Below are 126,051 nucleotides of genomic sequence, written 5' to 3' on the forward strand. Positions count from 1 at the left end.
TCTTCAACGATGCCGAAGTCCCCGGGTAACCAGGGTAAATATCGGGTTACTAAGTGCAGGGCCGCGCTTAGTAACCCGATATTTACCCTGGTTACCATTGTAAAAGTAAAAAAAAAAAAACACTACATACTCACATTCCGATGTCTGTCACGTCCCCCGCCATCAGCTTCCCCGCACTGACTGTTTCAGCACCGGCCGTAAAGCAGAACACAGCGGTGACGTCACCGCTGTGCTCTGCTTTACGGCCGGCGCTTACAGTCAGTGCAGGGAAGCTGACGGCGGGGGACGTGACAGACATCGGAATGTGAGTATGTACTGTTTTTTTTAACTTTTACAATGGTAACCAGGGTAAATATCGGGTTACTAAGCGCGGCCCTGCGCTTAGTAACCCAATATTTAACCTAGTTACAAGTGAACACATCGCTGGATCGGCGTCACACACGCCGATCCAGCGATGAGAGCGGGTGATCAGCGACCAAAAAAAGGTCCTGATCATTCCACAACGACCAACGATCTCCCAGCAGGGGCCTGATCGTTGGTCGCTGTCACACATAACGAGATCGTTAGTGGGATCGTTGCTACGTCACAAAAAGCGTGACGTTGCAACGATATCGTTAACGAAATCGTTATGTATGAAGGTACCTTTAGAGGCAGTCTCGTGAAGACCGCCCCTGTCCATATGCACTTTCAGCGGACATATTATAGGGGGGTCCACTGAAGATTGCTATAAAATTAATTAACCTGAACAGTACACGACATAAAAAATATAAAGCACCGAAATTGTCATATGCAAAATTGTACCAACAGAAACAAGCTACATAAATGGGAACGTGGGTTGTGCTGCCATTTTGCGAGACCTACAAATATTTTTTTTTTTATTTTTTTTTACAAAAATCTGAATTTTTTTCAACCACTTAAATAAATAAAAAATAAGTACGGTAAGAAAGTTTAGCATTGCCATATATATATCATACCGAGCTGGAAATCGTGTTTCCTTTTTACTGTACAGGTAATACCGTAAAAAAAAAGAAAAGGAAAAATATAAAAAAAAAAAAAAATTAAAAAAAGTCTGGGGCCTTTTTTCAGATATAAAAATATCAAAAGGCTGCTCAAGCTCTTCTCATTTCGGCATCAGCAAGGTAGTGGTGTGCATTGTGTCTCACAAACACTTACCTGCCAAGACGCAAGCTCGGCTGGCATGTGTGGTGCACAAGTCGATACAGCCTTAAGAGTGGGGTGTTCAGGATTTCACAAATATGGCTGATTTCTTTCAGAATCAGCATCCTCCTTGACTAAGGGTTGTGCTTGGTAGATTATCTCAGCGCCATTCACTTCGATGGGGCTGTGTTGCAATACCAGACCCAACCCATAATCAGAGGTGGCGCTGTTTCAGAAAGAGTGGAGACTGTTTTTCTAATCCTGGAGTCGACTCTTCCCACCTAAGGCTACTTTCACACTAGCGTTAACTGCAATCCGTCACAATGCGTCGTTTTGCAGAAAAAACGCATCCTGCAAAAGTGCTTGCAGCATGCGTTTTTTCCCCATAGACTTGTATTGGCGACGGATTGCCACACGTCGCATCCGTCGTGCGACGGATGCGTCGTACTTTGGCGGACCGTCGGGAGCAAAAAACGCTAGATGTAACGTTTTTTGCTCCTGACGGACCGCTTTTTCTGACCGCGCATGCGCGGCCGGAACTCCGCCCCCACCTCCCCGCACCTCACAATGGGGTAGCGGATGCGCCGGAGAAATGCATCCGCTGCACCCGTTGTGCAGTGCGTTAAACGCTAGCATCGGAATCTCTGCCTGACGCATTGCGACGGGGAGATTCCGACACTAGTGTGAAAGTAGCCTAAGCCCAGCTTTGGCCAGTTTATATTGCCTGGAAATTGATCAGATACTGCAGATTACCAAAATATAATTTATTTTTCTCTATAATTTAGCAATTTAGGGGACTTCACATGGGATAAATCATCAAATTCAAACTTGTCCATGCAAGGCTCTGGCAGCGTGGAAGTCCTGACTTGACTGGATGAGGACGCAGTGGTCTTGTCTGTGTCGGCGTGGCCATTCCTCCACCGTCGGCCGCTCACTTCCTCATTAGCAGGGCGTAGCGGTTCTTGCTGCACTTGTTGGCATAGTGGCCTCGCTCTCCACACTGCATGGTCCAAAGCAAAAAGGGAATTACAGACCTAGAAGAATGCGCTGCTGAACAGGGCAATTTCATTATCCTTACTTTGAAACACGTGACTTGCTCCAGGGGTCTCAGGCCCCCACAGACATTTTCCTGCATCTTTCTAAAGCGTTCGTGCATCATGGAGAAGACAGTCAGGTGTGAGAGATGCGGCAGCTCCAGAATGACGCCTGGGGGCTTCGACATGGGCTCAGGATCACAGGGAAGTGAAGGGACCAGGACCCTCTGAGGTGCAGCAGCATTCTGTAAGACGAAGCAGAGTCACTAAACCAAAGCCTGAATACACTAAATGGATGTATGCCCAATTTTATACTTCTTGTACATAAACAGTTGGGAAAATTTGTAAATGCTTTCAGTTACTGATCCTGTACTGATCTTGAGTTGCATCCTGTATTATACCCCAGAGCTGCACTCACTATTCTGCTGGTGGAGTCACTGTGTACATACATTACATTAGGAGCTGCACTCACTATTCTGCTGGTGCAGTCACTGTGTACATACATTACTGATCCTGAGTTACATCCTGTATTACACTCCAGAGCTGCACTCACTATTCTGCTGGTGCAGTCACTGTGTACATACATTACTGATCCTGTACTGATCCTGAGTTACATCCTGTATTACACTCCAGAGCTGCACTCACTACTCTGCTGGTGCAGTCACTGTGTACATACATTACATTACTTATCCTGTACTGATCCTGAGTTACATTCTGCATTATACCCCAGTGCTGCACTCACTATTCTGCTGGTGCAGTCTCTGTATACATACATTACATTACTTATCCTGAGTTACATCCTGTATTATACCCCAGAGCTGCACTCACTATTCTGCTGGTGGAGTCACTGTGTACATACATTACATTAGGAGCTGCACTCACTATTCTGCTGGTGCAGTCACTGTGTACATACATTACTGATCCTGTACTGATCCTGAGTTACATCCTGTATTACACTCCAGAGCTGCACTCACTATTCTGCTGGTGCAGTCACTGTGTACATACATTACTGATCCTGTACTGATCCTGAGTTACATCCTGTATTACACTCCAGAGCTGCACTCACTATTCTGCTGGTGCAGTCACTGTGTACATACATTACATTACTTATCCTGTACTGATCCTGAGTTACATCCTGCATTATACTCCAGAGCTGCACTCACTATTCTGCTGGTGGAGTCACTGTGTACATACATTGCATTACTTATCCTGTACTGATCCTGAGTTACATTCTGCATTATACCCCAGAGCTGCACTCACTATTCTGCTGGTGCAGTCACTGTGTACATACATTACATTACTTATCCTGTACTGATCCTGAGTTACATACTGTATTATACTCCAGAGCTGCACTCACTATTCTGCTGGTGCAGTCTCTGTATACATACATTACATTACTTATCCTGTACTGATCCTGAGTTACATTCTGCATTATAACCCAGAGCTGCACTCACTATTCTGCTGGTGCAGTCACTGTGTACATACATTACATTACTTATCCTGTACTGATCCTGAGTTACATCCTGTATTATACTCCAGAGCTGCACTCACTATTCTGCTGGTGCAGTCTCTGTATACATACATTACATTACTTATCCTGAGTTACATCCTGTATTATACCCCAGAGCTGCACTCACTGTTCTGCTGCTGGTGAAATCGCTGCATGCTGAATACATTACTTGTCCTAAGTGACATCCTGTATTGTACTCCTGAGCTGCAATCTTAAATCAGATAGTTAGAAAGTACTAACCTTTATATGGTCTGGACTGTAGATTATTAAGTCAACTTTTGGACTGGAAAACATATAAACATAAGAGCAGATTGTTATTTGGGACCCCAATAAGGGGGGACACCACAAGCACAAGTATGTAGCCTGTAGCGCCCCCTTATTGACACGTAGTTTATACACACTGTAAAGACATAGGCTGAAGTTTCCACTGGAGTGCGTGGGAGGCCGGCAACTTACTGGACGTATTTACAGCTTGGCCCTTCTGGGCAGAACCCAACCAAGTAGTTGGTGCACATGACTCTGCGGGTGTGTCTGTGCTTACAGGCTGGACCTGGGCGGGCGGAAAGGAAGAGGATTAGTAGCAAAAGGGATTCCAGCGGGTGCAAGGTCCGGGAGCGAGCTACCTCTGCACCCCCTATAGGCACCACATCCTGGTATATAGGAGAGATAGTCTGTAACAACAAAGTGTCCAATGACTGACACAAGGGATTAATCCCCACCCAGAAAACAATGCACCTTGCTGCAAAAGCAAAAAAATCCGCCAGTGATCCTCCACTGAAAGCTTATGTAGGGCGTTATTGGGAGTGGGAGAAACTAGATCCTGTATAGTAAGGCTTCCCTATAGTTCTTCGCAGGAGTAGCCTTCATTGTATGACAGTCGTGGCCCCTCGGGGGATTGTGGGGATGGACAACAGCTGCCGGATGTAAGAAAACACCCATGGTGCAAGAAACAGTCTGCACAAAGAATGAGCATTGCATTATAGAAGATGTGGCGTTTACCCTATAAACCAGAGGGAAATGTCCAAAAAAACTGAACTGCAATACTACACACTATCCAGGTGTGGCGCTGTTTCAGGAGGAAAGCAGCTATTTTTCTCCAATCCTGGATAACGCCTAGAGTGTGAATGATTTATTGTTACAATTAATCTTTTACTGTTGTAAATATATACATTTTATTTTTTTGACAATTTTTTCAGTTTTCCATATCACAAACTACCTATATAGTAATCAGAAACTTTGGTATTTTCCCACCTAGTATTAGGCTGTGTGCACACGTTGCGGATTTACTGCGGATCCGCAAAGTGATTTACAGTACAATGTAAATCAATAGGGAAAAAAAAATGCTGTGCTAATGGTGCAGAAAATTCTGCACGGAGAGCGCAGCGGATTGAAAGAAGGAGCATGTCACTTCTTTTGTGCCGATCTGCAGCGTTTCTGCACCCCTCCATTATAGAAATCCGCAGGGGTAAAAAACGCATGAAATCGGCATAAAATTCGCAGCAATAACGCACAAAATCCGCATTAAAAAACGCATCACATCTGCACCTGCGTTTTCTGCCAGGAGATGCTGATTTTGTGCAGAATATTCTGCACCCAAATCTGCAACGTGCACACAGCCTTAGGCTTCATACTAGGCTCAAATCTATGTCCTCTACTGAAGACTTCAGCAGTCTCAATATTATTCCAGGCAGGATTACAATGAAAGGAAACGCATCTATATATAGAATGTGATCCACCTCTATATACAGTAGATAACACAGGATCCGCCATTCACAGTGATATCACAGCTCATCTCCTCCTCCTGTACAATGACTGATAACACCTCTATATACAGTAGATAACACTGGATCCACCATTCACAATAGGTGATGTCACAGCTCACGTCCTCCCCTGCTGTACAATGACTGATAACACCTCTATATACAGTAGATAACACTGGATCCACCATTCACAATAGGTGATGTCACAGCTCACCTCCCCCTCCTGTATAATGACTGATAACACCTCTATATACAGTAGATAACACAGGATCCGCCATTCACAATAGGTGATATCACAGCTCATCTCCACCTCCTGTACAATGACTGATGACACCTCTATATACAGTAGATAACACAGGATCAACCATTCACAACAAGTGATGTCACAGCTCACCTCTTCCCCCTCCCGTATAACGACTGATCACACCTCTATATACAGTAGATAACACAGGATCCGCCATTCACAATAGGTGATATCACAGCTCATCTCCACCTCCTGTACAATGACTGATGACACCTCTATATACAGTAGATAACACAGTATCCACCATTCACAATAGGTGATGTCACAGCTCACCTCCTCCTGTACAATGACAGATAGCATGCCTATATGCAGTAGATAACACAGGATCCACCATTCACAATAGGTGATGTCACAGCTCACCTCCTCCTCCTGTACAAAGACTGATCACACCTCTATATACAGTAGATAACACAGGAGCCACCATTCACAATAGGTGATGTCACAGCTCACCTCCTCCTCCTCCTGTACAAAGACTGATAACACCTCTATATACAGTAGATAACAAGATGTATCATAGATGAGGTTACAGCTCACCTCCTCCCCCCTCATTGTGATCTTTTCCCACATTAGAGGCTGTTCAGATAATGCTTCTATACAAACATATAGAGTCAGTATAAGGGTATGTTTCCACGTGCAGGAAACGCTGCGTGTCTGACGCTGCATAGAGCCGCAGTGTCAGACACGCAGCGTCCAGATGTTACAGCATAGTGGAGGGGATTTAATGAAATCCCGTCTCCACTATGCGTGGTAACACGCACGCGGCGGCCCTGCGACTCCAGACATGCTGCGCGCCTTTTCAGATCGCAGCATGTCCGTATATCTTGCGGCAACGCTGCGTCGCCGCAAGATATAGCACAGGGCCCTATGCGATAGGTGCGATGATGCCGGATGTGTGCTGTGAACACATCCGGCATCATCGCGTCCCAGAAGGGGGCGGGGCTTACCGCAGAGTGGCTAAGCCGCTCCGACGATACCGCCGGCCATCCTGAAGGTGGACACATACCCTAAGTCTATTGCTCCTTGTGTCCATGTCAGGAAGCAAGAGTCTACTAATAAGCCTAGTGGCCAATGTGAAAATTGCAAGATTTATTTTCTTTTAATTTAAAAAAAGAATATGAAAAAAACAAAACCTTTTTTAATGTATTTAACATGAAAACCACTTTCTGATGAGACTATTACCATGTTTGCAGAATCCTCTGTCGTACCATGGGCAATCCTTAATCTTAGATGCCGGGTCAATGTGCAGAAAGGGACAGTCTTTGTTGCTGCATTCACCTAATAATGACAATGAAGGGTCACAAGTTATACATGGCTGCAATTTGTGTTATTACACAGTCTACCACTAGAGGGAAGCAGAAGACCACTAGGCAGTATTCACACTATATACGCTACTAAACATTGCATTCTTCTGGATATTACTTGGTTTTAATGGAAAATAAAAGTTGTAAAGTAGCATTTGTGGTGTTTGTACTATTCGGAATGGATAAGAATAACTCCTGTTCCAGGTAAGCAAAGAGGACATAGGAATTCATAAGGCAGCCATTATCTGTGTGTATATGCAGTGTAGACTATTACTGCGCAAGGTGTATGGGGGACACCGATTATTGAAGGGATCCGGGTCTGATAAGTAATATAGAAGAGTGGGGAGTCCTGCCTAAGGATGTGTTTTAGGGCGTGCTCAAAATTGGAAATGTTGGGAATTAGAATTGATCTGATTGCCTGAAGTAGCGCATTCCAGAGAACTGGTGCAACGTGAGAAAAGTCAGTGCATGGGTACAGTGGTAGAAGGTGATGTAGAGAGCTACAGAATGGTGGAGAGGTTTGTGGGTGGGAGTGATAGTTTAAATTGTTCTTCAAGTGAAATTATATTTTGGGGAGCGCAAAAAAACATCGTTCTCGGCGGTACATCAGCCGGTAAGCACTGTGCAGTGTATTACAGAACGCTCAATACGCATTGTAAATAAGGCTACTAAAAAACGCCAATTAGTAAAGGTTTACCGATCGGCGGTCATTTAGTGTCGTCAGTCAGTGCGTGTCAATAGACTATAGCTGTCTAACTACTTTTTTCACAATGGAGATCAAGGAGCAGAATTTAGTGCAGAAATGCCAATTTTTCTGGGGTTTACTGTGTTTTTTCTTAAGGGCACTTTCACATGTAAGCCCAGTAACATACTGATAGGGATTCTAGATTGTGAGCCCCAATGGGGACAGTGATGATAATGTCTGTAAAGCGCGGAGGAATATGATAGCGCTATATAAGTGAGTACAATAAATAAAAATATTATATTATCTCCTCTTTAAATTATGATGACTTTGGTGGTCTTCTAGCCAAGCTCCACACACACATCAAAAACTTGTTGGAGCCGCATAAGAAAGGTTATAAGGTGACAATTATCTGCACCACTTTGGTCTGCGTAAAACATTTCTTCAAGGGAAACAGTAAAAAAAAAACTGTAAAACGATAGTGGCGACTCCACTTTGCATTGTAGTCTGGTGGGGGGAGGGGTCGGCAATGTGCATTTTTTATGTGTTTTACCACAGAAAAGGCCATTTTTCCTCATTGAGCTCAGTGGATTTAAAAAAAAAAAAAATTTGACATCCTGTAGTTGAAAATAAATAAATGCACCGCAGGTCAATTGGTAGAAGCGGAAAAAAATACAACATGGGAATGAGATTTTAGGAATCTCATCCTATTGTAAAATGCAGAGGGTTTTTTGCACACAAAACAATTCAGACGGAGAAAATACATAAAATGCTGCAGGTGAACAAGTCCTACATTTCCAGCCCATTGTGTAAATTCCTGCTAATCCAGGACACAACATTTCTTATTCCATGTTTCCAGAATATCAGATGCCGGATTAATAGAATTCTACTACTTTTTTTTTTATATTAAAGCAAATGATATGAATCAATACACCTCACTTCCTAGATTCATTGGGAAACCAGCTAATAAGCGATGTGATCCTCATCTCCAGGTGTGTTTATGACATTGCAGAAGACATTCAGGTCCAGTCATGTGGAACAGAAGACAAACAGAGCAGGAGAAGCAGCTCCGTGCAGGCCGGATGCCACCAACCTTAGCTGGAGGGCTGTATTCATCCATTAGAGGTGGTGTTACGCCACACTAGTCTGCCAAGCGTCTGATCCAGTGGACCCAGTTAGTGCCAGAGAAACGACTGGCAGTTTGCACCAGGCCGACTCCGGTGCCAGGTTTTATAATGCTGTGACCATATGTGTCCGCTGCCAAAAATGATGGTACTTGGACATGCAGATTGCTTGAATAATATTTCCAGCATTTCAACAGACTCACAGGACTGGTAGGTGCCGATGGACTTATACTGGTTAAAAAAAAAAATCAACACAGTGTGACCGCAACGTCTGAATGCAACCTTAAGGGTTGTCTCCAGTGATGAGCGAGCATGCTCGGATAAGGTGTTATTCCGCATGCTCGGGTACTAACAGAGTGACTTCGGCGTGATCGAATATGTTCGAGTCCCCGCAGCTGCATGACTTGTGCCTGTTCGACAGCTGCAACACATGCAGGGATTTCCTGTTAGACAATCCCTGCACCTGTTGCAGATGTCGAACAGCGGTGAGGCATGCAACCGCGAGGACTCGAACATATTCGATCACGCCAAAGTCACTCTGTTAGTACCCGAGCATGCGGAATAACACCTTATCCGAGCACGTTCGCTCATTGCTAGTTGTCTCAACAGGTCAAGTCCTTTTCAGGTTAAAAAAAAGCCAATTGATTTGGTTAATGGAAGGATCAGGCTTCAAAAGTAGCTAAGGAGGTTCCAGAAGGCCATTTATTTAGCCCATAGGACACTTTTATGTAAAGTGCTGATAAGTCAAATGGCAAGCCACATAACACATGGATGCCCAGGGCAAGGGTTAGCCTTTTATTAGCAGCTGGCCACTGTGGCTACTAGATGATGTCCATAATCTCTTCATAATCTATTTGAGCAAATTTCCTTAATAGGTTATTAAACCATGGGACAATTACCTGCGAGTAATAAAGCTAAACAAACAAATATCTTATTCCGATTGCGCTTTAATAAAGTTGCCGTCCATCGGCCATGTCAATAATTGGTGACCGCTGAACGGGAGCCCTGAGAACCACCTCCTCATTTGATTAGCCGGCCTGGCATGAAGTCATCGTTGCGGCTTGACGCACCTGCTGGCCAATCAAAAGAAGACCTGTGGATTCCGTGGGGAGGGAGGCAATTCTCAGAGTTTCCAAGAAACAGCTGTAGATTACCGATGTGGCCCAATCATTGAGTCCAGCAAATCGATTCACACCAACTCTACCATTTACCCATAAACCTCGTTTCTCACCGAATTTGGAGTAGAAGTAACACTCGGGCATGCGACCCATGTCATATTCATGGAGGAACTCGCAGTGGTCGCCTTTCTTGCACAAACCCCTTAGCCAGTGCTTGCAGACTATAGACTTCTCTCCAGTCAGGTGACGGAAGGGGCACATTGGACCTGTGGGAGATAGGAAAACCAAAAGCATCCTACATTAATATACTGGAAACTGTGACCAGGTGTGTAGTGACAGAAATCACACTCAGCTCCAAGTCGGAGTTTCCCAGTAGCCCCTTTACCAAAGGAGACTACAGCAATATAATAAAGGGAATATAGTAAATGTGGGGGTGAGGGGTTAAAAAAAAATTGTGAAGGAGAAAAGAAGCTTCAAGTGGCATCACTAATTTCTTTATCTGTCCGAAACATGGTGAGGTCTTCAGAGGCTTACATTGAAGGCAATTCTCCCATTATACAGGAGACATTGGTGATACAATTAGTACGGTGGCCTGTGTGGCAAATGGGATGACTGGAACCCCTTTAAGACAACAGGGTGTATATTTAACCGTTGATCGCCCAACTGAGAGACTGGAGTTTCCTATGCTAGTCTTAGGGCGCAGTCAGAGAGCCGTATAAATCGGACCGAGATCGGTCTCCCGACCCAAAGCGCGACAGCTTCATGTATTTCTATGCAGCTGTCACGCTCGGGTCCAGAGAGCCACCGGCAGGGATGGACTGGGACGGAAATTCAACCTTGGCATTTGGAAGCACACAGGCCCATGATGTCCCCCGTCCTCAAGCCCCAGATGGGGATATCTATTACTAATATAACTACCTGGAAGAAATCAAGATTTACTAGAAGGCTAATATTTCTTATAATACCAATAATATCACTACATAAGATTGAATAATAATACTGCACCTAGAGTACCTGCAGACTTTAACTTCAATCCTGTAGAACCTTTCACCAAAAACCACTGTACCTTATTTGCCACATATAGTAATAATACCCTCTATTGTGCCCACATAATAACAGTGCCCTTTCTGTGCCCCTACGCAGTAATAATGTTCCCTCTGTACTTCCTCGTAGTAATAATGCTCCTATGCACCTCTTTACAGTTACATAGCACACTATAGAAATAACATCCCCCTGTGCCCCCTCATAATAATAATGCTCCCCTGTGCCTCCTTACAGCTATACAGCACCATACAGTAATAATGTCACTTTGTGTTACCTTATAATAATTCCCCTGTGCCTCATTCAATAACACTCCCCCTTGAACCTTTATAATAATGACTCCATACCACTTTGTAATAAAAACATCCCGGTGCATTATTATTATTATGCCTCCTTTGCTTTCCATAGTGATAATGACTCACTTGGTTTTTATACCTTGAGAAAGGCGCCGGTCCGGCGCTGAAGCATTGGTATTAATAATAAAAAAAAAAAGTTTTGGAATCCCAAGGCTCTTTCTTTATTCCAACAGCACAGCCCGCCTAAACATGCCAGCTTCCATTTTTCTAAATGGAAGTGTGTATTTATAATTATAAAACCTCCCCATTGTGAATCCGTATAATAATGACGCTCGTTGTCTCTTTACTATCATAATGCTCCTGAGCAGGGGCTTATATATAAATAACAGGCGCCCCATAGCCAAAGTCACAGTCACAGAAAGGCATACCTCCCAAGTTTCTAAAGAAGCACTCTTCCCATCAAAATGTTTATCCTCTTAATATATTGTAATTGTCATATTACATGGCACTGTGTACTTACAATTGCTGATTCTGCCCTGCTACTCGGCTCTTCGCTTTTCTTTTTCATTAGGTCTATAAAATCACATTATTAAAAACGGACAAGCTGAATCCTTCTAAGCTCTATCTAGAAACAGGAAGTGTCTTTTGAATTTATTGTTCCCCTACTGAAGCCTCTAAGTGGTCACACCCACTAGGATACCCCTTTCATGTCTCCCATAGAGTATGATGATCAAAATAGTATGATTGCTCTACAAACCTCACACAGGAAGATGGTCACTACAGCCCCCCATGGGCTACAGCACATGGTATTCACCACAGCCCCCAAAATACAGCATGATGTCCACCCTAGGCCCCTATATAAAGTATGTCTACCAAAGCCCCCCATACAGTATGATGTTTCCTATAACCACCCTGTACAGTATGATGGTCACCACAGCTCCTCACATAGTATAACGTTCACCACCCCACACAGTATAATGTCCACAACAGCCACTCCACAAAGTATGATGATCCTCCCACAACCCACCATACAGTTTAATGGTTTCCCCACACATAGCCCCATTACAGTATGATGGTCCCCCGCAACCCCCTATATAGTATGCTGGCACCATTCACAGCACGTTATATAGTATGATGGTCGACCTCACAGCCCCCTATAAAATATGTTAGTCAACTCGACAGCCCCTATATAGTATGATGGTACCCCAACAGCACCCTATATAGCATGATGGTCCACTCCATAGATCCCTATATACAGGTGCTTCTCACAAAGTTAGAATATCATCAAAAAAGTTAATTTATTTCAGTTCTTCAATACAAAAAGTGAAACTCATATATTATATAGAATCATTACAAACAGAGTGATCTATTTCAAATGTTAATTTCTGTTACTGTTGATGATTATGGCTTACAGTCAATGAAAACCCAAAAGTCATTATCTCAGTAAATTCGAATACTTTATAACACCAGCTTGAAAAATTATTTTAAAATCTGAAATTTTTACCTACTGAAATGTATGTTCAGTAAATGCCCTCAATACTTGGCTGGGGCTCCTTTTGCATCAATTACTGCATCAATGCGGCGTGGCATGGAGGCGATCAGCCTGTGGCACTGCTGAGGTGTTATGGAAGCCCAGGTTGCTTTGATAGCAGCCTTCATCTCGTTTGCATTGTTAGGTCTGGTGCCTCTCATCTTTCTCTTGACAATACTCCACAGATTCTCTATGGGGTTAAGGTCAGGTGAGTTTGCTGGCAAATCAAGCCCAGTGATACTGTTGTTTTTAAACCAGATATTGGTACTTTTGGCAGTGTGGACAGGTGGCAAGTCTTGCTGGAGAATGAAATTTCCATCTCTAAAAGGCTTGTCGGCAGAGGGAAGCATGAAGTGCTCTAAAATTTCCTAATAGACGACTGCGCTGACTTTGGTCTTGATAAACCACAGTGGACCTACACCAGCAGATGACATGGCTCCCCAAACCATCACTGATTGTGGAAACTTCACACTAGACGTCAAGCAGCTTGGAGTCCCAGACTCCTCCAGAGTCTGGGACCTTGATTTCCAAATGAAATTCAAAATTAACTTTCATCTGAAAACAACATCTTGGACCAATGAGCACCAGTCGAGTTCTTTTTCTCCTTGGCCCAGGTAAGACAATTCTAGTGTTGTCTATTGGTCATGAGTGGCTTGACACAAGAAATACAACACTTGTAGCTCATGTCCTGGATACGTCTGTGTGTGGTGGCTCTTGAAGCAATGACCCCAGCAGAAGTGCACTCCTTGTGAATCTCCACCAAATGTTTGAATGGCCTTTTCTTAACAATCCTTTCAAGGCTGCAGTTATCCCGGTTGCTTGTGCACCTTTTTTCTACCACACTTTTTCCTTTCACTCAACTTTCCATTAATATGCTTGGATACAGCACTCTGCGAACAGCCAGCTTCTTTAACAATGACCTTCTGTGGCTTATCCTCCTTGTGGAATGCGTCAATGACTGCCTTCTGGACATCTGTCAAGTCAGAAGTCTTCTCCATGATTGTGGATCCTACTGAAACAGACTAAGGGACCATTTTAAATGCTTAGGAAGCCTTTGCAGTTTTTTTTGTTAAAGAAGTTGTCCACTACTATAACCTTTATTTTTTCACAAATCTTGCTATTATGTGCCGCTGAAAACATCCACTGTGTTTAATTTAGCAATATTACCTTTTCTCATGCTGTAGCAGCACATCTTCAGTGCTGGATCCAGCTCTCATGGTGCCGGTGGCTCTCATCAACAACTTCCTTTCTCCTGACTTATTGTGCTCTAATACTACAAGGTCCATGATGCATTGCACTGGCCTCTAAGCCTGTACTTAGACAGCTGTAGCTTAGAAAGACCAAGCTATTGCACAACTCTCAGGGTAGATAAGTAGAACACAGCTAGAAGAGTATAACCCAATAGAAATAAAACATAACTTTTACTAATGATATTAAAAAGTGGACAAAACAATACAAAATACAAATAAAAGTGCTCACGCCGAAAACCGTGCTCTAATAAAAAACTGGTTTGATCTCACCAATTATGGACGAAGGGTACCCATACCAGTGATGAAGGGTCCCAGGGAGGGTCCAGAAGTTGTAGGGTAATGTAAAGGGGACAGGGGACCTGTTTCCTAAACCCCTGTCGTGCCCCACCAATAGCTCCTGTCCTTACAAGGACAGGCCCAAGTAAGCCCTACAATGGACACCCCCCGTCGTATGTGGTATGGTAGATACCTCCCTACGCGTTTCCTCTCCAATCACGGAGATTCATCAGGGGAGTTTTAATGGCCAAAAGGCCCAGAGGTAGCTTCAAAGTCCATAAATGCTCAAAAGTCCATAAGTTAGAAAAGGTAGGGGATATACACAGTGGCTGTATATCATCCCCGGCATAGGCAGTCCTGTGTGATGTCTGTGTGTGGTCACAGAAGGTGAGTCAGCTCAATATGGCGCCCTCTAGCTCCTTATAAACAAGGGACCACTCCCCCTCACATCAATCGGATCACCTGTGTATGCCCCCATCCCCCTGAGTGGGCTGAGTCCGCGCTGCGCTCCAAGGGCTGGAACGCACGCCATGTTTCCCCCACATATCGCCCGGCTGCTGGCCACTCATGCCGGCGAAACCGGAAGTACCAGCGCCATCTTCCCTATGTGACTTCCGGTGCGCCGCTAAGGAATGCGCTCCAGCGGTGGAACGCAAGCCCTGGGCGCATAATGATCCGCTCATCCCGGCGAGTCCGGAAGTAACAAGAGACGTCACTTCCGGTACGCCGATAGTAAGGAGCGCTCCCGTAGTGGAACACAACCAATGGGCGCATAATACTGACGTAATATACTGCTGGTGTGGCACGTTCTGACAGAGGAACGCAGATACCCCAGCGCCCAATGGTGACACAGGCGCCTGTCACTGCCCCGGACCCATATGAAGACAAATGTCATTAACTAAATCTATGCCTATGTAGCACTGTAATGGAGCGCAGGCACCGAGACCAAAAGGGGGACCGGGGGGGGGGGGGAGGGGGTTTAGAACGCCATATAAAACAAGAAAAAAATAATAATAAAATAAATCCACCCATTCACTGCCCCACAGGAGAACAGTACAAGGGGGGAGGGGGGGGGGGGGGAACAGACGCAACATTGTTTACCAGGCATACAAATAACAACATGGATGCATAGATGCCTGAAAGTTACGGCGTCTTTTATGCATAAATTGCACACTCCATACCAGGGAACCTAAACACTGTATTCATGGCTGGAAGTGTCCATACCAAATAATGAGGAGTGATTGATTTCTGGAAATAGCCAGACTATCAAAGGCAACCTAGATATACCCATGGTAATATACCAAGTGTGCAACATGGTTAGTGGCTGGAAATGTCCAGACCATACCAACCAGATTAGACGCATCCATAATAAAAAGGAGGGAGGGGGGGGGGACGTTGAGAGATGGAGTGGGAGCAGACCCAGGGGGAGAGGGAGAAAGATAAGTGGACCCATATGTATGCGGACATGTTATCACTGCGTCATAATCAAATAAGAATGTAAAATTTGCCCACATCAAAAACAAACGTGCCCCTTGTCCCTGGGAAGTCATTCGGTAATATACATCACAGTTTCCACTAACCGAGACCCGGGATAAAGTCAAGAGGGGAACACCGGTACAGAGTAATGACCCTGTCCTACATAGTTGCAAGCGTTTTGTTTATTATGGCTGTTTTCCGGAACAAGACGTAACGGACATATGCAAATATATGAAAAATTCCCTAAACAGAGAAACAGTACGGGTGGTTGAGGGAGATAAGAAGAGGGATCAGGGATAGAAACAAAGAAGGAAACAAAGGGCAAAATAATATACGGATCAAGCTGACCTAAAGAGAACCATTATATATACTCAAGTATGTCTAAAGAAAGCAACTAAAGTTGAGCTGCTCGTTGAGTCCACGGGGGTGACAGGTGTCCAACAAGAAGATCCACCTTGTTTCTTTCTGCAGTAGGATCTTATCAAAATCACCTCCCCTCAATAGAGGGGCCACTTTGTCGATCCCCATAAAGCTCATAACCTTAGTATCTCCATCATGGCAGGTGTTAACATGTCTTGCAATGGGGGTATCCCTCCGATTCCGGATGTCCCCCAAATGCTCACATACTCTTCTTCTAAGTTCCCTAATAGTTTTACCTATATATGTAATACCGCAAGTGCAGACAGCTCTATATATGACCCCTTTAGATTTACAATTGATGAATTCTTTAATAATAAAGGTTTATTGCGTGTTGATGTTATAAAACTCCTTCCCCACCTGTATTGATTCACACGCTACACATGAACCGCATCTGTGACAACCCCTGGGTCTATTTGGTAGCCAAGTCGCCTTGCCGGGTGTAGTGAGATGACTGTGTACTAGTCGATCCCCTAGCGTCTTGCATTTTCTGTATGTGATTTGTGGCTGTGTGCCCACGGCATCCCTAAGATCGTCATCCATTGCAAGTATGCCCCAATGTTTCCTAAGAATGGCCCTGACAGATGGGGCCCCATTGTCAAACGCACAGATCATTCTGTACTGTTCTCCTGTGGGGCAGTGAATGGGTGGATTTACAGTTAGGGCCAGAAATATTTGGACAGTAACACAATTTTCGCGAGTTGGGCTCTGCATGCCACCACATTGGATTTGAAATGAAACCTCTACAACAGAATTCAAGTGCAGATTGTAACGTTTAATTTGAAGGGTTGAACAAAAATATCTGATAGAAAATGTAGGAATTGTACACATTTCTTTACAAACACTCCACATTTTAGGAGGTCAAAAGTAATTGGACAAATAAACATAACCCAAACAAAATATTTTTATTTTCAATATTTTGTTGCAAATCCTTTGGAGGCAATCACTGCCTTAAGTCTGGAACCCATGGACATCACCAAACGCTGGGTTTCCTCCTTCTTAATGCTTTACCAGGCCTTTACAGCCGCAGCCTTCAGGTCTTGCTTGTTTGTGGGTCTTTCCGTCTTAAGTCTGGATTTGAGCAAGTGAAAAGCATGCTCAATTGGGTTTAGATCTGGAGATTGACTTGGCCATTGCAGAATGTTCCACTTTTTGGCACTCATGAACTCCTGGGTAGCTTTGGATGTATGCTTGGGGTCATTGTCCATCTGTACTATGAAGCGCCGTCCAATCAACTTTGCAGCATTTGGCTGAATCTGGGCTGAAAGTATATCCCGCTACACTTCAGAATTCATCCGGCTACTCTTGTCTGCTCTTATGTCATCAATAAACACAAGTGACCCAGTGCCATTGAAAGCCATGCATGCCCATGCCATCACGTTGCCTCCACCATGTTTTACAGAGGATGTGGTGTGCCTTGGATCATGTGCCGTTCCCTTTCTTCTCCAAACTTTTTTCTTCCCATCATTTTGGTACAGGTTGATCTTTGTCTCATCTGTCCATAGAATACTTTTCCAGAACTGAGCTGGCTTCTTGAGGTGTTTTCCTGCAAATTTAACTCTGGCCTGTCTATTTTGGTATTGATGAATGGTTTGCATCTAGATGTGAACCCTTTGTATTTACTGTCATGGAGTCTTCTCTTTACTGTTGACTTAGAGACAGATACACCTACTTCACTGAGAGTGTTCTGGACTTCAGTTGATGTTGTGAACGGGTTCTTCTTCACCAAATTAAGTATGCGGCGATCATCCACCACTGTTGTCATCCGTGGACGCCCAGGCCTTTTTGAGTTCCCAAGCTCACCAGTCAATTCCTTTTTTCTCAGAATGTACCCAACTGTTGATTTTGCTACTCCAAGCATGTCTGCTATCTCTCTGATGGATTTTTTCTTTTTTTTCAGCCTCAGGATGTTCTGCTTCACCTCAATTGAGAGTTCCTTTGACCGCATGTTGTCTGCTCACAGCAACAGCTTCCAAATGCAAAACCACACACCTGGAATCCACCCCTGACCTTTTAACTACTTCATTGATTACAGGTTAACGAGGGAGACGCCTTCAGAGTTAATTGCAGCCCTTAGAGTCCATTGTCCAATTACTTTTGGTCCCTTGAAAAAGAGGACGCTATGCATTACAGAGCTATGATTCCTAAACCCTTTCTCCGATTTGGATGTGGAAACTATCATATTGCAGCTGGGAGTGTGCACTTTCAGCCCATATTATATATATAATTGTATTTCTGAACATGTTTTTGTAAACAGCTAAAATAACAAAACTTGTGTCACTGTCCAAATATTTCTGGCCCTAACTGTATTTTATTATTATTTTTTTCTTGTTTTATATGGCGTTCTAAACCCCCCCCCCCCCCCCCCCCGGTCCCCCTTTTGGTCTTGGTGCCTTCGCTCCGTTGCAGTGCTACATAGGCATAGATTTAGTTAATGACATTTGTCTTCATATGGGTCCGGGGCAGTGACAGGCGCCTGTGTCACCATTGGGCGCTGGGGTATCTGCGTTCCTCTGTCAGAACGCGCCACACCAGCAGTATATTACGTCAGTATTATGCGCCCATTGGTTGCGTTCCACTACGAGAGCACTCCTTACTATCGGCGTACCGGAAGTGACGTCTCTTGTTACTTCCGGTCTCGCCGGGATGAGCGGATCATTATGCGCCCAGGGCTTGCGTTCCACCGCTGGAGCGCATTCCTTAGCGGCGCACCGGAAGTCACATAGGGAAGATGTCGCTGGTACTTCCGGTTTCGCCGGCATGAGTGGCCAGCAGCCGGGCGATATGTGGGGGAAACATGGCGTGCGTTCCAGCCCTTGGAGCGCAGCACGGACTCAGCCCACTCAGGTATTATAGGGGGATGGGGGCATACACAGGTGATCCGATTGATGTGAGGGGGAGTGGTCCCTTGTTTATAAGGAGCTAGCGGGCGCCATATTGAGCTGACTCACCTTCTGTGACCACACACAGACATCACACAGAACTGCCTTTGCCGGGGATGATATACAGCCACTGCGTATATCCCCTACCTTTTCTAACTTATGGACTTTTGAGCATTTATGGACTTTGAAGCTACCTCTGGGCCTTTTGGCCATTAAAACTCCCCTGATGAATCTCCGTGATTGGAGAGGAAACGCGTAGGGAGGTATCTACCATACCACATACGGCGGGGGGTGTCCATTGTAGGGCTTACTTGGGCCTGTCCTTGTGAGGACAGGAGCTATTGCTGGGGCACGACAGGGGTTTAGGAAACAGGTCCCCCGTCCCCTTTACATTACCCTACAACTTCTGGACCCTCCCTGGGACCCTTCATCACTGGTATGGGTACCCTTCGTCCATAATTGGTGAGATCAAACCAGTTTTTTATTAGAGCACGGTTTTCGGCGTGAGCACTTTTATTTGTATTTTGTATTGTTTTGTCCACTTTTTAATATCATTAGTAAAAGTTATGTTTTATTTCTATTGGGTTATACTCTTCTAGCTGTGTTCTACTCCTCTAAGCCTGTACCTAGCATACCCACTCCAAAACACACCCAAACCCCTCCCTCTTCTCCCCCCTCTATCTTCAAAAAGATTTGTGATGTAATTTCTGTCCAAGCTCCTCTTTTAAATTTGTCCAACCCACACTCCATTACACACAGATAGATAGATAGGATAGATAGGATAGATAGATAGATATTATCCAGAAAAATGAAGGCAGCACTCCAATGGAAAAAATAAATGTGGTTTATTGGCCCATGTGCAACGTTTCAGTCCAGGATGTGGTCATTTATTTTTTGCATTGCAGTGCTGCCTTCATTTTTCTGGAGCTTTTTTCGTTTTCAATTATCGCTCCCCTTCTTTCCAGAGCCATAATTTTTCTGTCTATATGGCCATGTAAGGGCTTGTCTTTTGCGGGACAAGTTCTACTTTTGGACGATACCATTGCTTTTAGCATGTCGTGTAACAGAAAATTTGAAAAAAATTCAAAGCGCGATGCAATTGCAAAAAAAGTGCAATCCCACACTTGTTTTTTGCTTGGCTTTTTTGCTAGGTTCACTAAATGCTAAGACTGTGTGCACACATTGCGGATTTGATTGCAGATCAGCAGGGTTTTTTGCCGCACGGAATTGCATCAAATCCGCAGTATAGTGCACAACCAATGTAAGTCTATGAGAGCCGCAGACTTGTTGTGCACATGCTGCGGAAAAGGCCGCACCGAAACGCAGCTTTTTTTTTCCGCAGCATGTCACTTCTTTTGTGCGGAACTGCAGCGTTTCTGCACCCATAGACTTGCATTGAGTCAAGCACATCCGCAGCAAAACCGCAGATGTAAAAAAGATCTGCAGTTTTGCTGCGGCAGTGGGTCCCAGAAACGCTACAGTTCGGGAGCAGGGAAGTGTGTGGGCGGAGTGTAGGCGGTGACTGTGTGCGTGCATGCATGTGCTGGCGGGGTCTGTGGGCTGTTCGGATGTGTGCGGGACTGTTCGGGTGTGCGTGGCTGTCAGGGTGTGTGCGGGTCTGTGTGGGGGGGGGTCTTTGGGGAAAGGGGGGGTGCAGGCATTATCCGATGGGACTACAAGTATGCAGCATCCAATCTGCAGCTAATCCAAACGCACAAAAAACTGCATCAAAACAACGCACCAAAAACTGCATCAAAACCATGCAAAAACGGCACCAAAAGCTGCATCAAAACCGCGCAAAAAAACACACCAAAAACTGCATCAAAACCGCACCAAAACCGTGCAAAAACTGCATCAAAAACTGAATCAAAACCACGCAAAAACTGCATCAAAACCGTGCTAAAAACACGCAAAAACGCAGCTGCGTTTTCTGCCAGGAGATGCAGATTTTGTGCAGAAAATTCTGCACCCATATCTGCAATGTGTGCACACAGCATAAAACTGACCTGCGATTATAATTACAAGGTCATTACAAGTTCATAGACACCAAACATGTCTAGGTTATTTTTTATCTAAGTGGTGAAAAAAAATTCCAAACTTTGCTAAAAAAAAAAATTAAATAATTGTGCCATTTTCCGATACCCGTAGCGTCTATATTTTCTGAGATATCAGGTTGGGTGAGGGCTAATTTTTTGAGGCCGAGCTGACGTTTTTAAGGATACCACTTTTGTTCAGATACATTCTTTTGATCCCCCGTTATTGCATTGTTATTGCGACCAAAAAAACATAATTTTAGCTCTTGATTTGTTTTCTCGCTACGCCGTTTAGCGTTCATGTAAAAATGTTTTTTTTAATTGAAAACAGCTGACATGTTGCGGCTTTGAAGTGGGCTCACCGCCAGAGCCCACCTCAAAGCGGGGGATACTGCCAGCTGACGTACTATTCCGTCAGCTGGCAGAAAAAGGGTTAATGAACAGTATGTTTCAGTTAAAAAAATTTTTTTTAAAAATGCCGTGGGCTCCCGTGCAATTTTCTGCACCGGAGGGGGAAAGCCGACGGCGGGGGGGCCAATATTTGTAGCCTGGGAAGGGGGTAATACCCATGGCCCCTCCGAGGCTATGAATATCAGGCCGCAGCTGTCTGCGTAGCCTTTATTGGCTATTAAAATAGGGGGACCCCCCAACAAATGATGTGGGCTCCCCCTATATTTTATAGCCAGAAAGGCTACGCAGACAGCTGCGGGCTGATATTCATAGCCTAGAGAGGGGCCATGGATATTGCCCCCCATCCCCCCGGCTACAAATGTCAACCCGCAGCCGCCCCAGAAAGGGCGCATCTGTAAGATGCGCCAATTCCGGCACTTAGCCCCTCTCTTCCCACTCCCCTGTAGTGGTGGGATATGGGGTAATAAGGGGTTAATGTCACCTTGCTATTGTAAGGTGACATTAAGCCCGGTTAATAATGGAGAGGCGTCAATAAGACGCCTATCCATTATTAATCCTATAGTAGTGAAAGGGTTAAAAAAATTAAAGACACAGCCAGAAAAAAAGTATTTTAATATTCTTAATTTAACCATACTTACCATACTCAATCGCCTGCAAAAAAATTTAAATAATAAACCATATACTCCCTTTCCGATGCAGTCCAATTAATAACGAATGTCCGACGACGATCTGCCCTATAGAACAGTGACATCGGGTGATGTCACCGCTCTATAGGGCCTCCAGTGACACACTGACAGAAGACAATGGCTCCTGCAGTGCATCACTGAAGAGGTTACCTAAGTTCAGGGTCTCACTTTATGGCAAAGCTGTGTGAGAATTTTCCCACACAGCAGTGCCAAAAGTGAAACTAGGGACTATTTCTCACAGGGGCGGAGGAATACATTGCTGAAGGATAACTTCCATCATTATATTCCTGGAGCCCCTGGAGAGCGGTCGCATCAGCTGATGCTGCTGCTCTCCACGGGAGATCGTTGAGAGACACTCGTTTTAATTGGATTTCTGCGGATCAGGGAGTATAGTATTTGTTTATTATTTTAATATTTTTTACAGGTGACAATGGCTTCGGGGATCAAGGTGACAAGGTGATGGTGAGTATGTACTCTATGTTTTATGTATTGTATGTCTGTACTGTATGTATGTACTGTATGTGGCATGTTACATGTTATATGGTGCATGTTGCTTATCGCATGTTGCGTGTTGCATGTTGTATGTCGCATGGTGCATGTTGTACGTCGCATGTTGTATATATGTTGTATGTCTATATGTATGTTGTATGTACTGTATGTGTGTAATGTATGTTCTGTATATGTGTGTATGTGTATGTGTTGTTTTTTTTACATTCAACACATTACCTGGATGATGGGACTACTACTGTCCCATCATTGGCTAATGTGTCACTCACTGTCACTATAGCAGGCATAGCCCGATGAGACTTGTAGTCCCATCATACGATGCCTCCACACAGAGACACACACCAATGACCTCCCTGCCCAAAGCAGACCCACCGCACAGCCCCGCACACCCCAGCTCCACCAGCAGATCCCAGCACCACTCGCAGACCCACCGTGCAGACCCCCTCGCTCGCAGATCGCAGCACCGGCCGCACATCCTGGCACAGCCAGCAGACCGCCCCGCCCAGCACAGCCCCACACGCAGATCCCAGCACCGCCCACTGCCCAGTCACTCTTGATGAGTGACCGCTGTCTGTGGAGCCTGGGTCACGCCTGCTGATGACGTCACGTCAATTTCCAGAGTCTGAATATTGACGTGACATCGGCGGAAATTAACGGCAGCTGCAGCCTGGGGGTCACGTGACCCGGACTCAGCCGCCAGCATAGCGCCGCTCACAGGCTAAAACGCCAACATAAAGTCTCTACAAAATTCATTAGGGGCCCCGGGGGGATACATTGGGGGTTAATTGAAAGTAGTGGACTGTTAGGGGTCGAGTTCCCGCCTCTGCACAGGGTGAATCTCGGGCCGTCTCCGCTGTGGTCTCCCATTCTTCTCCTGCCACAGTGGAGTCTGCTCAGCGGAGACGTCGGTCCCAGCGTCTTGCTCAGTCCCACTCTGTACAAAGAGTTACTGCTGCTTTTCCTGCTTCTGCCATTGAAGTCAGTGTTGGGCAGCGGCGAGCAGATGCTTTTGGGACTAAGTCCTGCTTTTCTCGTTCTGAGCATGCCCAGGGCAAGATCTCCCATTGGAGATCGAGGGTCACATGCTCAGGTACTGCAGCACATCCCATTGGTCCTCCAGGAAGGTCCTGAAAGTGCAAAACTTCGGTAGCAGCTTCCCATTGGTCCTTTATTGGAAGGTCCTGAATGTGCTGCAACTATATAAGCTGCGCATGACCGCACGGCCATGCGCTAGTATTGACTTGATATAATGTGTGTGTGTGTAGATGGATGTATGTCGATGGATGAAAGCTCCTAAATCATTCCCATTCCTAGTGTTGTTGACTGTTCGCGAATGATGGTAGCTATCTAGCGCCCGACTAAGCCATCAGCACGAAACACACATTACAGCGTCTAGTTGCTGTGACCGTCAGTGCGGCACCGTGCGCTTTCTCAGCGCTTTCCTGTCCCAAGCCTGGGTGGTTAGTGGCGTCCGCCAGTGCGGCACCGCATGCACTCACGTGCATCTTTAATACATTTATTTCTGTCACTCTGACGCCCCAGTAGCGGTGTCGAGCGCATGAGGTTTTTATGAACCCTATTCCTGTGTCTTGGGATTGAGTTCTGAGACTCCTTGCTTGCGCTCTTGGTGCGGTACCGCGGCCCTGTGATGCAACAGGTTTCGCTTCCTTCACACAGGGTGAAGTAAACCCGTGTGTGTATTCACATTGTACCGCCATATCGTCCGTCATCACTAGCAGCAGGTTTTCACCTGCACGGTGGACCCCGGACTGCGAACGCACCTGATACTATTCCATCTTAAACTTGGTGCGTTCCGCCAGTCCGAACAGTGGACAACCCCTTTAATTATTCTAATTTACTGAGATAATGACTTTTGGGTTTTCATTGGCTGTAAGCCAATGATTAATGTATAATCATCAATATTAACAGAAATAAACACTTGAAATAGATCACTCTGTTTGTAATGACTCTATATAATATAGGAGTTTAACTTTTTGTATTGAAGAACTGAAATTAATTAACTTTTTGATGATATTCTAATTTAGTGAGAAGCACCTGTAGTATGATGGTCCACCCCCACACCACAATGTATAGTATGATGGTCCATCACAGTTCCCTAAAAATCAATTCTGAGGACGCCAATACTGTTAACAGTGTAGCACACAATGCAGTCCATGGTTGGACATGCCCTTCTGGCATTTGACAGAATTTCCAGTCCGGCCCTGGCCACCAGTCAGCTCGTGCATTGTATTCCGATTTATAAGGCCGCATGACTGCACCCTTACTGTGAATTAGTCCAGCCACAATTAGTCCTGCTTCTTCCACTAGAGCCTCATTCAGACGTCCATGTTTTTCATGGACAGAACTCGTACCTATGATAGTCTATATTCTCACTTCCAGCTATTTTTGCGGACCAAGTGATTACGAGTCATTGGTCCAAGTTATGGAAAAACGTGGACAACGTTCTGTCTATTGTTTACGGACTATTTGATGGGAAAATCTTGAGAAACTTCCATCAGTTTTGTTATTTTTTTCTTATGAGAAAAACTGATTAAACTGATAGTAAAAACTGACAATCCCTGAAGAAAAACGAATCAAAGGCACGTAAAATAAAAATCAGTGAGTATTAAACCACACTTTTTTAGAAAAGTTATGGACTGGTGTAACAATGCTAAAGTCAAACATTTTTGTGCAATTTGCGACTTTTATAGAGATAAATTATGGTAAGTTTTTGTGAAGTCCAACATGGAACAAATGCAGCTATGGATGTGAACAGAAAAAACAACATATGGTAATATTATTGAAAGAGTGTTTGCCCCCTTCCTGATTTCCTATTCTTTTGCATGTTTGTCACACTTAGGGTATGTGCACACGATGCAGATTTAGTGCAGAACTGCAGCAGATTTTTCTGCAGCAGAAACGCTGCAAAACTGCACTGTGATCACAGTACAATGTAAATCAATGTGAAAAAAAAAAAGCTGTGCACATGGTGCAGAAAAATCTGCGCAGAAACGCTGCAGTTTTCAAAGAAGTGCCTGTCACTTCTTTTGTGCAGTTCTGCAGCGTTTCTGCACCCCTCCATAATAGAAATCTGCAGGTGCATTTTTGATGCGTTTTTCATGCGTTTTTCATGCGTTTTTTGTGCAGATTTGTGCTCAAAAAACGCATCAAAAACGCATAAAAAACGCATAAAAAACGCACCTGCAGATTCTGCCAGGAGATGCAGATTTAGTGCAGAACTGCAGCAGATTTTTCTGCACTAAATCTGCATCGTGTGCACATACCCTTAATGTTTCAGATCACCAAACAAAATATCAGACAAAAATGGCACAAGTAACACAAAATGCAGTTTTTAAATTAAGGTCTTTATTATTAAAGGAAAAAAAATCCAAACCTACAGGGTCCTGTGTGAAAAAGCGATTGCCCACACCCCACCTTAAAACATAAATTAGCAGTGGTTTATCATATCTTTGGAAAAGCGAAGTTCAAATTCCCTAACTACACACAGGACTGATTGCTGACACACCTGTTCTCAATCAAGAAGTCACTTAAATAGGATCTGCCTGACAAAGTGAAATAGACCAAAAGATCCTCAAAAGCTAGACATCATGCTGTGATCAAAAAACATTCTGGACAAATGAGAAATAAAGTACTTGAGATCTATCTGTCGGGAAATGGTTATAAAGTCATTTCTAAAGCTTTGAGACTCCAGCAAACCACAGTGAGACATTTCAAAAACCTGACCGGCACATCCAAACATAGACTAAGTGTGAACAGGTGCTGAACCCAGAGTCGCCAACTCGTATATAGTTAAGTAAATAAGGCAGCGCTAAAACATGCAAACTTGAAAACACGAAATTTGAACTGCATTACTGCACTAGAAATATGAAAAATGAGAGCTTTTAGCGCATAAAAATGGCCAATTTTATGTTTTAGCGCTGCAGTGTGCTGCCTTATTTACTTAACTATATACGAGTTGGCGACTCTGGGTTCAGCACCTGTTCACACTTAGTCTATGTTTGGATGTGCCGGTCAGGTTTTTGAAATGTATTCTTTAGCCTTCTGATCGTGCACTCCGCCTCCTAGCTTCAGGTGTTTTAATTACAGCAGGTCCAATACCCCTCCACAGAGAGAGAGAATTTTAGTCTAAGAAGAGGTTTCACATGTACCCATTCAGATGGAGATGTTTATTCTCAGCGAGGTAAGGCAAGCGTAGGACCTGGTATAAGAGAGATGCCGTAAAGGGGCTACCAGATACACATAAAATTGGCCATTTTTATGCGCTAAAAGCTCTCATTTTTCATATTTCTAGTGCAGTAATGCAGTTCAAATTTCGTGTTTTCAAGTTTGCATGTTTTAGCGCTGCAGTGTGCTGCCTTATTTACTTAACTAAACCACAGTGAGAGCCATTATTGTTGTGAATTCTGTTTTCGAACTCCCTCCTGTGGTCATGAATGGTACTTCGGTGAGTTCTGTCCATGGACTCCCTCTGGTGGCTGTGAGTGGAGCTGCTGCTTCTGAGGTTCCTTCCACAGGTGACGTAGTTTATTCTTTGGCTGGCTGTTCTATTTAACTCCACTCAGATCGTTACTCCATGCCAGCTGTCAATGTTCTTGTACTGGTTCAGTTCGCTCTTGGATCTTTCTGGTGACCTGTCTACTCCAGCAGAAGCTAAGTCCCTGCTGGTTATTTATTTGTTCATTGTTTCCTTGTCCAGTTGGCTATCATGATTTTGTCTTGCTAGCTGGAAGCTCTGGAATGCAGAGTGGCACCTCCGCATCGTGAGTCGGTGCGGAGGTCTTTTTGCACACTCTGCGTGGTTTTTTGTAGTTTTTTGTGCTGACCGCAAAGATACCTTTTCTATCCTCAGTCTGTTTAGTAAGTCTGGCCTCCCTTTGCTGAAACCTGTTTCATCTCTGTGTTTGTGACTTTCATCTTTACTCACAGTCAATATATGTGGGGGGCTGCCTTTTCCTTTGGGGAATTTCTCTGAGGCAAGGTAGGCTTTATTTTCTATCTTTAGGGCTAGTTAGCTCTTAGGCTGTGAAGAGGCGTCTAGGTCGTGTTAGGTACGCTATTTCTAGTTGTGTGATAGGATTAGGGGTTGCGGTCAGCAGAGTTCCCACTTCCCAGAGCTTGTCCTGTGTGAGTTTAACCATCAGGTCGTTCCGGGTGCTCTTAACCACCAGGTCCATAACACATTATCCACAAATGGCAAACACAGGGAACAGTGGTAAACTTTCCCAGGAGTGTCCAGTTGACTAAAATTACCCCAAGGGTATGTGCACACGCTGCAGATTTTGCTGCGGATTCACAGTAGTTTTCCCTGAGTTTACAGTACCATGTAAACCTATGGAAAACAAAATCCGCAGTGCACATGCTGCGGAAAAAAACGCAAGGAAACTTAGCGTTGTTTATTCCGCAGCATGTCAATTCTTTGAGTGGATTGCGCAGAGGTTTACACCTGCTCCATAATAGGAATCCGAAGGTCTAATACCGCAGGTGAAATCCGCACAAAAACCATGGAAAAAACACAGTAAATTCGCAGTAATTCCGCAATAAATCCGCAGTCCGGTTTTCCTGCGGATTTACCAAAAGCAGTGCGGAAAAGTCTGCCACCTTTCTGCAACATGTGCACATAGCCCAAGAGTGCAACAACAATTCATCCATGAGGTCACAAAAGACCCCACAACAACATCCAAAGGATTCCAGGCCTCACTTGCCTCGGTTAAGGTCAATGTTCATGACTCCACCATAAGAAAAAGACTGAGCAAAAATGGCTTCATGGCAGAGTTCCAAAAGAAAATCACTGCTGAAGAATAAGAACATAAAAGGCTTGCCTCAGTTTTGCCAGAAAACATCTTGATGATCACCTTTGGGAGAATACTCTGTAGACTGACGACACAAAAGTTGCACTTTTTGGAAGGTGTATGTCCCATTACATCTGGCATAGAAATAACACAGCATTTCAGAAAAAAAACATCATACCAACAGTAAAATATTGTGGTGGTAGTGTGATGGTCTGAGGCTGTTTTGCTGCTTCAGGACCTGGAAGACTTGCTGTGGTAAAAGGAACTATGAATTCTGCTGTCTAACAAAAAATCCTGAAGGAAAATGTTCGACCATCTGTAACCTCAAGCTGAAGCGCACTTGGGTTATGCAAAAGGATGATGATCCAAAAACACACCAGCAAATCTACTTCTGAATGGCTTAAAGGGAAGGTACCGCGTTTGTAGGTCATTAATAAATCACTGTAACATAACATGCTGCTATAAGCAAGTTTGAAATGCATGTGAAACAGATTTCATGTGTTACATGAGTTTAAACAATGCACTGGGGGCTGACATCTTGGTTTTGCAGCAGTAGCAGGGCACTATCAGTGTCAGATTACGGCACCCCATGGACATAGGAGATAATAGACCGGCGCTGACCCTATCTGTAACATTCCAGCAGCATTAGCAGTGAGCTGGGCACGCCTCTGTGGGCTGCACAACTCACTGCTGTAGGTGTGACTTGCTGCCATTTTATTATAGCCCTGTGCTCTCTATCGCAGGACAGAAGAAGCCCTCACTGCTCCTCTGTACTCCAAGCAGGCACATCCTCTGCTCCTCACATGCTGCCCTGTGTGCTTCTCCTGCTGTGTCTCCGCCTCCCCCTCACACACAGTCCCTGTGATCTCCTGTAAGCTGCACTCACAGCCTGCAGAGAGGGAGGTGACACCTGGAGAGAGAGAGCAGGGCAGCTGACAGGACCGTGATTAAGGTGGGGGAAGGGGGATGGCAAGAATGTTATTCACAAAAAATGCCCACTGTGTTCTGCTCCTCTGTAAACAAGCTGTGCCTCTGATGCAGTAACTGCTGGTGATAGCAGGTCACAGGGCAGTCACACACAAAATGGTGCTGCCCTGTGATGCTGCTCTTCATTCTTACTGTTGGGGCAGTAACTGCTGACATCACCATTTCCCTCCCCTTTTGGGTGGTCTAATATTCCTGGGGCGGAGCTGCTAAATCTTACTATAGCTGCTTGAGGTCTAAAACGGAAAATGCTCCCCCTAGTGGTAAATGTGTATATTTGTAGAAATATCTAATATATAAAGCTGAATGTGTGTGTGTGTGTGTGTGTATGTCCGGGATTGGCATCTGCACCGTCACAGCTACAGCCACAAAATTTTGCACAGTCACACGTCTGGACCCCGAGAGCGTCATAGGCTATGTTGTGAGGCGAAATTTTAACCCCGGGCGTTCCAATTCAACCAAACAATTTTGCCCCTATCTATATAATGGGGAAAAAGTGAAAGGAAAAGTGTTGGAGGCAAATTGACAGCCAGGAGGAGATGGCATACAGGTATATACTATATACAGGGGAGATGATATACATCTATATATTATATACAGGAGGAGATGACATACAGGTATATACTATATACAGGGGAGATGACATACAGGTATATACTATATACAGGGGAGATGACTTACAGGTATAGCTAATATATAAAGCTGAATGTGTGTGTTTGTATGTGTGTATGTCCTGGATTGGCATCTGCACCGTCGCAAATACAGCCACAAAATTTTGCATAGTCACACGTCTGGACCCCGAGAGTGTCATAGGCTTTGTTGTGAGGCAAAGTTTTAACCCCACGCGTTCCAATTCACCAAACAATTTTGCCCCATCTACATAATGGAGAAAAGTGAAAGGAAAAGTGTTGGAGGCAAATTGACAGCTACCAGATGTGAACAAAGGGGACTTAAAGAGTGAGAGCGATGGCGCCAAAGAGTATATGCCGTAAAGTTGCTAAGGTGGGGTGGGATATGAACACACACACTCAAAATGCCCCACACACTACCACGTGCTTGAACACATATAACACCCTCAGCACACATTTCACCACACATACACCAACCTCGCCACATAGAAGACAAAACACAAAAGTCGCCGCTCAAAACTCGCCATGCGCAAAACACGCCATGTGCAAAATAGGGTCACGCAAAACTCGCCACACGTGCAAAACTCACCTCATGGAAAACTCGCCACATGCAGAAAAATTGCCACATGCACAAAAGTTGCAACACATGCAAAAGTTGCCTCACTAAAAACTTGCACATACTCAAAACGCACCACACATAAAACTCGCCATGCGCAAAACTCGCCATGCGCAAAACTTGCTGCACACAACTTGCTACACTAACCTGTCACATGCAACTCGACACAAAATGTTGCTATACGCATGTCGCCACACAAAACTCATCTCACAAAAGTCGTTACATGCATGTCGCCACACGCAACTCAACACATACAACTTGACACATGAAACTCGCCCTAAAACACACACAAGTCTGGTATTATCCTTCAAAAACAAAAATCTGATTAATAAGCAGACAAACTACAAGAGAAACAACTGTACCATATAGGAAATCCGGCAGCTGTCAGTCACATGACCTGTCTATTATGTGTATGTGTGAGCTAATATATACTGCCAGGGGGGAGGGCTTCCTGTTGGCTGGGGATTTATCAGGCTGCCAATTTAGCTTACAAATACTGAGGTAAAAATACTGAGCAAATAACGTGTGAACGAGGTCTAATACAGGAGGAGATGACACACAGATATATACTATATACAGGAGGAGATGACATACAGGTATATACTATATACAGGGGGAGATGATACACTGGTATATACTATATACAGGGAGATGACATACAGGTATATACTATATACACGGGAGATGACACACAGGTACAGTGGGGCAAAAAAGTATTTAGTCAGTCAGCAATAGTGCAAGTTCCACCACTTAAAAAGATGAGAGGCGTCTGTAATTTACATCATAGGTAGACCTCAACTATGGGAGACAAACTGAGAAAAAAAAATCCAGAAAATCACATTGTCTGTTTTTTTAACATTTTATTTGCATATTATGGTGGAAAATAAGTATTTGGTCAGAAACAAAATTTCATCTCAATACTTTGTAATATATCCTTTGTTGGCAATGACAGAGGTCAAACATTTTCTGTAAGTCTTCACAAGGTTGCCACACACTGTTGTTGGTATGTTGGCCCATTCCTCCATGCAGATCTCCTCTAGAGCAGTGATGTTCTTGGCTTTTCGCTTGGCAACGCGGACTTTCAACTCCCTCCAAAGGTTTTCTATAGGGTTGAGATCTAGAGACTGGCTAGGCCACTCCAGGACCTTGAAATGCTTCTTACGAAGCCACTCCTTCGTTGCCCTGGCGGTGTGCTTTGGATCGTTGTCATGTTGAAAGACCCAGCCACGTTTCATCTTCAATGCCCTTGCTGATGGAAGGAGGTTTGCACTCAAAATCTCACGATACATGGCCCCATTCATTCTTTCATGTACTCGGATCAGTCGTCCTGGCCCCTTTGCAGAGAAACAGCCCCAAAGCATGATGTTTCCACCACCATGCTTTACAGTAGGTATGGTGTTTGATGGATGCAACTCAGTATTCTTTTTCCTCCAAACACGACAAGTTGGGTTTCTACCAAACAGTTCCAGTTTGGTTTCATCAGACCATAGGACATTCTCCCAAAACTCCTCTGGATCATCCAAATGCTCTCTAGCAAACTTCAGACGGGCCCGGACATGTACTGGCTTAAGCAGTGGGACACGTCTGGCACTGCAGGATCTGAGTCCATGGTGGCGTAGTGTGTTACTTATGGTAGGCCTTGTTACATTGGCCCCAGCTCTCTGCAGTTCATTCACTAGGTCCCCCCGCGAGGTTCTCGGATTTTTGCTCACCGTTCTTGTGATCATTCTGACCCCACGGGGTGGGATTTTGCGTGGAGCCCCAGATCGAGGGAGATTATCAGTGGTCTTGTATGTCTTCCATTTTCTAATTATTGCTCCCACTGTTGATTTCTTCACTCCAAGCTGGTTGGCTATTGCAGATTCAGTCTTCCCAGCCTGGTGCAGGGCTGCAATTTTGTTTCTGGTGTCCTTTGACAGCTCTTTGGTCTTCACCATAGTGGAGTTTGGAGTCAGACTGTTTGAGGGTGTGCACAGGTGTCTTTTTATACTCATAACAAGTTTAAACAGGTGCCATTACTACAGGTAATGAGTGGAGGAAAGAGGAGACTCTTAAAGAAGAAGTTACAGGTCTGTGAGAGCCAGAAATCTTGATTGTTTGTTTCTGACCAAATACTTATTTTCCACCATAATATGCAAAAAAAATGATAAAAAAACAGACAATGTGATTTTCTGGATTTTTTTTTCTCAGTTTGTCTCCCATAGTTGAGGTCTACCTATGATGTAAATTACAGACGCCTCTCATCTTTTTAAGTGGTGGAACTTGCACTATTGCTGACTGACTAAATACTTTTTTGCCCCACTGTATATACTATATACAGGGGAGATGACACATAGGTATATACAATATACAGGAGATGACATACAGCAGGTATATACTATTTACAGGGGAGATGACATACAGGTATATACTATATACAGGAGATGACATATAGGTGTATACTATATATAAGGGAGATGACAAACATGTATATACTGAGGGGAAAATGAGAGGTGTGAGGTGAAAATGAAGGGTGTGAGGTGAAAATGAAAAGGTGTGAGTGCAAAATGAGAGGAGTGAGGGAAAATAGTAGAGTGATCGGAAAATGACACGTGAGGTCGAAATGACAAGTGTTAGGGGGGAATGAGAGGAGTGAGGGGGAAAATGAGAGGTGTAAGGGAGAAAATGAGAGATGTGAGGGGGAAAATGAGAGGCGTGATGGGAAAATAAGAGAAGTGAGGTGCTATAACTAACCACAGATATTTACTATGCCCAGGCAACGCCGGGCTCTTCAGCTAGTATATAATATTTTTCATATAGAAATATTGCATTAATACATTTTAATTACTATTTTAAGCTTAATTTCACAAAAAAAACAAAATACAAGAAAACTGGTGGCACCTTCCATTTAAGAAAAAAACAAAATTAAGACTTTGGAGTGGCCTAGTCAAAGTCCTGACCTTAATCTGATTGAGATGCTGTGGCATGACCTTAAAAAGGCTGATCATGCTGGGAAACCCTCAAATGTGACTGAATTACAACAATTCTGCAAAGATGAATTCCAAAATTCCTCCAGAGCATTGTAAAAGACTCATTGTCAGTTATTGCAATCGCTTGATTGCACTTGATAGTTCTGCTAAGGGGTTCACAACCAGATATTAGGTTTGGGGGCAATCACTTTCACACAGGGCCCTGTAGGTTTGGATTTCTTTTTCCCTTAATAAAGACTTTTATTTAAAAACTGCATTTTGTGATTACTTGTTTTATCTTTGTCTAATATTTACATTTGTTTGGTGACCTGTAACATTTAAGTGTGACACATATTCAAAAGAATAGGGAATTAGGAAGGGGGCAAACACTTTTTCACATAACTGTATATAGTATACAGCTTGTATATAGACTGTATTACCTTTCTTGCATATGCCCTGTATGAAGAAGTCACACACAGCTGCTCCAGACTCTGCACAGGGAAGAAAGTAGTTGTTACACATAGCGCAAAGCGATCCTCCTACAGGACTAGAACCATTTATTCATGATATGTCTGTCTATAGGGTTTGCAAAAAGGTTGCTTATTTTTTCTTCTAAAAGACTTGATGCTCAGAGGTGTAATGATCACAGCCCGGTACTATCAGGTCAGTGGAGATGGGAACCTATCAATACGAGCACTATTTTCAACTGGATCTGCATTTTTGCATTGTATTTGAAGAACAGAGAGCCACTGGCTCCCTGCACCGCCATACCTACACATGCCACCGACCTATCAGAGGCCAGCTGCTGGTGTTGGTATGCCCACCGCAGTCAGCGCATGATGTCACTGCATTGCACAGCTTCATTCACGTGCATGAGCTATGGAGGAGGAAGAGTACGCATCTTGTCGTGGGAGCGAGGACAGCTGAAAATAATATATTTTTTTTTTTATGTCTTTGTGAAGAGAGCTAAAACTTGGGACATTATTGTACATTGCCAATTTGGAGACATTATTACTAAGTAAAGCCAATTGGGGAACATAATTACTGTGTTTTGGTCAATTGGGGGACATTATTGTATAGGGCCAGTTTGGGAACATTATTGGAGCCAATTGGGTGACATTATTATTTCACAAAGTGGGACATCTATATATATATATAAGAGGCATCCTGATTACTCGCTAATCCCGCCCCCTGCACAGTAGCTCCACCTCACAACATCACTACACACAATCCCGCCCCCCACCACATCACCACACATAATCCCACCCCCAACACATCACCACACATAATCCCACCCCCCAACACATCACCACACATAATCCCGCCCCCACCACATCACCACACATAATCCCGCCCCCAACACATCACCACACATAATCCCACCCCCCAACACATCACCACACATAATCCCGCCCCCCACCACATTACCACACATAATCCCGCCCCCAACACATCACCACACATAATCCCACCCCCCAACACATCACCACACATAATCCCGCCCCCACCCCATCACCACCCATAATCCCACCCCCCCACTTCATCACCACCGATAATACCGCCCCCCACCCCATTACCACCCCCCACCACATTACCACACATAATCCCGCCCCCCCACATCACCACACATAATCCCCGAGACGTGCCTCACTAAAATCCACAGAATTCCCACAAATCCCTGACACTCCTGTATAGTTTGTAATTCATAAAGGCCAGATGCAGCCGAAACGTTTTGCCTTGACTACATTAACTCTTTCACTCGAAGCCTGTTTTCAACTTCCTGACCAGGCCATTTTTTTCAATTCTGACCACTGTCACTTTATGAGGTCATAACTCTGAAACGCTTCAACGGATACTGGTGATTCTGAGAGTGTTTTCTCATGACATATTGTACTTTATGATAGTGGTAAAAGTCCTTTGATTTGACTTGCGTTTATTTGTGAAAAAAAAAATGGAAATTTGGCGAAAATTTAGAAAATTTAGCAATTTTTAAACTTTTAGTTTTTATGCCCTTAAATTAGAGAGTCATATCATACAAAATAGTTAATAAATAACATTACCCACATGTCTGCTTTACATTACCACAATTTTGGAAACATAATTTTTTTTGTTAGGAAGTTATAAGGGTTAAAATTTGACCAGCGATTTCTCATTTTTACAGCAAAATTTGCAAAACCATTTTTTTTTAGGGACCACCTCACACTTGAAGTGACTTTAAGGGGTCTATATGACAGAAAATGCCCAAAAGTAACACCATTCTAAAAACTGAACCCCTCAAGGTACTCAAAACCATATTCAAAAAGTTTATTAACCCTTCAGGTGCTTCACAGGAATTTTTGGAATGTTTAAAAAAAATTGAACATTTAACTTTTTTTCACAAAATTTTTACTTCAGATCCAATTTGTTTTATTTTACCAAGGGTAACAGGAAAAATTGGACCACAAAAGTCGTCATATAATTTGACCTGAGTACGACGATACCCCATATGTGGGGGTAAATCACAGTTTGGGTGCATGGCAGAGCTCGGAAGGGAAATCGGACACCATGTCGCAATGTGCCTAAACAGTGGAAACCCCCACCAGTGACACCATTTTGGAAAGTAGACCTCCTAAGGAACTAATCTAGATGTGTGGTGATCACTTTGAACCTCCAAGTGCTTCACAGAAGTTTATAATGTAGAGCCGTAAAAGAAAAATCATTTTTTCACAAAAAATGATCTTTTCGCCCCAAATTTTTTATTTTCCCAAGGGTAACAGGACTAATTGGACCCCAAAAGTTGTTGTGCAATTTGTTCTGAGTAAGCTGATACCCCATATATGGGAGTAAACCACTGTTTGAGCACAAGGCAGAGCTCGGAAGGGAAGGAGCGCCGTTTGACTTTTCAATGCAAAATTGGCTGGAATTGAGATCGGAACCCATGTCGCGTTTGGAGAGCCCCTGATGTGCCTAAACAGTGGAAGCCCCCACAAGTAACCCCATTTTGGAAAGAAGACCCCCTAAGGAACTTATCTAGATGTGTGGTGAGCACTTTTAACCCCCAATTGTTTCACTGAAGTTTAGAATGTAGAGCCGTGAAAATTAAAAAATCATTTTTTCTTTACACAAAATGATCTTTTAGCCCGTAATTTTTTTCCCAAGGGTAACAGGAGAAATTGGACCCCAAAAGTTGTGCAATTTGTCCTGAGTACGCTGATACCCCATATATGGGGGTAAACCACTGTTTGAGCGCATGGCAGAGCTTGGAAGCGAAGGAGTGCCGTTTGACTTTTCAATGCAAAATTAGCTGGAATTGAGATCGGAACCCATGTCGCATTTGGAGAGCCCCTGATGTACCTAAACAGTAGAAACCCCCCACAAGTGACCCCATATTGGAAACTAGACCCCTCAAGGAACTTATCTAGATGTGTTGTGAGAACTTTGAACGCTCAAGAGTTTCACTACAGTTTATAACGCAGAGCCGTGAAAATAAAAAAATATTTTTTTCCACAAAAATTATTTTTTTAGCCCTCGGTTTTGTATTTTCCCAAGGGTAACAGGAGAAATTGGACCCCAAAATTTGTTGTCCAATTTGTCCTGAGTACGCTGATACTCCTTATGTTGGGGTAAACCCCTGTTTGGGAGCACGGGAGAGCTTGGAAGGGAAGGAGCACTGTTTTAGTTTTTCCAACGCAGAATTGGCTGGAATTGAGATCGGACGCCATGTCGCGTTTGGAGATGTGCCCCTGATGTGCCTAAACAGTGGAAACCCCCAATTCTAACTGAAACCATAACCCAAACACACCTCTAATCCCAACCACAACCCTAACCACACCCCTAACCCTAATCCCAACCGTAAATGTAATCCAAACCCTAACTTTAGCCCCAACCCTAACGGGAAAATAAAATGGAAATAAATACTGTACATTTTTTAAAATTTTATTTTTCTCTAACTAAGGGAGTGATGAAGGGGGGTTTGATTTACTTTTATATCTTTTTTTTGGCAGATTTTTATGATTGGCAGCCGTCACACACTAAAAGACGCTTTTTATTGCAAAAAATATTTTTTGCGTTACCACATTTTGAGAGCTATACTTTATCCATATTTTGGCCCACAGAGTCATTTGAGGTCTTGTTTTCTGCGGGACGAGTTGACGTTTTTATTGGTACCATTTTTGGGCACATGACATTTTTTGATCGCTTTTTATTCCGATTTTTGGGAGGCAGAATGAACAAAAACCAGCAATTCCTGAATTTCTTTTAGGGGAGGCGTTTATACCGTTACACGTGTGGTAAAATTGATAAAGCAGTTTTATTCTTCAGGTCAGTATGATTACAGCGATACTTCACTTATATAATTTTTTATGTTTTGGCGTTTTTACACAATAAAAACTATTTTATATAAAAAATAATTGTTTTTGCATTGCTTTATTCTGAAAGCTATAACTTTTTTTTATTTTTCTGCTGATGATGCTGTATGGTGGCTTTTTTTGCGGGACAAGATGACATTTTCAGCGGTACCATGTTTATTTATATCCGTCTTTTTGATCGCGTGTTATTCCACTTTTTGTTCGGCGGTATGATAATAAAGCATTGTTTTTTGCCTCGTTTTTTATTTTATTTTTTTGCGGTGTTCACTGAAGGGGTTAACTAGTGGGATAGTTTTATAGAGCGGGTCATTACGGACGTGGCGATACCAAATATGTGTACTTTTATTGTTTTTTTAATTTGCATAAATAAATGGATTTTTTTTTTTACTTTCTAACATTGTCCCAGGGTGGGACATCACTATATTAGATCAGATCGCTGATCTGACACTTTGCATAGCACTGTGTCAGATCAGCGATCTGACAGGCAGTGAAGGAGGCTTTTTGGCGCCTGCGAGCAGGCGCCGGTTAGCCACCTCACTTCAGGACCCAGAAGGAGCCCCACAGCCATTTTAGATCCGGGGACTCCTTCAAGAACACCGGAACAACGCGATCGCATCGCGTTGTTCCGGTGGGAGAGCGCAGGGAGCCCCAGTCCCTGCGCGGTGCCCCTCTATGTCGCTGTCACTACTGACAGCGGCATCAGAGGGGTTAAATACCCATGATCGGCGCTAGCGCCGATCGTGGGCATTGCTGCGGGGTGTCAGCTGTCATATACAGCTGATGCCCGCACGCGATTGCCGCGGCGCTCAGCGTGAGGCCGCGCGATCGTGCCGCCATACTAGTACTGCGATTTGCGGGAACTCGGTTCCCGCAGAGCAGTACTAGTACGGCGCATGTCAGGAAGGGGTTAAAAGTCAAAAAAATTCATCCTTAAGTTGAGTGCCTAGTTTATTTTATTATACTTACGCCTCTGACTCTGCTCCGGTATTAGTGCCCACACACAATAAAGTGTATGAACCTATACACCACTGACACTGTGTGTGTGCTTTGGCTTCCTAAGCAGCGCACATGTGACAGCTGAGATCTCAGAACCCAGATTTTCTGCCCTGTCACATGTTAGATGCAGTTTAGATTTATCAAGCAATTTACCACTAAACTGGATTTCTCAATCTTGAACCAAATTAACCCATTGCATACCTTCTCTATATTAATAATGCATCACATTTTGATCCAAGCGTTCCCCATCCCAATGAATATCTCATGAGTATCCTGCATTATTGTCCTCAGACCCTTCAGGACGCTGTAAATCAGACTTACTGTCCATGCCTTGGAAGGGCAAGATTTGGGACCCCCGTTGACCTTCCACATCCTTTTCAAATACAAAATTAAACTTTTCAAGTCCAGCAATTAACTCCTGCATGACCACAGAGAAGACCCACGATGAAAAAACCAATGCACGCCTCCTAAAATCAAATACAAAAAGCTTATCTTACAAATATATGTTTCATTTTCGTGCCTCTACCAGCAATATTTCTATTTTTTGTTTCCCGTTAGGCCGGGTTCAGACAGCCATTTTTGTACCAGGATGTACAGACTGACCACAGGTTTCCTGACCCCAATTTACTGCCTTGCTTTTGCCTATGAAGCTGGAAGCTTGGGTCTGAAGACCCAAGGTCAGTCATTGCATTGTGGTCCATATACGGACCATGAAATCCAGCCATCTGAACCCTGCCTTATTTATATAGCACCAACATATTCCACGGCGCTGTACACACATAACACGATCCAAGTACATACTTCTCGTCCACCTGATCTCATGCCAGGAATATGGAGGAAGCATAATTCTCCACCATGACTAATAGACACCTGTGACCACACATGTGCAGCAATTCATTAACCACCCTGTGCAGGAACCATTATGTCCTTTGTAAGTTTCCCCAAATTTTGGTGGTTTTTATATATCAAGCATTTTTATTACTAAAAAAAACCATAGTTTTGGAAATCAGCATACGTCATTGAAGCATGAGTTCCTTTGGTGTCTCACAATGACTTCCATCCCATGTTTTGTACATCCAGCCCCCTGAATAAGGAATGTCCTTCAAGGTAAGGGCTCATTCACACATCAGTTTTTCTCATACGAGTGCTATCCGTAGTTTTCCATGATAGCACTTGTACCTATGAAAGTCTATGGGGCTGTTCACATGTCTGTGATTTTTGGCAGACCAAGTGGTCCGTGCAAAATCATGGAGATATGTCCGATCTTGATTTAAATTGGCAATGCAAGTCTATGGGTCCATGACAAAATCAAATCGCACTCAGTTGCCATCTGTGCTAACTTTTTTTTTTTTCACAGACTGCTAAATAAGAAAATATAGATATCTTTTTTTTTTGTTACTCTGAGAAAAACTGCTGAAATTTTGACCAAACGCTGATGCTAAAAATTGAATAAATTTCAATTTGTTTCAATTGAACAAATTTTATTGAAACTGATTAAAAAAAACACTGATGAATCTTGGAACGATTTTCTCATTTGAGAAAATTACTGACTTATGAATGAGCCCCAAGCCGTAAAGAATATTAGAGCTCGTCCAAATTTTTGGTACGAGTGCGATCGGACAAAACATTGAATCGCCCTAGGACCAATGTTATTCTAGGGAGCACGTGGCTGATTTTTTTTTTTAGTCCAAGGAAATAATTGCAGCATTCATGATTTGTATTCGATATTCAGATCGCTTTCAGCCATGCAAGTCAATGGGTAGTTTAAAAAAAAATCAGACTGCATTCAGATGTCCGCTTTTCACAGACAGAATGGAGAAATGTTTTTCCTATCTTCTCCTCAACCGAGAAATTCATACTTTGATCAGAGTGTGATAATTTGGTCCGATTCTCGGGTGAGAGAAAATATGGTGGTGTGACCCTAGCCGTAGTTTTCGAATGGCATTGATCCCGAAGACATCCATGTTCCTTAATAAGGGGAAAGTGGTTGTATACATGGGCGTATAATGCCATGGATGGATGTGACCATCTCAAAAGCTGCCTGTGTAAGGTTACGTTTACACAGGCCGCTATTTTAATTAATGGAACAGGTGTACAAGCAGGTCCACCATTAGGACATTACTGGTGTATGGGTCCCGAACTTGGTGAGACACACAGCACAGCCAAGCCACTGTAAAACGACCTACTAGACTGCATGGGGTCCGGGCTAATTACTTGGCTTTATCATACCTCACAACTTTTGAAGAATAGAAATATGGACAAATGATGCGGTGCGCATAGCGCACTTTGGCATATCTTGTCCACACCCCAATCCACGCCCATTTACCATTATTTTCTACATTGGCAGGAGGAGATTTCAGAGGGGCGCTGGCATTGAATGAAATCCAGCAGATGCTCGAGACTAAAGGTACCTTCACACATAACGATATCGTTTTTGTGACGTAGCAACGATCCCGCTAACGATTTCGTTATGTGTGACAGCGACCAATGATCAGGCCCCTGCTGGGAGATCGTTGGGGAATGATCAGGACCTTTTTTTGGTCGCTGATCACCCGCTGTCATCGCTGGATCGGCGTGTGGGACGCCGATCCAGCGATGTGTTCACTTGTAACCAGGGTAAATATCGGGTTACTAAGTGCAGGGCCACGCTTGGTAACCCGATATTTATCCTGGTTACCATTGTAAAAAGAAAAAAACACTACATACTCACATTCTGATGTCTGTCACGTCCCCCGCCGTCAGCTTCCCTGCACTGACTGTGTCAGCGCCAGCCGTAAAAGCAGAGCACAGCGGTGACGTCACCGCTGTTACTGCCAGCGCTGACACAGAAAGTGCAGGGAAGCTGCCGCCGGGGGACGTGACAGACATCGAAATGTGAGTATGTAGTGTTTTTTTTTTTTTTTTTTTACTTTTACAATGGTAACCAGGGTAAATATCTGGTTACTAAGCGCGACCCTGCACTTAGTAACCCGATGTTTACCCTGGTTACCCGGGTGCTGCAGGGGGACTTCGGCATCGTTGAAGACAGTTTCAACGATGCCGAAGTCTTTCCCCTGATCGTTGGTCGCTGGAGAGAGCAGTCTGTGTGACAGCTCCCCAGCGACCACACAACGACTTACCAACGATCACGGCCAGGTCGTATTGCTGGTCGTGATCGTTGGTAAGTCGCTTAGTGTAACGGTACCATAAGGTGTAGACCCAAATCCGGAACAGTTGGGACTAGAGATAAGTTGAAAAATACAGGGGTCTTCGGTCCAGCTTCCAGATTAGTGGCGGATGGATGGGAGAATGCAAATGTTTTACCTTCTGGCGTCCCATGGACTACTATTGATCACGCAGGGCAGCGTAACGTCATCAGTGTGTCCTGCTCATCTGTAGTTAGGATCTGTGAATTTATTTTTTGTTCCTTCATTCATAGTCACAGCCGCCAGAACTTTCTCATCTTTATGTTGCTTCATTATATCTTCACATGTGTTTTTTTTTTCTTTGTGTCTCTGTAAGGACCATGTTCACACTTTGCATAAATACTGATTTTTGTTTTCTGCAGATGTCCACACCAAACTACAGAATAACAATATTCTCTGATTATTGCTATATATTTTTTTACACCTTTTCCCCTTATTTCATGCATTTTTTTGTGCAGATGCAAAGCCGCATTTTCAATGTGTGTGTTTTTTTTTTATAGTACAGAAAAGCTTTGATTCTGCACTTAAAAAAGTAACTGCAGTATTTCACATGCACTTTTTTAGGCTCCACATAGAACCCTCCAGAGAAAAAAACAAGCACCATATCGCACAGTTCAGCAGCGTCTTTAGACCACAGGGGGCGCAGTTTTCATGAAATCACATCCACTTTGCTTGGACAATTAAACACAGCAGAATTTCTGAGCAAAAAAATTTACAGAATTTATGCTACATGTGAACACAGTCTAAATGTCTAAGCAAAGTGGATGTGATTCCAAGAAATCTCTGCCCTCATTGTATCTAAAGACGCTGCTGAACCATGCGTTTTTTCTCTAGAGGCTTCTTCTAAAAATAAAAAAATAAAAACATGAAAAAAATCCCATTGCATTTTTAAGTGCAGAATTAAAGCTTTTCTGTACTATTAAAAAAGCGTTAAAAAGTCTGCTTCATATTTGCACCAAAATTGCATCAAATTAGAGGAACTGCATAAAAGAAACACAGCAAACACACAATAATCAGAGGAAATTGTTATTGCGTCGTGTGGTGCAGACACCTGCAGGAAAAAAGTGGTAGAAATAATGCAGCACAAATGCTACGTGTGAACACTGCTTCAGCATTAAATTTTAAATACATTTTGTATGGGTTTAATTGAGAAAAAATATCAATCATGCTATTTTTTTTATGCCATTTATTGTTCCCCATAAATAATCTGATCGCTGTGTTGTGCAGATTGTTACGATAACAGGGAAACCAAAAATGTCCATGTTATTTGTTTTGTGATTTTTTGTGTTGTTGTTGTTTTTTTTAAAGTGCATTCAAAATTACTATTTAAAGTGTTTTTCATTATTTTTAGCAAGTTTTATAGCAAAAGAAAGATTATCCTCCCTCTAGAATAAAAATATACATTTTACACAGCAGTGTATATCTATAGGTACAATCTGCCTATGGAGTCAGAGTCTGCAATACAGATCAAGTACACATAATTCTCCCCATTACATCACCAGAGCTTGTAGCATTGAGGGTTGTGTGGGTCCGAGACCAGGGGAGACTCACACTAAAAGAAAAAACTAAATTTTTGTAATTGCTTTTTATTAGTTTTATAGGAACAAAATAAGTTTCACGTCAGTATACAAGTGCAAAAAAAACACACTGCTGTATACAATGTACATGTATAATCTGCTGGGTTCACTGCCTACAATAGCAGCCAATATTACCAAATTCTCCTATGTGAATCATTGAGCTGCAGCTCATAGATCGAGCTGCCGCCTGTGGACATAAAGATGTGAGTATGTGAAGTGAATAAATAAAATTTAAGCAGAGAGAAGTGCCCCGCCTTGGATGAGGAGCTACAGGAGCGATGAAGACCTTGGAGAAGTGAGTATAGAAGCCGGGTCAAAGCAATGATGTGCTAGGTTGTCGGGACTGAGCCCTCAAAGCGGGACAGTCCTGGGGATCCGGGATGGTTGGGTTCTATGGCTTTATTAAGCGCCAGCTACTTACATTGTATGGCCGCAACAGAGGGGCACAGTTGAGTGTGACATCAGGTGCTGCTGGCCCGCCTTCTGTTCCTAAGATGATGGCGCGTCCCAGGCCCTTTCGGGCTCATATTATAAAGGATATCAGGGCTCGAAAGTGATGAGATGCATACGTTCACCCTTACCCACCCACTATTTTTTTTTGTGCCCCCTCCCTGCTCGAGCAGTGTGAAGTTGGAGGCCGTCTCTGACTGCAAACTACTAAGCTCAGCCCTACTGATTGTTGCCTGCCTTACAGTACAGCTGCCGGTCTTAAAGGGCATATTCTAGTAACCTAACAACACTTATTCCCTACCCTATTACACAACATATGGGATAATTATTAAGGCCAGTTCACGGGGTAGAGCTTGGGCGCAGTCTCCAGGGGGCCCGAATATTTTTCCAGTATGGAGCCCTGAAATTCCTGGTGGCAGCCCTGTGTACAAGACCTATCAAGTGGCCAATGGATGCAACATCCGCAGCACCTCCAGATGGGGAAGGTCATGTCATATGGCACTAGTATGGTCTGAAAAGCACCCTCCAAAGTTTATAACGGGTACCAGTCACTGGAGTGCCCTCTGTTTCTGTTTTATGAACCCCATGAGTGTAGCAGCCAATTGTTGGCAATAACAGTGAAATCATTTTTGATAACGCGTCCTTCCGGCAGTTTCCAAGTAGCTACTGCCATATATGTCTGTCATATGTAAAAGGTTATAAGGGTGTATTCATGTGTTGTTATCATTTAACTGTATTTTTTATGTTGTTATCACAAAAGTGCTTTTTTTTCTGTGAAAAAATACAATATATTCACATAACCTATACTATGGAGCCCAGTGACAATTACAAGACATATATACTGTTATAACCACACATACTAGGCCTCATGTGTCAGAGCTGCCTCCGAAACTGGCTATGTTGCCCATAGCAACCAATCAGAACCCTTGTTTCATTTTTCCAGTGCAACTTGGAAAACAAAAGATGAGGTCTGATTGGTTGCTATATTTCAAAAACCTGACCTGCACATCCAAACATAGACTAAGTGTGAACAGGTGCTGAACCCAGAGTCGCCAACTCGTATATAGTTAAGTAAATAGGGCAGCACACTGCAGCGCCAAAACATGCAAACTTGAAAATACGAAATTTGAACTGCATTACTGCACTAGAAATATGAAAAATGAGAGCTTTTAGCGCATAAAAATGGCCAATTTTATGTGTACCTCGTAGCCACTTTACGGCATCTCTCTTATACGAGGTCCTACGCTTGACCTACCTCACTGAGAATAAACGTCTCCATCTGAATGGGTACATGTGAAACCTCTTCTTAGACTAAAATTCTCTCTCTCTATGGAGGGGTATTGGACCTACTGTAATTAAAACACCTGAAGCTAGGAGGTGGAGTGCACGATCAGAAGGCTAGAGAATACATTTTAAAAACCTGACCTGCACATCCAAACATAGACTAAGTGTGAACAGGTGCTGAACCTAGAGTCGCCAACTCGTATATAGTTAAGTAAATAAGGCAGCACACTGCAGCGCTAAAACATACAAACTTGAAAACACGAAATTTGAACTGCATTACTGCACTAGAAATATGAAAAATGAGAGCTTTTAGCGCATAAAAATGGCCAATTTTATGTGTACCTCGTAGCCACTTTACGGCATCTCTCTTATATGAGGTCCTACGCTCTCATTTTTCATATTTCTAGTGCAGTAATGCAGTTCAAATTTCGTGTTTTCAAGTTTGCATGTTTTGATTGGTTGCTATGGCGTACAGACATTGTGCTGCCTGTTGTCAAGAGACTTACTCTGAAAACTTTTGGTAATTCTACAAAACATTGGAGTACCTGGCTGTGGTACATGTCCGGATTTGTTACAAAACCATAACAATTTTATAAAAATTGGCAGTTTTCATAAATTTCACTTACGGCAATACACGCTTATGTAGAGTGGCTGAGATAAAACATTAAAAGCGACAAATTAATTATACCGCTTTTGCATGTAACGTGAAAACACGTGGATTTACCACAAAACGACCACGTTTTGCAGCAAGCACTGATAAAGCTTTGGTAATTGAAAAAGCGAAATGCCCTGCACATGGGGTAAGCGACACAGAGAATCAGAGGAACTATGCTACATTTCTAATTCGAGGTATTTACTAATATTATGATTATTACACCTACTACATGGGAGAGGATCTTGAAGATGGGAATACCCCTTTAAAGATCGGGAGATTTATTGTATTTATTATTGCACTTTTATAATAATAATAATTTTTATTTATGTAGCGCCAACATATTCCGCAGCACTTTACATTATAGAGGGGACGTGTACAGTGCTTCCTCACTTTCTTTCAAAAGCCATATTTTATCATTATTATTTTTGCATCAACGTAGTTGTATGTGGGAATTATTTTATTTTTTTTGCAAGAAGAGTTGTACTTTTGTATGACATCACTGAAATATTAAACAAAAATGCAATTACATTATCAATTCTTGGGATTCCTTTTTACTGCATTCATTGCATGACTTCAGAACGTGATTTTTCAGATTTTGATTGCACTCCTACCAAAAAAAAGCAATCTAAAATGATAACAAAAATTCTGGCATTTTTATTATTTTTGCTTTTAAAATGTTTCCCATATGGATGAAATATTTTTAGATGTTGATTGGACTTTTGTGGACATGATGGTACGAAATATGCTTTCTTTCTTAATTCTTTTTACCCAGTAAAAAAAAAAGGTTTTCTTTTCTCTTTCTTGTAGGTTGCTTGTATTTTTGATCACTTGTTTCTGTAAAGTCCAGTCTGTAGCTGAGCTTCATGAAACGATCATGATGCTGGCAATGGGGGCCTTCAGTGGACATCGTTGCCTTTGCAATGTGCAATTATGTTGAAGTAAGGGGGCAATGGATGTCTTTGTGCTGGCAACCAAACCAAGTGATTGACAGTGACACTTAAATGGTTAAAGAGCATCGGTGCCATCTCCAGTCAGTGCTGTTGGAGGCAGATGCCAGCTATTTAACAGTCTGCATCTGCTACGTATGAAGATCCATACACCCAACAAGTACAGCAAGTGTCAGAAAAGGGTTAAAACCGCTAATTGTAAAACCATGTGCTTTATATGCCAATTGACAAGGACCACAATATGGCCGATACATGTGAGTGCACCTTTAATGACTTTCCACATTTGGCTGTACACACAGTTTCATCCAATCCAACTTGGACACAACCAGTTGTGGCAGGACCATCTCAACAAATTTGGGCCAGTTGGCATGTATGCAGTAGTGAGATGGCACAAAAAGGAGGAAAGTATCTAATGAATTGCACTAAATATTAGTAATACATTGTTTAATATAATTAACTCATTTTCCTCCATTTTTGTCAACTGGCACACTATATTGAATTGGGCGGATCAGTGACAATTTAGGGTGGGTCTGCAATTCCCAAATGAAGTGTCACCACAGGTGCTTTCTATTTCAGTTAACCTACCCATCACTCTCTGAGCTGTGGCGGAGTGGTACAACTTAAGTCAAATACTATTGCCCTTATGCTATACGGGTTCTGGTGTTGGCATTTGTTTGGGCACCCTGGTAGGCACTTAATGGTGTTTTGTGGCTGGAAGTTAGTGGTACTATGTTTCAGGGGTTCTGATTGACACTAGAAGTATGAAAATGTTGTAAAGAATTAGTTGTACCTGGATTCGAAAAACCTGGATGACTTCTTCCCCCCTAAAAAAACAGTACCATTTCCGTCTACAGATGTGAATCTGGAATTGCAGCTCTGTTATATGAAAGGGAGTGGGGCTGAGCTGCAGGACCAAACACAACTAGTAGACCAGTATGGCATGGTTTATGGGAGAAGCAATTATTTTTTGAACCCTTGACAACCCTTTAACTATCTTCACTAGAGTAACGACAATTGTCACCAATATGGGAGGACATTGCTGTAGCTGTCACTATTAAGTGTGAACCATAGAGCTTCGTTTGGACATCCAAGTATGGACCACAATGCATGGACTAGCTGTTGGTCTCCTGACCCAAACTTGAGATCCTCATATGTATGCATGAGTACGGACCTCGATGCACAGACGGGACTCGGTCTCCTTCCTCGAACTTGACAGCCTCATATGTATGGATGCACAGATTGGCATCAGGTCAACTTTGGCCATCATACGCATATGAGCCTATTAAGTTCGGATCGCATCCAGTCTGGTTTTTTAATATCTAAAAAAAATGATCAATTTTGCAATAAGTTTTAATTATCATATCAAAGTGTTTATACAGCTCCTATGAAAACCTCCTTTGCAAGAAAATGGACAACAAACAAGCCCCGTATAGAGAGAAATCTTACTGCAGATTTAGACTTTGTCCCCCCTACAGTATGACGACTTACATTTGGACAGTAAAGGACAGACAGAAGAGTGAATGAAGAATCAGACTACACAGGGTTTATTTGTAGTCTGTTACAAATGTAGGTCTGTATATCAGCCATTGAAACTGTAACGATGGTGGGTGTGGGTATTTACTAGAGCCTCTGATGGTGAAGATAGGTTGGGCCGCTGATAGACACCAGAAACCAATCCAGGGCAGAGACATAGGTCCTAGGTTCAGGTGGATGAAGGCAAAGATGTGGTCAGACAATCCAAGGTCAGGGTAGGCAGCACAGGTTCAATATGCGTAACAGAGATCAGGATTAACAAGTAGGCAACCTGGGTCGATAACAGGAGAGACAAAACAGGAACGTCACTACAGTAAACTAGAGACAGAGCTACTAGGAACCTAAGTTCAGGTGAGGAGTGGAGGGTGGGGTCACCTCCTATATCCGCTGCTGGCAGGAGATAGGTCAGGGAAGCAGATCTCTGCAGGACAGAGTGGATACAAATTCCTTCAGAGTTTGGCCGTGTCTTCCTATGACAGAGGAGACTCACAAAACAGGCAGAAACGGAAGAGCTGGAAGTGTTATACAAGGCAGCTCAGAAAGATAGTCAGGTACTGAATGGAGCAGAGCAGAACATGGAGTGAGTAGGGCGGCGCTTAGAAAGCAAGCAAGTCGCTGGCATATAACAGAAACAAAATGATAGTGGGCCGAGGGGTTGCAGTCACACTCGACCCCTGGAGCCTAAGGGGTCCAAAAAGCCTTGTTTGCCCATATGAGAACATCAGTGCTAGACTAGACCTCTGATAGTTGAGGGCCTTGATAGCGATGAGGTCCTCGAAATTCAAGTGTTTGGGAAACATGCATTATTGTGCTACATTTGGACTTGTGGTTTAACACTTACACTTGTGACCATTACATAACATTTTGATGTAGTTCCATGCCATAAGCAATGAGTAAGCCATGATAAAATCCTTTATCTCTAGTTTGCATGATATTTGACTCTGATCCCAGGCTGCGGTTCACCCCCCTCCTACATCACATGACCCTGGAGACAGACAAAGGCCTAGTGTATCAGTAAAATAGAGTGGCCGTTTCGAGCTAGCATGTGACAGGAGCCACGCTCACATCTGTCCCTCTATATTTTGTGAGGACACTTTGTACCAAACCCAGCAAGAGTGAATTTCCATGTTGATCCATTAGATTGCAATGGCAGCACAATTTAGATTTCTTCATTTATGGAGTAAAAGGGATGTTTATAGGGTTCTATTTTTTTTTCCACCAAATGACTTTCGTGATGTATAAATAATTTTACAATTGGGGATTCAGCAGAAGAGAACCTTTCATAGCCCTAATACAGTAATCTTGCTTTTTACATGTTACCAGATATTTTAATATCAGACACTATTCAATGAGAGGTGTGGGCTGTTTCTGGAAAGGAGTCATAGTTTTTTTTGCTGATATACAACTTCTTAGGTTCCTAACTAATATATTTCCTTAACTAATCCATAAAATGGAAACCGTAAGGAGCCCCTGGACATATTAGACTAAGGTTGACTAAACTTGAAAATATTGGTGGAATTGGCCAAAAGTCTAATGTAGACACATAAGACCATAAGACATCCAGCCTCTCTGGGCACATCGTAATTCCAACATCCAATTTTTTTTGTTCTTTGAGAGATAAGTTGCTGCCAGAGTATGCCAGCAGCTCTTTCGTATAAAACACAGGAGCAGTCACCTGACCCGGACATTTCTGAGGTATGGGGGACTCAGAAGAGATAGCTGTCATTTGTTTGACGTTCATCTATTGTGGGGGGGGGGGGACTTTAGAGGATTGTCTGGCGAAAAAAAGGTTATCACCTATCCGTTGGACCCACACCTTATGACAAAATTGGAATTTTTTTTATCAATATTAGAAAATGGAGCTTTAGGTCAGATGCCTGACCACAACTCCATTAATTCTTTATGGGGCTACTGGAAAAATGCCAAGCACAACACTGAAGACTCAAAATGAATGAATGGAGAGGAGGTCGAGCCTCTGCACTGTCACTCCCCTTCTTCAGATCATTTGGGGGTCTGATCTGTGAATAAGTAATAACTTGTATTCACCAGACAACTCCTTCAAGGAGGAATGTTTATGTTCAAGGCCAGTTGGATCTAAATTGGAATTACATGCACCACAGCACTTCTTTACTTAGTTTGGTGGGAGTCTTTGTGCCAAGAAAACCATCGATACTACCTTCTGACAGGTCTTAGAACAGGAAAGAACTGCTGATCACTGGGGGTCTGAGCTGTGGGAATTCTAAAGATCCCAAGAAATGGGGTCAAAAGTCACCTGTTTGACTGAAGTGGCGATAGCGCATGCTCCGTTCAAAGTCTATGGGACCACCGGAGATGGTCTAGAACTGTACTCTAGCATCTCCATAAATTCTATAGTAGGCCACTTCACTAATATATTTGGACCTAGTAAAAAAAAAAAAAGTTGGAAAATATAACAAAGAAAGTGTGTTTATAAAAATACTTTTTGTTTCGATATAAAAGAGACCTTAATATTTTGGACATATTTGATGGGTGTCCTGCCAGGGGTCAAAGTGGACATGAACTTATACTAAGAAGCTCCATCGGTTACGGCATAGTTCTGTAAAATAGCTAATGGGAAAGTTTCAGATTTTGACTTTTTTTTTCCTTATACCTTCTGTGATTGAACTGCTCACTTGGCTGAACATAGAGGTAGATGCAGGAACGTTGTCGCTTTTAAATCTTCCACTGGTTTATTAAAGATACTGCATAAACCAGTGCAGAAATAGCAAAACAAACACGGTCTTCCTGGCTTAATGATTAAACATGGAGATATGGAGAACAGTCTACCACTCTACAGCTGTTCACTCAACCTAGCCCTAAACATGGCAGATTAACCCCTCTTAGTACCTAGTGTGTTGGAACGATTTCCTAGATTCATATCACTAAAGCTAGCAACCACAGTGATGCATATCTACCCTCCAGTACTTTGCCAGTGACTTTGGCACACTTCACACGATTGAATGATTTATTTTGGGGGATTGCGTGAGAACCATTAGTTTATGGATTACATTATACCAGGTCACCATGCACCCAGCAACTAATGTCTGATTACTAAAATTCTTCCTTCAAGACTAAATTGGCACTGGGCAAAAGACACTTGACGGAACTTGGCTTCCGCTACTTTTTTTCTATCTGTTCCCTTAGTGTCTGTGTCAGTATCAGTTGTTTCCAGGAAATATGGCAACTCTGTGGCAAAACATGTCAGGAAATGAATTTTACTTGTAGAAGGGAACAAGGCTTATCTCGGGGGTTTCTTTTCTCCGTCAATATATCTTTGCAGATTATATTAATTGGTAAATTTCCAAAGACTTCCTGTTGATAATACATCGGTTTAATATTTTCATTGATTACGGTAATTGCATGTTGTTAGGATTCTTTGCTATTCTTGAACATGATTATCCAAAAATGGACCTAATTATGATCTGCCTGATCGGACATTGGGTATGAGATGTTACGAACGCAACCAAATGAACCTCCTTAGATTATCTTGCATGGGTCTTAATAAAAAGAATAGGAGCGTTGGACCACCATAACTTGCAACTTGACACATTTTCCATGCCCAATGTCGGATTGAGCAGGCGAGGGAGTGAAAGGAGTGTTGCAGAATTTGCCATGCAATGCAAAATCAACTCTTTTCCTGAAGTTCTAACTAAATGGGTCTTGTTTAGACTAGCACTTACCAGAGATGAACCAAACATGATAATTATACCAACATGGAATTAGCTCCCATCTTAAGAGACACGCTCTGAACAGCAGATACTTGAACACTCTGATTTGTGTAGTGCTCTCCTTAAAGGCAAACATAGCTAACCTATTGGTACCAAATTCATCACCCTGGGTAACTCGTCCACTGTGGTTCATAAAGCTGAGATTCATTCAGTGGGGTCCTGCGTAGCTGATTAGGAGTCTTAAAATGATTGGTGGGCATCCAGTTTCCCAATACCAAGCAGAGATTACCTTTTTATCATGTCACAAGATGGATAAAGGGAACCTGTCAACTAGATTTTGCACTATAAACCCCTACCACCATTTTATAAAGCACTTTAGTAGCTGTACAAGCATGGTAATAGTTATGCTGGTTCGTAAAGAAGGAAGTTTAATTATGTGCCAGATGCAATCTGTGCAGCCGCACAGGGGACCAAGAGGTAAGAGGGCCCATTTCCACCTCCAAAGCAGGTGAAATTATACATTAGGATGAGCTATTGGACTGCAAAGGGCCCATTCTTCTTGGGCAGGAGACCGCTTCCCTCTGTGTCAGCCCTGGTGCGAGCGGTATCATAATTATCGGAATTAGTCATCTGGGAGGAGTTATTCATTTTAATAGTCAGGCAGTCCCCTCTTTTTTTCTCTGATTTCCCATTTCTGTCGCATGTGCATATATAGCACTATCATACTCCAACATCATCATCATCACTGTCCCCATTGGGGCTCACAAACTATATTATGTCATTATGTCTTGCAGTGTAAACCGGAGAACCCGGAGGAAACCCCGCACAAACACAGGGAGAAAATACAAAGTCCTTGCAGATGTTGCCCTTGGTGGGATTTGAACCCAGGACCTCAGCTCTGCTAATTGCTAACCACTGAGCCACCGTGCTAGCCATAATGTGCTGGATTTGGAGACAGAATGAAGTCATCCAGATTACCGAAAACAGCTGACAGGTTCTATAATTGATATATATGGAAGACTGTATTAATGTCTCCTCAAACCTGTGATAAAGTGCGCAGGAGAATGCATAGTGTTGTTTTATTTTACTCCAAGCACCATAAATAATAACAATACAAAAAAAATACCTTCTCATACACAAGAAGTTTTTAGGGATATAAGAGTTCCTCTAAAGATTAGTAAGAATTCCCACAGGAAAAAAAAAATACTCCGCTGATAAAGGAGATGTTTCAAACTTTACATTTCACTGGCAAAGTAACAGTTAATCGTTGACCAAAAAATTCTTCGACTGAATTCTACGCTTAGCGATCGTATCATTAAAGTTCTAGCATTTAGGTTGGTGCCTCTTACTCATTTTGAGTAATATAATATTTGTACTGCTGGAAACCATTGTCATCTGATTGTCAGGCACCATTAATCACCAACCATAGGTCCGGGTCAGTTTAATGACTGGAAATCAGTTCATTTGGAAACTTTTTCCAAGAATTTATTTTACAGGCACGACAGATGTCCAAGACCTCAAGTTTTATTCTTGCCTCAGTAATGGGACCAGTAATCGCCTATCAAGTAGGTTTTAGGGTTCCTTTTAAAGGCAACGAAGCAGAGGTACAAAATCAGTAAGGTTGGGCTGACAAGTATGTTTAAATTATGAACAACATGGCCAATTTCAGGGCTTTGTAGTGATACTTCTGATATTGTACATTTCCTCTGTATCCGTCAAAATATGACTTGCATGGTTTGTCATAATGGTTCCTTGTTTGAGAGCAACAACTCCATCGTCAGATCCATGGCGGTCTACCCTTGGTTACTTTTACCTTGATAACCTTGGTCTACAATTGTTATTGGAGTGCCTGTTGCTATAAATTGCCTTTTATAGCTACAAACTCCGCTCCTGGTTCCATGGATAGCTACATAGAGCGCAATGGTGAAAGGGTTATTGCCAGAATAGCCCTGTGGTACCAAGCTCAAATCAAAATGGGGCGAGCATGTCTGCTCTGTGCATGGTTTACGTCTCAGATTGAGTAACTGGTGTGTCCTTCTTACACCCTTATTTCATCCTCATCTTCCTCATCCATGAACGAAAAGTCCCTTCCTCGCCTTTGTTTCTCATCTGGAAGGCCTGAAGATGCTCTGGAAGTTGCATGAGATTCTTTGGTGGGTTGACTCTTGTGGTTTCTGCTAGAGGTAGAAAGGCTTCCATGATCGTGGGCTTGAATGGGAGGAATGGTGCAAGAAGATGCCATCAGCCTAGTTGGTACAGAACTTTGGTAATATGGTGTTCTATTTCCATCAAGTTCATCAAGGCTGCGGTCAAGATCCTTCTCCCACTGACTTTTGTCCATTACACTTAGTATATCTCCTAACATGGAAGGACCCAGGTCAATATGGAATGACATGATGGATTCAGCATGTTTCATGCCATAGCTTTTTGAGGCTGTGTCTGGAAGGTCTGTTAACTCTCCAAATTCTTTCTCTGCTAAGCTAATGTCTGACAGGGGAGTTGGGATAGGCAATGGACTTTGTGCAGAGGCCCCATTTAAGTGTTGTGGCTCCTCAGGCAACTTCTTCACAGGACTGGATGAGAGGCTCTTGGGCATCTTTTTGCTCGATGAGCCCTTCTCTGAATCTTTTTCCGTCAGTTGTGGCAATGAGACAGCATTCTTAACAAAAAGGGCTGAGTCCCTCAAAGACCCTAGCATGTCTCTTCGATCACCTCTAGTTACTGAAAGAGAGCGTTTGCTGCTTCGGAAGGTTCGGGATAGTAGACCTGGTTTGGAGGTCGATTCTTCTGGTTCTGGCGTCTCATCTCCTTTGCTCAGAAATGATGTGTCTCCGAAAGCATCTCCGGACCGTCCTATGTGCATGGTATGACGGAAATCCCCAAGGGGAGAACTTATCATTTCTGCAGTAAGGTCTGCCCGTGAGCGTCTCTTGGATGCATTTGGGTTGGCAACCAGCTGCTTCAGAATTGGCATCTTGGCTATGTACACAATCCACTCTCACAAGTTCAAGTTTCCAAGTAGTTGAAGCCTACAATTATGTGATACAAACAGTTGTGAGTATAAGGAGTGTCCTCCACAAACTTTATGGGAAGTTCCCAGGAAAACGATAAACTGAAGATGTAGTGACACGTCTACTGTGAATCACGGGCATCCATTAGTTCCTGAGGAGACAGAAGAGGAAATAAAACGTAAGATTCTGATGTAACCTCCTAAGATAGAAATATTCATCAAGAGCTATAAGGATATGAATAATCATTATCTTTGCATTAAACCTTTTGTATATTACTTTATCATATGTGCTAAACCTGGCTGAGGATTCATTTTTGTATCTCAGCAAATTACAGCTGGGGAAAAAAGCAAATAAGAAATTGTACAAAAAAATACTGGGGAGCAAGAAGTGTTAATGGGTTTATCTGGAGAATAAAATGGCTCCTGATATCTTATGGGCGTGACAAGCCATTCATCTATTGTGTATGATGATGTCCCAATTCTCCCCTAATAACAGATGTTGTGAATTTTGGCAGGATGGACCAACCATCTAGTGTACATGCGGATGTCCCAACTCTCCCACTCAATAGCTGATGTCGAGGAAAGAAGGATTGGGTTATTGACTTTCAATATACCCTGTTGTTTTGGCAGCCATCAGAGGTGTCTGGAAGGGGCTTACTCCCCTCTCCCCATTCAGGCGTTAGAGGGCTCATGTGCAGGAAAGATAGCTGCTGATATCTAAAGGTGGCCTTACAAATTAGATTAATGCCAGACAAACCCAACAATTCTATTGAGAGCGGACAAAAAATTATGATCCGTAGGAATGTCGCAACCTTCTTCGGATAATGGCAGAAGTTCAGGAAAGAAGGATCTGGCTGTAAGATTAGCAACACATGATCCTTTATATTCATACAGATAAAGCTACCTACCAGAGTTGTCTGCCAGCATTGACTCTCCATGCTTTGGACTACATTACTCAAGGTTACAGTCGAGAGGCAATGTTGCCTATAAATGTTGTAGCAACGTCCTCTGAAACTCACTAGTGGAATTGGGGGTGTCCCAATTTCCTCCCCCAATTGGTGGAAAGAAGGATCAGGCATGTTGGATTCCAAAATGTCCAATCCTTTGTTCGGAAAGCGCCCCAATTAATATCAGTGGATATCATCTTTAATCAACGAGAACAACCAAATACTGTGAAAATTGTACATCTCCACTTGGACTATCAGGGTCACGCTACAAGGAGAATTAACATATTAGACATTTTAGAATGGGGGATAAAAAAAAAGAACCTCTCCACCTTACCAGACCTAAGTAGGAAACAACCCAAACCACTAATGACTTTTAGCAAATTTTACCTACGAGATCTATTTCAGTAGGTAATGAAAAACGGCGCTCGCATCTCCTACACATTTTAGTCCACTCCATAATTTACCTATTATATCTATTTACTAGGTCAGGCTCTGCTACAGGGAAAGCTTCCCATCTACAACTTCTCGTTAATGGACAGTTTGGAGAATCAATGGTGACAGCCGTCAAAGTGTATACGTCTCGAATATGATACGAGAGAGGCAGAGGTAACCGTGCAGAAAACAAAGACGGCGGGAACAATTCGAGTTGTGAGGACTGGGACAGTGCTATAGCGCTACACTTGCAGTCCACTTCTGTGATGATACTGATGATAATTCACCTAGTACCTCGCACAAAGCCAAAAAAGCTCAGGTGCCTCTGCAGATAGCCCATTTCCACGTGTCATTCCCATGAGGGTCCTGAAAATGGGGATAATTGATGCTGTTTGCTGTGCTCTTTACATTGTTGCTGCAAGGGGCATAATGCAGGGGGTGTCCCTTTCCTTCTCCATTCCATTGTTATAGATGAGCTGCAGATAGCCACCACAAATTGTGGGTCATAGCAACACCCAATTTACTTATATTATGCTGTGATGGATATAGCCAAAGCCGTCCTATCCCCCCAAGTCTTAGGGTATGTGCACACGCTGTGGATTAGTCTGCGGATTTTTCCAGACTGATTTTGGTAAATCCGCAGGTAAACCGCACTGCGGATTTTGTGCCGATTCCACCTGTGGTTTTACACCTTCTTATTCCTATTATGGAGCAGATGTAAATCGCTGCGGAATCCACACAAAGAATTGATATGCTGCAGAATATACAATGCTACGTTTCCACACATTTTTTTCCACAGCATGTGCACTGCAGATTTTGTTTTCCATAGGTTTACATGGTACTGTAAACTCATGGAAAACTGCTGCGAATCGGCAGCGGCCAATCCGCTACGGATCCGCAGCAAAATCCGCAACGTGTGCACATACCCCTATTGTAGGATGGGATAAAATGTTGGAGTAACCACCACAAAAAAAAAATCAACAATCTCTACTAAATACAGTCAAACTGCAGGGTTTTTTCCACCTTCAGGATCATTATTTGCTCTCCCATTTCTTGGTATTATCACCCTGTACCAGGGATCAGGAACTTTCGATATTCCAGCTGTTGTGCCTGTCAATTCCCTGGAGTTGTGGTTTCAAAATAGATAGGAGCTCGAAAGTTGGTGATCCTTGACTTTTAGAATATTGAGTCCAACAAGCCCCTTGCGTCTAAAGCCCTCCATACACCTTAGATGGTTTGCCCAATCATTGAACCGGCATCTATTTTGGCCGTTACTCCCGTACTCTCGGCTGAGTGCTCCTGTGTTCTTCCTCCACTGATGTACATCTGTGATGGAGGCTTATCTTGGAGAAAACAAGGGATCAGCAGTCTGAAGTCGGACAAGCCAGATCTTTAACTCCCCGAAATTCTCTGCCCAGGGTCACCATACATATTAGACTGTTGACCGAACCTGTCGATATTGGAAGGCTCGGTCGAAATTAGTCAGTTTTTGGGGGCTTTACTATTGCAGCTCCTCTAGTGGCAGAGCATATGTCTAAATACTATAGTCTACCAATACACCAAGATATGTATTGGTACAAGTTTGTCTACTATATATTCATGGTTTTGTTAAGGCCCCTTTCACACATCAGTTTTTTGCTATCAGTCACAATCCGTTGGCTCGACAGATAAGTCGCAGATTGTGAAAAACTGATGGGAAGAATAAATTTTTTTGCCTGATCGGACTAGCGGTTCTGGCTAATTGGATCCTAAATACGGTAAATCGGAGCATGCTCAGTTAAAAAAAAAAAACGGAATCAGTTGCCGGATTCCGTCATTTGACGGATCCGGCAACCATAGGCTTCCATAGGTGTCGCTGTCCGATTTTTCGACGCACACAAAAGACGTTACTTTGTCCGTCGTCTCCTGCAGCCGGACAAATAATTTTTGACGGATCCGGCGAACTACGGATGAAACGTGAAGCCATCCATCGCAACGTGACTGCCTGCAGCCCCCCCAGAATATGATTGATTTGGGCAGGACTTCTAAACTGTCATCCAGCACTGACGTCGATAGCTGAGCTAGTGATTGTGGACAGTAATGGAAATTTACCGGCGGTGAAATCTCTCGGGTGGGCTCACCTAATCTATATGCCAGTAATATAAATGCTACTCACACAGAAAGCATTGTGACTGCTCCAAATAGAAATGCTCTGTCACTGAGCGACCGCTTTGTACCACTCCCTCAGTCCTGTCTTTGCTGATCCCTACAAAGCTGTCAGCTCAAGTGCAATCCTCCATCGTGGTGATAGAGTACCTGTACCAGTGCTTGGTTTACAGCAGAACTGTGCAAAATACACTAGGAAATTACGCAAATGGGTTGCCCCGTAAGCGTTGTATGTATCGCCTATCCACCTGATGGAATAAAAATGTCTGATCGCTTGAGGTCCGGCTGCTGAAATCCTCAGCGATCCACAGAAAAAGGAGGCCCAAAATGCTCCGTGTGAATGAATTAGTACTGAGCATTCATGCAAAATTGTTCATGCCTCACGTCATCAACGGAGATCAAGACCACGTTACAGATCACGTAAGCGATCCATCTACGATTTGTCGTTTGGCTGTCCAATCACATCCATCACGGACAGACTATGAATGACAATTAGTTATGAAAATGACCTGAAAATCACTAATCTATGACCAGCTTTATAAACTGTTATACTCCAGAGCTGCAATCACAATTCTGTAAGCGTCCAACCGAAAATCTTCCAGCGTCTACTTGAATGTTACCCAAAGGCTCTTTGTTTTTTCGGGCACAGCCGAGACAGGCTTAGAAAATGACCGATAAGAGTTACAAACTCTCATGTCAGATCATCATAACTAGTTTGCTGACGGATTCTCAGTGAACTCATTCAGCAGCTAGTAATTCAGAGCAAGACAGAGGCTATGGAAGGCAAACTGTGCAAAATTTTCATGGAAATATTTTTTAGCGCCGGTTACATGCACAGAATTACTGTTCAAACCGAGCACAGGCACTCGGTGCACCTTGGTGTGGCCAAACATTCAAGTGCACCTTCATACCTGTTTGTCCCCCCCCTCCCTCTCTTCTTTAGATTGACATCTCGACATCTCTGGCTTCCCTTTACATTTAAAAAAAACACAAAAAGTAGGCAACACCTTCAAATTTTTGGGGTAGGTCCTAAATGCTATTCTCCTCTAGGAAAAGAGAATTTTTAACCTTATTGGATAGCCGTTCAGCTAAACTGATAACATGCTTGTTGACTGTTTCCAGTCCCAAGCAGCAGAATCGTCAATACAGCACCATGCTGAAATAGAGGTACTAAAAAAATGCAATATATTAATTTATAGTATTTTCATGACTATGAACATTTTACATTCACACTGAAGGCATCAAAACTATGAATTAACACATGTGGAATTATATACTTAACAAAAAAGTGTGAAACAACTGAAAATATCTCTTATATTCTAGGTTCTTCAAAGTAGCCACCTTTTGCTTTGATGACTGCTTTGCACACTCTTGGCATTCTCTTGATGAGCTTTTCTTGACTTAGCTACTTTTTTCTTGCCATAATACAAATTCTAACAGTCTATTCAGTAGGACTATCAGCTGTGTATCCACCAGACTTCTGCTCAACACAACTGATGGTCCCAACCCCATTTATAAGGCAAGAAATCCCACTTATTATACCTGACGGGGCACACCTGTGAAGTGAAAACCATTCCTGGTGGCTACCTCCTGAAGCTCATCAAGAGAATGCCAAGAATGTGAAAAGCAGTCATCAAAGCAAAAGGTGGCTACTTTGTAGAACCTAGAATATAAGACATAATTTACCGTATATACTCGAGTATAAGCCGACCCGAGTATAAGCCGACCCCCCTAATTTTGCCACAAAAAACTGGGAAAACTTATTGACTCGAGTATAAGCCTAGGGTGGAAATGCAGCATTTACCGGTGAATTTCAAAAATAAAAATAGATCATTATTTCCCCATAGCTGTGCCATATAGTGCTCTGCACCGTTCATTATTTCCCCATAGCTGTGCCCCATATAGTGCTCTGCACCGTTCATTGTGCCCCATAGCTGTGCCATATACGGTGCTCTGCACCGTTCATTGTGCCCCATTGCTGTGCCATATACAGTGCTCTGCACCGTTCACTGTGCCCCATTGCTGTGCCATATACGGTGCTCTGCACCGTTCATTGTGCCCCATTGCTGTGCCATATACGGTGCTCTGCACCGTTCATTGTGCCCCATAGCTGTGCCATATACGGTGCTCTGCACCGTTCATTGTGCCCCATTGCTGTGCCATATACGGTGCTCTGCACCGTTCATTGTGCCCCATATCTGTGCCCATATACGGTGCTCTGCACCGTTCATTGTGCCCCATTGCTGTGCCATATACGGTGCTCTGCACCGTTCATTGTGCCCCATTGCTGTGCCATATACGGTGCTTTGCACCGTTCATTGTGCCCCATTGCTGTGCCATATACGGTGCTCTGCACCGTTCATTGTGCCCCATAGAAATCTCTGCCGCCGCTGCTGCAATAAAAAAAAAACGTATATAATTCCACATGTGTTAATTCATAGTTTTGATGCCTTCAGTGTGAATGTACAATTTTCATAGTCATGAAAATACAGAAAAATCTTTAAATGAGAAGGTGTGTCCAAACTTTTGGTCTGTACATATACAGACACTTTTTGATGGGTGCATGTATTTTTCATATAGCTCAAGATTAACCCTTCAAGGCCCCACGTTCTGCTCTTTTGGTTAGCGGCAGAGTGCGGACTGTATCAGCGGTGTACACAGGGTATATATTGCATTTGGGGTTTATAAAACACTGAGAATATAACAGCAAAACAGCCTGATCTAAACCCCATGGCTGTCAGCACATGTGTAAACAGAAATCCTGCGATGGCTGGAAATCTGCCTGCCCTGCATAATCCACTAACCTGGCTGTGCATCAGCTGCTTGGAAACCCTGACTGAGCATTTTATATATGGAAAGCCAGAATGAGGTAAATGCAGAAGATTTAAAGGGCCACTACACAGCTTAGAAGTGTTTAAAGTGTGTCTTAAAGGGATTTTCCACTTATGTCAAATTGAAGGCCTATCAATATCATATGGATTGGGGGCGGCCTGTCAATACTTTCTTTTTTGTGCCCTGAAATGTTCCAGTTCCCACAATGATCTATATATAATCGTCTAAGGTCCACTTCTGTCTGTTTGTCTGTTTTCCACTTCCGTCTGTTTATCTGTCACGGAAATCCCGCGTCGCTGATTGGTCGCGCCCAGCCGGGTGCGACCAATCAGCGACAGGCACAGTCTGGCCGCGAATTGGCCCTTCCCTACTCCCCTCCAGTCAGTGCCCCCTCCATACTCCCCTCCAGTCAGCGCCCACATAGCGTTTTAGCAGTCCGTTAAACGCGGCATAACGAGGTGTAATGCAGTCTGTTAACGCTGTAGGTGTGACCAAATTTTTACTATTGATGCTGGCTATGCAGCATCAATAGTAAAAACATATGGTGTTAAAAATAATAATAATAAAAAAATATTATATTCTCACCTTCCGGCGTCCACGGCAGCCTTTCCCGCTCCTCGCAACACTTCGGTCCAAGAATGCATTGCGGCAACGACCCGTGATGACGTAGCGGTCTCGTGAGACCGCTAGATCATCACGGGTTATTGCTGCAAGGCATTATTGGGAACGGAGCGTCGCGAGGAGCATCGCTAAAGGCCTGGGCTGGATCCGGGGGCCGCCGGAAGGTGAGTATATAACTATTTTTTATTTCAATTCTTTTTTTAACAGGGATATGGTGCCCACATTGCTATTTACTACGTGGGCTGTGCTCTATACTACGTGGCTGTGCTATATACTACGTGGCTGTGTTATATACTACGTGGGCTGTGTTATATACTGCGTGGGCTGTGCCTTATACTACATGGGCTGTGTTACATACTGCGTGTGCTGTGTTATATACTACGTCACTGTGCTCTACACTACGTGGGCTGTGCTATATACTATGTGGCTGTGCAATATACTACTTGGCTGTGCAATATACTACTTGGCTGTGCTATATACTATGTGGCTGTGTTATATACTGTGTGGGCTGTGCTATATACTGTGTGGGCTGTGCTATATACTGCGTGGGCTGTGTTATGCACTGCGTGGGCTGTGTAATATACTGCGTGGGCTGTGTAATATACTGCGTGGGCTGTGTAATATACTGCGTGGGCTGTGCTATATACGTGGGCTGTGTTACATTCTGCGTGGGCTGTGTTACATACTGCGTGGGCTGTGTTGTATACTACATCGCTGTGCTCTACACTACGTGGGCTGTGCTATATACTACGTGGCTGTGCAATATACTACGTGGCTCTGTAATAAACTACGTGGCTGTGCTATATACTATGTAGCTGTGCTATATACTATGTGCCTGTACTATATACTACGTGGCAGTGCAATATACTACGTGGCTGTGCTATATACTACGTGGGCTGTGCTATATACTACATGTCTGTGCTATATACTATGTGGCTGTGCTGTATTCTACATGGGCTGTGTTATATGCTACGTGGGCTGTGAGACTCTTTCACCCAGGGCCCTCAAAAACCTGCAGCTGGCCCTGGCTTCACTGATTGGTCGCGGCCGGCCGGCCGAATCCTGTGTTTTCATTGCATTATTCTGAAATCTTCATAAATAAACTACATACATATTCTAGAATACCTGATGCGTTAAAATCTGGCCAGGATCTAGTACTACATAATGACAAAAGTTTGCATTTTACAGGTTTTTTTGTAGAGGTGGATGAAATCTGCTGAGATGTCGTCCATTGGATGACTATGACTATTAACCACAGAGCTGGATACTAGAGATTCCCCACCACTGATTCAGCCACTGTCTGGATTTCCAAATCAGGGAACAAAACGATAATGAATCAACCAGAACAATGATCTAATAATATATATAGTAACGTTCTTGCAGGCTGGCTGCAGATCTACCCTGAGAAGGACCAGCCGCGGACCCTCCGAGGAGGTTTATGCTAGTCTTCCTCACTTATGCTCCTACTGTAGTTATGCCTTTGGTGTTGAGTTACAATTGCACCCGAGCCCTTAAGCTTAGGGAGCCTAAGAGGTCCCCTTGGCCGATATGAAAAGACTATTCCTATTTAACGGAATCTGTCAGCAGGTTTTTGCTATTTATTCTGAGAGCAGCATAATATAGGGAAAGTGAGCCTGAATCCAGGGATGTGTCACTTATTAGGCTGTGTGCTGTAGTTTCAATACAATCAGTGATTTATCAGCAGGAGATTATCACTGCAGGACTAGGTGTGCACTGCACAGAAGTCAGACTAATCTGTGTAATCCCTCCTCCACCACGGATTGGCCGCTTACTGACAGTGTACACAGAAAGTTGCCAATTAGTGGTGTGAGTGGGGTTATACACAGCTCCGCATTCCGAGAATCTGCACCAAAGAAAACTGGGATTTTATCAAAACTGCAGCAAGCAGTCCAGTAAGTGATACATTGCTGGAATCAGGGTCTCTACCCCTACACCATGCTGCTCTCAGATGAGATAGCTGACAGATTCCCTTTAACCCCTTTCTGACATGTACAGAGCTGCATTCCCGCAAAGCACAGTACATGTACAGTGCCCCGATCGCACGGGTTCATGCTGAGCGCCACTGCAAATCGGGTGCAGGTGTCAGCTCTATGTGAAAGCTGACATCCTGCAGCAATGCCCACGATTGGTGCTGGCACCGATCGCGGGCGTTAAACCCCTCTGATGCTGTCAATAGTGAACTCCCTGTGTGCTTAAATAGGCACAACGTGATCGCTGATGGTCTCCGTGGTGACCCTCAGCGGTAAGATGGCCATGGGGTCCTGCAGAGAAGGTGGCTTGTGAGCGCCTGCTAAGAGCAGGAGCTGACACTCCTCCTTCCCATACTGTCAGACCCTCCTCTGATGCCCTGCATTGCAGAGTATCAGATCGGCAATCTGTCACTGTACAGTGATGTCCCATCCTTGGACAATGTAAAAAGTTTTAAAAAGTTATTTAAAAAGTGTAAGAATATATACAAAACATATTTTAAAAAAATCCACAAATAAAGAGCAAAAAAGAGAGAAAATATAAATCCAATAACTTTTATTTTTACATAAATAAATGTATTTAACATATTTGGTATCTCCACATCTGGAGCGACCTGACCTACAAAACTGTCCCACTAGTTAATCCCTTCAAGGAACCAAAATATGGAAAAATTATAGCTGTCTAAATATGGCGATGCAAAAAATAGTTTTTGCAATAGAAAGTGTCTTTAATTGTGTGACAAACATGAAAAAAGCTATAAATCTGGTGTCGCTGTAATTGCACCGAACAGAAGAATAAAGTTCTCTAATCACTCATACCACACGAGGAATGGCATCAAAAATAAATAAAACCAATTCTTCACCTGCTGTTGATTTGTTCATTCTGCCTCCCAAAGATCGCAGTAAGGCTCAGCGCACATTTATCCTGCGTGCTGCGCTGAGCGCTTACTCCGGGGTTTTCGAGTAAATCTCTAAAATACATGATTGTCGGAAGCCCGGCAGAAGATTCCCTATAATGAGGTAGATGGAGGAACTGTGGACGCCGTCTGACCTGTGATCTCGCAGTGTTTTCTTTTTAGGATTGCATAATAGTACCGTCAGCCACAGTTTTGTGAACTTCTGAAAAGAAGGACACCGCTGAACAGAGGCCAGATGGAGTCCAGAGTAACTCTGCTGCCTCATTATAGGGAATGTAGTGCTCCTTCCATCACATATGGGGCATTGGTGTACTCAGGCGAAATAGCACAACACATTTTGGGGTCCATTTTCTCTTGTTTCCCTTGTGATAATGCAAAATTCGGAGCTAAAAAATTTTTTGTGGGAAAAATGTTTTTTTTTTTCCTTTTTATTTTCACGGCTCAAAGTTCTAAGCTTCTGTAAAGCACCTGGGGGTTCAAGGTGCTCAATACACATCTCAATAAGTTCCCTCAGGGGGCTAGTTTCCAAAATGGTGTCCCTTGTGGGGGGTTTCCACTGTTTAGGCACATCAGGCGCTCTCGAAATGGCAACCGCTAATTAGTTATTCCAGCAAATTTTGCATTCACAAAGTCAAATGACGCTCCTTCCATTCCGAGCCCTGCAGTGCGCCCAAACAGTGGTTTTCCCCCACATAGGGGGTAGCGGCATACTCAGGAGAAACTGCACAACAAATTATATGGTCCATTTTCTCCTGTTACCCTTGCGAAAGTAAAAAAAATAATTAAGTCTAAAGGAAAATTTTTGTGAAAGAAAGTTAAATATTTATTTTTCCTCTTCTACATTCCATTAATTCCTGTGAATCACCTGAAGGGTTAACACACTTCCTGAATGTGGTTTTGAGCACCTTATCATATAGACCCCTCAAAGTCACTTTACATGTGAGATGGTCCCTAAAAAAAAAAAAAAATGATTTTGTAAATTTTGTTGGATAAATGAGAAATCGCTGATAACGCTTATAACTTCCTAACAAAAAAATTGTTTCAAAAATTGCGCTGATGTAAAGTAGACGTGGGGAATGTTATTTATTAACTATTTTGTGTGATACGACTCTCTGATTTAAAGGCATAAAAATTAAGTTTGAAAATTGCTAAATTTTTGCCTAATTTCTGATTTTTTTTTCCCACAAATTAACGGAAATAAGTACAGTGTGTCACGAAAAAAGTGTCAATCAGTGGGATCCGTTGAAGCGTTCCAGAGTTATTTACACATAAAGTGACAGTGGTCAGAATTGAAAAATTTGGCCTGGTCCGGAAGGTGAAAACAGGCTTCAAGGTGAAGGGGTTAAAGGGGTTAAAGGGCTGTGCCCTGTTGGAAATTTATTATAAGAGCCAACAAGCTTCAAGTTATGCCACTGCCGATCACCACTGCCAACTGGCAGTAACAACGTACCAGTGCAAAGTCCGGAAAAGTTTAATCATTACACAAGTTCTCCAAATATCCCCCTCTTGTCTTTCCAAGATGTCTGCTTGCTGTCAGTGAATGTGAACATTCTTTCATACCTAGTCCAACTCAGGTAGGATTCATCCATACTGGGGTAAAAAAAAAAGAGTAGCTCAAAAATGTACCAATATTTCCAAATTGGTGCAAATTGTTTGGTCGATCAGCCTCAATATACAGTGCCTACAAGTAGTATTCAACCCCCTGCAGATTTAGCAGGTTTACACATTTGGAATTAACTTGGCATTGTGACATTTGGACTGTAGATCAGCCTGGAAGTGTGAAATGCACTGCAGCAAAGAAGAATGTTATTTCTTTGTTTTTTTTTTAAATTGTGAAAAGTCTTTTCAGAGGGTCATTTGTTATTCAACCCCTCAACCCACCAGAATTCTGTTTGGTCCCCTAAAGTATTAAGAAGTAGTTCAGACACAAAGAACAATGAGCTTCACATGTTTGGATTAATTATCTCTTTTTCCAGCCTTTTCTGACTATTTAAGACCCTCCCCAAACTTGTGAACAGCACTCATACATGGTCAACATGGGAAAGACAAAGGAGCATTCCAAGGCCATCAGAGACAAGATCGTGGAGGGTCACAAGGCTGGCAAGGGGTACAAAACCCTTTCCAAGGAGTTGGGCCTACCTGTCTCCACTGTTGGGAGCATCATCCGGAAGTGGAAGGCTCATGGAACTACTGTTAGCCTTCCACGGCCTGGACAGCCTTTGAAAGTTTCCTCCCGTGCCGAGGCCAGGCTTGTCCGAAGAGTCAAGGCTAACCCAAGGACAACAAGGAAGGAGCTCCGGGAAGATCTCATGGCAGTGGGGACATTGGTTTCAGTCAATACCATAAGTAACGTACTCCACCGCAATGGTCTCCGTTCCAGACGAGCCCGTAAGGTTCCTTTACTTTCAAAGCGTCATGTCAAGGCTCGTCTACAGTTTGCTCATGATCACTTGGTGGACTCTGAGACTGACTGGTTCAAGGTTCTCTGGTCTGATGAGACCAAGATCGAGATCTTTGGTGCCAACCACACACGCGACGTTTGGAGACTGGATGGCACTGCATACGACCCCAAGAATACCATCCCTACAGTCAAGCATGGTGGTGGCAGCCACATGCTGTGGGGCTGTTTCTCAGCCAAAGGGCCTGGCCATCTGGTCCGCATCCATGGGAAGATGGATAGCACGGCCTACCTTGAGATTTTGGCCAAGGACCTCCGCTCCTCCATCAAGGATCTTAAGATGGGTCGTCATTTCATCTTCCAACAAGACAACGACCCAAAGCACACAGCCAAGAAAACCAAGGCCTGGTTCAAGAGGCAAAAAATCAAGGTGTTGCAGTGGCCTAGTCAGTCTCCTGACCTTAACCCAATTGAAAACTTGTGGAAGGAGCTCTAGATTAAAGTTCACATGAGATGCCCAAAGAACCTAGATAACTTGGAGAAGATCTGCATGGAGGAGTGGGCCAAGATAACTCCAGAGACCTGTGCCGGCCTGATCAGGTCTTATAAAAGACGATTATTAGCTGTAATTGCAAACAAAGGTTATTCCACAAAATATTAAACCTAGGGGTTGAATAATAATTGACCCACACTTTTATGTTTAAAATTTATAAAAATTTAACTGAGCAACAAAACTTTTTGGTTTGTAAGATTTATGCATCTGTCAATAAATCCTGCTCTTGTTTGAAGTTTGAAGGCTCTAACTTATTTGCATCTTATTAAACCTGCTAAATCTGCAGGGGGTTGAATACTACTTGTAGGCATTGTATATTAGAGAATTGCAAAAAAATAAAAAGAGCATTACTTTAATAAAAAGCTTTGTTACAGCTCCTTCCTTACCATCTAGAACAAAAGAAGTAGGTGTCATCATGAGACTTCTGAAGCCAATGATTGACCGCAGTGATCTCCGCTGTAGCCATCAAGTATCGGCCTTGAACATCCCCTTTAAGCAAGTTTAAAGGGTTCTTGCCTTTTGGGACTACAGACCGCACAATGACAATAAATCTAATTCCATTTTCGGTTCCAGTTTATAACGATGGCATTAGTCACCAAATTCGATATTACTTTAGTGAATCGTGACGGTCTCTTGCCTATTCTTGAATCTGCGCAATTAGGTACAAAAGAAATGTTCTGGTCTCCAGGATGCTGTGAGCAATGCTGTTCCAGTGCAAGGGGCTGCCTAACAAGACATAGTATTCTCCTGAGTCACAGGCACAGAAATAGACATGCACTGGAGGAATCTCCATTATAGAAACCCTCTAGCATCAGGCCCCGGACATCTGGGACTCTTGGATGTATCTGTTCTTGGGAAAGCTGGGTTAACATCAGTACTGACACTAATACAAGTTGCCCATGTCCCAATTAGTAGTTATCCACAGCCCTGCCACTGCACAGCTCCACTGATTTGCCATTCCAGACACGTGGAAAGTTGGGTAGCAATCTTACGTGAGCTGAAATGGCAGCCATGTACCGTAGGTTGTCAAAAACCAATCCAAGTAATGAGACTACAAATGAAGGATATTTAAAAAAAAAAAAAAGGATTAGATTTTTGGAGAAGTTGTAAATTAAAGGTTAGTCATACTAGAGACACCCCCTTTAAGAATGCAGCCCTTGGGAAAGGTATGTTTACATGGCGGCCATTCTTGTATTACATGGATGTTTCATGTCTGCCAGCACAGGAGAGGCTCCGGCAAAGACCCCCCACCTCGCCGTTTAGGACTTTCACGTAACCCTAAATGGGCACATAGACAGAGGTTGTCTGCATGAAAGGTCCCCTGAAACCTTTATTATGTGTAATGATGAACAACTCAAAAAAGGTTAATAACTTTTTTTTTTAAATTTATCACAATGGAGAAGTTCTATGCTTGCTGTCAGTTCATAAGAACAATGCTCATTTACAGAAGTGGGAGAAAAAGAACCCCATACATGCAGGTCAATCACCGCCTCTCACAGATTAGAGTTCCTTCTACAGTTGTATCCAGTCTAGACCCTCTGCCATCTGACAGTGTGAACCTCAGGTTGACACATTTCTCCCGTACTAATACATTGTAGCAAACTATGAGACCACCATAGTAGTGGCCAATTAATTTTTCCAAGGGACCTGAAACCATGACTGTTGTGGAGGGTAGAACCTTCAGGCCAAACTTAATTCTGTTTATTATTAGAATTTATTATTTTTTTTGCCTTATATTGAGCAGAATTAAGTCTGTGACTTGCCGCTACCGCTCATACTTGTTACCATCGGGCTTATTGTACCCTGTATTTTTACCTGTAGCAGCAACTCAAAACCATATAATTTACTACTTTTTATAAATGTTATAAATCTAATGCCCTTGTACCTTGATGAACACCCCCCCCCCCCACATAGTATGGTGCCACAGTCCTCCCACACAGTATGATGCTCCCACACAGTATGATAGCCCCCACACAGTATATCACCACAGTCTCAACCACCCCACAGTATTATGTTCTCATTGTATGATGCTCCCACAGCCCCCCCACACAGTATAACGCTCTCACATTCCCCTCACACAGTATGATGCTCCCACAGCCCCCCCATATGGTATAATGCTCTGTCTCCTCACACAGTATGATGCTCCCACAGCCCCCATACAGCATGATGCTCTCATAGCCCCCCACTCAGTATAACGCTCTCACAGTCCCCTCACACAGTATGATGCGCCCACAGCCTCCATACAGTATGATGCTCTCATAGCCCCCCACTCAGTATAACGCTCTCACAGTCCCCCCACACAGTATGATGCTCCCACAGCCCCCCCATACGGTATAATGCTCTCACAGTCCTCACACAGTATGATGCTCCCACAGCCCCCCCCCCCACACGGTATAATGCTCACAGTCCCCTCACACAGTATAATGCTCCCACAGCCCCCATACAGTATGATGCTCTCATAGCCCCCCCCACTCAGTATAACGCTCTCACAGTCCCCTCACACAGTATGATGCTCTCACAGTCCCCATACAGTATGATGCTCTCATAGCCCCCCCACTTAGTATAACGCTATCACAGTCCACTCACACAGTATGATGCTCTCACAGTCCCCATACAGTATGATGCTCTCATAGCCCCCCCACTCAGTATAACGCTCTCACAGTCCCCATACAGTATGATGCTCTCATAGCCCCCCCACTCAGTATAACGCTCTCACAGTCCCCTCACACAGTATGATGCTCCCACGGCCCCCATACAGTATGATGCTCTCATAGCCCCCCACTCAGTATAACGCTCTCACAGTCCCCTCACACAGTATGATGCTCCCACGGCCCCCATACAGTATGATGCTCTCATAGCCCCCCACTCAGTATAACGCTCTCACAGTCCCCTCACACAGTATGATGCTCTCACAGCCCCCCCCACACAGTATGATGAACCTCACAGCCCCTCTTCCACACACAGTATAATGGCCTCCACACAATATGATGCTTCCCACACAGTTTGATTGCACCCACAGTTTCCCCCAACTACTGACTGACAAAAAAAAGAATAAAACGACTCACGAGCCGCATTCCCCCGATACACTGTTCCGGTCTGTGCACGGTGTGGAATGAGGCTCTGCACAGCAGACACAATCTAGTGACTAGTGATGAGCGCAAGTGCTCATTACCAGAATTTGCCTAGGGTGCTCTCTTATGCACCGGGTATCGTAGGAGCTCGAGTAACATGTCTGAGTCGCTGCGCCTGTATGTTTTGTGGCTAACAGCAGCGAGACATGCGGACGCGGGGCCTCAAACATGTCATTCCAGCAACCCGCGATACTCTGGGCAAAGTCGAGTAGCGGCACTTGCACTCATCATTGCCTACTAGTGCTCAGATGCTACATAAGCAGAATGGTGGAAGAGGGAACTGCTCTCGGTTCCACAATGGCCATCGCCGGTATCGGCATGTGGTGTGGCCAGCGGGCCACTATTCCCAACCTTTTGGCTGCCACAGTCCACGAGTCGGAAGACCACTTTTCACAGAAGAATGATTTGCATTCTCTAAACTATATACAATATTAGGTTTGTGTTGGTTTTCAGCTTTTGGATGTTTTCATTCAATGATAACTTGGCATAAAAAATGCCAGGTGTTAAAATGTGAAAATTGAGAAACTTTTCGAAACTTTTCATCATTAAAATGCAATTAATCTATTAATTATACAAGTGCATTATCCCTTTAGCAAGAAAATAATGTCAGAAGGCTACTAATCAAGCGAATTGACCTGAAAATCTGGCATTTTTCATTTTTCCCCATGTAAACCTATGGATGGGGAGCAGGAACCTTCCTCTGTCCTCGGAAGGCCTGTGGCCACATAAGAGACCTCTGTTCTTATTACACTAGAGCTATGTGCTACCGGCCTGTCCGTCATCTACCAGAGAGCAATAACATTGCACGTCACTCTCCGACCTTCTCTGAAGGAGCCTCAATATTTAGGATCCTGTGACCGGGCAGCGTCAATGGCGTCCTTTATCCTCCGCAGTCTCGTAAACCACCAACGCCACCGACTAATGACAGTCCAATATCACAAGTCTGCATTACACAAGGGCCTAGTGTGTAACTCGCCTGCTCATAGTTTCATAAAAATATATATCGTTCACACTGTATAAATAGAGATAATTGAAAGGGGCACAGCGAGAGCACACACTCGGCAGGCCTCGGGCCTGGACTACATCACCAGTGTTTTTCAGGAATTCAGAACCGAAAAAATGGTTCTCGTTGCATGGTGAAAGCTGCATGTGATTTTGTGCATATGTGTGGCTTTTCATCAACACCCGACCTTAAAGGGAAAAATACTTTGCCCTGTGAGCTGGAGTTTAACAGTACAGTTCCAGGTTTAAGACCTTAAAGGGGTTGTCCAGAGCCGCTGACTTCATTGGGAGGCGAGCGGCGCTGATGTTGGGTCTTCAGGTGCAATATATCATGAACACGTCCTATTCTAATCTATAGAACAGATGCACGATGACTGCCAATCAAGCGCGCGTCGTGGCCGCTATGTGCAGACGTGACGATGTTGGCGCTGCTTGCACATAATGTGGAAGTGAATGGCGCAAGATGGCCACTTTACCTGGCTACAAGCCCTATTCTGTAAATGTGTGAGAGGTTTTTTTTGCATATTCTATGATTTGTTCAAAAAATTGTGCCAGGAAACTGGTTTTCCAAAACTAGAAAACCCTTTTGTGCAATTTTTCTTTTTGAAAAACAAACTGTGCTTTACTCCTCCTCCCCAGGTCCAGTGCGGAGTCTCCGCTGCTTCTCCCCAAGTCTGTTATACATCACGTCGACAGCGCTGCAGGCCATAACTGAGCTCAGCGGCTCTGGCCGAGTTGATGGCATGAGTGCTGAGCTCACTAATTGTCTGCAGCGCTGTTGACTAAGGCCGCCGTCACACTTGCGAGTTTTACGGACGCGCAGAAACTACGTCCGTAAAACTCGCATAACATACGGCACAATGATTCTCAATGGGTCTAGTCCTATCAGCCGTATATTACGGATCCGTAATATACAGCGTTCTATGGCCGTAGAAAATCACAGCATGCTGCGTTTGTCACCGTATTGCGCAACAAAAACGCCAATGAAAGTCTATGGAAGCCCCAAAAATACGGATTACACACGGACCAGCAGTGTGACTTGCGAGAAATACGCAGCGGTGTTAGAGAGAAAAGTCGGCAATTCAGTGCGGTGTACAGTAAAATCACACTGACAGCTTACAGTAGAATAGGTAGAATAAATGTGGACATATATATATATATATATATATATATATATATATATATATACCTATTCTATGTCAGTGAGACACATATATGTATATATATTATTACTTCATACAGCGCTAGATAGCTTTAAAGCCGGTAATTCAATTGCCGGCTTTTGCTATCTCCTTCCTAAACCCGACATGATATGAGACATGGTTTACATACAGTAAACCATCTCATATCACCATTTTTTTGCATATTCCACACTACTAATGTTAGTAGTGTGTATATGCAAAATTTGGCCGTTCTAGCTATTAAATTAAAGGGTTAAATGGTGGAAAAAATTGGCGTGGGCTCCCGCGCAATTTTCTCCGCCAGAGTAGTAAAGCCAGTGACTGAGGGCAGATATTAATAGCCTGGAGAGGGTCCATGGTTATTGGCCCCCCCTGGCTAAAAACATCTGCCCCCAGCCACCCCAGAAAAGGCACATCTGGAAGATGCGCCTATTCTGGCACTTGGCCACTCTCTTCCCATTCCCGTGTAGCGGTGGGATATGGGGTAATGAAGGGTTAATGCCACCTTGCTATTGTAAGGTGACATTAAGCCAGATTAATAATGGAGCGACGTCAATTAGGACACCTATCCATTATTAATCCAATACTAGTAAAGGGTTAAAAAAACACACACACATTATGAAAAATTATTTTAATGAAAAAATCACAAAGGTTGTTGTAATAATTTATTCTACGCTCAATCCACTCACTGAAGACCCTCGATCTTTAACAAAGTCAAAATAATAAACCAACAATATACATACCTTCCGAAGATCTGTAAAGTCCCACGATGTAAATCCATCTGAAGCGGTTAAAAAATTTTGCAGCCAGGAGTTCTGCTAATGCAGCGATGCTCCTTGCTGCAAAACTCCCGGAGAATGATGGTAAAGTAGGTCAATGACCTATATTTACCTGCATTTGCGGTGAGGCGCCCTCTGCTGGTTGTCCCTAGATCGTGGGAACTTTCCTAGAAAGCTCCCAGGCTCGAGTTCATATGAGGACAACCAGCAGAGGGCGCCTCTTATGAACTCGAGCCTGGGAGCTTTCTAGGAAAGTTCCCACGATCTAGGAACAACCAGCAGAGGGCGCCTCACCGCAAATGAAGCTAAATATAGGTCATTGACCTACTTTACCTTCATTCCCCGGGGTTTTGCAGCAAGGAGCAACGCTGCATTAGCAGAGCTCCTTGCTGCAAAATATTTTAACCCCTTCAGATGGATTTACATCGTTGGACGTTACAGATCTTCGGAAGGTATCGATATTGTTGTTTTTTTTTGTTACAGATCGAGGGTCTTCAGTGATTGGATTGAGCGTAGAATAAATTATTACAACAACCTTTGTTTTTATTTCATTAAAATAATTTTTAATAATGTGTTTGTTTGTTTTTTAACCCTTTACTACTATTGGATTAATAATGGATAGGTGTCATAATTGACGCCTCTCCATTATTAATTTGGCTTAATGTCACCTTACAATAGCAAGGTGACATTAACCCTTCATTACCCCATATCCCACCGCTACACGGGAATGGGAAGAGAGTGGCCAAGTGCCAGAATAGGCGCATCTTCCAGATGTGCCTTTTCTGGGGTGGCTGGGGGCAGGTGTTTTTAGCCAGGGGGGGCCAATAACCGTGGACCCTCTCCAGGCTATTAATATCTGCCCTCAGTCACTGGCTTTACTACTCTGGCGGAGAAAATTGCGCGGGAGCCCACGCCAATTTTTTCCGCCATTTAACACTTTAATTTAGTAGAACGGCCAAATTTTGCATATACACACTACTAACATTAATTGAATTACCGGCTTTAAAGCTATCTAGCGCTGTATGAAGTAATAATATATATACATATATGTGTCTAATGACACATATATATATATATATATATATATAGACAGTATATATATATATAATTTTTTTTTAACACATGGATCCCTTGTATAGCCGTGTGTTGGTTTTGCAAGCCTGCGAGAAAAACACGCAGTACGGATGCCATACGGATTACATACGGAGGATGCCATGCGCAAAATACGCTGACACACCCTGCCTACGGAGGAGCTACGGACCACTATTTTGGGGACTTTTCAGCGTATTACGGCCGTAATATACGGACCGTATTGTCTTACGCCAAGTGTGACGCCGGCCTAAATGTCAACACTGCAGACAATAACAGCAGCGGAGGAGACTCAGTGCTGGGCCTGCAGAGGGTGAGTAAAGCGCAGGTTTTTTTGTTTTTTTTTAAAGAGAGAGTGTGATCCGATTTTCTTCTCAGACGTGGAGAGGAGAAAAAAAAAGGTTTCTCCAACTTCTCTATAATGCCAATCCATGAAAATCCGACTGCACTCTGATTTCATCAGTCTGGTCAAATTTTTTATTATTTTTTTTCTACGGGACCCATAGAATTGAATGGGCGAGTGCCATTTGATTCTCGGAGGCAAATCGTGCATGCTGCAATTTTTTTCCTCCGACCAACTCTAAATGAGGAAAAGAATCAGACATGTGTTTAGCCCCAAAGAATAACATGAGGGTGATTTGAGTTCTCTAAAAGTCTTTGGCCCCGACAAAGCCAAACGCTGTCCTCGGCTAACTTCGTATCTACAGTGCCATGGACTTGAAATGGTGCAGAAAGATGCATTTGTGATGGGCCACTCCATCCAACTCCTAGCTTGGAACCAGGAGAGAACAAAGCACACAAGTTCCTCATTTTGGCAATGAATGGAGGTCACGCACTAATCCAAAAGTTCACGACATTAGGGGAGGTGTAGATGACCTTAGATTCTCTCATCCCAGGGAATCGGGTAAATTGTGCAAATGACACTCTGATCAAATGCCTCGATTCTCTCAGATGAGGAGAAGATGGAGAGAAAAATTCTCCATCTTCTTCATTCCATCAGTCTGTGGAAATCAGACTACGCTCAGATGTCATCCAAGTGCAGTCTGATGGTTTTTCAACAACTCATTGACTTGCATGACTGAGTGTGTTCCGAATATCCAAAATCGGACATGTGCACGGCCCCCCAGAATAACATCGGTCCTAGTGTGATCTGTTGATTGCCCTTAGATCGATGATAATTTGCTTAGACTGAAAAACCCCCTGTAATTTTGGACACAATGTCTTCTCTACAGCTCCCACACGTTCCCTTTCACAATTTTGTGGTGTGCCAATTGTTTTGTTTTTTGTTGCACAGTTTATTCCAAAACTGAACGTGAACAATGTTCTCTAAAATCTGTTTTTGGGACCAAACAGTAATTGCAGAGATCCAGTAGATTTAGATCACCACCGATCTCCATATTTACCTCCTCCTGTCCTGAAGAATTGCACAAATGTCTAAACATTGATGGAGATGATTGTCCTTAATACAAGGTCTCTACAACATCCCCGCACCTCAGAGGAGAGGACATGGATTTATCCGAATTCCTCAGTAGTGCAGCCTCGGGCTAACACTTCTAGTGATTGTACTGCGGGATAGAAAAATGATTTTACAAATTGTATTTTAGAACCAATTCTCCAATATTACATATGTTATCGTATGTGAATGTAGTGAAAGCCGCAGGATGTGTTGGTAGGTCTTCTACTTACTATCGTATGTCATACGGACGACGCACATATGTCTCTCCACACGTTACATGTTTATTTTATGTGCATGAGGTAATTACTGTTAATGACTCGGAGGGCATGTTACCTCATGCTACATAAATGTAAGGAGGGGCCCACATCCCGGCCATGTGCTGCGCCTCCTCTTACCTAATCATCTCCATCATTGTTTACATTCTATGAGCGGGAAAAGACTAAAAAAGAACCGCCATATAGTGTGTGCTGGAGATTGCATGAATATAAGATGGCACCAACAGGGTGATTATAATATGGCTGCTCACAAGATCTGTGTGTAGGGCAAGGTTCACAAGTCTGCAATTCACAATTCATGTCCATCGACCATAATGCCAAGACTGCCTTGAGATGACCTGACCATAACTCAACACACGTAAAGCTATCAATTCCTAATTCCTGGTCTACACAACTTACAGAACTGTGAAACAGACCTAAGATGGCCCTTTAATTCAGCCAGAGATATAATAAAGGTTTACATCCTGTATTATACTCCAGAGCTGCAATCACTATTTTGCTGGTGCAGTCACTGTGTACATACATTACATTACTTATCCTGTACTGATCTTGAGTTACATCCTGTATTATACTCCAGAGCTGCACTCACTATTCTGCTGGTGCAGTCACTGTGTACATACATTACATTACTGATCCTGTACTGATCCTGAGTTACATCCTGTATTATACTCCAGAGCTGCACTCACTATTCTGCTGGTGCAGTCACTGTGTACATACATTACATTACTGATCCTGTACTGATCCTGAGTTACATCCTGTATTATACTCCAGAGCTGCACTCACTATTCTGCTGGTGCAGTCACTGTGTACACACATTACATTACTTATCCTGTTCTGATCCTGAGTTACATCCTGTATTATACTCCAGAGCTGCACTCACTATTCTGCTGGTGGAGTCACTGTGTACATACATTACATTACTTATCCTGTTCTGATCCTGAGTTACATCCTGTATTATACTCCAGAGCTGCACTCACTATTCTGCTGGTGCAGTCACTGTGTACATATATTACATTACTTATCCTGTACTGATCCTGAGTTACATCCTGTATTATACTCCAGAGCTGCACTCACTATTCTGCTGGTGCAGTCACTGTGTACATACATTACATTACTTATCCTGTACTGATCTTGAGTTACATCCTGTATTATACTCCAGAGCTGCACTCACTATTCTGCTGGTGCAGTCACTGTGTACATACATTACATTACTGATCCTGAGTTACATCCTGTATTATACTCCAGAGCTGCACTCTCAAGTCTACAGGTCATCATTAGAAATTGTGTAGAGGAGCTTACAGTGCTTTACATATTGATCACACTTCACCAATCACCAGAGAAGGTCAGGGCAGATAAAGAATGAGGAAATGATTGGAGATTTGAGCTCTGAAGCCCACAAGATTATAAATGCAGCTCTGGATTATAATGCACATTGAAGCTCTGTTACACTTAGATGCACACAGTGAACTCGATCGCTATGGGTTGTAATGACGTTTTTTGTTTTTTTCTTTAGTTTGAGATAGTTTTTATACTTTGTCAGTAAAGTTAGGGACTTCTAACCTGCCCTTTGCTCACGAATCCTCTTTTCTCTGGAACGAGTACTATCTGTGGTTTTCACAGATCGCAGTCGTACCTCTCATATTCTATGGGGCAGTGCACATTTACGAGTGATCCGCGGGAAAAATCGGAGACCTCTAATTTTTGATCTAAGTCTCAGATCAAAATCGTCAACGCAAGTCTATGGGTTTGTGAAAAAAAATATTGGATGAGACCTTAGTGCTGTCCGATTTTCATGGGCTGACTGAAAGGAGAAGGTGGATAAACTATTTTTTTTTCATGTTCCTGATAAATGCCACGCTGATCAGAGTAATCGGACTCTTTTTCTTGGAAGTAGAGAAAATGGTGGTGTGAACCTACCCTTTAAAGGGGTTGTCTGACCTTGGGGTACACACTATATGACTTGTGACTCCTCACAGTGCGCACTGTCAGGATTCTCTGGTGCCGGTGGCAGCACATGACCACAAGTATGTTATTTGCATTCTCCTGGCCACATTCTGACTAGACTTATCGCCTGTACTGACCGAAGCTGTGCCCATCTAGTCGGCATGTGACTGTCTATATGCAAATTACATACTTGCAGTCACTCTCGGTGGCGGCATCGGAGAATCCTGACAGTGTGCACCGTGAGGATTCGCAAGTCTGTAGCCACATAGATGTGTACCCCGAGGCCAGACAACCCCTTTAATGACTTGCAATAGTTGTGAGATTTGGATTGTAGCTTCAAGTTGCGCCAATGCTAATGACTCTTAAATAAATCCCAGAATTTGGGAATCTCACATTTATTGTTTTAATGGAAATCCCATCCTCTATTGCAATTGGCAAGGTAGTCCAGCAGGGCAATGGATGATGATGATGATGATGATGAAGTACCCCTTAGATAAGGGTATCACTATTTAGGCATGTTGTAATTCTGGGGATTCCATCAGTAATATAGAACCTTCTGCTTTCTCCATTTATCATAATGGCGGTGTATACCCAAGAGGGATGCAATAAAATTAACTCTTCCACCTCTGCCCTTGTCATAGTCGTACTTCGAGTTGCAGCTCCTGGGAGTTTCTTCGTACAGGGGAATTAATTCTGAGTCATCACGAGGATTGCATAACATGTCAAGGACATTATATAGAAAGTCCCTAGAAGATGAGGGAAGTTCAGAAAATGCTAATCTGTTAGTAAGTCCTCTGCTGCTGTCACTGAATGGAACATCTTGTACAACAGATGAGGGCTGGATACCAATGTATTCATGATTGACTACACTGATGCAAAGCTTTCCTGGCAGCTTCTTACAATGTTTCTGCGACCTAAGACTATACATTAACTTAACTTTAGGGTCTTCTATCCTAATCCTCAGGCAGAAGGCCGGACCAGTACAAGCTCTTTGGCTCACAAAAGATATCTAGACTGGATACATCTGCAGCAAACCCTTAGCTGCGAGTATTGAAGGGTTAGGCTCCTTTCTCATTGCGTTCTTGCTCAGGTCCAGTGGTCCTGTCGGGGCTTATGTCCGAATACCCCGCAAAACGGGATTCGGGCATATGCTCCAGGGGCCAATAGACTATAATTGTGCTGACAGTCAACGTGTGCTCTGACGTGCATAGTTTTCGGGTGTGTACGCCTACTGTAGACTGACACCCAAACATGGTCTACTACGTCTGGTTGTCCACCTCCAGTAGGTGTATACACCCGAAAGTGAGGCACATCAGAGCACACGATGACTGTCAGCACAATTATAGTCTATGCAGGACGAGACCTGGCAGAATGTTCCCATTCACTGTCAGCAAGCAGAGAACTGACATACAGTAGATGCAAAATATAGTACAGATAGCAGAAGTTTTCACCATAACACAACTGCATGCACAGAAATACCCAGACATACAGTATATCACAAAAGTGAGTACACCCATCACATTTTAGCAAATATTTTATTATATCTATTCATAAGACAACACTGAAGATATGACGCTATGATACAATGTAAAGTAGTCAGTGTACAGCTTGTATAACAGTGTCAATTTGGTGTGCCCTCTAAATAACTCAACACACAGGCAATGTCCAAACTGCTAGTGAAACTTGCCAAATTGTGCCCAATGTGTCAATATTTTGGATGGCCAACAACATTTTCACTAGAGTTAACAGGTTGCCCCTGGAATCCTCTTCCCTCCTCCATGATGAGATCGCAGAGCTGGTGGATGTTGGAGACCTTGCACGCCTCCATCTTCCATTTGAGGATACCTCACAGTCACAGATGCTCAGTAGGGTTTAGGTCTGGAGACTTGGTTGGCCAGGCCAGCACCTTCACCCTCTGTTTCTTTAGCAAGGCAGTGGTTGTCTTGGAGGTGTGTATCTGGGGTAGATACCATGTTGGAAAACTCCCCTGGGCCGAGTTTCTGGAGGGAGGACATCATGCTCTGCTTCTGTATGTCACAGTACATGTTGGCATTCATGGTTCCCACAAGGAGCTGTAGCTCCTCACAGCCGGCAGCAATCATACAGCTCCAAATCATGACACTCCCACCACCATGCTTGACTATAGGCAAGACACGCTAGTCTTTGTACTCCTCACCTGGTTGCAACCACACACACTTGAAGCAATCTGAACCAAATAAGTTTATTGTGGTCTTATCAGACCATAGGACATAGTTCCAGTAATCAATGTCCTTAGTCAAAGTGTTTGCAGGATTTCTTGCTTATCATGTTTAGAAGAGGCTTTCTTCTGGGACGATATCCATGCAGACCAATTTGATGCAGTGTGCTGCATATGGTCTGAGCCCTGACAGGCGGACCCCCCACCCCTGTAACCTCTGCAGCAATGCTGGCAGCACTCATACATCCATTTTGAAAACACAACCTCTGGATATGATGCTGAGCACGTGCACTCAACTTCTTTGGTCGTCCCTGGTGAGGCCGGTTCTGAGAGGAACCTGTCTTGTTAAACCGCTGTATGGTCGTGGCCACCGTGCTACAGCTCACGGTCGGGGTGTTGGCAATCTTCTTATACCACACGTCATCTTTATGTGGAGCAATAATTCTTTTTTCCGATCCTCAGGGAGTTCTTTGCTAGTAGGCGCCATATTGACCTTCCAGTGACCAGTATGAGTGAGTGTGAGAGCGATAACACCAAATTTACCACACCTGCACCCCCATTGACACCTGAGACCTTATAACACTAATGAGTCTCATGAGGTGAGGGAAAATGGCTAATTGGGCACAATTTGGCCATTGTCACTTAGGGGTGTACTCACTTTTGTTGCCACCAGTTTAGACATTAATAGCTGTGTGCTGAGTTATCTAGAGGGCACACCACATGTACACTGTTATACAAGCCGTAGACTGACTACTTTACATTGTATGACAGTGTCATATCTTCAGTGCTGCCCATGAAAAGATATAATACAAGTTTTATAAATATGTGAGGGGAGTACTCACTTTTGTGATATACTGTAATGTTTTTTTCCTGTAGTATCAGACATACATGAAGCACCGCCAATTGTGATCTCAATATATACCCGTATGGGTTCACCCACCAAACTCTGTCCCCCGACATCACCACAGGCCGCACCACGTGATATTTATGTAAGTCATGTCCGCTCATGTACAGAACCAGGACAACAGACAAAAATAGCTGAGCACGCTGGGGCCTCAGGGCCATTCAGTCACAGCGTGGCACAAGTCACTCTGCACCCTAGCACTGCCACAGACACAGCGTCAGATGTTGTTCATGTGACTCATTAACTAAAACTCCATGTCCAACAATTCCCTAATATTATTCTGTCATCCTAATAAGAGCCATGTGATGGTGTACGCCACCCGTGCCCGTTTCCACCACCATAATACAGGCTGCCGAATGTCCAGTCCATGCAGACTAATGGGAGCGGAACAGATTTCACCTGTAGGACCCTGAGCCCAAAACTTTGCACTTTTGTAGCCTATTTCCCTGTCCCTAAAGACACATGCGTGCTCTGCCAAACTGAGAGTGCAGGAGGACAAAGCAGCCAACAACTACCGAAGGTGTACAACCGCCCATATGCCCCCAGAATAATTAATATCCAGGGCACATTAACCTGTCGGGTTAGCATACCTTTTTTATCTAACACCCCTCAGCGTCACTTTATATAACGCACACTAGGGGGCTTCCATATTTTTTTTTTTTTTTTTAAGGGTAAGACCTAAATCAGGTCCTATTTCTCTTACTCTACTATATCTTAAAGGGACAGTCCTTTTGGATGAATCCATTTTTTACATACACAATTTGGATACACAAAATGTAGGTATCTAACAAGGTCCTAATACCACGAATAAAAAAAAATAAAAATAAAACCATTTGATTATTATTTTTTTTTAGTGGGACCCTGTAGACCACATCTTTCACAGTATGCCTAAACATCGCAATATGTCTCCTCTTTCTGTCCGAGTAAGGGCTCATTTATTGATTTTTCCCATAAAAAATGTATTTTTTTTCTATTTTTACCATATGGATTTGATCTAAGTTTCTTGGATGGGAAACAAAAAAAAGAAAGTAAGTTTCTCTATGTTTTCTGATTTAGCAGTCTGTGTCTGATGCCATTCGGCTTTTTTTTCGGACCCCTAGGCTTGTATTGCTGATTTTGATCCAATACTCAGATCAATAGCAAACATGTCTCATATGAGCAGCCCCATAGACTGTCATAGGTATGAACACTATCAGGAATAAACATTAGATAGCACTTATAGGAGAAAACCTGACATGTGAATGAGGTCTTGGGCTACGGTCACGTTTTTTTTGTTTTGTTTTGTTTTTTTGCTGCGTTTTTCTTTAAATGCAAATTAAAAGCTGCTTTTTACAGTACTAGCAAAACCTATGAGATTTCAGAAATCTCATGTGCAAATTGCCTCTTCAGAGAGGAAGAGAACTTGCACTCAAGCGCCACCTATTGGAAGTAGCAATCCTAAAATTCAATATCGACCCTTGTCACATGACTTAGGATAAAAGCCAAACCAAAATCTCTATTTGCAGACAGTGTTTCGGGGTGTTGCCCCTCTTCAGTGCAGAGTATGAGATCTGATTTGGCTACATGAGAGACTTAAGACTGGGGTCTAAGTGGTAACGTTTCCAGTTGCGGAGAGTGACAAGCCAGGCCAGGTATGCCAATGTAAGGAGACTTATATGCATGCCTTATATAAGTCTCTTCACTTTGACATGCCAGGCCTGGAAACGTTGTCTCTTAGAAATCTCATGTATGCTTGCTTTGTTTTTTTGTAAAACCACTGCAAGTCAATTCTTTGTGTTTTCACCATAGAAAGAAAAGAGAAAGTGCAAAACAAAGCGGACATGTATTTTCGCTGATTTTTTTTTTTTTTTGGGGGGGGGAGGTAAATGAAATTAACTTTATTAAACATGTACTGTGGACAAGTTACACACATAATCTGCAGCAAAAATAGCAGCAAAACCTGCTTTTTGTAGGCAGCTTTTTTACTACCAAAAGAAAAGGTTATGGCTTATGGAAAAAAAGCGCAGCAAAAAAAGCAACATATGAACATAACCGTATATACGTCAGGAAATCCTGCCGCTGAAGGGCTCAGGCAAAACGTGCACCCATAGCTATGAGTGATCGAGGATTTGAAGTAAAGGCGATTTCCCCCCCAGGCTCATTGATATGGGTGATTTACCATGAATATTTCATAATTGAAAATTCCACTAATCCAGCATTTGATGAGGACACCCTGTTAATCTGTTATAAATCCCTATAATCTCGTATCCCATAATATTATTATAATTATTACAGCCAACGTACACATTTTTTGGGGGACGTGGGTCTGTAAACGATCGCCTCATTGCCATAGATGTAAGGAGACCTATAGGAGGAGGTATCTGCACAGCTCCGTCCATATGTGCCTTTAAGTGTCATTACACATTCTGTTTTCCTCTCTTCACATCTGTAGTGACAGATGGTCGATTCCCAGATGGGACCTGCTGCAACTGTCGACCACGCTGACTAGTTATCTTCTACAAATCGTCACCACGGAGAAAGTTCTACATCAGGATGACCAGCAACCATCACCCCCATCATCCCAGATTACCTGCATGTAATTAATGAACGTGGGGAAGGGATGATCCCTATACTGCGGCTCACCCTGTAGGATCGGACAGGTACACCGCCATCTGCCCCATCCTTGTTTTTCCCATCCGGATACATATTGTTTCCTTTCTATAGTGTATTTGGTCCAGACTGGATACAATGGTAGCAAACACTCAGCTGTGAGAAGTCTGTACAACCGGATAGAAAACAAGAATATTTCTATTCACTGACACCAAGCGGAGATGATGTTAAAAAGAAAAAAAAAGTCATGTTATGCATGGCTCTTAAGTCTCCTCACTCTGACATGCCAGGCTTGGCTTGACACTCTCCACAAGGAGAAAAGTGACCCCCCAATCCCCACTAGTGAAACCTTGGCCATAAATCACAGGTACAGGTATGGGTCCACGCATAGCGGAGGGGCCACAATAACAGTGTATGGGCCCCTCGCACAGTAAGGTCCATAATCAGGCGTAACTACAACAAGTACAGGGGTTGCAGTTACAACCGGGCCCTTGAGCCTAAAGGGGCCCAAAAGGACCATATGCCCCACATGAGACGACCCATTATTTTTAAGCCTAGTGATATTTAGGGACCCTGTTGGGAAGTTACGCCACTGGGCACAAGTAATGGGTCCACGCATTATGGGCTGCTCAAACAAATGGGGTAATCGAAGCTGGACACCTTCCCCTTAAGAGCCGCATCTGCGTTTAGGAGACGGCTACACGACATCTTATTAGTGCACATTATGGCGCTACTACATCCCAACTACAGAGTGAATGACCAGTAAGATGCCGCGTCTGCGACCCACCCATTGGCCGACATCGGTGAGACCACTGTCGCGATCATTAATTGCGACACTTACGATCTGAACATCGCCATATTATTATTATTATTATTATTTATTGTTATAGCGCCATTTGTTCCATGGCGCTTTACATGTGAGGAAGGGTATACATAATGAAAACAAGTACAATAATCTTAAACAATACAAGTCATAACTGGTACAGGAGGAGAGAGGACCCTGCCCACGAAGGCTCACAATCTACAAGGGATGGGTGAGGATACAGTAGGTGAGATATATCTCTATGCCATCCCGAAGAGTGAAACAACAAACACAACTCTGCTCATTACCTGTAACAGTCCAAGACCCAGCTTTCCTAGAGTCCTGAATGGCAAGTGTGCTTTGTGGAGCAGCTGTGCAGAATTGCACAGGTAAACTTTTACGTGCGCTGTTATGGCAGCCATATCGGTTGTCACCCAGCTTTCCCGGGACCCAATAATGAGATGAAACCACAGCATTGATTTAGGTGGGAAATAGTTTCTTTCCTGAAGTGCAAGAATGAAGAATAAACAGACGGATATGTATCTGCGGCAGACAGAACTCATGATTTACCATTTTTTCCATCATTATTCCTAAATGTCTCCTTACGGATCACAACCCCTAATATCCTTACAAGTCACAACTCTGCTGCCACTCAAGGGACTTATTGTGCCAACTTTAACCCCTTCCGACCAGATCCTATATGTAAATACGGTACCTACCACAAAGACCCCCCAACAGAATGGGCACAGAGACCACCCCCTTCCCCCAACAATGAGGGGCAGTCATTTGGATGCAGGCCTTTGTGTCCCCTTGAACACACACACAATCCAAAGCACAGAGATGGGATCCAGGCGGTGCCGTACCAGCCAACTACTGGCATCGCTGGAACCGCTGCAGCGCTGGCACAACCCGCGTACCCATGCCACGCAACCTGTACACCATCCGTAATTCCTATAGAAATATTATATAGCGCCAACATATTCCACAGCACTGTACAATCCTCCAGGAGGCTGCAAATGAAAGCAAGGAACAATGGAGAAGAATAAAACGTGGACCCCCGCAGTGCACTCACCTCCAAGATCCCTAATCCTAATCCCAAAAAGAAAGGCTTGAGGGGCAACCCTGAGGAAGGAGTGTTAGCAGCTCTGCAGAGCTCCCCAGTGTGTGTCTGACTCTACCAACACTCACATAAAGAGCTGCAGCAGCACAATGCAGACCACTCCTCCCTGCACAAAGCCAAACCCATCCCCTCCAAAGCCAAGCCCCCTCCGACAGGCACTTTCTACAGTGAAAGGGACTCTGTCACCTGAATTTGGAGGGAACAATCTTCAGCCATAGAGACGGGGTTTTCGGGTGTTTGATTCACCCTTTCCTTACCCGATGGCTGCATGCTGGCTGCAATATTGGATTGAAGTTCATTCTCTGTCCTCCATAGTACACGCCTGCGCAAGGAAAAGGTGAATCAAACACCCGAAAACTCCGCCTCTATGGCTGAAGATTGTTCCCTCCAAATTCAGGTGACAGAGTCCCTTTAAGGAGTCGCTCTACTCCGCGCTCCAGAAACACTAGTGCAAAAGAACCAAAACGTGGAGTCCATGTGAGCGGATCCGTTTTCAAGTTTAGCAGTTTGAAACTGATTTTTATTTTTATTTTTTTAATTTTCTGGATCCGTTTTAACTGATGATTACTGGACATGTGAACGCTGCCTTATCCGATCTGCCCTAATGGTGCGGTGCAGTGGTACGCTACCTTTTTGATCCAAGGGTAGGGATGGGTGGACCGGTGGAAGTTCATGATCTAGTACCTTAGGCCTCTTTCACACTTCCGTTTTTTTACAATCAGTCACAATCCATCAAAATGTTGAAAAAACGGATTCTGTGCAGATTGTAAAAAACGGGTGCACTGGGTCTGTTTTTTTGACGGATCCGTCGAGGCAGTTGTTGACAGAATTGGCTATGTGCACACGTTGTGTATGCGTCTTCGCATTTTCCGCAGCAAAAACGCATACACAACACAACCCATGTTAAAAATAATAAAAAAAAAAAATTGTGATATTCTTACCTTGCGGCGTCCCCCGCAGCCTTCCCGATGCTCACGATGCTCCCGGCAGCTCCCGTTCCCAGTAAGGGTATGTTCACACGTTCCTGATTTCCATCCTTTTTTTTTCAGGACTGAAACCGCAGCTCTTGGCAGAAAACGCAGGTCCTTTTTTTGGTCCTTTTTTTGTGCTTTTTTGGTGCGTTTTTTGATGCGTTTTTTGATCCTTTTTTTATGCAGTTTTCTATGCAGAGTCTGTGTGTTTTCTAGGAAGTTTTTTAGGGTTAAAATGGCTGAAAATACCATAACCCTACCCCTAACCCTACCCCTAACCCTACCCCTAACCCTACCCCTATTCTAACCTTAGTGGAAAAAAAAAAAAAATTCTTAATTTTTTTATTGTCCCTACCTATGTGGGTGACAAAGGGGGGGGGGGTCATTTACTATTTTTTTATTTTGATCACTGAGATAGGTTATATCTCAGTGATCAAAATGCACTTTGGAACGAATCTGCCGGCCGGCAGATTCGGCGGGCGCACTGCGCATGCGCCCGCCATTTTGCAAGATGGCGGCGCCCAGGGAGAAGACGGCCGGATGGAGGGAGGCCGGGTAAGTATAAGGGGGGGAGATTAGGGCACGGGGGGGGGCATCGGAGCACGGGGGGGTGGCATCGGAGCACAGGGGTGGGGCATCGGAGCATGGGGGGGTGGGATCGGGGCAGCCACACTCCGCCCACGCACTTCCGCCCGCTTCCCCGCACTTCCTGCTGCAGCGGTTCGGCACCACAAACCGCAATAAAACCCGCAGATATATTTTTGATCTGCGGGTTTTACTGCGGGTTTGACATCACAATGGAGGTCTATGGGTGCAGAACCGCTGCGGCTCCGAAAAAAGAAGTGACATGCTCCTTCTTTTTTCCCGCAGCTATTCAGCGCGGCTTTTTTTTTTAAATTCAGGATCATGTGCACAGCGGTTCCTGTTTTCCATAGGGTACATTGTACTGTACCCTGCATGGAAAACAGCTGCGGAACCGCAGCGGCAAAAACGCTGCGGTTCCGCAGTAAAAAACGCACTGTGTGAACATGGCCTAATGCCTGCTCAGTTTCAAAAGACGGCATCCGTCGCTAGATTCCTGCTTTTCAACGTCAGCAACGGATCTTGCGCCCATAGGCTTCCATTATAGCCAACGACGGGCAGCGCAGGATCTGTCGCTGAGCGATTTTCTGACGTGCACAAAAAAGAGCGTTGTCTCCGCCCGACGGACAGCGATTTTACGACGGATGAAACGGAAGGCTATCTGTCACAATCCGTCGCCAATACAAGAAACATTTGCTGGATCCGTTTTTTTTTCACAAAACGACGCATTGTGACGGGAAAAAAAAAAGACGGAAGTGTGAAAGAGGCCTTACCCGAACTTTTTAGAAAGTTCAGTTTGGGTACCAGAACAGTACCCGAACTTCCACGAGAACCCGAACCCCACTGAAAATGATGTATACCCGAACTGTTAAGAAAAGGAAAGAAAATTCCCTCTCCCTTCTCTCCTCTTTCTTCTTTTCTCTATCTTCTCTCTTTTTTCTTTTCTTTTTTCTCTCTCCTTTTCCTATCTCTCCTTTTCCTTTGGTCTCTCTCCCCTCTCCCCCTCTCTCCTCTCTCTCCCCTCTCCCCCTCTCTTCCCTCTATCTCCCCTCTTCTTTCTCCCCTCTCTCCCCTATCTATCCTGTCTACCTTCTGTCTCCCCTCTGTTTCACTATCTCTCCTCTCTTCTTTCTCTCCTTTCTCCCCCCTCTCCTCTCTTCTCTCTTTTTTTCTCTCTTCTTTCTCTCTTCTCTCTTTTTCAACCAGTATTTGAAGCATTTTTTTATGTGGATTTGCAGTAAAATCAGCTTCTAAATCCTCATAAACGGTGTGAAAAAGACCAAAGTTGAAGAGGTGATGCCTGCACGTGGCTCTACAGTAGGTCATGGGCTTTTTTCCTTACTGATAGTGTGGAGAAATGGCTGAAATTGATTTTTTAGCAATTTAGAAGATCATGCCTTGAGGAAGGGAAGGATCACATGCAGCATGTAGACCGGAAATTTAAAGGGGTTTTCCAGTCTTATATCACTTGCATATACCATCACTTTATGATTCCCACGATCCTGGCATGGCATGTCGTAGAACTACGCTATGACTGTGTGGGATAGGAAAGGGCGCATAGGCTGCCATTGTTCTCGGGAGCACAAGTCCTATTTCCAGGACAATGTGCTGCCGAGAACGATGATCTTTTGTGCAGCACATAAGATCATTTTAGTGGAATAATGAGCGTTTTGCATGTTGTTTAGATTCCAAAATAATCAGGAAACGAGCGTTCCTAGTTCACGATATTAATCGTCCAGTGTGAATGGACCGTTTAGCGCAGATGACCTACAATATCGCGGCTGATATCACTTGTGCCGACAAATCTTTCCTAGAGCGCATTACTGAAACGTCGCTGAGCGCCCAAACGTCTCCGTGGATGACGCCGGAGTCTCGTGTGTTTAGACCAAATGAATTAATAATCATTCCGCCAGCTCCGGATTTTTCCGATAGTCATACTTTAGAAATTTCTGAAGCTGCAGTCTGTAATTATTTAGCAGAAATAACTGTTATTAATGTCAGGGAGGCACAATAATCCTTTTTATAGGACAGAGCAGTGTAATTTGTGCCGTAAAGGAGGACGACAGACGTGCTGATAATATGGCCAACGTATCATGGAAATGTAATAATGTGGGTTTGTTCTGTTCTCCCACCAGGATGATTGACCCAATGGACAGAGACTAAGACTGAGAGAGGAACTGACTACATCAGATGACTGTACAGGGCCCCGTGTAATGACCGTGCTCAGAGTGAAAGGAATGCGGGCAGATTTCAGCTCTGAAGGCTTGGCCATTGCTGTCTCCTGGGGGCCAAAACCAAGTGTAGACAACTGCTTAAGATGCTAATACTGGGGTGGGATTTAATTGAGGCTCCTTATGACCAAACTGCTAACAATGCTGGGTGCTAATTAGCAAATCCCATTAGTATAAATGGACAAAGGGGCAAATTCAAAAAACCCTGCCTCAGATGCCAAGAGAGCTTGTACTACTCCTATCATCCACTTTGCAGAGGAGAGAACCCCTGTAGTTACAAATAATTATATATTGATGTCCTTTTATGCTTATTATAGAGTTTTCTGGGACTTTAGTAAGGATGATCTCATTTTAAGATCTTTTTAGGTCCCCTCCATGACACCATTACGTACTTTTTGTACTTATGTCTGGTTTTGTCCCATTCACTTGATTGAGACTAAACAACAGTAAACTGCAATACTAGGCACAACCACTACAACATGTGTGGCACTCTTCCTGATAAACCATGAAGTGATTGTTAGTTCTCCGCGGTGAAGGGTAACTGGCCAGCGATCTACCAATCCTAAAGATGGACATTCAATATCAAAGTCATGAAAAACCCAGGTGGGACATGCCTATGTCCTAGTGTCATGTCCCATGAATTGGGAATCCTACAGTGTTGTATTGTCATTGTATTGTTGCTGTTACATGCTGCCATGGGATAAGATCGCCTTTTAGAAGTTTGTCCTGTCTCTCTCCCTGTAGCCCAGCTCTGATGTAAGTAATCCCTTCTTTCTTCCCCAGTTAGTGGTTGTCAGCCATCTTTCTAGGTTCATCTCTGTACATCTCTGGCTCAGGATTGTCTTTTTACCTACTGGTGTTAGTGGATCGCTCCCCCTGTGTAGGGCAATGGGGTACTCTGAGCCGGGCCCTTCGGTTCTCGTCAGGGATGTCACGGTGGCTGACCCGGTCCTTGGCCCTAGGGGAACGTCCGTTGTAAATTGAGGAAAGGTCTTTAAAGGGATAGTGTCGTGATGCCACCTGTGGTATTCGGTCAGGGTGACCGACACTGCTTAGGGGTCCGGTGGGGTGATGTTATGGCAGCTAGATGGTATACCTTCCCACAGGTGAAGTGTATCCCCAGGGCTTCCCAGAGTGTAGATGATGAATGGTGTGAGGCGCAGTGAATAACGAGGACACAAGGTTGCAGTCCCTTTACCGTTACTGAATGCTTCAGTGTCCACAGTCCAGAGCACCAGACCACAGGGCAGGCAGAGTCCGGCCGGTCTGAAGGCAATTCCAGAGTCCCCCTTATCCAGGTGGAAATCAGTAGCCTTCCTCTAGCGCCTGAGTGTTGTAGTTCCTCCCTGCTGAGCTTCTCAGTGAGGTCCTCACAACTATTGTAGATGTAATGTCTCTTTCTCTCTGTCCCCCTCATGGATAGGACAAACCCGTATAACTGATGGCCTGAGGCTTTATACAGGGACCCTACGACGCCCCAGCCCCCACAAGTTTCCACCGTGCCTCCTGGGTATAAGGTCGGCAGCCACCGTGGAATCAACTGTCCTGCCAGTCTCTGAAGTAAAGCATAGAGATGCTTACTCCCTCGGTGTTCTGGCTACCGGCTTCTGCGCTTCAGAAGGAAGCAGCCTGCTCCTGGCGGATCTCCCTCTGATATTCCTCACCTTTGCTATGACTTCGTTTCTCAGTCACTACAAGACAATTCCCTTCAGATGTCTTTCTTTGGATGCTGCCTGTTGTGAATTCTGTGGCTGAATTCACTCCTGTGGTCACAAGTGGTACTGCAGCTTCTGAGCTTCCTCCCTCAGGTGTTCTGGTGAGCTCGTTAACTGCTTCATTACTTAACTCCACCTGATGCTGCTATCCTTGCTCCTTGTCAATGTTTCAGTGTTGGATCTGAGCTTCTCCTGATTGTTCCTGTGACCTGCTGCTCTGTATAGCTAAGTGCTTTTTGCTTTTTTGTTGCTTTTTTTCTGTCCAGCTTGTCTTTTGTTTTGCTGGAAGCTCTGAGATGCAAAGGGTGTACCGCCGTGCCGTTAGTTCGGCACGGTGGGTTTTTTTTGCCCCCTTTGCGTGGTTTTGCTTTAGGGTTTTTTGTAGACTGCAAAGTTCGCTTTACTGTCCTCGCTCTGTCCTAGAATATCGGGCCCCACTTTGCTGAATCTTTTTCATCCCTACGTTTTGTCTTTTCATCTTACTCACAGTCATTATATGTGGGGGGCTGCCTTTTCCTTTGGGGAATTTTTCTGGGGCAAGTCAGGCCTATTTTTCTATCTTCAGGCTAGCTAGTTTCTTAGGCTGTGCCGAGTTGCCTAGGTAGTTGTTAGGCGCAATCCACAGCCGCTTTTAGTTGTGTTTAGGATAGGATCAGGTGTGCAGTCTACAGAGTTTCCACGTCTCAGAGCTCGTTCTTGTATTTTTGGGTATTTGTCAGATCACTGTGTGCGCTCTGATCGCTAAGAACACTGTGTTTCTGGATTGCCTTCATAACACCTGTCATTAGCAAACATAACAGTACAAGGAGCCCAAACTAATGATTCTCAATAGAGGGAAAGAAAAAGTTCTGACATCATTTTTTTTTTTTTTTTTTCTGCTCTGTGTTCACTTTTTTTTTTTCCCCCTAGACATTTGGGTGATTCTGGACACAGGTGTGGACATGGATATTCAGGGTCTGTGCTCTTCAATGGATAATCTCGTTATAAATGTACAAAAAATTCAAGATACTATTGATCAGAAATCTATGTTAGAACCAAGAATTCCTATTCCTGATTTGTTTTTTTGGAGATAGAACTAAGTTTCTAAGTTTCAAAAATAATTGTAAGCTATTTCTGGCCTTGAAACCTCATTCTGCTGGTAATCCTATTCAACAGGTTTTGATTATTATTTCTTTTTTGCGCGGCGACCCTCAAGACTGGGCATTTTCTCTTGCGCCAGGAGACCCTGCATTGAGTAGTGTCGATGCGTTTTTCCTGGCGCTCGGATTGCTGTACGATGAGCCTAATTCAGTGGATCAGGCTGAGAAAAATTTGCTGGCTTTGTGCCAGGGTCAGGATGATATAGAAGTATATTGTCAGAAATTTAGGAAATGGTCAGTACTCACTCAGTGGAATGAATCTGCGCTGGCAGCTTTGTTCAGAAAGGGTCTCTCTGAGGCTCTTAAGGATGTCATGGTGGGATTTCCTATGCCTGCTGGTTTGAATGAGTCTTTGTCTTTGGCCATTCAGATCGGTCGACGCTTGCGCGAGCGTAAATCTGTGCACCATTTGGCGGTACTGCCTGAGGTTAAACCTGAGCCTATGCAGTGCGATAGGACTATGACTAGAGTTGAACGGCAGGAATACAGACGTCTGAATGGTCTGTGTTTCTACTGTGGTGATTCCACTCATGCTATTTTTGATTGTCCTAAGCGCACTAAGCGGTCCGCTAGGTCTGCCGTCATTGGTACTGTACAGTCCAAATTCCTTCTGTCCATTACCTTGATATGCTCTTTGTCGTCGTTTTCTGTCATGGCGTTTGTGGATTCGGGCGCTGCCCTGAATCTGATGGATTTGGATTATGCTAAACGTTGTGGGTTTTTCTTGGAGCCTTTGCGGTGTCCTATTCCATTGAGAGGAATTGATGCTACACCTTTGGCCAAGAATAAACCTCAATACTGGGCCCAGCTGACCATGTGCATGGCTCCTGCACATCAGGAAGTTATTCGCTTTCTGGTGTTGCATAATCTGCATGATGTGGTCGTGTTGGGGTTGCCATGGCTACAAACCCATAATCCAGTATTGGATTGGAATTCCATGTCGGTATCCAGCTGGGGTTGTCAGGGGGTACATGGTGATGTTCCATTTTTGTCGATTTCGTCATCCACCCCTTCTGAGGTCCCAGAGTTCTTGTCTGATTATCAGGATGTATTTGAAGAGCCCAAGTCCGATGCTCTACCTCCGCATAGGGATTGTGATTGTGCTATCAATTTGATTCCTGGTAGTAAATTCCCTAAAGGTCGATTATTTAATTTATCCGTGCCCGAACACGCCGCTATGCGCAGTTATGTGAAGGAATCCCTGGAGAAGGGACATATTCGCCCATCGTCATCACCACTGGGAGCAGGGTTCTTCTTTGTAGCCAAGAAGGATGGTTCGCTGAGAACGTGTATTGATTACCGCCTTCTTAATAAGATCACTGTTAAATTTCAGTATCCCTTGCCATTGTTATCTGACTTGTTTGCTCGGATTAAGGGGGCTAGTTGGTTCACTAAGATAGATCTTCGTGGTGCATATAATCTGGTGAAAATCAGGCAAGGAGATGAATGGAAAACTGCATTCAATACGCCCGAGGGTCATTTTGAGTATCTAGTGATGCCGTTCGGACTTGCCAATGCTCCATCTGTGTTTCAGTCTTTTATGCATGACATCTTCCGTGATTATCTGGATAAATTCCTGATTGTTTACTTGGATGACATTTTGATCTTCTCAGATGATTGGGAGTCTCATGTGAAGCAGGTCAGAATGGTTTTTCAGGTCCTGCGTGCTAATTCTTTGTTTGTGAAGGGATCAAAGTGTCTCTTCGGTGTGCAGAAAGTTTCATTTTTGGGGTTCATCTTTACCCCTTCTACTATCGAGATGGATCCAGTTAAGGTCCAAGCCATCCAGGATTGGATTCAGCCGACATCTCTGAAAAGTCTGCAAAAGTTCCTGGGCTTTGCTAATTTTTATCGTCGCTTCATCTGTAATTTTTCTAGCATTGCCAAACCATTGACCGATTTGACCAAGAAGGGTGCTGATTTGGTTAATTGGTCTTCTGCTGCTGTGGAAGCTTTTCAGGAGTTGAAGCGTCGTTTTTGTTCTGCCCCTGTGTTGTGTCAGCCAGATGTTTCTCTTCCGTTCCAGGTCGAGGTTGATGCTTCTGAGATTGGAGCAGGGGCGGTTTTGTCACAGAGAGGTTCTGATTGCTCAGTGATGAAACCATGTGCTTTCTTTTCCAGGAAGTTTTCGCCCGCTGAGCGTAATTATGATGTGGGCAATCGAGAGTTGCTGGCCATGAAGTGGGCATTCGAGGAGTGGCGTCATTGGCTTGAAGGAGCTAAGCATCGCGTGGTGGTATTGACTGATCATATGAACTTGATTTATCTCGAGTCTGCCAAGCGCTTGAATCCTAGACAGGCCCGTTGGTCGTTATTTTTTGCCCGCTTTGACTTTGTGATTTCGTACCTTCCGGGCTCTAAAAATGTGAAGGCGGATGCTCTGTCTAGGAGTTTTGTGCCCGACTCTCCGGGTTTATCTGAGCCAGCGGGTATCCTCAAGGAAGGAGTAATTGTGTCTGCCATCTCCCCTGATTTGCGGCGGGTGCTGCAAAAATTTCAGGCGAATAAACCTGATCGTTGTCCAGCAGAGAAACTGTTCGTCCCTGATAGGTGGACTAATAAACTTATCTCTGAACTTCATTGTTCGGTGTTGGCTGGTCATCCTGGAATCTTTGGTACCAGAGAGTTAGTGGCTAGATCCTTCTGGTGGCCATCTCTGTCACGGGATGTACGTACTTTTGTGCAGTCCTGTGGGATTTGTGCTAGGGCTAAGCCCTGCTGTTCTCGTGCCAGTGGGTTGTTTTTGCCCTTGCCGGTCCCAAAGAGGCCTTGGACACATATTTCGATGGATTTCATTTCTGACCTTCCCGTTTCTCAAAAGATGTCAGTCATTTGGGTGGTCTGTGATCGCTTTTCTAAAATGGTCCATCTGGTGCCCTTGGCTAAATTGCCTTCCTCCTCTGATTTGGTACCTTTGTTCTTTCAGCATGTGGTTCGGTTGCATGGCATTCCTGAGAATATTGTTTCTGACAGAGGTTCCCAGTTTGTTTCAAGGTTTTGGCGAGCCTTTTGTGGTAGGATGGGCATTGACCTATCCTTTTCCTCGGCTTTCCATCCTCAGACTAATGGCCAGACCGAACGAACCAATCAGACCTTGGAAACATATCTGAGATGTTTTGTTTCTGCAGACCAGGATGATTGGGTGTCCTTTTTACCGTTGGCTGAATTCGCCCTTAATAATCGGGCCAGCTCGGCTACCTTGGTTTCTCCATTTTTTTGCAATTCTGGGTTCCATCCTCGTTTCTCTTCAGGACAGGTTGAGTCTTCGGACTGTCCTGGTGTGGATTCTGTGGTGGATAGGTTGCAGCAGATCTGGACTCAGGTAGTGGACAATTTGATCTTGTCCCAGGAGAAAGCTCAACTTTTCGCTAATCGCAGACGCCGTGTGGGTCCCCGACTTCGTGTTGGGGATCTGGTTTGGTTATCTTCTCGTCATATTCCTATGAAGGTTTCCTCTCCTAAATTTAAACCTCGTTTTATTGGTCCGTATAGGATTTCTGAGGTTCTCAATCCTGTGTCTTTTCGTTTGACCCTCCCAGACTCCTTTTCCATACATAATGTATTCCATAGGTCGTTGTTGCGGAGATACGTGGCACCTATGGTTCCATCTGTTGAGCCTCCTGCCCCGGTTTTGGTGGAGGGGGAATTGGAGTATATTGTGGAGAAGATTTTGGATTCTCGTGTTTCTAGACGGAAACTCCAGTATCTGGTTAAATGGAAGGGTTATGCTCAGGAAGATAATTCCTGGGTTTTTGCCTCTGATGTTCATGCTTCCGATCTTGTTCGTGCCTTTCATGCGGCTCATCCTGGTCGGCCTGGGGGCTCTGGTGAGGGTTCGGTGACCCCTCCTCAATGGGGGGGGGTACTGTTGTGAATTCTGTGGCTGAATTCACTCCTGTGGTCACAAGTGGTACTGCAGCTTCTGAGCTTCCTCCCTCAGGTGTTCTGGTGAGCTCGTTAACTGCTTCATTACTTAACTCCGCCTGATGCTGCTATCCTTGCTCCTTGTCAATGTTTCAGTGTTGGATCTGAGCTTCTCCTGATTGTTCCTGTGACCTGCTGCTCTGTATAGCTAAGTGCTTTTTGCTTTTTTGTTGCTTTTTTTCTGTCCAGCTTGTCTTTTGTTTTGCTGGAAGCTCTGAGACGCAAAGGGTGTACCGCCGTGCCGTTAGTTCGGCACGGTGGGTTTTTTTTGCCCCCTTTGCGTGGTTTTGCTTTAGGGTTTTTTGTAGACTGCAAAGTTCGCTTTACTGTCTTCGCTCTGTCCTAGAATATCGGGCCCCACTTTGCTGAATCTTTTTCATCCCTACGTTTTGTCTTTTCATCTTACTCACAGTCATTATATGTGGGGGGCTGCCTTTTCCTTTGGGGAATTTCTCTGGGGCAAGTCAGGCCTATTTTTCTATCTTCAGGCTAGCTAGTTTCTTAGGCTGTGCCGAGTTGCCTAGGTAGTTGTTAGGCGCAATCCACAGCCGCTTTTAGTTGTGTTTAGGATAGGATCAGGTGTGCAGTCTACAGAGTTTCCACGTCTCAGAGCTCGTTCTTGTATTTTTGGGTATTTGTCAGATCACTGTGTGCGCTCTGATCGCTAAGCACACTGTGTTTCTGGATTGCCTTCATAACACCTGTCATTAGCAAACATAACAGCTGCCGCACGTGGGGCAGGCGCAGCTCTGTGAACCCTTGTTCTCCACAGACCTCAGTCTGCATCTGGCTCCCTCTCACTCTAGCCAGCTTGAGCTTCAGTCTGCATCTCCCTTGTTCTGCCTAACTTTCTGTCCAGACTGCCAGTTTTACCTAATTGTGAGGAGTGCCCTAATAGATAGAAGCATGGCTCCCCCTGGCGGCCTGGAGTGTGAAGTGTGTTGTGTGGTTAGTGATACCTGGCAAGGTGATCTCCTTTATTGCCTTCAGACGTAACATCACTCCCCCTGGTGGAAGAATGACATTACTGCAACGACTAGGACTCTGGGGCGCTGCATTAGTATTGTGCATAATACAACAATTCAGCCTGGGCATAAACTTCTTCTGGAATCTTCATACGTGCCTCTGCAGTCGAGTCAAGCTATCTGATGAAGTTTCTTGGTGTGAGTACTGGTACAATGCAGACATCCATAGTAATGCGGTCTCAAGAGCCCCAGACTCGCAGCCTAGTTATAGAGTAAGAATACCTAGTATGTTCAGGAAACCTTTAGGGGAATATTGTTTATGCAAAGGTGAATTTGACTCCTGCATGGGAGTAATTTTATGATTTACACATATAAAAGCAAATATGTACAGGTCAAACACGTAGGCTACAGATTAATATCTGTTTTTTACTACTTTATAAAAGAGCTCATAAGCCCTGCTTATTAAAATCAAGGACAGGCATATAAAACAAGAACTCCGGCAGAGTTTTTTTCAGGGGTGCACACCAGCCCCAATATTTGTGCTCAATTTGATAAGAGGCATTTGTCATTTCTCAGGATGGATCCGCGTCCTGTTAGTGTTACAGCACCCCAGATGTGCAGAGGAGAGGGATGTAGGCTCACACATCAACAGTTTAGAGATCATATGGCTAAGAAAAATTGAAGGATTTTTAGTAATGAAAGCAGCATATATGTGAATCATACAATGTAATGTCACATTTCTCCTGTGGGGGCGCTGCAGTGCTGCTAGATTATAGCTCATCATGGGGTCAACCACTTTCCAGGGACCATGCTAACACATAAATAAGTTGAAAAAATGAGAAATAAAGATGTATTCGAAAGTTTATTAGGGCAAAATTATGGACCTGTGTTCTAGGATGGACATAGTCTGTCTATATAGACATTTAAGGGGTAATCAGCTCCATTCTCTTCTATATAGGCAGGTGATCAGGGCCGGAGATGTCATGTCTACAGATATCTCCCATCTTGCCTGTGTGAGCAGTAAGTACTGCGCGTGCTCTTGTCTGATTTTAATGAGTAAGGCTTAATTCAGTATTTCTATGCCAAAACTAGGAGAGTCTCAAAAGCACAAAACAGGTACATTTTTCCTGATTTTGGCATCCAAACACTGATACAAAGTACTGACCGAATACTGAGGTGTGAATAAGCCCCAAGTCAGGAGCATGACCTCTGTCGCTCGCGCACGCAAGACTGCCACCGTGACGTTCCCACCTCCTGAGACAGAAGTGAGCAGAACCAAATGTTAGTTTTCAACTGACTTTTCCCCCCCAATCTCGTGGAGGCTAGAAACAGTTGACAGGTTCCCTTATAATGGGGACAACTGTAGAATTAGGCAATAAAAAAATTTGAGAAAAATTTTAGCAGGGCCCTCTAATCTCTCCTGACAAATGGTGTTGGGGTAGAGAAGGATCTGGCATGTTGGATTTCAGTGCTCAATCATTTTGTTCTCAGGCCCAATGAGCCACCTCCAGCTACTGTTTTAGCCTGGAGACAGTAGAATACATGCATGTTCTGCTAAATTGAGTATGCGTATGGGGGATGGGCCACATATCTGAGGTGTATACGCGCCTTAATGCTCTGTCGGCCGTGTTATTGAGATCCACAACAAGCAATCAGTAAATTCCACCATTGACATCAGTAAACACCTATTCTCCGCACACAAAGTCGTATGGGCGGGAAGGGATTGAGACACACGCACGATATAATTATTTCCTCATTAGAAATGCCATGACACTTGTCACAAGGCTGAGCCGTAGACTCATGTATTTAGCTCTGTTTCTCAGGGAGTGGAGGGAAGTTAATCCAGAGCTTACACCAAACATTACAACATACAATGACAAGTAACGAGCGAGAGATGACACAAATCACCGGAGATCATTCTCTAAAGAGTTCTGCAAGACAAGGAATAATCGTCAACCAAGGAGGGAAAGACGGGGATTGTAGAAGTGGTCTGTCCATAACATCACACGTCTATATGGACCCCAATAGAAATTAGGTTAGATATTGGTCCACAATGGTTTTCTTCAATTTAGGGTCTTCTCAGAGTAGCTACCAAATTACTGCCGCTTCATTCTCTGTACTAACTCATTGGGGCAATGTTGAGCTTTCTTCGCAAAATGTTATCTTGTGGTGAGATGTCCATTGTAACATCTCACCCCAACATGGACCCCAATAGAACTTAGTTTAGATATTCATCCACAATTGTTTTCTTCAATTTAGGGACTCCTCAGCGTAGCTGCCAAGTAATAGCCGCTCCATTCTCTGTAGTAATTCATTTTGAGCTTTCTTGGCCAAAAATTTTATTTGGCAGCACTATGGTGGAATACGCGAAAGTTAGAAGGTAGGAGGTAACTTGCAGGAATAATGGTGAAGTTCATAGCAGAGACCAACTGAGCAGCTTTTCTATAAAGCCTGACCACAGATAGAATCTGATGAATAAAAGTTGTAGCTCATCGGCTGATTGGTACACTCACTGATTAGTGGTAGGTACAGGTGCTTCTAACAAAAATAGAATATCATCAAAAAGTTAATTTGTTTCAGTTCTTCAATGGAAAAAGTGAAACTCATATATAGAGTCATTACACACAGAGTGATCTATTTCAAATGTGTGCAAACTGTAAAGCGCTGCGGAATATGTTAGCGCTATATAAAAATAAAAGATTATTATAATTATGTTTATTTCTGTTAATGTAGATAACTATGGCTTACAGCCAATGAAAACCCAGTCGTTATCTCAGTAAATTAGAATAATTAACAAAAAAACACCTGCAAAGGCCTCCTAAGTGTTTAAAAAGGTCCCTTAGTCTGTTTCAGTAGGATTCACAATCATGGGGAAGACTTCTGACTTAACAGATGTCCAGAAGGCAGTCACTGACACATTCTACAAGGAGGATAAGCCACCGAAGGTCATTGCTAAAGAAGCTGATAGATACAGAGAAGACAGGCTAATGGAGCGCCAAGCTGGCGGTCAGGAGAGATGTTGATTGTGAAAGGTCCGATGCAGCTCCTGCTGGGTGCCTCAGGAGAGGAATAAACAGTGAGTTGGAGGATACTCCGGTCACATGGGAGCGCACAGGACACAGATGAAAGGATTAAAAGTTTCTCTGTTTATTGAAATCCACAACGCGTTTCGACAGAACAGCTCTGTCTTCATCAGGTGGCAGTACTTAAACTTTTAATCCTTTCATCTGTGTCCTGTGCGCTCCCATGTAACCGGAGTATCCTGCAACTCATTGCTAAAGAAGCTGTTCACACAGTGCTGTATCCAAGCATATTAATGGAAAGTTGAGTGGAAGGAAATAGTGTGGTAGAAAAAGGTGCACAAGCAACCGGGATAACCGCAGCCTTGAAAGGACTGTTAAGAAAAGGCAATTAAAAAATCTGGGGAAGATTCACAAGGAGTGTACTGGTGCTGTAGCCATTGCTTCAAAAGCCACCACACACAGACGTATCCAGGACATGGGCTACAAGCGTTGCATTCCTTGTGTCAAGCCACTCATGTCCAATAGACAACGCCAGAAGCGTCTTACCGGGGCCAAGGAGAAAAAGAACTGGACTAGTGCTCAGTGGTCCAAGGTGTTGTTTTCAGATGAAAGTACATTTTGCATTTGAGTCGCCAGCCAGGGCAGTGGGGTACTCGGTACCGGGTCCAGTCACTCTTAAGGGGATGTCACGGTGGCTGCGACCTGGTCCATGTCCCTGGGCGCTCACTTAAAAGGGGAAAAGTCTTTAAAGGGTATTTGGAATAAAGTCTATCCGTGACGCCACCTGTGGTTCTCGGTCAGAGGGGACTGATGCTGCTTAAAGGGGTCCTCTGGGGTGATGTTGTTGCAGCAGCAATATGGTGATGCTTCCCACAGGTGAAGCGGTGTCCCCAGGGCTCCCAAGGTGTATGGCAAGGATGGTGTATGCCAACAAATAAGTGGAGGACACAGAGTTGTAAAGTCCTTACCTGGTTTACTGGTGGTAGCAGTCCACAGTCCAGGGTACCAGGCACAGGTGGTGATGTGGTCCGGCCGGCCTGGAGGCAATAGTGGATCCCTCTCCCAGGTGAGGTCCGTAAGCCTTCCTATTCATGCTAGTATGCAAGGTCCCTGCTGCCTGTAGCTTGCTGGCAAAGTCCTCTCCCTCCTGTCCTGAGACAAGTATGTGTATGGTGGGCAGCTTGAGCCATTTTATAGGGTCTCTATCACGACCCGGGCTCTTCAGGTGCTGCTTCGCTTCCAGGCGTGGTGTGGGCAATAACATACAGTCCTGTGCCCTCCGGTTCTGCCGTGTGTCCTAGAGTACAACACAGGCTCGAGCTCCCGGTTCCTGCGCTTCGGCTCTGAGGGTGCCCGGTCACAGTTCCCTTCTGGGCCCCTTTTCTCCTCTGTGCTCCTTTCCTCAGTAGCTCCACCACTTTCAACCCGAGGCCTCGGGTTCACTTCCTTTCCCTGGAGCTGCAGCTCGGTCCTGGCTGCACGGCTCCTCTGTCTGCTCTCAGTTCCAGACTTCCTTCTCTCTCCTCTCCCTCCAACAGACTGACTAACTCCTCCTCCAGACCAGAACATTTAAAGCTGGGGAAGCTCCCCTGATTTTGGGTCCTGAGCTCCCCCTTCTGGCCTGGATTCGGAATATGTTGAATGTGGGTGCATTACCTGGTAAAGAGGATCTTCCTTGCCTTCAAGCATGATATTACCCTCCCCGAAAGGAAGGCAACATCACTGTAACAAACGGTTACTTGGGGTGTTACACATTTTATTTGGAAATCAAGGTCCCAGAGTCTGGAGGAAGAGTGGAGAGGCCACAATCCAAGCTGTTTGAGGTCTAGTGTGAAGTTTCCACAATCGGTGGTGGTTTGGGGAGCCATGTCATCTGCTGGTGTAGGTCCACTGTGGTTTATCAAGACCAAAGTCAGTGCAGCCATTTTTCCAGGAATTTGTAGAGCACTTCATGCTTCGCTCTGCCGACAAGATTTTTGTAGATGGAAATTTCATTCTCATGCAGGACTTGGCACCTGTCCACACTGGCAAAAGTACCGATACCTATGTTCTCCCCGTGTTTGTGTGGTTTTCCTCCGGGTTCTCCGGTTTCCTCCCACACTCCAAAGACATACTGATAGGGATTCTAGATTGTGAGCCCCAATAGGGACAGTGTCAATAATGTTTGTAAAGCGCTGTGGAATTAATGACGCTATATGAGTGAGTAAAATAAATAAATTACCTGGTTTAAAAGCAACAGTGTCACTGTGCTTGATTGGCCAGCAAACTCGCCTGACCTTAACCCCATAGAGAATCGATGGAGTATTGTCAAGAGGAAGATGAGAGACACCAGACCCAAGAATGCAGACAAGCTGAAGGCTCCTATCAAAGCAACCTGGGCTTCCATAACACCTCAGCAGCGCCACAGGCTGATCACCTCCATGCCACGCCGCATTGATGCAGTAAAAGATGCAAAAGGAGCCCCAACCAAGTATTGAGAGCATATACTGAACATACATTTCAGTAGGCCAACATTTCGGATTTTAAAATAATTTTTCAAGCTGGTGTTATAAAGTATTCTAATTTACTGAGATAATGACTTTTGGGTTTTCATTGGCTGTAAGCCATAATCATCAACATTAACAGAACTAAACACTTGAAAGAGATCACTCTGTTTGTAATGACTCTATAGAATATATGAGTTACACATTTTGTATTGAAGAACTGAAATAAATTAACTTTTTGATGACATTCTAATTTTGTGAGAAGCACCTGTATATTCGTCAAATAGGTTGTGCAGGATTTTTTCTTGTCTGTCTGAGGAAAAAAATCACAGCCTGCATGATTTGCATACAATATTCGGATTGCACTCAGCCATGCAAATGATGTCTCTGTGGAAGTCATCAGACTGCACTTGGATGACATCCGAGTGTTGTGTGATTTTCACGAACTGACAAAATGGAGAAGTTGGAGACTTTTTTGTTCACATCATCTCAACATCCGATAAATCGAATCACACTCTCTGATTGGAGAGTAATTAGCATAAATGGCCCGATTCTCTCAGATGAGAGAAATCACGGTTGTTTGACCCTAACCTAATATCGAGTAAGGATGGTCGGAGCATGAGCACTGCATTAATGGAAACCAGTCAGATTGAACATAATGTCCAATCTCCAAGATGCATGAAATGGGTAGTGTCGTTGGATAAGATTCAGTAGACCTTGTACATTTTTCATATCAATTCCTGCTCCTGCTATGTATGAGTCCAATCCTACAGTAATGCAGACATAGGACCACACACTCAGTGGCGGATTATAATGAGGTCAATCTGGGCGGTAGCCCAGGGCCCAGTGGTGTGGGGGGACATTACTGCCCTGACCGGCATATGGGTCCGGTGGGCAGAGGGGGCCCGCATCGGGCCTCGTCTCATCTGCTCACCGGGCCCCTACCGGCGCAGTTTAACGCTATTGATGTGCGGGCACGCTCCCGCATGTCAATAGTTAACAGGTGTCATTGTCAGTCGCAGGCGAGTGCATGCTTAAGCAGTGTGGAGGGAGCTTCGCCAAAGGAGTGCGGACAGGTGAGGAGATCTCTCTTTTTTTTTTTATTATTGCGAACGGCAATTCGGGGGGCCCGGGCCAGAATGTTGGACACACTGGGGGCAATATGCTGGACACACTGGGGGCAATATGCTGGACACACTGGGGGAAATATGCTGGACACACTGGGGCAATATGTTGGACACACTGGGGGAAATATGCTGGACACACTGGGGCAGATTGCTGGACACACTGGGGGCAATATGCTGGAGACACTGGGGGCAATATGCTGGAGACACTGGGGCAGATTGCTGGACACACTGGGGGCAATATGCTGGACACACTGGGGCAGAATGCTGGACACACTGGGGCAGAATGCTGGACACGCTGGGGGCCGGATGCTGGACACATTGAGGGCAGAGATGCTGGACACTGGGGGCAGAGATGCTGGACACATTGGAGGCAGAGATGCTGGAAATTGGGGGCAGAGATGCTGGACACTGGGGGCAGAGATGCTGGACACACTGGGGGCAGGATGCTGAACACATTGGGGGCGGAGATGCTGGACACTGGGGGCAGAGATGCTGGGCACTGGGGGCAGAGATGCTGGACATTGGGTGCAGAGATGCTGGACACTGGGGGCAGAGATGCTGGACACTGGGGGCAGAGATGCTGGACACACTGGGGGCAGGACTGGAGACAGATGGGGCAGGATTGGAGACATAGGCAGAATGTAGATACGGGGCATGATTGGAGACACGGGGCAGAATGAAAGACATGGGGCTGGATTGGAGACAGATCGTGCAGGATCATGGGGCAGGATGGAGACTGATGGGGCAGGATGGGGAGATCATATGGGGCAGGATGGATACTCATGACGGCAGGATGGGAGAGCATATGGCTGCTGCCAGGAATGAGATACACGGGGCCAGGATGGGGGATATTATTATTATTACCATAGGGGATAATTAAGGGATATTATTACTGCAGCGATGTGTTTATTTTATTTTTTGAGGACACTGTTTTAAATGGGGGGGGGTCCTGTTACTGTGTAGAGTGACACTATGTTGCCTCTTTTTCTTCATGTGGTGTAATGTAGAAGTTGGGAAAAATTAAGTAATGTGTTCTGCAAGTAGAGCTCGAGATAACTGTGTTATTTCCTGCAGAGACGAGTCCTGGCTGGATGAAGTGATGGCGGTCTGTGCTGGATGAAAGATGAAGGACTTCACCTAGAGACGTCACTGGTGAGTCAGTGTTACCTATACACTGACACTATACACTGTATACTATATACAGAGCTCCCATGTATAATGTCACCGGTGATCACTGTATTATCTCTACACAGACACTGCATACTAAGTACAGATCTCCTGTGAATACTAACACTTATGGTGATAGTATTGTGTTTTGTTTTTGTTTTTTTCTTCCTAACTGAAGGGTAAATTGACTAGATCAATGGATGTTTGACAGGTTATAGTTTCACACAGCAACTATTTTTCTGGAATAATCTGGTTCAGGTATATCATGACCCCGTCACATGACCCCTGTCACATGACCCCGTCACATGACCGGGGGGGGCAAACAGAGTCTGAACAGCCCGGGGCCCTGGCTACCCTTAATCCACCCCTGCACCCACTGGACTCCTGTGTTAGAACAGTGTTTCTCAACTCCAGTCCTCAAGACCCACCAACAGGTCTGGTTTTAAGGATTTCCTTAGTATTGCACAGGTGATAATTTAATCACCTGCTCAAGCATTAATTCCATAACCTGTGCAATACTAAGGAAATCCTAAAAACATGGCTTGTTGGTGGGTCTTGAGGACTGGAGTTGCGAAACACTGGTCTAGAATAACCAGGCACGTTACAGACCGCAACTCCTGCCATAAAAAATACTTCTTATTGCACAGTTGCATATATAATCAATCCAAAGGCCTAACAGGACAAACCCTACTGAAAAAGGGGACCAGTCACCAGGTCAAAAATGTCCAGTTTTTGCTCCTATTCCATTCCTACTGCTTCCCTGAATATTCTGAATTTCTTGGTTTAAATCCGTCATATAGTTCCAGATATACGAGTCCTTTTATCTAGTGCTGCTTTCTAAGGTATTTACCAAAAGGGGTGGTGCTTACAGTGTAATTTATGCACAGTAGCTTAAAGACACGCCCCAGAGGATCCTAAGGGCCATGCCCCCTTGGTGAAGAGCTTAAAAGTGATCACAAAATAAAAAGGTTATATCTCTGGAACAGTATGGTGGATTTTAAACTAACAAAAAATGGATTACTCAGGGCATCAGTGGGAATAAAATAAAAGTGAAAGCTGCACACTTTTGACCTGGTGACAAGGCCTCTTTAACTGATGAGCAATATATTGCACACTTTACAAAGTAGACGTGTTCAACTGTTCATCAGTACATGGCTGATTTCACAGATGTTAATATTCTATGGCGGAAAAAATGTGAACAACTGTAAGAAATGAAACCAAGACGTCTTATTGCTGGGGGACTTTAGAGGCGATGATTCACTGTAATGGACGTGATGTCACAATCTTGTACTTCACGTGGAGGATGTGACAGGGAAGTCCCAGCAGACGCAGTTTCAGTTTTAGATGGGATTCCTTCTTACTCTTAGTATTCCAAGCGCCTGGACTGATCCGCTAATTCTTAGATAATCTGGAGGGGGGATATAACGCCTTGTGTCTCTATATCGAAAGCTCTCCTTCATGTTTTGTCTTCCTGGCAAGGACACCACCTGGCAGATTACCATGTCTGCCTCTAAGCAGACTTGTAGGATTTCTCTAGCCACTTTATGTATTAGGGAAGCTCCTGGGCTCCAGTGTACATGTTGTACTGGGGCCTCCACCTTCCCTTTAAATACCAAGAATGGGGGTGTACCTAAAGGGTGTGGAGGGGTAGTGTAAGGCGACCCAATGTCTGGTGCTGGTTCTTCTGCAATTCTTTGAAGCTTTGGTTGGTTAAATGACCACATTTTTAAGCCATCACTGATTACTCCTAGGTGTGGCATCTGGCACAATGAATTTCCGCCAGCTACACCTGCACGATAACACCTTCTCCATTACCTTATTGTTCTTGCAGCTGCCAGTCTACAGGTGACAGAGAACCAAGGTCCTGGGATTGTATCAGTCCGGAGCAGTATTTCTGCTGTTATGGAACTGTCTCATTACACTTTATAAAGGACCATGTGTGATGGAAATAAATTATTGAATTGCAATTGCAGCGCCCCAGGGTCCTGGTCGTTGCAGTAATGTCATTCTCCTCTGGGGGGGGAGTGATGTTACATTTGAAGGCAATAAAGGAGATCTCTTTGCCAGGTAACACCGACACACAACACACTTCACACTCCAGTCCACCAGGGAAGCTATGCTCCTATTTATTAGGGCACTTCTCACAATTCGGTAAAACTGGTGGTCTGGATAGGAAGTTAGTCAGATGCTTGCTGGACTTCTCCCAGTTAGCTGCTGCCTGAGCTCTGCTCAGGTAGTTCGTCCCTGACAGGGGTGGGATCCTGTCAGAGGCCTAGACAGAAGGCCACGGAGCTGCGACTGCCCCACGTGTGGCAGCATCCTAAGAAAGAGACACAAACAGCAAACTGTATTGTAGAGGGTGAGAAACGAAGTCATAGCAAAAGGAGAGGAAACCAGAAGTAGTTCTGCCCTACACAGGTTGCCTCCTTCTGAGGCGCAGGATCCCGGTAGCCAGAACACCGAGGGAGCAACAGTCCTTTATTCCTTGCTCCAGAGACCAGCAGGACAGCTAATTCCACGTTACCTGCCCGCGCTATACCCAGGAGGCACAGCTGGGGCGTGCTGGAGTCCCTGTAAAAAGCCTCAGGCCACCAGTCATACGGGTTTGTCCTATCCATCTGGGGACAGACCCAGTACCGAGTACCCCTTGTCCTACACGGGGGCGATCCAACTTTATATGCACATCCCTCACATACATGATAAACCCAAACCATAAGCTCGCGCTTGGACAACATAACATATGATGATACACGTTTTATAGTTGTCCTGATGAGTATTTTACAGAGCTAATAGGCAAGATATGTCTTGATATGATAACAATTACACAAATTTTTATAGGCATTGTATCCAATCTTAGACTCAGCGGTGTTTATACTGGAGAGGGTGGTTCATAGGTAGTGCATAGATAAAAAGATGCCATATGGTACCAGGTTTTGCCAATTACAATAAAACAAACTGGGATTTGTTTTCCCTCTAAACAATTTAATTTTGTACAAAGGAGCAGCATTATGGTAGTTATATTCTTGTGTATAGGGGGCAGTATTATAGTAGTTATATTCTTGTACATAGGGGATAGTATTATAGTAGTTATATTCTTGTACATGGGGGCAGTATTATAGTACTTATATTCTTGTACATAGGTGCAGTATTATGGTAGTTATATTCTTGTACATAGGGGGCAGTATTATAGTAGTTATATTCTTGTACATAGAGGGCAGTATTATAGTAGCTATATTCTTGTACATAGGTGCAGTATTATGGTAGTTATATTCTTGTACATAGGTGCAGTATTATAATAGTTATATTCTTGTACATAGTGGCAGTATTATAGTAGTTATATTCTTGTACATAGGGGCAGTATTATAGTAGTTATATTCTTGTACATAGGAGCAGTATTATAGTAGTTATATTCTTGTACATAGGAGCAGAATTATAGTCGTTAGATTCTTGTACATAGGGGGCAGTATTATAGTAGTTATATTCTTGTACATAGGAGCAGTATTATAGTAGTTATATTCTTGTATATAGGGGCAGTATTATAGTAGTTATATTCTTGTACATAGGAGCAGTATTATAGTAGTTATATTCTTGTACATAGGAGCAGAATTATAGTCGTTATATTCTTGTACATAGGGGCAGTATTATAGTAGTTATATTCTTGTACATAGGGGCAGTATTATAGTAGTTATATTCTTGTATATAGGGGGCAGTGTTATAGTAGTTATATTCTTATACATAGGGGCAGTATTATAGTACTTATATTCTTGTACATAGGTGCAGTATTATAGTAGTTATATTCTTGTACATAGGGGGCAGTATTATAGTAGCTATATTCTTGTCCATAGGGACAGTATTATAGTAGTTATATTTTTGTACATAGGAGCAGTATTATAGTGGTTATATTCTTGTGCATAGGGACAGTATTATAGTGGTTATATTCTTGTACATAGGTGCAGTATTATGGTAGTTATATTCTTGTACATAGGAGCAGTATTATAGTAGCTATATTCTTGTCCATAGGGACAGTATTATAGTAGTTATATTTTTGTACATAGGAGCAGTATTATAGTGGTTATATTCTTGTGCATAGGGGCAGTATTATAGTAGTTATATTCTTGTACATAGGGGCAGTATTATAGTAGTTATAGTCTTGTCCATAGGGGCAGTATTATAGTAGTAACTACGTGGGCTGTGCAATGTACTACGTGGGCTGTGCAATATACTACGTGGGCTGTGCTATAAACTACGTGGGCTGTGTTATACACTACGTGGCTGTGCTATATACTACGTGGGCTGTTATACACTACGCGGCCTGTGTTATACACTACGTGGCCTGTGTTATACACTACGTGGCCTGTGTTATATACTGCGTGTGTGGGCTGTTATATACTACGTGAGCGGTGTTATATGCTACGTGGGCTGTTATAAACTACATGGCTGTGTTATATGCTATGTGGGCTGTTATACACTCCGTGGGCTGTGCTATATACTATGTGGCTGTGCTATATACTCTGGAAGCTGTGTTATATACTACGTGGCTGTGCTATATACTCTGTGGGCTGTGCTATATACAGTACTACGTGGCTGTGCAATATACTATGTGGCTGTGCAATATACTACGTGGCTGTGCTATTTACTACGTGGGCTGTTATATACTACGTGGCTGTGCTATATACTACGTGGCCGGCCACGAACAATCAGCGACAGGTGCAGTCCGGCCGCGAATTGGCGCGTGATTTGAACCACGCTTCGTTAATTGGTTGCGGCCGGCCGAATCCTGTGTATTCAATGTATTATTCTAAAATCTTCATAAATAAACTACATACATATTCTAGAATGCCCGATGCATTAGAATTGGGCTACCATCTAGTAGTAGTTATATTCTTGTCCATAGGGGCAGTATTATAGTAATTATATTCTTGTACATAGGGGCAGTATTATAGTAGTTATATTCTTGTCCATATGAGCAGTATTATAGTAGTTATATTCTTGTACATAGGGGCAGTATTATAGTAGTTATATTCTTGTACATAGGAGCAGTATTATAGTAGTTATATTCTTGTCCATAGGGACAGTATTATAGCAGTTATATTCTTGTCCATAGGGGCAGTTTTATAGTAGTTATATTCTTGTCCATAGGGACAGTATTATAGTAGTTATATTCTTGTACATAGGAGCAGTATTATAGTAGTTATATTCTTGTACATAGGGGACAGTATTATAGTAGTTATATTCTTGTACATAGGGACAGTATTATAGTAGTGATACTCTTGTCCATAGGGGCAGTATTATAGTAGTTATATTCTTGTACATAGGAGCAGTATTATTGTAGTTATATTCTTGTACATATGGACAGTATTATAGTAGTTATATTGTTGTCCATAGGGGCAGTATTATAGTAGTTATATTCTTGTACATAGATGACAGTATTACAGTAGTTATATTCTTGTACATAGGGGGCAGTAATATAGTAGTTATAATATTGCATATAGGGACAGTATTATAGTAGTTATATTCTTGTACATAGGGGACAATATTATAGTAGTTATATTCTTGAACATAGGAGCAGTATTATAGTAGTTATATTCTTGTACATAGGAGCAGTATTATAGTAGTTATATTCTTGTACATAGGGGCAGTATTATAGTAGTTATATTCTTGTACATAGGAGCAGTATTGTAGTAGTTATATTCTTGTACATAGGGGCAGTATTATAGTACTTATATCCTTGTACATAGGAGCAGTATTATAGTAGTTATATTCTTGTACATAGGGGCAGTATTATAGTACTTATATTCTTGTACATAGGAGCAGTATTATAGTAGTTAAAAATCTTGTACATAGGGGCAGTATTATAGTAGTTATATTCTTGTACATAGGGGCAGTATTATTGTAGGTATATTCTTGTACATAGGATCAGTATAATAGTACTTATATTCTTGTACATAGCAGCAGTGTTATATTATATATATTATTGTACATAGGGCAGTATTAAAGCAGCAGCATAGCTAATATTAGCATCAATAGTGAATAGAATTGCTACCAGAGTGGTTTTATTGCCCTAGGGAAGGAGAATTCAGTCTATTCATGTGACGAATGCACAACTGTAATGAGAGATAATAAACAGATAAAAAGATCTTCAGGCGACCATAAATAATATAATAGTACATGATGTGATACTGGAGCACTCTTTTAATTCCATTTAATAATCATAAATCTGACCAAAGGAAATTGCAATGAAATTTCTTGTATTATTTTCTGGCTTCTCGTGTTCCACCTCTTGTTTTGCTGAGCTGGGGAATGTCACGTCTCCTCCTGAAGCGATTTTGCTCTGGTCTTGCAGTTCTTACCAGAGATCGGTCTACGTGAGACAGCAATGTCAGACTGATTTACTAGGCTCTCTTCCATCACTATGGGCGCTAGTGACAGGATTATTCCTGGGGTGCTCCATTAGTGGTGAGCACTCAAGTGTATGACTGGTACAATCAAGGCTGCCGGAGCGAGGTCCGGGAGATGTTCATATAAAATTTACAATAAACCGGAAGCTGTGGTACAATGCACAGAGATGACTAGAAAATGATAAATCATACAAATTAATCCTGCATCTAGTAATCTAGAAAGTCTCATGATCCAGCACAAAACTGCAATTTAGTAACAAACTCAATGAGATATTTTTGCAATTCCTAAACATTTTTAAGATCTCTGCAAGTGAATGGGGATTCTTGCTTCCCTCCAGTGACGGACAACTAAGATTTTGTTTCAATTATTTGCAATGTAGAGAATCCTTTGATAAATACAGGTGCTTCTCACAAAATTAGAATATCATAAAAAAGTGAGTTTATTTGAGTTTTTCAATACAAAAAGTGAAATTCACATATTATACAGAGTCATTACAGACAGAGTGATCTATTTCAAGTGTTTATTCCTGTTAATGTTGATGATTATGGCTTACAGCCAATGAAAACCCAAAAGTCATCTCAGTAAATTAGAATATACTTTTATAACACCAGCTTGAAAAATGATTTTAAAATCCGAAATGTTGGCCTACTGGAATATATGATCAGTAAATGCCCTCAATACTTGGCCGTGGCTCGTTTTGCATCCATGCAACGTGGCATGGAGGCGATCAGCACTGCTGAGGTGTTATGGAAGCCCAGGTTGCTTTGATAGCAGCTTTCAGTTTGTCTGCATGGTTGGGTCTGGTGTCTCTAATCTCACCTCCTCTTAACAATACCCCATAGATTATCTATGGGGTTAAGGTCAAGCGAGGTTGCTGGCCAATCAAGCACAGTGATATTGTTGTTTTTAAACCAGGTATTGGTACTTTTGGCAGAGTGGACAGGTGCCAAGTCCTGCTGAAGAATGAAATTTCCATCTCCAAAAAGCTTGTCGGCAGAGGGAAGCATGAAGTGCTCTAAAATTTCCTGGTAGACGGCTGCACTGACTTTGGTCTTCATAAAACACAGTGGACCTACACCAGCAGATGACATGGCTCCCCAAACACTGATTGTAGAAACTTCACACGAGACCTCAAGCAGCTTGGATTGTGTGCCTCTCCACTCTTCCTCCAGACTCTGGGACCTTGCTTTCCAAATGAAATGCAAAATTTACTTACATCTGAAAACAGCACCTTGGACCACTGGGCAACAGTCCAGTTCTTTTTCTCCTTGGCCCAGGTAAGACACTTCTGGTGTTGTCTATTGGTCATGAGTGGCTTGACACTAGGAATGTGACACTTGTAGCCCATGTCCAGGATACGTCTGTGTGTGGTGACTCTAAGGCTATGTAAGGCTATGTGCACACATAGAAAAATCCGCTGCGGATTTTTCTGCAGCGGATTTGATAAATCCGCAGTGCAAAACCGCTGCAGTTTTTACTGCGGATTTATTGCGGTTTTTAATGCGGATTCTGCTGTGGTTTTCCATCTGCAGTTTTCTAGTGTAGTAGATGGAAAACCGCTGCGGATTCCACACAAAGAATTGACATGCTGCGGAAAATAATCCGCTGCGTTTCCGCACAAATTTTTCTGCAGCATGGGCACAGCGTTTTTGGTTTCCCATAAGTTTACATTGTACTGGAAACTCAAGAGAAACTGCTGCGGATCCGCAGCTACGGAAACGCTGTGGATCCGCAGCAAATTCCGCAACGTGTGCACATAGCCTAAAAGCAATGACTCCAGCAGCAGTCCACTCCTTGTGAATCTCCCCCAAATTTTTCAATGGCCTTTTCTTAACAAAATGCTTTCAAGGCTGCAGTTATCCCGATGGCTTGTGCACCTTTTTCTACCACACTTTTTCCTTCCACTCAACTTTCCATTAATATGCTTGGATACAGCCTTCTGTGAACAGCCAGCTTCTTTAGCAATGACTTTTTATGGCTTACCCCCTTGTGGAGTGTGTCGGTGATGCCTTCCTGACATCTGTCAAGTCAGCAGTCTTCCCCATGATTGTGGAGTTTCTGAAACAGACTAATGGACCTTTTTAAACACTTAGGAAGCCTTTGCAGATGTTTTTTTGCTAATTATTCTAATTTACTGATGTAATACTGTTAAGGCTGGAAAATGAGTCCAAAGGGTGAACCCACAGGAGCACGACATCGAACCTCCCCTGGGCGAGTAGACCAGATAGACCACCCCCTATACAGGGAGCGTTAGGAGCAGGACCAGGGGAGACTACTGCTATGGCAGCTGGTACCCAAGAAAGGAAAAAGGTAACGTGGAGAGACAAATCGGAATGGGGGTTGAGGAAGTTGGAAACCGGACTAGGATGAGACAGCAGACTGGAACGGCAGGGACTCAGGTACACAGGAGGGACGAAGATAATGGGTAACCCGGACGGAGAGCTGGGTGAAGATACAGGATCACTGACGAGGATGACACAGACAGCAGGAATGGCAGGAACTCAGGAACACATGAGGAACGGAGGTAATGGATGACCAGAACTACAGGAATAACCAAAAGGGAGACAAAGGTCAGGCACAAGATATACCAAAAGGTAAAATGGAGGATACTCAGGAGAGTACGCAGGGAGACGAGAGGGCAAGAGACACTTGCAAAATACAAATGATAATCAGGCACCGCCAGGAGGAAGAGGCGGCCTGATAAGCAGAGCGGCAGCATACCTTCCGGGTCAGAGTCCTCCAAAAAAGGGGAGTAGAGCAGAGCGGAAGGAATGAAAGGAGCGAAGTGAATCAAAGAGATGAGGATGCGCGTGCGCAGTGAACCCTAGTACGCGCGCACACCCGACTAGAATCAGAGGCTGGCTGCGCGAGCAGAAGAGAGGATGCCGAAGAAGGAGTGGGACCGCGTCGGGACGCCGTGGAGCGGTGAGTATGAAAAGGCACCCGGGAAGGCGGCAGTGACGGCGTAACTGTACCCCCCTCCTTACAACCCTCCCTCTTAAGACCGGAAAGAAATCTTGCCAAAATCTGAGGAGCCTGAATGTTCTCCCGAGGCTCCCAAGATCGCTCCTCAGGACCAAAACCCTTCCAATCCACCAAAAAAAAGGTCGGACCTCTAAGAGTCTTCATGGCCAGAATGTCCTTAACTTCAAAAACATTATCAGCGGAAACAGGCCGAGGAAACCGCGTAGAGGGAGCATGGAAGTGATTAAGGACAACTGGCTTGAGGAGGGAAACATGAAAAGAATTGGGAATACGGAGTGAAGAGGGTAACTTTAACTTGTAAGAAACATGATTAATGCTGGACAAAACCTCAAAAGGTCCAATATAATGGGGACCCAACTTGCGAGAGGGAATCTTTAAGCAAACGAACCTGGAGGACAACCACACCTTATCACCAGGATGATATAGAGGAGGATCTAAACGCCTTTTGTCCGAGTGTCTCTTCATCCTGTCACGAGCTAACTCAAGAGCTGTCTTGGTCTGCTGCCAAATCCAAAGAGAACTCCCCAGACAGAAGATCAGCTGCAGGCATGCCCGAGGCTGGAGGAACCGGCAGAGGAACACCGGGATATTGCCCGTAGATGACATAGAAAGGTGTCTTGGAAGAAGATTCACTGGAATGGTTGTTGTATGTGAATTCAGCCCATGGAAGTAAATCAACCCAGTCACTTTGACGGGAGTTAGAAAAATGACGGAGAAAAGTCACCAAAGTCTGATTTGTTCGTTCCACTTGACCGTTGGACTGTGGGTGGTAGGCGGAGGAGAAGTCCAACGTGATGTCCAAATATTTACACAGGGCTCTCCAGAATCGAGAGGTGACTTGGACTCCCCTGTCCGAAACGATATGTTGAGGAAAGCCATGAATCCGGAAAATATGTTGGACAAAAACTTTAGCCAAGTCAGGAGCAGAGGGCAGGCCCGGCAGAGAAATGAAGTGAGCCATTTTCGAGAACCTGTCCACAACCACAAGAATGACGGTGCAGCTGGAAGAACGAGGCAAATCGGTGATAAAATCCATTGTGATGTGTTGCCATGGAGCCGATGAAACAGGAAGCGGAAGAAGGAGACCAGAAGGTAGCCGCTTAGGAACCTTATTCTTGGCACAAGATGGACAGGAAGAAATAAAACTCTGAACGTCCTGTAAAAGGAAGAAAGGTCTTTAAAGGGATAATGTTCGTGACGCCACCTGTGATATTCGGTCAGGGTGACCGATGCTGCTTAGGGGTCTGCTGGGGTGATGTTAGGGCAGCTGGATGGTATACCTTCCCACAGGTGAAGTATGTCCCCAGGGCTTCCCAGTGTGTGGATGGTGGATGGTTTGAGGTGCAGTGAAGAACGAGGACACAAGGTTGCAGTCTCTTTACCTTTTTACTGAAGGTTCAGCATCCACAGTCCAGAGCACCAGATCACAGGGCAGGCAGAGTCCGGCCGGTCTGAAGGCAAATCCAGAATCCCCTTATCCAGGTGGAAATCAGTAGCCTTCCTCTAGCGCCTGAATGTTGTAGTACCTTGCTGCTAAGCTTCTCATAAGGTCCTCACAACTGTTGGTGGTGTTCTAGATGGTATGTCTTTCTCTCTGTCCCCCAGATGGATAGGAACAACCCCTTTGACTGATGGCCTGAGGCTTTTTACAGGGACTCTAGCATGCCCCGGCCCCCACAGTTGCCACCGTGCCTCCTGGGTAAAAGGTCGGGCAACTAATATGGAATTAGCCTTCTTGCCGGTCTCTGGAGCCAGGCTTGGAGACGATGACTACCTCTGTGTTCCGGCTACCGGCTTCTGCGCCTCAGAAAGGAGGCCGCCTTTTACAGGGCAGAACTCCTTCTGGTTTCCTCTCCTTTTGCTATGACTTCGTTTCTCACTCTCTGCAACACAATTCTCTTTCAATGTCTCTGTCTTAGGATGCTGCCGCACGTGGGGCAGGCGCAGCTCCGTGGCCTTCTGTCTAGGCCTCTGACAGGATCCCACCCCTGTCAGGGACCCACTACCTGAGTGGAGCTCAGATAGCAGCTCACTGGGTGAAGCCCAGCTCGCTTCTGCCTTGTTCTGCCTAACTTTCTATCCAGACCACCAGTTTTACCTAATTGTGAGGAGTGCCCTACTAAATAGGAGCGTAGCTCCCCCTGGTGGGCTGGAGTGTAAAGTGTGTTGTGTGGTTTGTGATACCTGGTAAAGTGATCTCCTTTATTGCCTTCAGACGTAACATCACTCCCCCTGGTGGAAGAATGACATTACTGCAACGACCAGGTTCCTGCGGCGCTGCACAACCATGATGATTTTGTAGGGATCCAAGATGTGCGAGGGTTCCTCTTTAGTATCAGTAGAGAAAAAGGATCTGGAGAGAGCGTCAGCTTTGAGATTCTTATTGCCAGGACGGAAGTGTAATTCAAAATTAAAACGAGCAAAGAACAGAGGCCATCTAGCTTGCCGAGGATTAAGTCTTTGTGCCGAACGGATATACGCTAGGTTCTTGTGGTCAGTATAGATCTTAAATGGATGAACAGCTCCCTCCAACAGATACCTACATTCTTGCAAGGCCAACTTAATGGCCAATAACTCCCTGTCTCCAATGGAATAATTCTGTTCCGAAGAAGAGAACGTCTTGGAGAAGAAACCGCAGGAGACGAGCCGACAAGACGGAGATCTTTGAGAAAGTACTGCTCCAGCTCCAATGGCGGAGGCGTCTACCTCGAGAATAAAAGGTTTTGTTAACCTCTGGACGGTGGAGTACTGGAGCTGTGGCGATGGCTTGTTTCAAAGACTGGAAGGCCTTGTTAGCTTCAGACGACCAGACATGAGGATTGGAACCCTTACGAATCAGAGAGGTAATGGGACTGATTAGAGAAGAAAAGTGTGGGATGAATTGACGATGATAATTTGCGAACCCGAGGAATCACTGAATTGCCTTGACGCCATGAGGACAAGGCCAGTTGAGCACAGCGGACACTTTCTCCGGATCCATGCAAAGACTAAAGTCCGAGATGATATATCCCAGGAACGGAAGGGAAGACAACTCAAAAGCGCATTTTTCAAGCTTTGCAAAAAGACGATTCTCCCTCAAACGCCGAAGAGCGAGGCGGACGTCTCTTCTATGGGTAGATAGATCTGGGGAGTACACAAGAATGTCATCCAAATATACAACCACACACGAATATAGAAGATCACGGAACACGTCATTCAGAAATTCTTGGAAAACCGCAGGAGCATTGCATAGGCCAAAGGGCATGACCAAGTATTCATAATGACCATCTCTGGTATTAAATGCGGTTTTCCATTCATCTCCGGGACGGATTCGGATTAAATTGTAGACTCCGCAAAGATCAAGTTTGGTAAAGATTCGTGCTCCCCGTAGCCGATCAAAAAGTTCCGGGATGAGAGGAAGCGGATATTTGTTCTTAATCGTGATATTGTTAAGACCCCTGTAATCAATACAGGGACAGAGAGACCCATCTTTCTTTTTAACATAAAAGAAACCTGCACCAGCTGGAGAGGAGGACTTCCGGATGAAACCCCTGGCCAAATTCTCCTGGATATAGTCAGTCATGGCTTGGGACTCGAGAGGATTCAAAGGGTAAATTCTTCCTCTAGGCGGGGTTGACCCGGGGACGAGGTCGATAGGGCAGTCGTAAGGACGATGTGGTGGCAAGCTTTCCGCTTCTTTCTTGTTGAAGACTTCTGCAAAAGAACAATAGGCCGGAGGTAGATCAGCAGGCCCAGTAGTAGACCGGGAAGAAGTTAAAGGCTGGACGATGAGCAGACAGGTAGACTGGCAGGAATGCCCCCAACGTAGGACATCACCAGAACGCCAATCCAAGACAGGTTCATGAAATCTAAACCACGGAAGGCCCAGAAGAAACGTATAGGACAAAGATGGCAACACGTAGGAGGCGATCCTCTCCCGATGCAAAGCGCCGATCTTTAGTTCCACCTCTTCGGTAACCAAGGTAACGGTCTCACGCAAGGGTCTGCCGTCAACTGAAGCAATCTGCCCAGGAGACTTCAAGGACTTGACAGGAATTTGAAACCTTTTGACCGCTTCAAGCTGAATAAAATTCCCCGCTGCTCCAGAGTCAATATAAGCCACCTCAGAAAAATGACTGGACCCTAAATTCAACAAAACAGAGAGAGTAAAGGGCTGAGAGGTATCACTGACACCTAGGGAGGCCTCTCTTACCTGTCCTAGGTGGAGGAGTTTCCCGGTCTCACCGGACAAGAACGCAGAAAATGGGTACCACTGCCACAATAGAAACAGAGACCCTGTGTGAGCCTCTCCTTGCGATGTAGTTCTGCCAGCTTAATTCGGTCCACTTGCATGGGTTCAGGAGCTGAAGCCACAGAAGACGAGACATGTGATGGACGAGGACTGCGGGTGGTAGTAGCTTGAGGACAAAGTTTCTTCTCCCTGGCAGATTCACGGAGACGCTCCTGAAAGCGCAAATATATGCGGGTTGCCAAAGAAATAAGATCCTCCAAGGTCGTTGGAGTATCTTGACCCGCCAGCTCATCTTTGATGCGACCAAACAGACCACGCCAAAAAGCCCCTACTAAGGCCTCGTTGTTCCAACCTCAGAGGACAACGTACGGAAACGGACTGACCTATGGTAAGTGAGCCCTGATGAAGATTGAAACGGGACTCGTGGTAGAGGCGGGTCGCCCAGGCTCATCAAAGACCCTCCGAAAGGTCTCCAAGAAAGTGGAAAAGTTGAGAGATAAGGGGATCATTCCGTTCCCAGAGAGGGGTAACCCAGGCTAAAGCCTCTCCCTCCAAATGAGACACCACAAAGGCCACCTTAGCTCGGTCTGTGGGGTATTGGAGTGGCAGTAATTCGAAGTGCAACTGACACTGATTCAGGAATCCCCAACACAGCTTGGGATCGCCAGCGTAGCGCGGAGGTTTAGCCAGACGGGGAGGAGGGTGCGGGGTCAGAGTAGAGGCAGAGGTTTGCAGAGTAAGGAGACGATTATCCACCGAAGCCATATAATTAAGGATTTGACCCTGAGTATCGCGTTGCTGGGCGAGTTCCAGCCAACTGGGTAGTGTTCCCAGGGTCAGAAGGCTGGAGCGCAGAAATACGTGACTCCATAGATTTTAGGAAGGCCATGATCCTGGTTTGATTTTCCCGTAGGAACGCCAGTTCCTTTTGGGTGGAAGCAGAGGTACCGGCGGGGTCCATGGCCTGATTATACTGTAATACTGTTAAGGCTGGAAAACGAATCCAACGGGTGAACCCACAGGACCGCGACAGTGAACCTCCCCTGGGCGAGTAGACCAGGTAGACCACCCCCTATACAGGGAGCGTTAGGAGCAGGAGACTACTGCTACGGCAGCTGGTACCCAAGAAGGAAAAAGGTAACGTGAAGAGACAAACCGGAATGGGAGATGAGGAAGTTGGAAACCGGACTAGGATGAGACAGCAGACTGGAACGGCAGGGACTCAGGTACACAGGAGGGACGAAGATAATGGGTAACCCGGACGGAGAGCTGGGCGAAGTTACAGGATCACTGACGAGGATGACAGGAACACAGGAGGGACGGAGGTAACGGATGACCAGAACTAAAGGAATAACCAAAAGGGAGACAAAAGTCAGGCACAAGATATACCAAAAGGTAAAACGGAGGATACTCAGGAGAGTACGCAGGGAGACGAGAGGGCCAGAGACACTTGCAAAATACAAATGATAATCAGGCACCGCCAGGAGGAAGAGGCGGCCTGATAACCAGAGCAGCAGCATACCTTCCGGGTCAGAGTTCTCCAGAGGAGTAGAGCAGAGCGGAAGGAACGAAAGGAGCGACGTGAATCAGAGAGATGAGGATGCGCGTGCGCAGTGAACCCCAGTACGCGCGCACACCCGACCAGAAGCAGAGGCCGGCTGCATGAGCAGAAGAGAAGACGCCGAAGAAGGAACGGGACCGTGTCGGGACGCCGTGGAGCAGTGAGTATGAATAGGCACCGGGAAGGCGGCGGTGACGGTGTAACAACTGAGATAATGACATTTGGATTTTCATTTGCTGTAAGCATAATCATCAACATTAACAGAAACAAACACTTGAAATTCATCACTCTATTTGTAATGACTCTGTATAATATATGAGTTTCACTTTTTGTATTGAAGAACTGAAATAAATTAAGTTTTTTATGATATTCTAATTTAAAAATACAGATGAGACAACCACTCTCTGCCTACCAATCCATTGAGGGGGTGGTTGCTTGGTATATTATTGCACAATAGAGGCTTGTATGGGGTGCTGTTGACCTATAGGATGGGATGTATTTGGATAGCGCTGGGCAGCCAGCCTGTTTGAATAGTATGGGAGTCACTAAAAGGACCACCACCCCCTCCATGGATTGGTAGGCCATGAGTGGTTGTCTCATTGGTATTTTTGCACCTGTGTTGCCGCCATCTTAATTGCAAGGGTCTGCTGCATCCTTATAGTGTATTTGTTTGGAGACCTGGGCGGGTACACATCGCTGCCTTTTTTCTCCTGTTTTTTTTTGGGGGGGGAGGATTTTTAGTCTTCTTTTTGTGGCTTTGGTTTTTAATATATTGTGGCACCTTAAATGTCCAAGTTCTAAATTCCAAACCCATCTCTCAAAAGTAGTGTTGAGCTCCTGTATGAACACTTTCACAGCATACAGACCAACAGACTTTTAATTAAGCCCATGCTCCACTGTTTGAGCGTTCATTGTAACGCTGGTGAGTGTGTGCCCACTGCCCCACGAGCCAGGCCTACACTAGAGGGGCGTGACTAAGTGTCTACCTGGTATCCACAACAGCCTCTGATGGTGAGGATAGGCTTAGGCCGCCGGTAGGCACCAGGTACTACTCCAGGTCAGTACCCGGGACTGCAGCAGCTGACTGGAGTGTCAGAGACTCAGGTACGGGGTACAGGTGGGCGGGACAGGTGGTCTGAGGTTAGGGCAGGCAGGACAGGTTCAGAATTTATAAACAAAGATCAGGACAAAACAGGAAGACGCCAATACAGGAACCTAGAGACTGAGCTACTAGGAACCTAAGTTCAGGCGAGGAATGGATTGTGGAGTCGCTTGATATGTCACCTGCTGCCAGGTGATAGGCCAGGGAAGCCAATCTCTGCAGGACAGAATAGATAATTTGGCCGTGCCCTCCCTATGACTCTGGATAGCTGGAAGTGTTACACACTGCAGTTCAGAGCAATGGTCAAGTACTGGGTAGAACAGAGCGGGACACGCAGTGAGTAGTGAGGCGCTTAGAACGCATGTGAGAGGCCGGCGTAACACTCATGCAGGAACTCGGAGCTTTTGAACAGTCTTCCTGTAATAATGTCCCCCATCCTGTGCCCCTTTTCTGTCCTGGGCCCCTTTCTGGTGTATTGTCCCCCATAGTGACTCTTTCCTGGTATACCATCCTCCATCCTGTTGCCCTTCCTGTTGTAATGACTACCGTTCTGCCGTTACTGTACGGTAACACTCAGCAATTGGCTTTTCTCAGTGGGGCAACTTGGCAATAGGTGTTTGATATTCCTGCAGCACCTCCAGAGGCAAAGTGAAGTATTACACTGTTTCCATTTAAATTAGTGAGCTGGCCTGGGGGACTACGGTGATTTTCGGTGAACTTGACCTCTCTACAAGTTATTTATATACAGGGTTATATGTTTTTGTTGTTTTTGTGATACACATTTGATTAAGATTATATTTGACAATTCCTAACCAGACTATCGAGGCATTTAGATATTGAACTATGTAAATGGTCTTTTCTGTATTGTTACGTGAAACATAATATTATATTGATAACTAATTTGATTCCCCCTTCCCTGTTGTCTTTACCCTTTGTCTTGTTTGTACTGTCTAAGTGTCCTTTAATGTTATGCTCTCCCCCGTTAAAGCTGATTATAGATGAAGAGAAATTGTTATGAAAAATTCCCTTTTTTTTTTTTTTTTTTAATCTTTATTATCAATATACATTTCTCTTCTATGTTAGAAGTCTGTACAGCTTTAGTTGTATTCAAAACTTTGAATAAAAATATTGAAATTAAATTAGTGAGCTGTCCCCCGGAGTAAGAGAAGCTCCTTGTAGCCATACTGCACTCTGGCTAATACAGTGAGGGTCCTGATCATGGGCCCCCCATGGTTAATCAGAATTGTGTATGGATTGTACTCCAGTATATAACTATCCCATAAGTCTTTTTTTGTTCACGATAGTAAATTCACGCGTTCAATCCCCCTTTATTATAGTTTACGTTTCTGGACTTTGCCGACTTCTCTCCTTTTTCTGGGCATTTTTACTGGAGAATATTATCCAACCTGAAAACCAAATCCCTTCAACTAATTTCGCCTTAGTGACCCCAAGGAGGCGGCCGAGATGGGGCCTGAGCATTGTGGTGTTGTCAAGGAGATGCATTTTGGGACAATGCAAAGCCGTGATCTCATCCATGAGATGAGTCTCCAGAAAGAAACCGGCAATGATTTTTTTTTAACCTCCAATACATGCAAGGTTTCGCTGTTAACTCCTTCATGTCAGAGGCCAAACGCTACTATCAGGCATAACTTGAGCATCGTATTGAAGCTGAATAAAAATACTTTTTTTTGCATTTTAGAAAGGGGTTCTGTATCCATCTATTGTGGAGGCCAATAAGTGGAAGAACTAAACTGAAAGCGAAGCACCAGCTAAAGGTCCAGAAATTTTCTCGCCATCATACAGATCCACCAGTAATTTCGTGACATGGATGGAAAGAAGCTTCGTGACATCACCTATGGTGAACGGTGGATCCTGTGTTATATACTGTATATTGAGATGTTATCAATCATTTACAGGAGGAGGTGAGCTGTGACATCACCTATTGTGAATGCTGGATCCAGCGTTATATACAATATATAGAGGTGTTATATACTGTATATAGAAGTGTTATCAGTCATTGTACAGGAGGAGGAGGAGGAGGAGGTGAGCTGTGACATCACCTATTGTGAATGGTGGATCCTATGTTATCTACTGTATATAGAGGTGTTATCAGTCATTGTACAGGAGGAGGAGGAAGAGGAGGTGAGCTGTGATATCACCTATTGTGAATTGTGGATCCTGTGTTATTTACAGTATATAGAGGTGTGATCAGTCATTGTACAGGAGGAGGTGAGCTGTGACATCACCTATTGTGAATGGTGGATCCTGTGTTATCTACTGTATATAGAGGTGTCATCAGTCATTGTACAGGAGGAGGTGAGCTGTGACATCACCTATTGTGAATGGTGGATCCTGTGTTATCTACTGTATATAGAGGTGTTATCAGTCATTGTACAGGAGGAGGAGGTGAGCTGTGACATGATCTATTGTGAATGGTGGATCCTGTGCTATCTACTGTATATAGAAGTGTTATCAGTCACTGTATAGGAGGAGGAGGTGAGCTGTGATATCACCTATTGTGAATGATGGATCCTGAGTTATCTACTGTATATAGAGGTGTGATCAGTCATCGTACAGGAGGAGGAGGAGGTGAGCTGTGACATCACCTATTGTGAATGACGGATCCTGTGTTATTTAGTGTATAGAGAGGTGTTATCAGTCAATAACTGTGGATAAGTACAGAACAGAAAGTTTCAGGCTATTATGAAAGCTCAGTGTGAAAACTGCAAGATTTCAGGATTAATTTTTCTATACTGAAAATCAGAATCAGAGATTGCAGCCAGGTGTGTTATTTTCTGAAACACCACTGTTTTTCAGAGAAAATTACACTTTGAAGATCAGATCAAGTCTCTCATTATATATATGCGAGGGAAAGACCCATCAATCACCGGCAGCGGCTCTATGAATTACTGGCCAGGAATTGTTAGATTAGTCTTCTCTCCGATTTTCTAACTATATTTCGCCAGAGCTTTTCTGAGAATAATAGACCAGGCTGCTGGATCTCCTGTAGGATCTTCTGCACGACTGCACCATGTTCCCTGCCTGTCTCACTGCTTCCTTTCTAGTAGGGGACTTCATTGTACCACTGCAGCCTTGATGCTCAGTGGCCGCTGATTGACTGCAGTGGTCTTGTGATGATGACCTTCCATCACAATTGGAACCGAGTGGACGCGTATAGCGCTGTGGAGGAACGGCGGTGGTCCAGTAGATGAGCAAATGTTTTTTTTTTCTTTTAAAACCACCATGGGCCTCATTGTAAAACACAATATTGTAGAGGAGAACCCTTTTAATAGTAAAAAATAAAATGGATCATTGATTTCAACACAGTCACATCTCTGTCCAGATCTGTCCCCTCAGCAGAGGGGGTAAAAGGCGCATTTTGCCCCAGTTTTTTCTGTAGTGATTTAATCATGAAGAGATTTTACCTATTGCGTATGTTTGAAACAAAAATCATTTTTGCTATTGGATTCCATTAAAAATGTTGCACCGTTTTTTTTTTTTGTTTTTTTTACAGGCTCTATCCTCCCCTGCACATTTCTCTCTGATGTTGTCTGTCCTTGGCTGAGTGACACTCAGAAAAAGAAAGAAGAGTTAAAATCTGAATGAGCTCACTCACAGATTCTCAGGTTACTCATTCTGCAGCCGGCTACATAGAGTGCAACACAGAGGCCATAGAAGGCCAACAGTGCAA

At 44.0% G+C, this 126,051-nt stretch overlaps 2 protein-coding genes across 3 annotated transcripts; both read right to left on the reverse strand.

Annotated features, from left to right (window-relative positions):
- Window positions 1-1,935: 1,935 nt before the first annotated feature.
- CPSF4L (cleavage and polyadenylation specific factor 4 like) lies at window positions 1,936-48,488 on the reverse strand. Its single transcript, XM_069754863.1, has 10 exons — window positions 48,396-48,488; window positions 48,064-48,128; window positions 39,448-39,593; window positions 34,225-34,275; window positions 10,105-10,257; window positions 6,946-7,041; window positions 4,159-4,252; window positions 3,943-3,985; window positions 2,237-2,437; window positions 1,936-2,158 (listed from the first exon to the last, which is right to left on the reverse strand). Exons 1-10 carry the CDS (start codon window positions 48,486-48,488, stop codon window positions 2,090-2,092), a joined length of 1,011 nt encoding a protein of 336 aa, XP_069610964.1. The 3' UTR covers window positions 1,936-2,089.
- Window positions 48,489-53,508: 5,020 nt separating this feature from the next.
- On the reverse strand, window positions 53,509-86,825 carry CDC42EP4 (CDC42 effector protein 4). Of its 2 annotated transcripts, XM_069750728.1 has the most exons (3): window positions 86,708-86,814; window positions 85,944-86,138; window positions 53,509-55,605 (listed from the first exon to the last, which is right to left on the reverse strand). In XM_069750728.1, exon 3 carries the CDS (start codon window positions 55,415-55,417, stop codon window positions 54,482-54,484), a length of 936 nt encoding a protein of 311 aa, XP_069606829.1. In that variant the 5' UTR covers window positions 55,418-55,605; window positions 85,944-86,138; window positions 86,708-86,814; the 3' UTR covers window positions 53,509-54,481. The 2 variants fall into 2 exon arrangements, with proteins under 2 accessions (XP_069606829.1, XP_069606828.1); XM_069750727.1 differs by lacking the exon at window positions 85,944-86,138 and having other exon boundaries at window positions 86,708-86,825.
- Window positions 86,826-126,051: the final 39,226 nt, after the last annotated feature.

This window comes from Ranitomeya imitator, chromosome 2 (assembly GCF_032444005.1).
Source record: "Ranitomeya imitator isolate aRanImi1 chromosome 2, aRanImi1.pri, whole genome shotgun sequence".
In the NCBI taxonomy this organism is placed as follows: Eukaryota; Metazoa; Chordata; class Amphibia; order Anura; family Dendrobatidae; genus Ranitomeya; species Ranitomeya imitator.

Bases quoted from the DNA above. Each gene is read 5' to 3' on its own strand.
- CDC42EP4 (XM_069750727.1), bottom strand. From the start codon at position 55,417: ATGCCAATTCTGAAGCAGCTGGTTGCCAACCCAAATGCATCCAAGAGA.
- CPSF4L (XM_069754863.1), bottom strand. From the start codon at position 48,488: ATGGCCAAAGTTGACCTGATGCCAATCTGTGCATCCATACATATGAGG. The intron at 34,276-39,447 runs GTAAGTCTGATT...TTCCCTGTGCAG, and splicing joins GCCCTTCCAAGGCATGGACA to AGTCTGGAGCAGCTGTGTGT. The intron at 3,986-4,158 runs GTAAGTTGCCGG...TATGTTTTCCAG, and splicing joins CCAAGCTGTAAATACGTCCA to TCCAAAAGTTGACTTAATAA.